Source organism: Apodemus sylvaticus, chromosome 1 (assembly GCF_947179515.1).
Source record: "Apodemus sylvaticus chromosome 1, mApoSyl1.1, whole genome shotgun sequence".
Taxonomy (NCBI): domain Eukaryota; kingdom Metazoa; phylum Chordata; class Mammalia; order Rodentia; family Muridae; genus Apodemus; species Apodemus sylvaticus.
The window spans coordinates 195,090,927-195,235,105 of NC_067472.1; the positions used below are offsets into that span (position 1 = coordinate 195,090,927).

Here is a 144,179-nt window from a genome sequence, read left to right on the forward strand (position 1 = left end):
ACACATACTCAGCAGAAAACTGTGGGACTGTACTCCCTCAGAAAAGATGTACCTAATTCTAAAAAGACTGGAGGCCCGAAGTGGGCAGGGAGTTCTTATAGGTAGGGGGTGGGGTGAAGACATTCTCCCTGAGAAGGAAACTAGACTTACAGGATGTGGAACTTTCCGTGGGAGGACCAGAAGGGGGATAAAATCTGGATTGTAAAAAAGATTAAATATTTTTTAAACAAAGGAATATTATCATAATTGGAAAAACATGATCCCAGTTTCTCCTTTTGCAATATGACACCCTGTGACAAAATAAAGAATCAAGGGCAATGGAACATGTCCCATTTCCATGGACCCTTTCCACTCCCGTATTCTAAACAAGAGCATTGATGATCTAATTACTCTGGATGTCAGAAGGCACGTACACCTAAGCCAGATCCCCTGATATTGAAGTTCTATAACAAGGACTTAGCCTTAATTGAATCTCCCTATCAAGAACCCACCCACAGGCTCCTCCTTTCATCCTCTAGAATCCAGCAGCTATACACACCCTGTTGTAACATCTAGTCTGGAGCCACAACTTAATATCTAACGGAAATATGGCCAGATCACAGACTTTTTTTGTACTCTTTTCTTTTGTGTCTGAGTATCGCTAAATGAACTATGCTGTATGTGAGTCAAACTGAACACAAGGCTGAAACAGAATTCATAAGGATCAGCCTAACTATTACTTCCCAAGCAGGGCTAAGACTAAAGGTGTGTAACAAAGAACTGAGCCATCCTTAAAGATTTCTTCCTAACATGGGCTCCATCGAGAAAATAAAAATTTTCCTTACTCTCTAGGAGCAATCTCAAAAAATGCGTCTCTTCTCATCCTGCTGCCAAGAGGACATGCACGTTTCCGGCCACCACTAACACCTATTTATTTCTCCAAACTTTCTCTTCTGAGACTGAGGCAGGTTCCATGTGCATGCCCCTGACTTCCTGATTCACACTATACATGCAAGCCAGGGCTCACAATTACAAAAACCCACTTGCCATTAGTTTCCGAGTCCTGGGATTAAAGGTGTGATCCATGCATCCAAAATGGTTACAGATTTTAATTGAAGGAGGGCCTGCTCAGCCAAACACCATCCAATATGTCACACTTTTGAGTCAGAATGCCACTACTATGCCTTATCTAGGCAATCTGGAGCCTCAATTGGTCCCAAGATCACTTGAGATCCCATTGTCAGTTCTTTCCTTTGTCCTATAGACAGGCCTCACTATCTATTGATCCAGGCTTTCTCAACAGCCCAGGATTCAATCTTGTGCTTAGAATGAAGAATATAGCCCCTTGAAGTCTCTTGAAAGTTCATCCATAGAGTGCCCCGATCATGGCAAATCACTGCTCTGCACTGTTCACATTTATGGGATAGACTTGAAACATCTACTAAATTTAAATAAAATCTTCTGCATGTATACAGGGCATATTTTATACTTCACCTATCAAACACCCATACAGGCTAAAAAAATCACCAAAAATCCTCCTCCACTGTCTCCCAAATTTTCCCCAACTTGATATCCCCTTTACATAGCAACCTTAGACATTTCATGCAACTCACCAATTCACCAGGAATGAAAAGGGTTCCTGTAACCTGCTCAGTCGTCTGTCTTTGAATTCTCCTTAGAAGACCTGCCCTTATATATCTCTCCTAACCTGGAATTCAAAGCCCCTCCCACCCTTTGGCTCCTCCCACTTGCAATATTCAAATCCATTATTCTCTCCCACCCTTTGATGCTACTCCAGGTGTAGCCTCATTTTATAGAACCATGAATTTAAATTTTTTGGTTTGTAATCCTTTATTTCTTTACATTTTATATTTTACTTTTATTACTTCCCAGTTCAGCTGTTACTTTCCTCCCAGACCTCCCTCCCACAATTTTTCATCACATTCCTAATCCCATGTCTCCAAGAGAATGCCTTCCACACCAGACCTTTGCTCTGGTTTAATAATTTAATGTGTGTAGCCATCTTACTTTTGTTTCTGTCTGGTTTTTAAGGTATAAATATGTTCTGCATGTCTTGGTTATATAGTTTTGACTGGGAGTGCATTGAATCTGTAGTTTGCTTTTGGCAAGGTGGCCATTTTTACTACATTAATTCTGCCAATCCATGATCATGAAAGAGATCTTTCCATATTCTGAGATCTGCTTTGATTTCTTTCTTCAGAGACTTGAAATTCTTGTCATACAAATTTTTCACTTGCATACTTAGAGTGACACCAAGATATGTAATGTTATTTGTGACTATGGTAAAGGGTGTCATTACCCTATTTTCTTTCTCAGCTTATTTATCCTTTGAGTAGAGGAAGGCTACTGATTTGATTGAGTTAATTTTACATCCAGCCACATGGCAGAAATTGTTTCTCAGTTGTAGGAGCTCTCTAGTGTTGTTTTATTGGGTTGCATAAGTATACTATCATATCATCTGCAAATAGTGATGTTTTGACTACCTCCTTTCCAGTTTGTAACATTTTGACAAGTGTTACAAACTGTACCTCCTTTTGTTCTCTAAATGCTCTAGATAGATCTTCAAGTACTATATTGAATAAATAGGGAAAGAGTGGGCAACATTTTCTGGACCATAATTTTAGTAGGATTACTTCAAATTTCCTCTATTTAGTTTGATGTTGGCTTCTGGTTTGCTGTATATTGCTTTTACTATGTTTTGGTATAGGCCTTGAATTCCTGATCATTCCAAGACTTTTAACATGAAAGGATAGTGAATTTTGTCAAATGCTTTCTCAGCATCTAACTAAATGATCTTGTGGGGTATTTTTTTTTCGAGTTTCTTTATGTAGTGGATTACATTGAAAGATTTCTATATATTGAACCACACTTGCATTGCTGGGATGAAGCCTATTTGATCCTGGTGAATTACTGTTTTGATGTGTTCTTGGATTCGGTCAGCAAGAATTTTATTGAGTAGTTTTGGATCACTGTTCTCAAGGGAAATTGGTCTGGAATTCTCTTTCCTTGTTTAATCTTTGTTTGGTTTATGTATAAGCAATACTGCGGCTTCATATAATGAATTGTGAAGGATACCTCGGGTTTCTGATTTGTGGAATAGTTTGAAAAGTATCCGTAGTAGGTCTTCTTTGAAGAACTGATAGAATTCCCAACAAACACATCTGGTCCTGTGTTTTTGTTGTTGTTGTTGTTGTTGTTGTTGTTGTTTTTGGTGGTGGTGGTGGTGGTGGTGGTTGTGGTTGTGGTGGTGATGGTGGTGTTTTGGGAAGACTGTTAATAACTGAATCTATTTCCTCACGTGTTATGGGACTATTTTGATGGTTTATCTGATCAGGTTTTAACATTGGCAGCTGGCATGTGTCTACAAAACTGTCCATTTCATCCAGATTTCCCAATTTTGTTGAGTATAAGCTTTTGTAGTAGGATCTGATGATATTTGGAATTTCTGCAGTTTCTGTTGTTATATCTCCCTTTTCATTCCAATTTTATTAATTTGCGTGTTTCCTCTATTCCTTCTTGTTAGTCTGCTAAGTGTTTATCTATCTTGTTGATTTTCTCAAAGAACCAACTCTTGGTTTTGTTGATTCTTTGTATAATTCTTTTTGTTTCTACTTTGTTGATTTTGGCCTTGAATTTGTTTATTCCCTGCCATGTATTCCTCTTGGATGTATTTGTTTCATTTGGTTGTAGAGCTTTCAGATGTTCTGTCAAGCTGCTAATGTAAGCTCTCTCCATTTCTTTGTTGGAGGCACATATATGAGTTTTTCTCTTAGCTATATGAGTTTTTCTCTTAGCACATATGACTATTGACAGCTTTTCAGGATTTCTAGTTGCAACTGCTTTAAGAGGAGAACCTTCTAGAAAGGTTATTGTTCATTGTTTACAGACTTTTACTGCTAAGGGACTGCCTAAAGTTGGCAAGACAGATAATGGGCCTGCATACACTGGAAACACCTTTGAAAAATTTTGCAAGGAATTTGGAATTGAACATAAAACTGAAATTCCTCATGATCCAATGGGACAAGGAATTGTTGAATGTATCAGAAAAATTAGCTTTAGAAAACAAAACAGGGTGAGTTTTATCTTCCAAGGTCACCAAAAGCACATCTCGCTTTTGCATTATTTGTTTTAATTTTTTGTAAACTGATGCTAAAGGTCAGTCTGCAGTAGATCATCGCTGGCATCCAGACACTTCCAGCTCATATGCCATGGTTAAATGTTGATATCCTTTAACTAATACTTTGGAATGGCCCCAACCCTGTTTTAATACGGGAATGAGATCCTGTTTGTGTTTTTTCACATAAAGGAATTGGAGATCAATGACTACTGAAAAGATTGTTTCGCCAAGTGGACACAGATCCTGAGCCTTCTAATGATTATGATACTAATGATGAAGGCATCTCAGGATTCCTATGAGCCATCTAAATTAACCTGAAGTGTAGTCTTTGCCCTTACTGGATAGCAGGTGTTTTCTATCAATTCTCAAAGCCACCCTCCTTACACCAGGAGGCTTGATCTTGTTTGAATCTTTGTCAGCTCCCAGTTTAGGCACTTAACTAAGCAATTACCCCTTGGAGGTTCACTTGAGTATGATGGAAAAGAGTCCTGCTCCACAAATCCTTGGTCATGTGAAGGTTTTATCTGAAAGGTGGGATGTAGACATCCAGTGCTTAGAGACCATTTAAGCATTTGTTCTTTTCACATGTGTCCTTGAGATGGCAGGACTAGATCCCATGGTCATAGTTGGGTGGTGCAGAAGATTATTTTCTGTGCTGTTTGGAAATGTGAGATCACAAGGAATGTTTACTGGAAGCCCCAAAGAGATTTAATTACAGTTGCTAGGATTTCAACAGGTTCTGGCCTATCTAGTTCTAGTTATAACGGCAATGGATATTGTTTCTTCAGGGTTTTAGTTGTGCCAAAGCTGCGCTGTCTGGAACCTGGAAAGGAGTAGCATCCTTGGTTAGTTTTCTCTGTAACCCAATTCCAGTGTCTGGAAAAAATGTTAGAGAAGGCTGGATTAAAGGAAGGACTTGGACACTTTGGCTTTATAAGGAAGATTATGATTATGGACTGCTTGTTTGTTTGTTTGTTTGTTTGTTTGTTTGTTTGTGACAGGGTTTCTCTGTGTAGCCCTGGCAGTCCTGGAACCTACCCTGCAAACCTGGGTGGCCTCAGAAAACTCAGCAATCTGCCTGCCTCTGCCTCCCAATGACAGGGATTAAATGAGTGTACCACCCAGGAGGGGCCCTCTCCCCTTGATCACTAATTGAGAAAATACCCCACAGCTGAATCTCATGGAGGCATTTCCCCAAATGAAGCTCCTTTCTCTGTGAAAGAATGTGTCAAGTTCACACACTAACCCATCCAGTACAACATGTAAGAATGAAGTAAGGCTGGGCATCATAACAGAGCCTTTCAATCCCATTACCTGCAAAGCAAATGGATGAGGATCTCCATTTGCGGAAGGCAGTCTTGTTTACATAAGCACTTCCAGGAGAGTTAGAACTACGTACAAAGGCCCTATGTTAAGAAATCAAAAATAATGCCAGGAGGTGGTGGCACATGCCTTCAATCCCAGCACTTGTGAGCCAGAGGCAGAGAGATTTCTCAATTCAAGGCCAGCCTGGTCTACAGATTGATTGCCAGGACAGCCAGTGTTACACAGAGAAACCCTGTCTCCAAAAACAAAACAAAAAAATCCAAAATAAAATAAGATGAATAAATCTTTGTAATGGAAAAACAAAACAACTGTCATTGTACTAGCTGTTCTGCCAAGAGTAATTATAAAAATTCCTTTCAGAAAATAATTAACACTATTTTACCTACAATCTGATTTAATACTACCTAATGAATATTTACTTCGGGTGACATCATCACTCTTCATATCACTGGATATTCTGGAATAGTCTCAAACTCACTCAGAGTTTGACTCTGCCTCCAAATACTAACCATAAAGGCATGTAACACTACTCCTGGATTAATTTTTCTAAACAGGCTTTGGGAACAATGAACAGGATGCCCTGGAGAATAGAATCCTTCCATCACAATTCATGGCATTAAAAGTGAGCCCTTCCAGCCTGACAGGGGTGGTGCACTCCTTTATTCCCAAAACTTGGAAGGCAGAGGCAGGCAGATTTCTCAGTTCCAGGCCAGTCTGGTCTAAAGACTGAGTTCCAGGGCAGCCAGAGCTACACAGAGAAAAACTGTCTCAAAAAACAACAACAACAAAAGTGAGCCCTACCACACCCAACTTAATTCATTTTCTACAAGTTCATTTGCATTTTGTTCAGTTTTCTGTGAGTGTTCATGTCTCATGTGTGCGGTCCCTGTGCCTCAAAAAGGGATTCAGAGCCCCTGCGTCTGGAGTTATAGCATATATGGGATTCCAGACCAATTAGGAACCAAATTTCAAGAATCAAGATCAACAAGCAATCTTTTCTTTTGTTGTAAATGTAGGTGTATACATGAACACGTGTCAGTAATGTGCAAGCATGCCTAGAACCCTACAGACAGAAGGAGGGCTAAGACTCCAAAGGAATACAATTCCCAATGGATGGTTCTGAGCCACATAGTGGAGGTTGGGAACTAAACCAGGCTTTCCTGATGAAGCAACTATTGCTCTGACTCACTGAGCCATCACTCCATCTCCACAATAAGTAACCCTCAGTTAAATCCAGCTCTAGTTCCATAATGCTAAGAGTTTTGATATTTTGCAATGGTATGTAGTAGAAGAGATCACATTCAATTAAATTCAAGTTAGATATGGTGGTGCACTCCTTAAGCCCAACACTTGGAACACCAAAGCAGGTAGATCTCTGTGAGTCCCAGACCAGCCTTGACTACAGTGTAAGTCACAGGACTACCATGGCTGTTACAGAATAAAAAACTGTCTCAACTAAAAGAGACAGATCAAACTGTACTGAAGAAAGCACTTTTATAAATGCAAATCAAAACAACCCTGAGATTTCACCTTAAACCAGTAAGAATGGCTAAGATTAAAAATTCAGGAGAAGCAGATGTAGGCAAGGATGTGGAGAAAGAGGAACACTCCTCCACTCCTGGTGGGGTTGCAAATTAGCACAACCACTCTAGAAATCAGTCTGGCAGTTCCTCAGAAAACTGGGCACCTCACTTTCAGAAGATCATTCTATAACACTCCTGGGAATATACTCAGAAGATTTCCCCAGCATGTAATAAGGATACATGTTCCACTATGTTCATAGCAGCCCTATTTATAATTGCCAGAAGCTGGAAAGAACCCAGGTATCCCTCAACAGAAGAGTGGATGCAAAAAATGTGGTATATATACACAATGGAGTACTATTCAGCCATTAGAAACAATGAATTCATGAAATTCTAATGCAAATGGATGGAGCTGGAGAACATCATACTAAGTGAGGTAACCCAGACTCAAAAAATGAATCATGGTATGCACTCACTAATAAGTGGATATTAACCTAGAAAACTGGAATACCAAAACATAATCCACACATCAAATGAGGTACAAGAAGAACGGAGAAGTGGCCCCCGGTTCTGGAAAGACTCAGTCAAGCATTATAGCACAAAACCAGAACAGGGTATTGGGAAGGGGTGGGGGGGGAGAACAGGGGGAGGGAAGGGGGCTGATGGGACTTTCGGGGTTTGGGGTCTAGAAAAGGGGAAATCATTTGAAATGTAAATAAAAAATATATCGAATAAAAAAAAGAAAGTACTTTTATTTAAAGAAAAATTAACTGCACTTTAGTTAGGAAAAGATACTGAGAGTAACAGACTCATTTGGCACACACCTATAAAATCAGCAGAGTGGATGTTGGAGAAGAATGGCAAAACCTGGGGACCAGCCCTCTTGGGAGCTCTCACAGACTCAGTAGCCAACAAAAGACCACACACACACACACACACACACACACACACACACACACACACATGGGTTGAACTTAGGCCTCCATAATATATTTAGCAGATGTGCACTTCAGTCTTCATGTGGGTCCCCCAATAACTAGATTGGAAGCTATTGGCTGTCTCTGGAGCCATTCTTCTACCTAGGCTGCCTTGAGTGGCCTCAAAAGGAGAGAATGCACCTGATCCTGCAGAGACTTGATGCATTAGGTTCAAGGTAGACCCATGGGGGAACCCTATGAGAGAAAGGGAATAGAGTAGTGACTATCAGGTAGGGTTGGGAGGGAGGTAGTTTTCAGAACATAAAATGGATATATTTATTAATGGGAAACACTGCCTAGACAAAGAGGAAGGAGAAACTGAGGCAATTTCCAATTAATTGCCAGTACAAATTGTAAACCATCCTATGGGCAAGAACCAACCCCTGACACTATCAATGATACTCTGTTATGTTTGTCAATGGGAACCTTGCATAACTATGCTATGCTCATTGTTATACTCCTGGGGAACTGGCTAGCCCAATTTTAATCTGATGCCTGCCATTCAGCAACCAATGAGAACTAAAGCAGAGACACATAGGCAGAAATATAGGCAGAACCAAGGAAGCGCCACAGAACGGGTATAAGACTGCAGTAGTTAGAGCAGTTGAAAATACCAAGAAAACACAGCCCACTGGATCAAATAAGCTAGGCTTACAGAGATTTACAGAGATGGAAGCAACAATCAGGCAGTCTGTATAGGTCTGACCAAGGTCCCTACATATGTGGTCATGTAGCTTGGAGTGCCTGTCTTTGTCACTGAGGTAGATTTCTATGTAGCAAAATGGTGGATCCTGTTTACATGTCCAGTCTGTTAGTCTATGTTTTTATTGGTAAATTATGTTCATTGAGGTTAAGAGATATTAAGGAAAAGTGATTGTTGCTCCTGGTTATTTTTGATGTAATTTTTATGTTTGAGTGCTTCTCCTCTTTTGGATATGTTGAAAGATTATTACTTCCTTTTTCTAAGGTGTAGTTTCCCTCCTTGTGCTGACATTTTATATTACCTTTTGTAGGGCTGGATTTGTGGAAAGATATTGGGCAAATTTTGTTTTATCATGGAATATCTTAGTTTTTCCATATATGGTGATAAGAGTTTTGGTGGGTATAGTAGTCTGGGCTAGCATTTGTATTCTCTTATGATCTGTATGAGATCTGCCCAAGATCTCCTTGTTTTCATGGTCTCTGGTGAGAAGTCTCCTGTAATTCTGATAAGTTTTCCTTTCCATTACAGGTTTTAATGGTCTTTCTTTGTCAAGTGTATATCTGTTCTTGTCCAGTCTGTTTGGATTTCTGTAGGCTTCTTGAATGGTCACAGGCATCTCTCTCTTTAGGTTAGGGAAGTTTTCTTCTACAATTTTGTTGAAGTTATTTACTGGTCAATTAATTTGTAAATCTTTATGCTCCTCTATACCTGTAGTCCTTAGGTTTGCTCTTCTCATTGTGGTCTGGATTTCCTGAATGTTTTGGGTTACACGGTTTCTGCATTTTGCATTTTCCTTGATGGTTGAGTCAATGCTTTCTATGGTTCTTCAGCATCTGAGATTCCTTCATCTAACTCTTCTATTCTGTTGCTGATGCTTGTATCTATGACTCTTGAATTCTTACCAAGGTTTTCTATCTCCAGAGTTGTATGCCTTTGTGATTTCTTTGTTGATTCTAGTTCCATTATTAGATCCTGTATGGTTTTGTTCAATTCCTTCACCTGTTTTTTTTCTGTGTCTGTGTGTGTGTGTGTGTGTGTGTGTGTGTTTTCCTGTAATTCCTTAAGAGAGTTTTGTGTTTTCTCTTTAAGGACTTCTACCTGTCGACAAATGTTCTCCTGTTTGTATTTAAGGGAACTATTTATGTCTTCTCTGACTTCCTATATCAGCACCATGAGATGTAATTTTAAATCCAGATCTTGTTTTTCTGGTGTGTTGGGGTATCCAGGACTTGCTGTTGTGGGAGAACTGTGTTCGCATGGTGCAATGTTGACTTGGTTGGTTGGCAGTGTTCTTGAATTTGATTTTTGCCATCTGGTTATCTCTGGTGCTAGCTGGTCTTGATGTCTCTGACTGAGGTTTAACTGTCCTGCTAACTATTTATCTGAACACCAGGGACACCCATTCTTTCTGGGAGGAGTTTATGTATGCAGAGCTGTGATAATGTGTGAGCTCAGGCTTACATATACAAATCAAAAGTATCCTGTCACCAGCTGATTCTTGATTCCTGTGTCCTGATGGTTCTTATCAGGTCCCACTTTGTCCAGAAATTTGAGAATGGTGGTAGCCTCACCTTTGGACACAGATTGGTAGGCACTCCTGAAAGACTAGCTTCCTTGTGGTGGTATTTCTATATGTAATTCTGTGGCCCAGCAACTTATCTGGATGCAGACAAAACTCAGAAGTCTTCTGTCCCAGGCTGATCCTGGTTACCTGTGTTCTCAGGATTTCAGGCTGGTTCCTCTGAGCAGCAGGGGTGGTCCTCCCTGTGCTCTCAAACCTCTCTGCACTCCTGGGTGGTTAGCTATCACCCTGATTAACCAGGATATGGCACTGTGTGGGAGAGGATCATCCCCAGCGGGAGATAGAAACCAAATGCTTCCTGCCTGGGAGTACTTGACATGATCCTCTGAGCAACAGGGATTCTGGCCACTCCACACTTCTGTGTGTCTGCTATCTCTGTGCATCACCTGGATATTTGCTTTATCGTTAGAAGTGTTAAAATCTCATCCATAGTGAAGGATAATTCTGCTACCAGTAATAGCCTTCTAACTGACAACCACATCTGTTAGATCAAGGAACAGAATGTCACTGGCTTGAAGGATGCTCAGACTTCAGATAGACTGTCAAAAGCTGGGACTGTGGTTACCCTCACGATCATGCCTGCTTTTATCTGGAAACATTATTAAATGGATAGCTCCCAGCATTATGGAAAGCCTGATGGTTCACTCCAGTCCTGAACTTTAAATGCCTTGCACAGTAAATCACATCACAGCTGAATGTTTCCAGCTTTCCTCTTTGCCTACTTCTCTATTTCTCACATGATGCTTTCCTGGAACCTGAGGGAATATGGTGCTTGGAGGCCTTTCTATTTTCTATCATAGCTGGGAACCTCACTCTATTTCATATCAGCTTCTGATTTGAAGATAGATGTGTAGCCTTAGCCAGGTTCTAGAGATGTAAAACACTCAAAGTTTTACTTACATTCCTAGATTTGGTTCTTTACTGGGAACCTGATGTGTTTATATAAGCCATGGTTATTAGGATAAATGGTGTAGGCTTAGCTTTCCCTGAGAACTGGTCAGCTTTCTCCTAGAACAAAGCACAGTGTTAGTCATGTGTTTCAGTTCATACTTTGAACTGTGGCATACTTTGAATTTAGTACATCAGCATAGTACATTGCCTTTGATAGTTATTTTTTAAGTTCTCTGTGTGGGTATGTAAAATCCAATTAATCAACACTGTTTTCATTCCAGAGAAGCATTATACAGTTGTGTGTACATTGCAAGACACTGTAATGATTGTCATTAAATCTTAATGACCTTCACATCATATGCTTCAATTGTCACCTTAAATATAATAAGCATTTAGTATAAAAGCCAAAATAGAATTATTGCTGCTTCTGAAACCTGAAGTGTTACCTCTCTATTAAACTGCTATATGCTATATCTGAGCAGCTTACTGGTAAAGCTGAGGTGCCTAGTCATATTAAGATTTTCTAGTCACTGTACAAAGAAAATGCCTAAGAGCTGCCCTATTGCTTTCTGAGAAAACAAAGTTCTGTATATTTCATGTGTAAGTTGTTATACTCAATAACGTTTTGGGTCTCTTATTTACTTAGAGAATAATTTGGTAATATCTAAATTAGGGTTTGAATCCTAATATTATGTAACTTTAGCTAAGTTGGCATGGTTTTAGGTGTTTACCTAGTCGTCTTAATTTGTTCCACTTTCTGAATCCTTAATGTAAACAAAAATGGCAAGAACACATTATCATGATTTTTTTCTTTCTTAATTAGTTAATCTCCTATTCTATTATAGTATGTGATACTATCGTAATAAAGGTAAAAAACGTTAAAAAATATTAGGGGAAAACTTTACCTAATGTGTTGGGTGAAGAACTATAGGTCAATGGGACATATGCAGTAGTGACTGGAATGTAAATGGATAATATATGTAATAAAATAATTTTCAGGAACTATTTCTCCTTTTATTTCATGAGAACATAATGTAACAATGAAGAATGAATATTTACAGTTGCTTTGAAACAACCCCTCTATATATACCACAGTGGTACACAACGTCTACAGAAAGGCCTGGTTAATTCCCACAAATACTGAGATGAAGGGTGTACATAACACACTTCTTTATGACTATAAATGTCTGGAATGGTCAAGGAGCTGAGAGAAGTAAGTTGGATTTGGGGTGTAATCCAGAGTAAGCCAGTCCTCGGATATGTCAAAATCGTCAAGGATTCTTTGCCAGATTTCCTCTGCAGATGGACCTGAACCTCGAGCCTCCTCTGGGCAATGGGTGGCAGCTTCTAGGACATCTGTAGATTCAGTCACTGGAGTAAGCCAGTCCTCGGGTATGTCAAAGTCGTCAATGATTCTTTGCCAGAGTTCCTCTGCAGATGGACCTGAACCTTGAGCCTCCTCTGGGCAATGGGTGGCAGCTTCTAGGACATCTGTAGATTCAGTCACTGGAGTAAGCCAATCCTCAGATTTCTCCAAGTCGTCAAGGATTCTTTGCCAGAGTTCCTCTGCAGATGGACCTGAACCTTGAGCCTCCTCTGGGCAATGGGTGGCAGCTTCTAGGACATCTGTAGATTCAGTCACTGCTAGATCAGTCTGGGCTTCAACTGCTGCTGATTGACCAGAATCCCAAGCTATAATGTGAGCATGGCCAACAAGCAGATCTTCCTGCTGACTACACCTGTCTGCATCACTGGCCTGATAATGATGCAGAGAAGATTCCTAGATGCAGTTGAGTTTGGGAATGGAATCCTCACTAAATGTGCCTGAACACATGGGCTCTCCATTCTCAGCAGCAACAAGAGGTATGGAACCAGGAAAGTGGGTTGATTCAAAAACAGGTTTTGAACTTCCATTGGTCTCTGGCAAAGCTTCTGTAATATTCTGGAGAGCCATCAGCTTGTACTTAGCTCGGCTGTTCTTAAACCAAATCTGGAAAAGAAAGAAGATATCAGAAGAATGCCTGATGTCCCCTAACAGGACCACAAGGTGAAGATTTTGGATAAAAGGTGTTTGTATAGCAATGATTCACATGTCAGAAACAAAGAAGCAGGAAACTCAAGATGGCTAAGATATTATAATAAACTAGATTGTGTATGACGAGACAACATAAGACTGGGGAGATTGAGCCAGTGTGTCCTGTATTTTAGCAGGAGCTCTGATGATTAGGTTTCTGAGACCCTGCATGGAAACAATGCTATTCAATATTGCTACCAGGTGGATAAAAATTTGAGTCCCAGCATTTGATTCATAAATATCCACCACCTAAAACTGTCATCACTGCCCTAAGCATTTAAGAACAAAATTAAAGTTTCTGATGGGAAAGTGTAGATTTTTGCTGTTGGATTGAGGGTAAAGAGAGGGGCAGACCTTGATGTCCCTCGCTGTCACACCAACTAACTCTGCCAGCTTCACACATTGATCCTGGTTTGGGTACTGACACTTATCAAAATGTTCTTGCAGCAGGTGCTTTTGTTCTTTGGAGTACACAATGCGTTCCTTCCGCACCTTTCTTGAAGTCACAGGGCCAGATTGATGGTCACCATATTTCTCTGACAGTACCACAGATCCTATGAGAACATGGAAACAAGATTTCAATTATGTATTTGATAACTTAAATGCCCTGAGGGTTTTTTCAAAGTAGGTAAACCTGGGCCCAGTACAGGATCTAGTTGCATTTGAATACCTGATTTTCTTGATGGTCCTTGGAACTCTTGCTGATGTAGGTCCCTTTCAAGGACTAAAAGACTTGATTGCATTGGTTTGTTGGGGTCAATATGGGACTGTGATGAATTCGAAAGGGTAAGTTCCTTGCAGTCTCTTGAAGCCTTTGGGGTCTGGTTTCTATGGGTGCACTTGAAGGCATTTGGAATTTTGGATACAAGGAGGGACCTTCAGCCCTATGTGTGTTCCGAACCTATTGGAATATGTTCCCGTTCTGCAGAATCTAGTAAAAGAAAACACGTCAAAAAACGTACAGAGAGCACTGATTTACCCATCCTGCCTACCCAGCATTTGGTTTGGACTGTTACAGAGCAGGAATCAGACAGGAGCTTCATTCTTTCTGAACAACTGCCTCTGTTTCCAAATCTTACAAGTATTTTCAGTATTGAAATAAATATGCACTTGGCTCCAGTATTAACAAGAGGTTGCCAGTCCAGGTAAGCTGGCAATTGAATGTTCATTTTGCAATGTTTAAATTTTCCATATCCTACACTTCTGGCTGTGAAATTTTGTTGGGACAGACTACTAGCTAGTCTGCCTCTGCCCATGAAAATAAAAGCCTGAAGGCTTCACAGGATTTCTGTGGCATGCAGGGCAACTGACACAAAAGTCAAATCACAAACCCAGGAATTCTGCAAACAGAGTAAATGGACAACTGACACCAAAGTCTGAAGACCTCCCAGGGGCACTGCAGCATGCAGAGAAACTGAATCGACAGTCTGAAAGCCTCTCTGGAGTTCTTCTGCATGCAGGGAAACAAAACCTACAATACTTATGCTTCCCTGGTTAACAGCTAAACATAGGGCAACAGCTTGACAAATCCTCTCAAGAGTAAACAGTATGAAGGCATCCCAGTAGATGTGTCACAGACAGGGCAACATATCTCCAGCTTCTCTGCCCCTCTAGAGAACCCACAATTCAAAGGTCTTCATGAAGGCCTCCCTGAAGACACACTGCCACCAGGGCAACAAGTCACCAGTGTACATGCCCCTCTGAAGGTTCCACAGTCAGAAGATCCCACAGGAAGTTTGCCACATCCAAGGCAACTGGCCTACCATGAGACTTGAGTCAACCTAGGGTCAAAAAAGACAACTCCCAAACAGAAACACCCCAACCAGAAAAAACTCCCTATAACCATATGACAAGAGGCAAGAGCAAGACCATGAGAAACAGAAGCCAGTAAACTTTGGCATTATCAGAAACTACTTCTCCCACCACAGCAAGCCCTGGATAGACAAATGCACTTGAAAGTCAGGAAGATAACCTAAAATCTTATCTCATTAAGATAATAGAATCATTTAAAGAGATATAAATAACTCACATAAAGAAATATAAGAAAACACAAGTGAACAGTAAGAAGCACTTAGAGAGGAAACACATAAATCCCATAAGCATTACAGGAAAATACAATCAAAAAAGTGAAAGTTTTTATTAAAGCAGTCCAAGACCTAGCAGTCCAAGACCTAGAATTGGAAGTAGATATAACAAAGACAAATATAGGCAACCCTGGAAATTGAAAACCATTGAATGAGATCTGGAATAATTAATCATTACCAGGAGAATACAAGAGATAGAAGAAAGAAAGCAGCAGTCTCAACTAACCTGGACCCCCCAAGATCTCTCAGAAACTAGGCAACCACCAATTAAGCTTACACCAGCTGATATGAGGCCCCCAACACATACTCAGCAGAAAACTGTGGGACTGTACACCCTTAGAAAAGATGTACCTAACCCTAAAAAGACTGGAGGCCCGAAGTGGGCAGGGAGTTCTTATAGGTAGGGGGTGGGGTGAAGACATTCTCCCTGAGAAGGAAACTAGACTTACAGGATGTGGAACTTTCCGTGGGAGGACCAGAGGAGGGATAAAATCTGGACTGTAAAAAAGATTAAATATTTTTTAAACAAAGGAATATTATCATAATTGGAAAAACATGATCCCAGATTCTCCTCCTTGCAGTATGACATCCTGTGACAAAATAAAGAATCAAGGGCCATGGAACATGTCCCATTTCCATGGACCCTTTCCACTCCCGTATTCTAAACAAGAGCATTGATGATCTAATTTCTCTGGATGTCAGAAGGCATGTACACCTAAGCCAGATCCCCCTGATACTGAAGTTCTATACCAAGGACTTAGCCTTAATTGAATCTCCCTATCAAGAACCCTCCCACAGGCTCCTCCTTTCATCCTCTAGAATCCAGCAGTTATACACACCCTGTTGTAACATCCAGTCTGTAGCCACAACTTAATATCTAACGGAAATATGGCCAGATCACAGACTTTTTTTGTACTCTTTTCTTTTGTGACTGAGTTTCACTAAATGAACTATGCTGTATGTGAGTCAAACAGAACACAAGGCTGAAACAGAATTCATAAGGATTAACCTAACTGTTGCTTCCCAAGCAGGGCTAAGACTAAAGGTGTGTAACAAAGAACTGAGCCATCCTGTAGGATTTCCTCCTAACATGGGCTCCATCGAGAAAATAAAAATTTTCCTTACTCTCTAGGAGCAATCTCAAAAAATGCGTCTCTTCTCATCCTGCTGCCAAGAGGACATGCACGTTTCTGGCCACCACTAACACCTATTTATTTCTCCAAACTTTCTCTTCTGAGACTGAGGCAGATTCCATGTGCATGTCCCTGAATTCCTGGTTCACACTATACATGCAAGCCAGGGTTCACAATTACAAAAACCCACTTGCCATTAGTTTCTGAGTCCTGGGATTAAAGGTGTGGTCCATGCATCCAAAATGGTTACAGATTTTAGTTGAAGGAGGGCCTGCTCAGCCAAACACCATCCAATATGTCACACTTTTGAGTCAGAATGCCACTACTATGCCTTATCTAGGCAATCTGGAGCCTCAATTGGTCCCAAGGTCACTTGAGATCCCATTGTCAGTTCTTTCCTTTGTCCTATAGACAGGCCTCACTATCTATAGATCCAGGCTTTCTGAACAGCCCAGGATTCAATCTTGTGCTTAGAATGAAGAATAGAGCCCCTTGAGGTGTCTTGAAAGCTCATCCATAGAGTGCCCCGATCAGGGCAAATCACTGCTCTGCACTGTTCACATTTATGGGATTGACTTGAAACATCTACTAAATTTAAATAACATCTTCTGCATGAATACAGGGCATATTTTATACTTCACCAATCAAACACCCATACAGGCTAAAAAATTACCAAAAATCCTCCTCCACTGTCTTCCAAATTTTCCCCAACTTGATATCCCCTTTACATAGCAACCTTAGACATTTCATGCAACTCACCAATTCACCAGGAATGAAGAGGGTTCCTGTAACCTGCTCAGTCCTCTGTCTTTGAATTCTCCTTAGTAGATATGCCCTTATATATCTCTCCAAACCTGGAATTCAAAGCCCCTCCCACCCTTTGGCTCCTCCCACTTGCAATATTCAAATCCATTATTCTCTCCCACCCTTTGATGCTACTCCATGTGTAGCCTCATCTTATTGAACCCATGAATTTAAATTTTTTGGTTTGTAATCCTTTATTTCTTTACATTTTATATTTTACTTTTATTACTTCACAGTCCAGTTCTTACTTTCCTCCCAGACCTCCCTCCCACAATTTTTCATCACATTCCTCATCCCATGTCTCCAAGAGAATGCCTTCCACACCAGGCCTTTGCTCTGGTTTAAATAATTTAATGTGTGTAGCCATCTTACTTTTGTTTCTGTCTGGTTTTTAAGGTATAAATATGTTCTGCATGTCTTGGTTATATAGTTTTGACTGGGAGTGCATTGAATCTGTAGTTTGCTTTTGGCAAGGTGGCCATTTTTACTACCTTAATTCTGCCAATCCATGATCATGAAAGAGATCTTTCCATATTCTGAGATCTGCTTTGATTTCTTTCTTCAGAGACTTGAAATTCTTGTCATACAAATTTTTCACTTGCATACTTAGAGTGACACCAAGATATGTAATGTTATTTGTGACTATTGTAAAGGGTGTCATTACACTATTTTCTTTCTCAGCTTATTTATCCTTTGAGTAGAGGAAGGCTATTGATTTGATTGAGTTAATTTTACATCCAGCCACATGGCAGAAATTGTTTCTCAGTTGTAGGAGTTCTCTAGTGTTGTTTTATTGGGTTGCATAAGTATACTATCATATCATCTGCAAATAGTGATGTTTTGACTAACTCCTTTCCAGTTTGTAACATTTTGACAAGTGTTACAAACTGTACCTCCTTATGTTCTCTAACTGCTCTAGATAGTTCTTCAAGTACTATATTGAATAAATAGGGAGAGAGTGGGCAACATTTTCTGTACCATAATTTTAGTAGGATTACTTCAAATTTCCTCTATTTAGTTTGATGTTGGCTTCTGGTTTGCTGTATATTGTTTTTACTATGTTTTGGTATAGGCCTTGAATTCCTGATCATTCCAAGACTTTTAACATGAAGGGATACTGAATTTTGTCAAATGCTTTCTCAGCATCTAACTAAATGATCTTGTGGGGTATTTTTTTCGAGTTTCTTTATGTAGTGGATTACATTGAAAGATTTCTATATATTGAACCACACTTGCATTGCTGGAATGAAGCCTATTTGATCCTGGTGAATTACTGTTTTGATGTGTTCTTGAATTCGGTCAGCAAGAATTTTATTGAGTAGTTTTGGATCACTGTTCTCAAGGGAAATTGGTCTGGAATTCTCTTTCCTTGTTTAATCTTTGTTTGGTTTATGTATAAGCAATACTGTGGCTTCATATAATGAATTGTGAAGGATACCTCGGGTTTCTGATTTGTGGAATAGTTTGAAAAGTATCCGTAGTAGGTCTTCTTTGAAGAACTGATAGAATTCCCAACAAACACATCTGGTCCTGTGTTTTTGTTGTTGTTGTTGTTATTGTTGTTGTTTTTGGTAGTGGTGGTGGTGGTGGTGGTGATGGTGGTGTTTTGGGAAGACTGTTAATAACTGAATCTATTTCCTCGTGTGTTATGGGACTATTTTGATGGTTTATCTGATCAGGTTTTACCTTTGGCACCTGGCATGTGTCTACAAAATTGTCCATTTCATCCAGATTTCCCATTTTTGTTGAGTATAAGCTTTTGTAGTAGGATCTGATGATATTTGGAATTTCTGCAGTTTCTGTTGTTATATCTCCCTTTTCATTCCAATTTTATTAATTTGCGTGGTTCCTCTATTCCTTCTTGTTAGTCTGCTAAGTGTTTATCTATCTTGTTGATTTTCTCAAAGAACAAACTCTTGGTTTTGTTGATTCTTTGTATAATTCTTTTTGTTTCTACTTTGTTGATTTTGGCCTTGAATTTGTTTATTCCCTGCCATGCATTCCTCTTGGATGTATTTGTTTTATTTGGTTGTAGAGCTTTCAGATGTTCTGTCAAGCTGCTAATGTAAGCTCTCTCCATTTCCTTGTTGGAGGCACTTAACTAAATGAGTTTTTATCTTAGCACATATGACTATTGACAGCTTTTCAGGATTTCTAATTGCAACTGCTTTAAGAGGAGAACCTTCTAGAAAGGTTATTGTTCATTGTTTACAGGCTTTTACTTCTAAGGGACTGCCTAAAGTTAGCAAGACAGATAATGGGCCTGCGTACACTGGGAACAGCTTTGAACAATTTTGCAAGGAATTTGGAATTGAACATAAAACTGAAATTCTTCATGATCCAATGGGACAAGGAATTGTTGAATGTATCTGAAAAAATAGCTTTAGAAAACAAAACAGTGGGAGTTTTAACTTCCAAGGTCACCAAAAGCACATCTCGCTTTTGCATTATTTGTTTTAATTTTTTGTAAACTGATGATAAAGGTCAGTCTGCAGTAGATCATCGCTGGCATCCAGACACTTCCAGCTCATATGCCATGGTTAAATGTTGAGATCCTTTAACTAATACTTTGGAATGGCCCCAACCCTGTTTTAATACGGGAATGAGATCCTGTTTGTGTTTTTTTCACATAAAGGAATTGGAGATCAATGACTACTGAAAAGATTGTTTCCCAAAGTGGACACAAATCCTGATCCTTCTATTGATTATGATACTAATGATGAAGGCATCTCAGAATCCCTATGAGCCATCTAAATTAACCTGAAGTGTAGTCTTCGCCCTTACCGGATAGCAGGTGTTTTCTATCAATTCTCAAAGCCACCCTCCTTACACCAGGAGGCTTGTTCTTGTTTGGATCTTTGTCAGCTCCCAGTTTAGGCACTTAACTAAGCAATTTCCCCTTGGAGGTTCACTTGAGTATGATGGAAAAGAGTCCTGGTCCCCAAATCCTTGGTCATGTGAAGGTTTTATCTGAAAGGTGGGATGTAGACATCCAGTGCTTAGAGACCATTTAAGCATTTGTTCTTTTCACATGTGTCCTTGAGATGGCAGGACTAGATCCCATGGTCATAGTTGGGGAGGTGCAGAAGATTTTTTTTCTGTGCTGTTTGGAAATGTGAGACCACAAGGAATATTTATTGGAAGGCCCAAAGAGACTTAATTACAGTAGCTAGGATTTCAACAGGTCCTGACCTATCTAATGCTAGTTATAATGGCAATGGACATTGTTACTTCAGGGTTTTAGTTGTGCCAAAGCTGCGCTGTCTGGATCCTGGACAGGAGTAGCATCCTGTGTTAGTTTTCTCTGTAATCCTATTCCAGTGTCTGGAAAAAATGTTAGAGAAGGCTGGATTAAAGGAAGGATTGGGAACTTTGGCGTTATAAGGAAGATTATGATTATGGATTACTTTTTTGTTTGTTTGTTTGTTTGTGACAGAGTTTCTCTGTGTAGCCCTGGCTGTCCTGGCACTCACTCTGCACACCAGGCTGACCTTGAACTCAGCAATCTGTCTGCCTCTGCCTCCCAATGACTGGGATTAAATGAGTGTGCCATGATGAATTACATTTTACCAAAATTGTGACTATGACATTTTCTGTAGGACCTACTAAGTTCATAAATAAGCCCAAAAGAAGAAACTATAGAGATCAAAAGAAAAAAATAGTGCTAATAGGAATAGGAGTAATACTGCTTTCTTATTTTCTTCTCTGGTATCTGGTATTCTTCAGAGTCCTACTGTTAACACCACTACTTTTTCTATATCTGATATTCCCCTTACAGAATTAGTGGAGAGCAAGTGTCATTTGCTTAATGATATTTATCCTATTACCATTTGCTCTTGTTGGCTTTCCTATGATATAGCTCCTCCTTATTTGTTTTGTTGTTTCTTTTTTGTTTGTTTTCTTTTTGGTTTTGTTTTTTGTTTTTTTGTTTTTGTTGTAGTTGTTTTGGGTTTTTGAAACAGGGTTTCTCTGTGTAGGCCTGGCTGTCTTGGAACTCACTCTGTAGACCAGGCTGGCCTCAAATGGAGAAATCTGCCCTCCTCAATGTACCAAGTGCCGGGCTTAAAGGCATCCCCAACCACTGCCCAGCATAGACGTTTAAATAAATAACTCTCCTTTCTCTCTCTCTCTCTCTCTCTGTCTCTCTCTTCTCTCTCTTTCTCTCTCTCTCTCTCTCTCTCTCTCTCTCTCTCTCTCTCTCTCTCACACACACACACACACACACACACTCACTCACACAAACACAGTAGATTCCCTTAAATCCAGCTGCACTAGAACTTACCATGGTACATAGAGTAGGATACATTTGTTATACTCAGTGTTTGATAATTTCTAAGTAAGCCATAGGGCCAGGTAGTGATGGCTCAAACCGTTAATCCCAGCACTTGGGAGGCAGAGACAGGTAGATTTCTGAGTTCTAGGCCAGCTTGGTCTTCAGACTGAGTTCCAGGACAGCCAGGGCTACACAGACAAACCCTCTCTCAAAAAAATGAAAAAGAAAAGAGGGCTGGTAAGATGGTGTAGGTCTTACGGCAAAGCCTGATGATCAGTTACCATAAGTAAGCCCCATAAAACAGAAGGTTCCCCAATGTAAACTTTGGTGGCAAAAAGAAGGTAAAGAAGCACCTGGACATGGAGTTCCACGTGGCTTACATGCACTGTCACAGCAAAAATAAGACAAGGTAACATTTTATCAAGGATTCACACACATATGATTTAATAACATTTTGCTTAATACTCATGAGAGTAATTAAGCATCAGTTGCCACTCTTGTAGGGGAACTGACTTTAGTCCCAGGCACACAGAAATTGGCTCACAACTGCCTATAATACTGTCCTGTTGGATCCTACACTCCACTGTCCTCCCAAGTACCAGGTATGTTCATGCATGGATTGAGGCATTACATGTGTCTTAGTCAGTGTTTCTATTCCTGCACAGATATCATGACCAAGAAGTAAGTTAGGGAGGAAAGGATTTATTCAGCTTATCCTTCCACATTGCTGTTGCTCACCAAAGGAAGTCAGGAATGGAACTCAAGTAGGTCAGGAAACAGGAGCTGATGCAGAGGCCATGGGGCCATGTTACTTATTGGCTTGCTTCCCCAAGCTTGCTCAGCCTGCTCTCTTGTAGATCCCAAGAATACCAGCCCAAAGATGTTACCACCCACAACGAGCCCTCTTCCCTTGATCACTAATTGAGAAAATACCCCACAGCTGAATCTCATGGAGGCATTTCCCCAACTGAAGCTCCTTTCTCTGTGAAAGAATGTGTCAAGTTCACACACTAACCCATCCTGTACAACATGTAAAAATAAAGTAAGGCTGGGCATCATAACATAGCCTTTTAATCCCACTACCTGCAAGGCAAATGGATGAGGATCTCCATTTGTGGAAGGCAGTCTTGTTTACATAAGCACTTCCAGGAGAGTTAGAACTACATACAAAGGCCCTATGTTAAGAAATCAAAAATAATGCCAGGAGATGATGGCACATGCCTTCAATCCCAGCACTTGGGAGCCAGAGGCAAGGAGATTTCTTAATTCAAGGCCAGCCTGGTCTACAGATTGATTGCCAGTACAGCCAGTGTTACACAGAGAAACCCTGTCTCAAAAAAGAACAACAACAACAAAAAAATCCAAGATAAAATAAGATGAATAAATCTTTGTAATTGAAAAACAAAACAACTGTCATTCTACTAGCTGTTCTACCAAGAGTAATTATAAAAATTCCTTTCAGAAAATAATTAACATTATTTTACCTACAATCTGATTTAATACTACCTAGTGAATATTCATTTTGTGTGACATCATCACTCTTCATATCACTGGCTATTCTGGAATAGTCTCAAACTCACTTGAGTTTGACTCTGCCTCCAAATATTGAGGATAAAGGCATGTAACACCACTCCTGGATTAATTTTTCTAAACAGGCTTTGGGAAACAAAGAACAGGGTGCCCTGGAGATTAGAATCCTTCCATCATAATTCATGGCATTAAAAGTGAGCCCTACCAGCCTGATGGGGGTGGTGCACTCCTTTATTCCTAAAACTTGGAATGCAGAGGCAGGCAGATTCTCAGTTCCAGGCCAGTCTGGTCTAAAGACTGAGTTCCAGGACAGCCAGAGCTACACAGAGAAAAACTGTCTCAAAAAACAACAACAACAAAAGTGAGCCCTACCACACCCAAATTAATTCATTTTCTACAAGTTCATTTGCATTTTATTCAGTTTTCTGTGAGTGTGCATGTCTCATGTGTGGGGGTCCCTGTGCCTCAGAAAGGGATTCAGAGTCCCTGCATCTGGAGTTATGGCATATATGGGATTCCAGACCAATTAGGAACCAAATTTCAAGAATCAAGATCAACAAGCAATCTTTTCTTTTGTTGTAAATGTAGGTGTTTACATGCATATGTGTCAGTAATGAGTAAGCATGCCTGGAAATCTACAGCCAGAAGGAAGACTAAGACTCCAAAGAAATACCACTCCCAATCGATGGTTCTGAGCCACCTAGTGGAGGCGGTGAAATAAACCAGGCTTCCTGATAAAGCAACTATTGCTCTGACTCACTGAGCCATCACTCCATCCCCACAATAAGTAACCCTCAGTTAAATCCAGCTCTAGTCCCAGAATGCTTAGAGGTTTGATATTTTGCAATAGTATGTAATAGAAGAGGTCACATTAAATTAAATCAAGTAAGATATGGTGATGCACTCCTTAAGCCCAACACTTGGGAGACCAAAGCAGGTAGATCTCTGTGAGTTCCAGACCACCCTTGACTACAGAGTAAGTCAGAGGACTACCATGGCTTTTACAAAAAAAAAAAAAAAAAAAAAAAACTGTCTCAAATAAAGGAGAAAAATCAAACTGTACTAAAGAAAGCACTTTTATTTAAAGAAAAAATAAACTGCACATTCATTATGAAATGAAACAGAGTAACAAACTCATTTGGCACACACCAATAAAATCAGCACAGTGGATGCTGGAGAAGAATGTCAAAGAGGGGGGCGAGCCCTCTTGGGAGCTCTCAGAGACTCCGTGGCCAACCAAAGACCACACACACACACACACACACACACACAACACACACACACACACACACACACACACACAGGGTTAGAACTTAGGCCCTTATAATATATGTAGCAGATGTACACCTCATACTTCATGTGGGTCCCCCAATAACTAGAAAGGAAGTTATTGGCTGGCCTCAGCAGGATAGGATGCACCTGATCCTGCAGAGACTTGATGCATTAGCTTCGAGGTAGACACATGGGGGAACCCTATGAGAGAAAGGGTATAGAAGAGGGACTGTGAGGAGGAGTTGAGGGGGAGGTAGTGTTCAGAACATAAGATGAATATATTCATTAATGGGAAACACTGCCTAGCCAAAGATGAAGGAGAAACTGAGGCAATGGTCAATCAATTGTCAGCACAAATTGTAAACCATTCTATGGGCAAGAACCAATCCCTGAAACTATTAATGATACTCTGTTATGTTTGTAAATAGGAACCTTGCAATCTATGCTATAATCATTGTTATACTCCTGGGGAACTGGCTAGCCCAATTGTAATCCAATGCCTCTTATTCAGCAACCAATAAGAATAAATTCAATTAAAAATAAAAAAGGAAACTGGTGGTTAACCTAAAATGCTACCTCCTTTTGGGCCTTGGGCAGCTTGGATATATAACAGGGCTTCACATCAGAGACTTTCATTAAGGGCAGTAGTGCTGCCTGTCTTTAATCCCAGCACTTGGGAAGCAGAGGCAGGTGGACTTCTGAGTTCGAGGCCACCCTGTCTAATGAGTGACTTCCAGGACAGCCAGGGCTGCACAGAGAAACCCTCTCTTATAAAACCAAGAGAGAAAGAGAGAGAGAGAGAGAGAGAGAGAGAGAGAGAGAGAGAGAGAGAGAGAGAGAGATTCAGAGAGACAGAGAGGGACTTTCATTGGTCTGAGCAATGGAGATTGATTCTCTGTCTGAGACCATATTTGAGCTAGGAGGAGAAAAGATGCGATGTTCTTCCCATGTGGAAAATATGGGTTCTGAGTCTGGAGACATGTGCTTTGGATTCGTGGAAAGTAAGAACTGAGAAAAAACTGTCCCTGGGACAAGATATCCTCAAAGGCAGAGGTTAGCAGAAAGACATGGCAATTTGGAGTGGGAGTCAAGCACAGGAATCCTGGCCTTGTATCTTCATTTATGCCGTACTCTTTTTTCTCTGCTTCCTTTGCTTCCTAGACCTTGTATTCTTTAGGTAGATCTCACAGGCTTCATCAGTTTTGAAGAAGATGGCCATCTGGTCTAGGGAATTACTAAAGGTGCTAGGTTCAGGAATAGGGTTCATAACTGATGGTACATGACAGAGGGAGAAGGTGGATTCTGGGTTTTGGGTAATATTTGAAGGTCTGAGTCAAGGAGGAAAGTTTAAACTCGAGGGTCTCTCATAGAGAGAATCTGGATTGGCTGACACATCAAGTCAGCAAGGAACATTGGAATGGCCAGACCTATCACTAGATAGGTGCCCTGTTTTCCTGGGAAGTTCTCTACATGTCTGCCTCTGATGCTCCTCGATATGTGGCTTTTGCTGAAACACACTTGTTCCAAGGACTGACCAATGAGGGAGAAGCTGGATTCCTGATGGGGGTATTTCCTCGATGGCCTAAACTGAGGAGGAGAGCTGATATCCTAATGTCTCCGGTGCACAAAATCATTACTGGTAGCAGAAACAGGAACTATACCACCTTTGGGGTAGGGAGGCCTATAGTGAGGTCCACTTCCAGTCTTCCCAAGCAGTTGTTGACCCTTCTTCTGAATTTCTCTGGCTCGTCTATTCTTGAAATACATCTGGACTTAAAAAGGAAATGTTGCTATACTCAATAGCTTTTTGAGTCTCTTCTTTTCATATAGAATAATTAGGTAATATCTAAATTATTGTTTGAATCCTAACATTATTTAACTTTAGCTAAATTGGCATGGTTTTAGAATGTTTCCCTAGTCATCTTAATTTGTTCCATTTTCTGACACCTTCCTGTAAACAAAAATGGCAGGGACACTTTATCCTGATTTTTTCTTTCTTAATTAGTTAATCTCCTATTCTATTATAGTATGTGATACTATCTATCATAATAAATGTAAAAAAAAAAAGTTAAAAAATATTAGGGGAAAACTTTATCTAATGTGTTGGGTGAAGAACTATAGGTCAGTGGGACATATGCCATAGTGACTGGAATGTAAATGGATAATATAATGTAATAAAATAATTTTCAGGAATGATTTCTCCTTTTATTTAATGAGAACATAATGTAACAATGAAGAATGAATACTTACAGTTGCTTTGAAACAACCCCTCTATATAAACCACAGTGGTACACAACGTCTACAGATAGGCCTGGTTAATTCCCACAAATACTGACATGAAGGGTGAACATAACACACTTCTTCATGACTATAAATGTCTGGAATGGTCAAGGAGCTGAGAGATGTAACTTGGATTTGGGGTGTAATCCAGAGTAAGTCAGTCCTTGGATTTGTCAAAGTCGTCAAGGATTCTTTGCCAGAGTTCCTCTGCAGATGGACCTGAACCTTGAGCCTCCTCTGGGCAATGAGCGGCAGCTTCTAGGACATCTGTAGATTCAGTCACTGCTAGATCAGTCTGGGCTTCAATTGCTGCTGATTGACCAGAATCCCAAGCTGTAATGGGAGCATGGCCAACAAGCAGATCTTCTTGCTGACTACACATGTCTGCATCACTGGCCTGATAATGATGCAGAGAAGATTCCTGAATGCAGTTGAGTTTGGGAATGGAATCCTCACCAAATGTGCCTGAACACATGGGCTCTCCATCCTCAGCAGCAACAAGAGGTATGGAACCAGGAAAGTGAGTTGATTCAAAAACAGCTTTGGAACTTCCATTGGTCTCTGGCAGAGCTTCTGTAATATTCTGGAGAGTCATCTGCTTGTATTTAGCTCGGCTGTTCTTAAACCAGATTTGGAAAAGAAAGAAGACATCAGAAGAATGCCTGTTGTCCCCTAACAGGACCACAAGGTGAAGATTTTGGATAAAAGGTGTTTGTATAGCAATGATTCACATGTCAGAAACAAAGAAGCAGGAAACTCAGGATGACTAAGATATTATAATAAGGTAGATTGTGTATGACCAGACAACATAAGACTGGGGAGATTGAGCCAGTGTGTCCTGAGTTTCAGCAGGAACTCTGATGATTAGGTTTCTGAGACCCTGCATGGAAACAATGCTATTCATTATTGCTACGAGATTGATAAACATTTGGGTCCCAGCATTTGATTCAAAAATATCCACCACCTAAAACTGTCATCACTGCCCTAAGCATTTAAGAACAAAATTAAAGTTCCTGATGGGAAAGTGTAGATTTTTGCTGTTGGATTGAGGGAAAAGAGAGAGGCAGACCTTGATGTCCCTCGGTGTCACACCAACTAACTCTGCCAGCTCCACACATTGATCCTGGTTTGGGGACTGACACTTCTCAAAATGTTCTTGCAGCAGGTGCTTTTGTTTTTTGGAGTACACAATGCGTTTCTTCCGCCCCTTTCTTGAAGTCACAGGGCCAGATTGATGGTCACCATATTTCTCTGACAGTACCACAGATCCTATGAGAACATGGAGACAAGATTTCACTTATATATCTGATAACTTAGATGCCCTGAGGGTTTTTTCAAAGTAGGTAAACCTGGGCCCAGTACAGGATCTAGTTGCATTTGGATACCTGATTTTCTTGATGGTCCTTGGAACTCTTGCTGATGTAAGTCCCTTTCAGGGACTGAAAGACTTGATTGCCTTGGACTTGTTGGGGTCAATATGGGACTGTGATGCATTTGAAAGAGTAAGTTCCTTGCAGGCTCTTGAAGCCTTTGGGGTCTCGTTTCTATGGGTGCACTTGAAGGCATTTGGAATTTTGGACACAAGGAGGGAACTTCGGCCATATGTGTGTTCCGAACCTATTGGGATACATTCCCTTACTGGAGAATCTGGTCAAAGAAAACACATGAGAAAATGCACAGAGAGCACTGATTTATGCATCCTGCCTACCCAGCATTTGGTTTGGACTGTTACAGAGCAGGAATCAGACAGGAGCTTCATTCTTTCTGAACAACTGCCTCTGTTTCCAAATCTTACAAGTATTCTCAGTATTGAAATAAACATGTTCTTAGCTCCAGTATTAACAAGAGTTTGCCAGTCCAGGTAGGCTGACAATTGAATGTTTATTTCCAATGTTTAAATTTTCCTTATCCTACGCTTCTGGCTGTCAAATTTTGTTGGGACACACTACTAGCTAGTCTGCCTCTGCCCATGAAAATAAAAGCGTGAAAGCTTCACAGGATTTCTGTGGCATGCAGGGCAACTGACACAACAGTCAAATCACAAACCCAGGAATTCTGCAAACAGAGTAAATGGACAACTGACACCAAAGTCTGAAGACCTCCCAGGGGCAATGCAGCATGCAGAGAAACTTAATCAACAGTCTGAAAGCCTCTCTGGAGTTCTTCTGCATGCAGGGAAACAAAACCTACAGTACTTATGCTTCCCTGGTTAACAGCTAAACATAGGGCAACAGCTTGACAAATCCTCTCAAGAGTAAACAGTATGAAGACATCCCAGTAGATGTGTCACAGCCAGGGCAACATATCTCCAGCTTCTCTGCCCCTCTACAGAACTCACAATTCAAAGGTCTTCAAGAAGGCCTCCCTGAAGACACACTGCCACCAGGGCAACAAGTCACCAGTGTACATGCCCCTCTGAAGGTTCCATAGTCAGAAGATCCCACAGGAAGTTTGCCACATCCAAGGCAACTGGCCTACCATGAGACTTGAGTCAACCTAGGGAAAAAAAGGCAACTCCCAAACAGAAACTCCCCAACCAGCAAAGACTCCCTATAACCATATGACAAGAGGCAAGAGCAAGACCATGAGAAACAGAAGCCAGTAAACTTTGGCATTATCAGAAACTACTTCTCCCACCACAGCAAGCCCTGAATAGACAAATGCACTTGAAAGTCAGGAAGATGACCTAAAATCTTATCTCATTAAGATAATAGAATCCTTTAAAAAGGATATGAATAACTCACAAAAAGAAATATAAGAAAACACAGGTGAACAGGTAGAAGCACTTAGAGAGGAAACACATAAATCCCATAAGCAATACAGGAAAATACAATCAAACAAGTAAAAGTGTTTATTAAAGCAGTCCAAGACCTAAAATTGGAAGTAGATATAATAAAGACAAACTTAGGCAACCCTGGAAATTGGACATTGAAAACCAAGGAATGAGATCTGGAATAATTAAGCATTACAAGCAGATACAAGAGATAGAAGAGAGAAAGCAGCAGTCTCAACTATCCTGGACCCCCAAGATCTCTCAGAAACTAGGCAACCACCAATTAAACATACACCAGCTGATATGAGGCCCGCATCACATACTCAGCAGAAGACTGTGGGACTGTACTCCCTCAGAGAAGATGTACCTAAACCTAAAAAGACTGGAGGCCCCAAATCAGCAGGGAGTTCTTGAAGGTAGGGGGTGGGGTGGGAACATCCTCCTGGAGAAGGAATCTAGACTTATGGGATATGGAACCAGAAGTGGGTGGACCAGAAGGGGGATAAAATCTGGACTGTAAAAAAGAGTAAATATTTTTTTTTAAAAAAGTAATGTTATCATAATTGGAAAACATGTTCCCAGATTCTTCTCCTTGCAGTATGACACCCTGTGTCAAAATAAAGAATCAAGGGCCATGGATCATGTCCCATTGCAATGGACCCCTTTCCACTCCCATATTCTAAACAAGAGCATTGATGATCTAATTACTCTGGATGTTAGAAGGCACGCACACAATGAATTCATGAAATTCTTAGGCAAATGGATGGAGCTGGAAAATCTCATACTAAGTGAGGTAACCCAGACTCAAAAGATGAATCGTGGTATGCACTCACTAATAAGTGGATATTAACCTAGAAAACTGGAATACCAAAAACATAATCCACACATCAAATGAGGTACAAGAAGAACGTAGGAGTAGCCCCTTGTTCTGGAAAGACACAATGAAGCAGTATAGGGCAAAACCAGAACAGAGAATTGGGAACGGGTGGGTGAGAGAACATGGGGAGGGAAAGGAGCTAATGGGACTTTCGGGGAATGGGGGGCTAGAAAAGGGGAAATCATTTGAAATGTAAATAAAAAATATATCGAATAAAAAAAAAAGAAAAAAAAAGAGCTTACTAATGGGAGTTGTTCAACATTTCCAACATATGACAGGTTGTGCCTTTAATCAGGAACTGGACTTGTAGATCAATAATTCTAAGTAATATATATTACTTTAACAAGTTTAATTGTGCTTAAAGCATATATAATAAAAATTATCATTATTTTTCATTTCAAATATAAAAAAAAAGAAAGAAAAGATATGGAGAGAGAGGACAGCGTTGTCCAGTACCTGATTTTAGTGGGATTGCTTCAAGTTTCTCTCTGTTTAGGTTGATGTTGGCTAGTGGTTTGCTGTATATTACTTTAATGATTTTTAGCTATGGGCCTTGAATTCCTGTTCTTTACAAGACTTTTAGCATGAAAGGATGATGAATTTTGTCAAATGCTTTTTCTGCATCTAATGAGATGTTCATATGTTTATTTTTCCTTGAGTTTGATTATGTAGTGGATTGCATTGATGGATTTCCTTATATTGAACCATCCCTGCATCCCTGGGATGAAGCCTACTTGATTGAGGCGGATGATCATTTTGATGTGTTCTTGATTCGGTTGGCAAGAATTTTATTAAGTATTTTTGCATCGATATTCATAAGGGAAATTGGTCTGAAGTTATCTTTCTTTGTTGGATCTTTGTGTGGTTTTTGGTATCAGCGTAATTGTGACCTCAAAGAACCAGTTGGGTAGAGTTCCTTCTGTTTCTATTTTGTGGAATAGTTTGAAGAGTATTGGTGTAAGGTCTTCTATGAAGGTATGATAGAATTCTGCACTGAAGCCATCTGGGCCTGTGCTTTTTGTGGTTGGGAGACTTTCTATGACCCTTTTCATTTCTTCAGGTGTTATGGGACTGTTTAGATGATCTATTTGATCCTGATTTAGTTTTGGTGTCGAATATCTGTCTAGGAAACTGTCCATTTCTGCCAGATTCTCCAGTTGTGTTGAGTATAGGCTTTTGTAGTAGAATCTATTGATTTTTTGAATTTTCTCATTTTCTGTTGTTATATCTCCCTTTTCATTTCTAATTTTGTTAATCTGGATACTGTCTCTGTGCCCTTTGGTTAGTCTGGCTAAGGGTTTATCTATCTTGTTGACTTTCTCAAAGAACCAGCTCCTGGTTTTGTTGATTTTTGTATGGTTCTCTTTGTTTCTACTTGGTTGATTTCAGCCCTGAGTTTGATGATTTCTTGCCTTCTACTCCTCCTGGGTGAAATAGCTTCTTTTTGTTCCAAGGCTTTCAGGTGTGTCATTAAGCTGTTAGTAAATTTTCTCTCCATTTTCATTTTGGAGGCACTCTGCCTTATGAGATTTCCTCTTAGCACTGCTTTCATTGTGTCCCATAGATTTGGGTATGCTGTGTCTTTATTTTCATTAAATTTTAAAAAGTCTTTAATTTCTTTCTTTATTTGTTCCTTGACCAACATATCATTGAGTAGAATATTGTTCAGTTTCCATGTGTATGTGGGTTTTCTGTTGTTTTTGTTGCTATTGAAGACCACTTTTACTCCATAGTTATCTGATAGGAGGCATGGGATTATTTAGATCTTATATTTGTTGAGGTCTGCCTTGTGGCCAATTATATGATCGATTTTGGAGAAGGAACCATGAGGTGCTGAGAAAAAGGTATATTTATTTGCTCTGGAATAAAATGTTATATATATATATATATATATATATATATATATATATATATATATATAACTGTTATATATGTTATATATGATAAGTGTATATATATATATATATATATATATATATATAAAATCTAATTAGCCCAAAGCTTCAATTAGTTTTACCGTGTCCCTGTTCAGTTTCTGTTTTCCTGATCAGTTCATTGAGAAAAGTGCAGTGTTGAAGTCACCCACAATTATTGTGCTAGGTGCAATGTGTGCTTTGAGCTTTAGTAAAGTTTCTTTTATGAATGAATGGGCCCTTGCATTTGGAGCAAAGATGTTCAGGATTGAGAGTTTTTCTTGGTGTATTTTTCCTTTGACCAGGAAGAAGTGTCCCCAGAGTCTCTTTTGATGACTTTGGGTTGAAAGTCAATTTTATCTGATATTAGAATGGCTACTACAGCTTGTTTCCTGAGAGCATTTGCTTGTAAAATTGTCTTCCAGCCTTTTACTCTAAGGTAGTGTTTGTCTTTGACAATAAGGTGTGTTTCTTGTATGCAGCCAAATGTAGGGTACTGCTTACATATCCAGTCAGTTAGTCTATGTCTTTTTATTGGGGCATTGAGCCCATTGATGTTAAGACATATTAAGAAATAGTGATTATTACTTCCTGTCATTTTTGATGTTATTTTTTAAATAAATATTTTTTATTTAAATGAAAAATCAACAAGATAGATAAACCCTTAGCCAGACTAACCAAAGGGCACAGAGAAAGTATCCAAATTAACAAAATTAGGAATGAAAACGGAGATATTACAACAGAAACCGAGGAAATTCAAAAAATCATCAGATCCTACTACAAAAACCTATACTCAACACAACTGGAGAATCTGGAGGAAATGGACATTTTCTTAGACAGATACCAATTACCAAAATTAAACCAGGATCAAATATACCATCTAAACAGACCCATACGCCCTAAAGAAAAAGCAGGGGTCATAGATTCACTTCCAACCAAAAAAAGCACAGGACCAGATTTTTTCAGTGCAGAATTCTATCAGACCTTCAAAGAAGACTTAACACCAATACTCTTCAAACCTTTCCACCAAATAGAAACAGAAGGAACACAACCCAACTCCTTCTTCGAAGCCACTATTATGCTGATACCAAAACCACACAAAGATCCAACTAAGAAAGAGAATTTCAGGCCAATTTCCCTTATGAATATCGATGCAAAAATACTAAATAAAATTCTTGCCCACCGAATCCAAGAACACATCAAAACGATCATCCAACATGATCAAGTAGGCTTCATCCCAGAGATGCAGGGATGGTTCAATATAAGGAAATCCATAAATGCTATCCACTACATAAACAAACTCAAAATAAAAAGCCACATGATCATTTCATTAGATGCTGAAAAAGCATTTGACAAAATTCAGCATCCTTTCATGCTAAAAGTCTTAGAAAGGACAGGAATTCAAGGCCCATATCTAAACATAGTAAAAGCAATATACAGCAAACCAGTAGCCAACATCAAACTAAATGGAGAGAAACTTGAAGCAATCCCACTAAAATCAGGGACTAGACAAGGCTGCCCCCTCTCTCCATATCTTTTAAATATAGTTCTTGAAGTCCTAGCTAGAGCAATTAGACAACAGAAGGAAGTCAAAGGGATACAAATTGGAAAGGAAGAAGTCAAATTATCACTATTTGCAGATGATATGATCGTATACATAAGTGACCCTAAAAACTCTACTAGAGAACTCCTTCAGCTGATAAACAACTTCAGCAAAGTGGCTGGCTACAAAATCAATGCAAGCAAATCAGTAGCCTTTATATATTCAAAGGATAAGCAGACTGAGAAAGAAATTAGGGAAATGACCCCCTTCACAATAGTCACAAACAGCATAAAGTATCTTGGGGTGACTCTAACCAAACAAGTGAAAGACCTATATGACAAGAACTTCAGATCTCTGAAGAAGGAAATCGAAGAAAATCTCAGAAAATGGAAAAATCTTCCATGCTCATGGATTGGCAGGATTAATATAGATAAAATGGCCATCTTGCCAAAGGCAATCTACAGATTCAATGCTTTCCCCATAAAAATCCCAACCCAGTTCTTCATAGAGCTAGAAAGAGCAATTCTCAAATTCATCTGGAATAACAAAAAACCCAGGATAACTAAAACTATTCTCAACAGTAAAAGAACTTCAGGGGGATTCAGTATCCCAGACTTTAAACTCTACTACAGAGCAATAGTGATAAAAACTGCATGGTATTGGTACAATATCAGGCAAGCGGATCAATGGAATAGGATTGAAGACACAGAAATGAACCAACACACCTATGGTCACTTGGTCTTCGACAAAGGAGCTGAAAGCATCCAGTGGAAAAAAAGATAGTCTTTTCAACAAATGGTGCTGGTTCAATTGGAGGTCAGCATGCAGAAGAATGCGTATCGATCCATTCTTATCTCCTTGTACCAAGCTCAACTCCAAATGGATCAAGGACCTCCACATAAAACCTGACACACTGAAACTAATCGAAAAGAAACTGGGGAAGACCCTGGAGGACATGGGCACAGGGGAAAAGTTCCTAAGTAGAACACCAATAGCTTATGATCTAAGATCAAGAATTGACAAATGGGACCTCATAAAACTACAAAGTTTCTGTAAGGTAAAGGACACCGTCAAAAGGACAAAACGTCAACCAACAGACTGGGAAAGGATCTTCACCAACCCTAAATCAGACAGAGGGCTAATATCTAATATACACAAAGAGCTCAAGAAAGTAGAACCCAGAGAACCAAATAACCCCATTAAAAATTGGGGTACGGAGCTAAACAAAGAATTTTCACATGAAGAACTTTGGAGAGCTGAGAAACACCTTAAGAAATGTTCAACATCGTTAATCATTAGGGAAATGCAAATCAAAGCAAACATGAGATTTCACCTCACACCAGTCAGAATGGCTAAGGTCAAAAACTCAGGAGACAGCAGGTGTTGGCGAGGATGTGGAGAAAGAGGAACACTCCTCCACTGCTGGTGGGATTGCAAGATGGTGCAACCACTTTGGAAATCAGTCTGGTGGTTCCTCAGAAAAATGGGCATGTCACTTCCTGAGGACCCTGTTATACCACTCCTGGGCATATATCCAGAGGATTCTTCAGCATGCAATAAGTACACATGCTCCACTATGTTCATAGCAGCCCTATTTGTAGTAGCCAGAACCTGGAAAGAACCTAGGTGTCCTTCAACAGAGGAATGGATACAAAAAATGTGGTATAGTTACACAATGGTGTACTATTCAGCCATTAGAAACAATGAATTCATAAAATTCTTAGACAAATGGATGGAGCTGGAGAACATCATACTAAGTGAGGTAACCCAGTCTCAAAAGATCAGTCATGGTATACACTCACTGATAAGTGGATATTAGCCTAGAATCTTTGAATACCCAGGACATAATCCACAAATTAAATGATGTCCAAAAAGAATGGAGGGGTGGCCCCTGGTTCTGGAAAGATTCAATGCAAGAGTATAGGAGAATTCCAGAACAGGGAAATGGGAAGGGGTGGATGGAAGAACAGGGGGACAGAAGAGGGCTTATGGGACTTGCGGAGAGTGGGGACCCAGAAAAGGGGAAATCATTTGAAATTAAAATAAAAATATATCAATTTAAAAAAAGATAAATACAAAATTTCACTGTTTTTAGAGGGAACAAAGTATACCACATTCTTTAGAAACTCATACAGTATAAAAATAAAGATCAGAATTCAATATTTAAAAAAAAAGAGAACATACTGTACTTCCTGGATCCCTTAATGAGGGCAATGTCAAGCAGGTTTGCATGCCAGGCAGATTATGGGCTTTAAACAGGGACAATTAGGCAATCAATCTCATTTTTACATCATCAACATAGTAATAGATTAAGACAACAATTTGGTATTTCAAGGAAATATGCATGTCAAATTATAAAATCTTGTCATCAGTGGCCTCAGTTTCTTTTCTTTTTTAAAAAATTGAATATATTCTTCATTAATATTTCAAATGTTACACCATTTCCTGGTTTCCTCCGCTCCCATATCCCATATCCCCTGCCTCCAAGAAAATGCCCCTCTGCCAAACCCACTCCCACCTAACCCACCTCAATTTTCCCAGAGAGGGGCACCTATTGAGACTTCAAACGAGCCTCCTCCCCAACCCCCATTAATGGACAAAGCATTCCTCTGCCACAATTGCCACTGGAACCATGTGTGCCCTTTCATTGATGGCTTACTCCCTGGGAGCCCAGGGGTGGGGGAGGCCGGTTGTTTGGCCAACATTGTCGTTCTCCCCATTGTTGCTGAAACCCCTTCAGCTTCTACAGTCCTCCCTCCAACTCCTCCATTGGAGACCTCAAACTCAGTCCAATGGTTGGCTGCTAGCATCTGCCTCTGTGGTATATATATATATATATATATATATATATATATATATATATATATATATATATTACATTTCAAGAAACACACTTTAATAACAAAGACAGACAATATTTAAGAGTAAGAGCAAGGAAAACGGTCTTCTAAGCAAATGATCCCAAGAACAAGCTGGAGTTGCCATCCTAATATCCAATAAAATAGACTATCTACCAAAAGTTAACAAGTGTGATGAGGGAGGACACTTGATATTCATCAAAAAGAAATTCCACCAATAAAAAGTCTCAATTTTGAGCATCTATGTCCCCAATACACCCACATTCATAAAAGAGACTACGCTAAACCTCAAAACATGCATTGAATCCCACACTAAAATAGTGGGAGACTTTAACACCCCACTCTCACTAATAGACAAGTCATTGAAACAGAAACAGAGACACAGTTAAGCTAATAGAGCTTATGAATCAAATGGATTTAACAGATATCTACAGAACCTTTCTCCCCAAAACAAAAGAATACACTTTCTTCTCAGGACCTCATGGTACCTTCTCCAAAGTTGATCATATAATTGGTCACAAAACAACTCTAAACCAATACATGTAGATTGAAATAATCTCATGCATCCTATCAGATCACCATAGCCTAAGGCTGGTCTTCAATAACAGCAAAACAAAAGAAAGCACATATACACTTGGAAAATGAACATATCTCTACTCAATGATAACTTGATCAAGGAAGAAAACAAGAATGAAATTAAAGATTTTCAGTAATTTAATGAATATTTTGACACACAATACCCAAATTTAAGAGACACAATAAAAGCAGTGCTAAGAGGAAAGTTCATAGCACTAAGTGCCTAGGTGAAGAAACTAGAGAGATCTTACGCTAACAACTTAACAGCACACCTAAGAGCTCTAGAACAAAAACAAGCAAACACACCCAAGAGGAGTAGAGAGCAGAAAATACTCAAACACGGTGGAAATCAAACAAATAGAAACAAAGAGAACAATACAAAGAATCAACAAAACCAAAATCTGTTTCTTTGAGAGAATCAACAAGATCCCCAAGCAGTGCAGAGGGCCAGCAGTGCATCTGGAGGCCAGCCACGGGGAGGCACCTTGCTCCAGTGAGTCCATCTGACCCAGAAAAGCAGAGGATCCACGCAGAGGCCTCTGGCTGAGCCTTACAGTCACCACCTCTGGATCAGAGCAGCCTGGGCCACGTGCCCATCCCCACGCAGTACAGAGGGCCAGCGGTACATCTGGAGGCCAGCCATGGGGAGGCTGCTTGCTCTGGTGAGTCCATCTGACCCAGCAGAGCAGAGGATCCATCCGGAGGCTGAGCCTTCCGGTCACCACCTCTAGATCAGAAGCAGCTGTGCCAGGTGCCCTTCCCCAAGCAGTACAGAGGGCCAATGGTCCATCGGGAGACTGGCTGCAGGGAGGCAAGTTGCAAGGCTGAGTCCTGCATTGACAACAAGACCTACTGACACCAGTGAGATCTAGATGGCAAAAGGCAAATGTAGGAACATTACTAACAGAAATCAAGGCAATATGGCAGCATCTGAACCCAATTCTCTGTTAATAGCAAGTCCTGGATACCTCAACACACCAGAAAAGCAAGAATTGGATGTAAAATTACTGGCCGTGATGCTGTTACAAGAACACATGAAGGACATAAATAAATCTCTTAAAGAAATTCAGGAGAAAAATGATCAAAAGCTAGAAGCCCTTAGAAGGGAAACACAAAAATCACTTAAAGAAATTCAGGAGAATATGGATCAAATGATAGTAGCCAATAAGGAGGAAATGCAAAAATCACTTAAAAAGTACAGGAGAAATTTGATCAACAAGCAGAAGTCATGAAAGAAGAAACACAAAAATCTCTCAAAGAATTACAGGAAAACACAAACAAGCAAGTGAAGGAACTGAACAAAACCATCCAGAATCTAAAATAACACGTAGAAACAACTAAGAAAACTCAAAGGGAGACAACTTTGGAGATAGAAAACCTTGGGAAGAAATCAGGAACCATAGATGCAAATATCAACAACAGAATGCAAGAGATAGAAGAAAGAATCTCAGATGCCGAAGATACCATAGAAACCATGGACTCAATGGTCAAAGAAAATGCAAAATGCAAAAAGCTTGTAACCAAAAACACCCAGGAAATCCAGGACACAATGCGAAGACCAAACCTAAGGATTATAGGCATAGATGAGAGTGAAGATTTACAACTGAAGGGCCAGCAAATATCTTCAACAAAATTATGGAAGAAAACTTTCACAACTTAAAGAGAGAGATGCCTATGAATATACAAGAAGCCTACAGAACTCCAGACAGACTGGACCTGAGCAGAAATACCTCTCACCAAATAATAATTAAAGCCCCAAATGCACTAAACAAAGAAAGAATATTAAAGGCAGTAAGAGAAAAAGGCCAAGTAACATATAAATGAAGACCTATCAGAATCACACCAGACTTCTCTCCAGAGACCATGAAAGCTAGAAGATCCTGGGCAGATCTCATGCAGACTCTGAGAGAACACAAATGTCAGCCAAGACTACTATACCCAGCAAAACTCTCAATCACAATAGATGGAGAAACCAAGACATTCCATGACAAAACCAAATTTACACAATATCTTTCCACAAACCCAGTTATGCAAAGAATAATAGGAGGAAAACTCCAATACAAGGAGGGAAACTACACCCTGGAAAAAGCAAGATAGTAATCTTCCTTCATCAAACCCAAAAGAAGATAACCACTCAAATATAAAAATAACATCAAAAATGACAGGAAGTAATAATCACTCTTCCTTAATATATCTTAACATCAATGGACTCAATTCCCCAATAAAAAGACATAGACTAACAGACTGGATAAGGAAACAGAACCCTACATTTGGCTGCATACAGGAAACACACCTAAATGTCAAAGACAAAAACCACCTTAGAGTAAAAGGCTGGAAGACAATTCTACAAGCCAATGGTCTTAGGAAACGAGCCAGAGTAGCCATTGTAATATCAGATAAAATTTACTTTCAACCTAAAGTCATCAAAAGAGACATTGAGGGATACTTCTTGCTGGTCAAAGGAAAAATCCACCAAGAAGAACTTTCAATTCTGAACATCTATGCGCCAAATGCAAGGGCACCCTCATTTGTAAAAGAAACTTTACTAAAGCTCAAAGCACACATTGCACCTAACACAATAATTGTGGGTGACTTCAACACTCCACTCTCCTCAATGGACCGATCAGGAAAACAGAAACTAAACTAAATTTGGACCAATTGGATTTGATTGATATTTATAGAACTTTTCACCCTAAAGCAAAAGAATATACTTTTTTCTCAGCACCTCATGGTACCTTCTCCAAAATCGACCATATAATTGGTCTGAAGACAGACCTCAATAAATACAAGAAGATCGAAATAATCCCATGCCTCCTATCAGATCACTATGGTGTAAGAGTGGTTTTCCATAGCAACAAAAACAACAGAAAGCCTACATACACATGGAGGCTGAACAATACTCTACTCAATGACACCTTGGCCAAAGAAAAAATAAAGAAATCAGAGACTTTTTAGAATTTAATGAAAATGAAGGCACAGCATACCCAAATCTTTGGGACACAATGAAAGCAGGGCTAAGAGGAAATCTCATAGCCCTGAGTGCCTCCAAAAAGAAAATGGAGGGAGCATTCACTAGCACCTTAACGACACACCTGAAAGCCCTGGAACAAAAAGAAGCCAATTCCCCCAGGAAGAGTAGAAGACAGGAAATCATCAAACTCAGGGCTGAAATCAATCAAGTGGAAACAAAGAGAACCGTACAAAGAAACAACGAATCCAGGAGCTGGTTCTTTGAGAAAATCAACAAGATAGATAAACCCTTAGCCAGGCTGACCAAAGGGCACAGAGAAAGTATGCAAATTAACAAAATTAGAAATGAAAGGGGGGATATAACAACAGAAACTGAGGAAATCCAAAAAATCATCAGATCCTACCAATAAAAGCCTATACTCAACACAACTGGAGAATCTGGAGGAAATGGACAATTTCCTTGACAGATACCAAATACCAAAATTAAATCAGGACCAAATAGATCATCTAAACAGTCCCATAACCCCAAAAGAAATAGAAGGGGTCATAGAAAGTCTTCCAACCAAAAAAAGCACAAGACCAGATGGTTTCAATGCAGAATTCTATCAGACCTTCAAAGAAGACCTAACACCAATATTCTTCAACCTATTCCACAAAATAGAAACAGAAAAAAGATTACCCAATTCGTTCTACGAAGCCACAATTACACTGATACCAAAACCACACAAAGATCCAACAAAGAAAGAGAACTTCAGACGAATTTCCCTTATGAACATCGATGCAAAAATACTCAATAAAATTCTTTCCAACCGAATCCAAGAACACATCAAAACGATCATCCACCATGATCACGTGGGCTTTATCCAGGGATGCAGGGTAGGTTCAATATACAGAAATCCATCAATGCAATCCACTAAATAAACAAAGTCACAGAAAAAAACCACATGAGCATTTCATTGGATGCTGAAAAAGCATTTGACAAAATTCAGCATCCTTTCATGCTTAAAGACTTGGAAAGAACAGGAATACAAGGCCCATAACTAAACATAGTAAAAGCAGTATACAGCAAACCGGTAGCCAGCATCAAACTAAATGGAGAGAAACTTGAAGCAAATCCCACTAAAATCAGGGACTAGACAGGGCTGCCCCCTTTATCCTTATCTTTTCAATATTGTACTTGAGGTACTAGCTCGGGCAATTAGACAACATAAGGAGGTCAAAGGGATACAAATTGGAAAGGAAGAAGTCAAACTATCATTATTTGCAGATGATATGATAGTCTACCTAAGTGACCCAAAAAACTCCACTAGAGAACTCCTATAGCTGATAAACAACTTCAGCAAAGTGGCAGGTAATAAATTCAACTCAAGCAAATCAGTAGTCTTCCTATACTGAAAGTTTAAGCAGGCTGCGAAAGAAATTAAGGAAATGACCCCCTTTACAATAACCACAAAAAGTATAAAGTACCTTGGGGTGACTCTTACCAAACATGTGAAAGATATGAGTGACAAGAACTTCAAGACTATGAAGAAGGAAATGGAAGAAGACCTGAAAAAATGGAAAAACCTCCCATGCTCATGAATCGGCAGGATTAATATAGTTAAAATGGCCATTTTGCCAAAAGCTATATAGAGATTCAACGCAATACCCACCAAAATTCCAATTCAATTCTTCACAGAGTTATAAAGAGCAATCCTCAAATTCATCTGGAATAACAAAAAACCCAGGATATCTAAAACTATTCTCAACAACAAAAGAGATCCTGCGGGAATCAGTATCCCTGACCTCAATCAATACTACAGAGCAATAGTGTTAAAAAACTGCATGGTATCGGTACAATGACAGGCAGGAAGATCAATGGAACAGAACTGAAGATCCAGAAATGAACCCACACACCTATGGCCACTTGATCCTCATCAAAGGGCCTGAAAACATCCAATGGAAAAAGGATAGCCTTTTCAACAAATGGTGCTGGTTCAACTGGAGGTCAGCATGCAGAAGAATGCGAACTGATCCATCCTTGTCTCCTTGTACTAAGCTCAACTCCAAATGGATCAAGGACCTACACATAAAGCCAGACACTCTGAATCTAATAGAAAAGAAACTGGGGAAGACCCTTGAGGACATTGGTACGGGGGGAAAGTTTCTGAACAGATCACCAATAGCTTATACTCTAAGATCAAGAATTGACAAATGAGACCTCATAAAATTACAAAGTTTCTATAAGGCAAAGGACACCATCAAAAGGACAAATCGGCAACCAACAAATTGGGAAAAGATCTTCACCAACGCTACATCAGATAGAGAGCTAATATGCAATATATACAAAGAACTTAAGAAGTTAGACACCAGAAAACCAAATAACCCTATTAAAAATTGGGGGACAGAGTTAAACAAAGAATTTTCACCTGAAGAACTTCGGATGGCAGAGAAGCATCTTTAAAAATGCTCAACTTCATTAGTCATTAGGGAAATTCAATTCAAAACAACCCTGAGATTTCACCTTACACCAGTCAGAATGGCTAAGATTAAAAATTCAGGAGACAGCAGATGTTGGTGAGGATGTGGACAAAGAGGAACACTCCTCCACTGCTGGTGGGGTTGCAAATTGATACAACCACTCTGGAAATCAGTCTCGCAGTTCCTCAGAAAACTGGGTACCTCACTTCCAGATGACCCTGCTATACCACACCTGGGCATATACCCAGAAGATTCCCCAGCATGTAATAAGGATACATTTTCCAATATGTTCATAGCAGCCCTATATATAATTGCCAGAAGCTGGAAAGAACCCAGGTATCCCTCAACAGAAGAGTGGATGCAAAAAAATGTGGTATAGATACGCAGTGGAGTACATTGTATATATATATCAGCCATTAGAAACAATGAATTCATGAAATTCTTAGGCAAATAGATGGAGCTGGAGAACATCATACTAAGTGAGGTAACCCAGTCTCAAAAAGATCAATCATGGTATGCACTTACTAATAAGTGGATATTAACCCAGAAATCTGGAATACCCAAAACATAATCCACACATCAAATCAGGTACAAGAAGAACGGAGGAGTGGCCCCTTGTTCTGGAAAGGCTCAGTGTAGCAGTATAGGGCAAAACCAGAACAGAGAAGTGGGAAGGGGTGGGTGGGAGAACAGGGGGAGGAAAAGGGGCTTATGGGACTTTTGGGGAGTAAGGGGGGGCAGAAAAGGGGAAATCATTTGAAATGTAAATAAAAAATATATCAAATAAAAAAAAGGAAAAGAAATGCTCAACATCATTAGCCATTAGGGAAATGCAGATAAAAACAACCCTGAGATTTCACCTCACACCAGTCAGAATGGCTAAGGTTAAAAACTCAGGAGACAGCAGGTGTTGGCAAGGATGTGGAGAAAGAGGAACACTTCTTCACTGCTGGTGGGATTGTAAAATGGTATAACCACACTGGAAATCAGTCTGGCAGTACCTAAGAAAACTGGGTATGACACTTCCGGAGGACCCTGCTATATCTCTCCTGGGAATATATATACCCAGAGGATTCCCCAGCATGCAATAAGGACACATGCTCCACTATATTCGTAGCAGCCTTATTTATAATAGCCAGAAGCTGGAAAGAACCCAGATATTTCTCAATGGAGGAATGGATACAGAAAATGTGGTATATATACACAATGGAGTACTATTCAAAACAATGAATTCATGAACTTTTTAGGCAAATGGATGGAACTGGAAAATATCATCCTAAGCGATGTAAAGCAATCAAAAAAGAAGACACATGGAATGCAATCATTGATAAGTGGATATTAATTAGACCTGAAGCTCTGAATACTGGAGATACAATTATCACATCAAATGATTCCCATGAAGAAGGAAGATGAGGGCCCTAATCCTGGAAAGGCTTGATCCAGCATTGTAGGGGAGTACCAGGACAGAAAAAAGGGAGGGGTAAAGACAGGAGAATGGATGGAGAGAAGAGGACTTATGGAACATATGAAGGGGATTGGGAAAGGGGAAGGCTTTTAGAATGTAAACAAAGAATGTAGAAAATAAATAAATAAAATTTAAAAATTAAAAAAAAAAGAGAGAATCAACAAAATAGATAAACCCTTAGCCAAACTAACTACAGGGCCCACAGGCAGTATGCAAATTAACAAAAACAGAAATGAAAAGAGACATTAACAACAGAAATATAGGAAATTCAAAAGAATCATTGAACCTTACTACAAAAGCCTACACTCAACAAACCTGGAAAATCTAGGTGAACTGTATGGATTTCTAGACAGTTACCACATATCAAAGTTAAATTAAGAGCAGTTTAACTAAGCCGGGAGTTGGTGGCTCACGCCTGTAATCCCAGCACTCTGGGAGGCAGGGGCAGGCAGATTTCTGAGTTCAAGGCCAGCCTGGTCTACAGAGTGTGTTCCAGGACAGCCAGGGCTACACAGAGAAACCCTGTCTCGACAAAACCAAATCCAAAAGAAAAATAAAAGAGAGAGAGAAGTTTAACTATCTAAACAGGCCCATATCCCATAAGGAAATAGGAGAAGTCACTAAAAAATCTCCCAACCAAAAAAAAAAAAAAAAAAAAAAAAAAAAAGCCTAGGACCAGACGTATTTAGTGCAGAATACTACCAGAACTTCAAAGAAGACCTGATACCAGTATTCCTCACACTATTCCATAAAATATAAACAGAAGGAACGCTAATTAATTTATTCTATGAAGCCGCAATTACTCTGATACCTAAACTTCGAAAGGATCCAACCAAAAAGTGAACTTCAAATGAATCTTGCTTATAAATATCAATGTAAAGACTCAATAGAATTCTTGTAAACACATCAAGAATCCAACAACACATCAAGGCTATCATTCACCATGCTCAAGTAGGCTTCATCCTAGGGATGCAAGGTTGGTTCAATATACAAAATCCATTAACATATTCACCTGTATAAACAGACTCAAAGAAAAAAATCACATGATCATCTCCTTAGGTGTAGAAAAAGCATTTGACACAATACAACACTCCTTCATATTAAAAGTATTTAAGAGATCATGGGCCAGGCTGTGGTGGTGCGTTCCTGTAATCCCAGCACTCTGGGAGGCAAAGGCAGGTGGATTTCTGAGTTCAAGGGCAACCTGGTCTACAGAGTGAGGTCCAAGACCGCCAGGGTTAAACAGAGAAACCCTGTCTCGAAAAAACCAAATCAAAAAACAAACAAACAAACAAACAACAACAAAAAAAGGTCCACACCTAACCATAATAAAGCATAATAAAGATAATTTACTGTAAAATAACAGCCACTATCAAGTAAAATGGAGAAATGCTTGAAGCAACCCCACTAAAATTTGGGACAAGGCAATGAGGCCCACTCTCCCCATATCTATTTAATATAGTACTCAAAGTGCTAGCTGGAATAATAAGACAAAAAAAAGAGAGATTGAAGGGATACAAATTGGCAAAGAAAAAATTAAAGGTATTGTTATTTGCAAATGATATGATAGTATACATACGCGACCACAAAAATTCTACCAGAGAACTTCTCCAGCTGATTAACAACTTCAGCAAAGTGGCCAGATATAAAATTAACTCAAATAAATTAATAGCCTTACTTTATACAAGTGATAGACAGGCTGAGAAAAATTTAGGGAAACAACTCCCTATACAATAACCACAAATAATATAAAGTATCTTAGAATAACTCTATCCAAACTAATGAAAGATATGTATGACAATAACTTCAAATCTCTGAATAAAGAAAGTGAAGATCTCAGAAAATGGAGCGATCTCCCATCCTTCTGGATTGGCTGATTTAACACAGTAAAAAATAGCCATCCTACCAAAGTCCTACTCAAATTGATGCAATCCTCAACAAAATCCAAACTCATTTCAAAAGGACATTGAAAAAGTAATTCCAAAATTCATCTGTAAAGGAAGGTAAAAAAATAAGAATAGCAAAAAGTATTCTTAACAATAAAAGAGTGGCTGGGGGAATCACCAATCCCTGACCTCAAGCTCTACATCTGAGGAATTTTGATAAAAACTGCATGGTACTGGTACAGAGACAGACACATTGATCAGTGGAATAGAATTGAAGACCCAGAAAAAAAAAACACACACACACACACTTATGCACACTTGAACTTTGACAAAGAAGACAAAAATATGCAATGGAAAAAAGAAAACATCTTCAATAAATGGTGCTCGTCTAACTGGCTGTCTGTATGTAGGAAAATGAAAATAGACCCATATATGTCACCTTGCACAAAGCTCAAAGTTCAAGTGAATCAAGAACCTCCAAATAAAACCAGATATGCTGAATCTAACAGAAGGGAAAGTGAAAAAGAGCCTTGAACTCATTGGCACAAGGGGAAACTTCCTAAACAGAACTCCAATGGCTCATGCTCTAAGATCAAGAAGGAATTGATAAATGGACCCCCATGAAACTGGAAAGGTTCTGTAAGGCACAGGACATAGTCAATAAGACAAATTGGCAACCTACAGATCCTGGGAAAAAAATCTTCACTAACCCCACATCCCATAAAGGCCAATATCCAAAATATATAAAGAACTTAAGAAGTTAACCATCAAAAAACCAAACAACTCGATCAAAAAATGGAGTATTCACAACAGAGGAATCTCAAATGGCTGAGAAGCACCAAAAGAAATGTTCCAAGTCCTTAATGATCAGAGAAAGGCAAATCAAAAGGACTCTGAGATTCCACCTTACACCAATCAGAATGGCTAGGATCAAAACAACAGGTGATGATGTTTGTTGTTGAAGATGTGGAGAAAAAGAAACACTCCTGTATTGCTGGTGAGATTGCAAATTGTAAAACCACTCTGGAAATCAAACTAGAAGATCATCAGAAAATTGGAAATAGATCTACCTGAAGACCCAGTAATACCACTCTGGGGAATATACCCAAAAGATGCCCCACCTTGCCACAGGGGTACATGTCCTACTATGTTCATAGTGGCCCTGTTTGTGATAGCTGGAAACAACCCAGATATCCCACAACAGAAAGATGGACACAGAAAATATAGTTTATTTACACAATGGACTACTACTCAGGTATTAAAAATAAGGACATCCTGAGTTTTGCAGACAAATAGATGGAACTAGAATATTTATCATCCTGGACTGGAGAGATGGCTCAGAGGTCAAGAGCACTAACTTCCAGGGGTCCTGAGTTCAATTCCTAGCAATCACAGGGTATCTCACAACCATCTATAGTGCGATCTGGTGCCCTCTTCTGGTGTGGCTGAAAACAGCAACAGTGTGCTCATATAATATAAGTAAATAATATTTTTTAAAAAAGAGAGGTTATAAAAAAAATAAAATTAAATTAAAAAAAAAACTCCTGGGCATATACCCAGAGGATTCCCCACCATGTAAGAAGGATACATGCTCTACTATGTTCACAGCAGCCCTATTTATAATTGCCAGATGCTGGAAAGAACCCAGGTATCCCTCAACAGAAGAGTGGATGCAAAAAATGTGGTATATCTACACAATGGAGTACTATTCAGCCATAAGAAACAATGAATTCATGAAATTCTTAGGCACATGCATGGAGCTGGAGAACATCATACTAAGTGAGGTAACCCAGACTCAAAAGGTGAATCATGGTATGCACTCACTAATAAGTGGATATTAACCTAGAAAACTGGAATACCCAAAACATAATCCACACATCAAATGAGGTAGAAGAAGAAAAGAGGAGTGGCCCCTTGTTCTGGAAAGACTCAGTGAAGCAGTATTCGGCAAAACCAGAACGGGGAAGTGGGAAGGGGTGGCTGGGAGGACAGGGGGAGAGAAGTGGGCTCACGGGACATTCGGGGAGTGGGGGGCTAGAAAAGGGGAAATCATTTGAAATTTATAAAATTATATTGAATAACAAGAGAGAGAGAGAGAGAGAGAGAGAGAGAGAGGGGGGGTTAAAAAAAATAGAGCCAAGCAGTGGTACTACACACCTTTAATCCCAGCACTTGGGAGGCACAGGCAGGCAGATTTCTGAGTTCGAGGCCAGCCTGGTCTCCAGAGTGAGTTCCAGGACAGCCAGGGCTACACAGAGAAACCCTGTCTCAGGAAAAAAAAATGATTAGGGCTGGAGAGATGGAGGACAGCTCAGTAGTTAAGAGCACTGAGTGCTCTTCTGAAGGTCCTGAGTTCAAATCCCAACAACCACATGGTGGCTCACAATCATCCATAACATGATCTGACGCCCTCTTCTGGTGTGTCCGAAGATAGCTACAGTGTACTTACATATAATTGATACATAAATCTTTAAAATTGTTAAATAAAAAGAAGGAATATAAATAAACATACAAATAAACAATTGTCCAAAAACAGGAGGTCAATTGAACCCTCTGGGTCCTTAATCTGAAGATGCTGGGTGAAAAACCTGGGCCTTGTTTTTCTCTCTTACCTCTCTCACTCTCACCTCTCTCCTCTCTGGGCTCTCCTCCCCTCCCCCTCTCTCCACTTGGTCATGGCCAGCCTCCACTTCTTTACTCTCTCCCTCTCTCTGCCTTTCTCTGCCTCTACTACCCCATTAAGTCCCATCCTCTGCCCTGAAAAAGCTCTATTCTATACCAAAAAAAAAAAAAAAAAAAAAAAAAAAACAAAACAAAACCCTGGGCCTTGGTTTCTACATACCATCTGTCACAGAACCCTAAGGAACCTGGACACAAAGGCATAAAGGCTGGAAAACCTGGACATGAAGCCCACAGATGAAGGAAGCACCTCTTTGGAGTCGCTAAGATTCACTGACACTGTGTGATACCAGCATGCCTCCTTCATGCACCAGAATTCTGCATTGAGCCTAAGGGAGATGCAAATCCAGCCTTGGATATACCTTTACCACAATATTCTCCAACCTAGAACTGGGGCAAGAAACCCAAAGCAGTATATGGGCACCAAAATGCCATTGTCAAAAGTGTACAAGTGTCTCATGGGGGAGGGGCTGAATATAAGGGTGGGAAACACAAAATGGAGCATACCTTGATCTGTTTCTCTTTCATGCCAAGCCTTTGAGCCAGTGTCTTGCACTGTTCCTGGCTCACGTACTTGCTGTTATCAAAATGTTTTCCCAGGACTAGCATTTGTTCTTTGGAAAGCACATTTCGTTTCTTCTTCTGTGTTCCTGGATCATTGGATCTTGTGACCCTAAAGGGATTTGAAAAGTCATGAGACATTGTTGACTTGGTAGACCCGAGGCACCTGGAGAATTCTGGAGGTCTGCAGGAAATTCACTGGAAAATTGGAGAATTTGTTACTGGAAAGGACAGAGCATCCTCACATCATTTGTAGGACTGGATGATGAATGGAAGTTTTAGAGAACTAGAGATCTTTATATTTCCTGGAAATGTGATCCCTTTGGGAGACCTGGTTAAACAGAAGAACCTGGGTTTTTCAGCATCTAGTTGGACAGTCATGTGATTTTTTTCTTTCAGTTTGTTGATCTGGTGGATTGCATTGGTGGATTTTGATATTTAGAAGCAGCTCCCTGCATCTGGTGGATGAAGATTACTTGTACATGGTGTGTAAGTTCTTTGATGTGTTCTTTTATTGGTTGACTTTGTATTTTGCTGAGTATTTTTGCATCAAGGGAAATTGATCTGAAATTTCTTTCTTAAATTGTTCTGTGGTTTAGGTATCAGGGTGACTGTTACCTCATAGAGTCACTTTGGTAATGTTCCTTTTGTGTTTTGTGCAATACTTTGAAGAGGTTTGATATTATCTCTTCTTTGAAAATCTGACAGAATTCTGTGCTAAAACTACCTTGGCCCTTAGATTTTATTCAGTTAAAAGACTGTAAATGACTACTTTTGTTTCCTTGGATAGTTTACATTGTCTTAACTTGGCAAATGGAATGTATCTAGTAAATCATCCATTTCATTTAGATTTTTCACTTATTTGGAGTGCAGACTTGTAGTGAGACCTAATGATTCTTTGAATTTCCCCAGTATCCATTGCTATCTCTCCCATTTAATTTCTGATTGTGTTCATGTGGATCCTGTCTCTGCCTTTTAGTAGTTGGCTCAGGGGTTGTCTATATTGCTGATTTTCTCCCAAGCCAGCTCTTGGATTTGATGATTCCTTGTATTGATCTCTTTGTTTCCAATTGACAATTATGCCCTGAGTTTGATTATTTTCTGCTGTTTACTCCTTTGGGCATGTTTGCTTCTCACCCCACCCCCAGGATCTTTAAATGTACACATTATTTGTTAGTATTAGAACTCTCGAGGAAAGGAAAAGAGGAGGAAGGAAAAAAAGAACTCACTAAATTCATTTTTTTAAGATTTATTATGATACATAAGTACACTGTAGCTGTCTTCAGACAGTCCAGAAGAGGGCAACAGATCCCATTAAAGATGGTTGTGAGCCCCTCATACAGACAAAAGAGGTGGCATGGCAGATGTGGGATGGGGGGTTGTTGGAGGGGTAACTGGGAAGTGGGAAATCATTTGTGATGTAAATGAATTGGAAAGTAAGGGAAAATTGGCTTTTCCTTCATGAGACTCCAGCCCAGAAGAAATTGTGGCTTCACCAGTCAGTCATTTTCTCAGGAAATGGATATATACTCACTCGGCTTCCAGGGTTCTTGACAACTACTTTCCTCTTACTATGCACCCATTCTTACAGGACGGCAGCCTGTTCAGTCTTCAACTACCTTGTTAGCTCCCTTATTCAACCATTCTTCTTCCTGGGCCTTTCACAATTTCTAAATGACCCCTCAAATACTCTGTATGTGTTGTGGTATCTACCTAGATTCCCAAAAGGCATGGAGAGCTCAAGGCTTCAGCAGTTCGGTGCCTGGGTTTCTGCTCCTAGTTTATCCCTAAGCTAAATAGTTTTAAGGGGAAAAAAACGCTGGACAGGCGGTGGTGGCACACACCTTTAATCCCAGCACTTGGGAGGCAGAGGAAGGCAGATTTCGGAGTTGGAGGCCAGTCTGGTCTACAGAGTGAGTTCCAAGACAGCCAAGGCTACACAAAGAAACCCTGTCTCAAAAAAACAAAAAAGAAAAAAAAAAAACCTCAGTCATTCAAAGATGATGACAAGTTCTTGGTCTGTACCATAACCCCAGTTTCTGACTTTTTTTTCCTGGCTGATCCCAAACTCACTGGATGACTGAGGTTGACTAAATTTCTCATTCTACTGCCCAACAAATGTTGTGATTAGAGGCCAACATCCCTTGAGTGAGCTTTTACTGTACCATTTAGTATTTCATGGTGGCATTTTGCTCTAAATGCATATTTAATTGGTTTCTTTTTATAAACCTTGTTTCCTCAGAGAATGTATTATCCTGCTTCCATGTATTGAAACCATACCTCTGTCTCTTGCTCTGTCTGTCTGTCTGTGTCTAAATCTGTCTTTCTGTCTCTGCTGGTCTCTATCTCCTTCTCTGTCTCTAGATCTGTTTCTCTTTTTGTGTCTCTGTCTTTCTCTGTGTCTTTCTCTCTGTGTCTCTGTCTCTCTCTATCTCTCATTGTGTGTGTGTGTGTGTGTTGTGTGAGTCTCTGTGTCTCTCTATACTTAATATTTTTAGGAAGAGTTTCTCTGAGTAGCTCTGGCTGTGCTCCAATATCCTCTATAGACCAAGCTTGACTCAAACTCAGAAGCAGAACTCCTTCTGCCTCCCTAGTGCTGCAAATAAAGGCCTATGCCACCACTGCCCAGGCTTTATCAACCTTCTTTGGCCTCTGCAAAGACACTGGTCCAGCAACTGCTCTTGGTATAAGCCAAAGACAAGAAAGCGTCATACTAAGCTAGACTTGACCAATGCATTTTCTAGTGAAAAGTTTCTTATCAATACTTTTGTTTCAGGTAGGGCCTGGTGTACCTTAAACTGTCCTTGAAATTGCTGTACAGTTAACAATGACCATGAGACCTCATTGCTTAGGAGCAGCAGTGGATCTTGATGAAGATGTGAGCCCATTTCCAAACACACATGTAAGACCTCCACTCTATAGTTTCACTCCAACAGATACTATACACTTTGAGTCTCCAACTACAAGACAGTTGCATACATGCACTGCAGGCATTCACATGTAAAAATATTTAGGGAGAAAGACTGGAAAAAACATTATTTTTATTTTTCAACACGTTTTTTTCTTTCATTTAAAGAACATATAATTCAACAATATGGAGAGAATAGTTTCCTTTGTTTTTTTTTTTTTAAACAATCCCATTATATAAACTAGTGACATGAAACTACTACAGATAGGACTGCTTAATTTCCCCAAATATACTAACACACCTCTCAAATATACTAACACACCTCTTCCTTTCTATAAAGGCCTGAATGAATCAAGGGGAGAGAGGTGTTTTATGGAATGGTGTGGTGGTATCTACAATTGTACCGATCCTCCAACTCCTCAAAGTCTTCAAGAATCCACTGCCAGAGCCCCTCATCAGATGGACCTGAATCTTGAGCATCCTCTGTACCTTGAGTGGATGCTACCATGGCTACTGAAGCTCCAGATCCTGCTATGCCAGTCTGGACTTCAACTGCTACTGATTGACTAGAGTCACCAGCCCTAACAGGGGCATGGTCATCAAGCAGGTATTCTTGCTGACTACACCTGGCACCATCACAGGCTTGATCACGATGGCTGAAGTTGAGCTTGACCATCCCTGGCTGCAGTTGAGGTTGGAAATGGAATCCTCACCAAATGTGCCTGAACCCATGGAGTCTCCATTGGCAGAAGCAATTACAGATAAGGAACCAGGAAGATGGGTTGGCTCAGAAACAGCTTCAGAGCTTCCATTTATTTCTGGAGGTGCTGCTGGGATATTCTTGAGATTCTTCCACTTGGACTTAGCCCGGGTGTTCTTGAACCAGATCTGAAAAACAAAGGAGACATCAAAGGAATACCTGTGTGCCCCCAACTTGTCACTAGGTGAAGCTTCTGGATTGAAAGGAATTTCTGCAGCAATACTGCATGAGTCCACAACAGAGAAGTCTGAAGGTCTAGATCCCTAAGGGATTGTAGTAAGATAGAATGAATATGACCTGACACCAAAAGCCTAGAGAAGATTCAGTTAGTGTGTCCTGAATTGTACTATGAGCTCTGAGGTCTAGGTCTCTGAGACCCTACAGGATAATAATATTCATCCATATTCCTACCTGGGTTGAAGCAGAATGTGAGGTCCAGCTCTTGATGCATGTATATTCAACTTCCACAACTGTCCCTAACATTAAAGAGCACAGAGCTCAGGAGTCTGATAGGGGGAGGGGGGATTGGATATTTTGGCTGTCAGAGACAGCAAAGAGAGGCATGCCTGGATCTCATGTGCTGTCAAACCAATCAACAATGCCAGTCCCCCCCCCCCCCCCGCTCCTCCCGTTTTGGGTATGTGCACTTAGCCAAATATGTTTACAGCAGGTTCTTTTGCTCCCTGGTGTATACAGTGAGTATTTTCTGATGGTTCCTTGGAGCCCAGAGTCTCTTTTGTCGGTAACCATAATTAGGTGACAGTACCATAGGTCCCACAGGAACCTGGAAATTAGATCTCACTGAGGATCTTGAAGGTATCTGATGATGAATATGCACTAAGAGGCTTCTCAGAATTGGTAAACCTGGACCCATTACAGGACCTCGTTGCATTTGGATACTTGATCTTCTTGATGGACCTTGGGACTCTTGCTGATGGAGGTCTCTTTCAAGGGCACTTAGAGGCAGAGACAGGTGGATTTCTGAGTTCGAGGCCAATCTGGCCTACAGAGTGAATTCCAGGACAGCCAGTGGCACTGAGAAAAATACTGTCTCAAAACAACAAACAAAAAAATTAAAAACCCCATACTTCAGCTATGCATCTTTTGTCATTGATCTCTAGAAGACTATTAAAGGAACTAATATTGGATTTTTCCTGTCAAAATCTATTTCAGTATCTACTAGAACAATCATGTGATTTGTTTTTCTTTCAGTTTGTTGATGTGGTGGTTTGCCTTGGTGGATTTTGATATTTAGAAGCAGCTCCCTGTATCTGGTGGATGAAGACTACTTGATCATAGTGTATGATTTCTTTGATGTGTTCTTTGATTGGGGGACTTAGTATATTGCGGTGTATTTTTGCATCAATGTTCATAAGGGAAATTGATCTGAAACTTTCTTCATTAAATTGTTCTGTGGTGTAGGTATCAGGGTGACTGTCAACTCATAGAGAATTGGAAAACCTGGGCCCATTACAGGACCTGGTTGCATTTGGATAATTGATCTTCTTGATGGACCTTGGGAATCTTGTCGACAGAGGTCGCTTTCAGGGACTGAATGACTTGATTGCATTGGACAAGTTGGAGTCTCTAGGGGACTCACTTGGAAAGGCAGATTCCTTGCAAGCTCTTGAGGCATTTGGGAACTGGTTTGTGTGGGTGCATTTGAAGACATTTGGAATCTTAAATGCAAGGACAGACCTTAGGACTTAGATGGGTTCTGATCTTATTGGAGTATGTTCTTAGAGGAGAACATGGAAAAAGGTAAAAATATCAGAAAAGTTCCAGAGACCACCCATCATGCCTACCCATCACAAGCTGTGGACTTATTATAGAGCAGGGATTATTCAGGGGCCACACTCTTTCTGACCACCTGCCAGTGCCTCCCATGCTTCTTAAGTATTCTCAACATTGCAATAAGCTTGCAAATAGCTCATGTGATAATATGAGTCTGTCAGCCTAGGGAGGCTAGCAATTGAATGTCCTCCCCCAAAGTTTAAAAGTCCTAGAACCCTGGAGGGATTGAAGTGGGAGTAGGTGGGTGAGTGGGTGAGGGGAGCATAAGGTGGGGAGCACTTTTTCAGGGTCAAAGGTGAGGAGGGGTGAAGAACTCCATGATGGAGGACCTGGATGTGGGCTGAAATCAAGCAATTAGAAAGAGGAAGGGCTGGAGAGATGACTGAGTGTTTAAGAGCTCTTCCAAAGGTCCTGAGTTCAATCCAAGGAACCACATGGTGGCTCATGACCATCTGTAAAGGAATCTGATTCCCTCTTCTGGTGTCCGAAGACAGCTACAGTGTACTCACATACATAAAATAAATAAATCTTTTCTAAAAAAAGAAAAGGAAGAAAGAGGAAAAATTTAAAAAAAAAATCAACAAAACCAAGAGCTCAACCAGGTTGGCAAACCCTTAGCCAACTTAACTAAAAGACTCTCAGAGACACAGTATTTCTTTCAGTCTACTTTGTAATTTTTTCTTTTTTTTCTTTTCAGAAAATATTGAGGTTGATCTCACACAATCATACATAAATTCTCACCTAGATAAAGCCTTACAAGAACCTATTTAGTTAAATTTGCTTTCAATTTTGCGGTAAATTTAATCCTCAGTAGATGTGAAGAAAGCTTCACAGGACCCATGGGATTCTCAGGAACTGAACCACCATCCAAAGAGCATGCATAAATTGGACCTAGCCTTCCTTGAACTTATGTAGCAGATGTTCAGGCTGATCTTCACAGGTTCTGGAGCAACTGGAGCAGGAGCTATCTCAAAAACTGTTGCATGTATATGGGATATCTACTTCTAGCTGCACTGCCTTGTATTGTGTCAGTGGAAGAACAAATGCTTAGCCTTACAGAGACTTGAAGTGCCTGATTGGGTGAGACTTCTCACCCACTCTGAAAAGAAGGGGCTGGGGGTGGGAGATGGCTGTGGGGATTGTGCATGTGGGGTAAGGGGGTGCAAATAAATAATTTAACATTTTAAAGAGTCACAGTCGGACAGTGGTGGTACACACCTTTAATCCCAGCACTTGGCAGACAGAGGGAGGAGGTTTTCTGAGTTCAAGACCAGCCTGTACTACACTGTGAGGTCCATGACAGCCAGGGCCACACCGAGAAACCTTCTCTCAGAAAAACAACAACAAAAAAATCACAGATCCTCTTCCATTCTTCTTGACTCTCTGACTCCAACCAAAAATTGAAGAGCCATAGAAGAGAAAACATCAAGTGACCTCTTCCCACTCTAATCTACACTAGAGCACTCGTGGTCAAATTAGACAAATCATGAGGCTCTTACATCTACCAAAGACTGACCCTGGTATTGAAACTCTAATCCAAGGACTTGGCCTCAAGTTAATCTTCACCTTGGCCTTCCGATAGGCTCCTCTCTCATCCCCTCAGGTCCAGCAGACATTCCCACCCTGCGGCCACATTCAGTCTGCAGCCATACCTTTGGAAATGTGGTCAGGTACAAGACCATAAGCAATAGAAGCCAGTATATGTGGGCATTATCAGAACCCAGTTCTTCCACCACAACAAACCCTGAAATACCTTCAAAATCAGGAAGCTGACCTAAAATCCTATTTCATATTGATAATAAAGTGCTTTAAGGAGGATATAAATGACTCACTGAAAGAAATACAGGAAAATACAGGTCAACAGGTAGAAGCACTTAAAGAGGAAACAAATAAATCGCTTTTTTTTTTGAAACGGTGTCTTACATTGAAAGCCCAGGCTGGCCTTGAACCCTCAGATATTCTATTGCAGTCTCCTGAGTGCTAGGATTGCAAGGACATGCCATCATGCCTGGCTTTAAGCATTGTATCTCCTGTTTTCTATGAGTGCCTTTTTCTTTTTTATATATATAATTTTTATTTTCTGTATTCTTTGTTTACATTCCAAAAGATTTCCCCTTTCCCAGATTCCTCCTCCCCATATGTCCCATAAACCTTCTCTCCACACATTCTACCTGCTTGTCACTGTACCAATACAAGATGATTTTTAGCATTGTTGCACTGTAGTACTGATTGAGGTCAGGGATAGTGCTTCCCCCAGTTCTTTTATTGTCGATAATAGTTTTGCTATTCTGGGTTTTATGCTATTCCAGATGAATTTGAGAATTGCTCTTTCAAACTTTATGAATAATTCAGTTGGAATTTTGATGGGCATTGCATTGAATCTGTAGATTGCTCTTGCATTGTGTCCATTTTTACTATATCAATCTTGCCTATCCAGGAGCATGGGAGATCTTTCCATCTTCTGAGGTCTTCTTTGATTTCTTTCTTTCGAAACATGAAGTTCTTGTCATACAGATCTTTCACATGTTTGATTAGAGTCACAACAAGGTATGAAATATTATTTGTGACTACTGTGAAAGGTGTCATTTCACTAATTTCTTTCTCAGCCTGTTTATCCTTGGAGCATAAGATTTGTTTGAGTTAATTTTATATCCAGCCACTTTGCTGAAGTTGTTTATCAGCTGTAGGAGATCTCTGGTGGAGTTTTGGGGGTCACTTAATTATACTATCATATCATCTGCAAATAGTGGTAGTTTGATTTCTTCCTGTCCAATTTGTATCCCTCTTACCGAATTGTGTTTTCTAATTGCTTTACTTAGAACTTCAAGTAATATACTGAATAAATATGGAGAGAGAGGGCAGGCTTGTCTAGTACTTGATATTAGTGCGATTGCTTCAATTTTCTCACCATTTAGTTTGATGTTGGCTACTGGTTTGCTTTTACTGTTTAGGTATGGGCCTGAAATTTCTGATCTTTATAACTGTGTGTTTTGAGCTTTACTAAAGTTTCTTTTATGAATGTGGGTGCCCTTGCAATTAGAGCATAGATGCTCAGAATGAGAGTTCTTGGTAGATTATTCCTTTGATCTATATGAAGTGTCCTGTGTCTTTTTAAATAACTTTTGGATGAAAGTCAATTTTATCTGATATTAGAATTGCTGCCACGCCTTTTGTCCTGGAAACATTTGCTTGGAAATTTGTTTTCCAGCCTTTTTCTCTGAGGTAGTGTTTGTTTTTGATAACGATATGCGTTTCATGTATGCAGCAAAGTGCTGTGTCCTGTTTGCATAGCCAGACTTTTAGTCTATGTCTTTTTATTGGTAAATTGAGTCCATTGAGGTTAAGAGATATTAAGGTATAGTGATTGTTGCTCCCTGTTATTTTTGATGTAATTTTTATGTTTGAGTGGTTATCTTCTTTTGGATTTATTAAAAGAAGATTACTATCTTGCTTTTTCTTTTTTTTTTTTTTAATCTTTTTTTATTGAGTATCTTCTTCACTTACATTGCCAATGGTAAAACCTTTCCCAATTTCCCCCCTCCCAAAAGTCCTCCTCCCCAATAATTCCCCACCCCTCCTCCCAGCTCCTGCCTCCTTGTATATGCCCCTTTACCCAACACACTCCCACCTACCCCCCCAACTCCCTCCCCTGTACATTTTCCTTTGTTGACCCTCTATTGGGTCTTTACCTGACCAAAGACCACTCCTCCCACTGATGCCCAACAAGGCATTGCTCTGCCACATTTTTGGCTGGAACTATGTACACGCCTTCGTGGATGGTCAGTCCCTGGGAGTCTTGGGGTGCCTGGGTGTCCGAAGTCATTGTTCTTCCCATGGGGCTATATACTCTTTCAGCTCCTCCGGGCAACCCTCCAGATCCTCTGATGGGGACACCAAGATTATTCCAATAGTTGGGTGCTAGTTTCTGCCTCTGTATTTGTAAGGCTTAGGTGGGGCCCTATGGAGAGAGCCATGGCATGCTTCTTTTGGTACAAACTTCTCTTCATAGTGTCAGTGTTTGGTGACTGTCTATAGGATGAATCCCCTCCTGGGCACTTGCTGGGTGGCCTTTACTTCAGACTCTGCTCCACATATTGCCTGCCTGCCGTGTTGCTCCTGTGACGATTTTGTTCCCTTTCTCAGAGGAACCATAGCACCCTCACTTAAGTCCTCCTTCTTCTTGAGCTTCCTGTGCTGGGTGAATTATAAATTGTTTATTTTGAGCTTTTGGACTAGCATCTGCTTATTTGTGAATGAATACCATGTACGTTCTTTTGTGACTGGGTTACCTCATTCAAGAAGACACTTTCTAGTTCCATCCATTTGCCTAAGAATTTCATGAATTCATTGTTTTTGATAGCTGAATACTAATCCATTGTGTATATATACCACAATTCCTGTATCCATTTCTCTGTTGAGGGACATCTGGGTTCTTTCCAGCTTCTGGCTATTATAAATAAGACAGCTATGAACATAGTGGAGCATGTGTCCTTATTACATAAAGAGCACATTCTGAGTGGTATAGCTGGGTCCACAAGTAGTACTATGTCTAATTTTCTAAGGAATCGCCAAACTGATTTCCAGAGTGGTTTTACCAGCTTGCAATTCCACCAACAATGGAGAAGTGTTCCTCTTTCCCTGCATTGTCTCCAGCTACTGCTGTCCCCTGAGTTTGTCATCTTAGCCTTTCTGACTGGTGTAAGGTGGAATCTCAGTGTTGTTTTGATATGCATTTCCCTGATAACTAAGGATACTGAATATTTCTTTAGGTGCTTTAGAGCCATTGGAGTTTCCTCAGTTGAGTATTCCCTGTTAAGTTCTGTAACCTAAATAGGGTTGTTTGATTATCTGGAGACTAACTTCTTGCATTTTTGTATATGTTAGGGTTAATAAAGATCTTTTCCCAATGTGTTGGTTGAAGTTTTGTCCTATTGACTTTATTCTTTGCCTTACAGAAGCTTTGCCGTTTTATGAGCTTCCATTTGTCGATTCTTGTTCTTAGAGTATAAGCTATTGGTTTTCTGTTCAGAAACTGTTCCCCTGTGCCCGTGTGTTCAAGTTTTGTCCCCACTTTCTGCTCTATAAGCTTCAGTGTGTCTGATTTTATGTATTGATCTTTGACCCACTTGGACTTGAACGTAGTACAAGGAGATAAGAATGGGTCAATTTGCATTTTTCTGCATGCAAACCTCCAGTGGATCTAGCCCATTTGTTTAAAATGCTGGCTTTTTTCCATTGGATGATTTTAGCTCCTTTGTCAAATATCAAGTGAATGTACATGTGTGGGTTATTTGCTCGGTCCTCAATCCTATTCCATTGCTCTTCCTGCCTGTCTGCATACTAATACTAAACAGTTTTTATAACTATCCTCTGTAGTAGAGTTTGTGGTCAGGGATGGTGATTCCCCTGCAATATCTTTTGTTGTGGGGAATAGTTATTGCTATCCTGTTTTTGTTGTTGTTGTTGTTGTTGTTATTCCAGATGAATTTAAGAATTCCTCTTTCTAGAACTATGAAAAATTGATTTGGAATTCTGATTGCATTGATGGGGATTGCACTGAATCTGTCAAATGCTTTCAGCAAGATGGCCATTTTTACTATATTGATCCTGCGAATCTGTGAGCATTGCAGATCTTTCCATCTTCTTAGTATTTCTTCGATTTCTTTTTTTAGAGGCTTAAAGTTCTTGTCATATAGACCCTTCACTTTCTTCGCAGGGTCACACCTAGGTATGAAATATTACTTTGAACTATTTTGAAAGATGTCATTTCCATAAATTCTTTCTCTTCTTGTTTATCCTTTCAGTAGACGAAGCCTAATGATTTGCTTGAGTTAATTTTATATCCAACAACTTTGCTGATGTTTTTTTTTATCAGCTTTAGGAATTCTTTGTTGGAAAGCTTGGGGTCATTTAAGCTTTCATCTGCACATAGTGATAGTTTGACTTCTTCCTTTCCAATATGTATTCCTTTGACCTCTTTTTGCTGCCTGATTGCTCTGTCTAGGACTTCAAGTACTATATTGAATAGAGAGAGAGAGAGTGAGCAGCCTTGTTTGGTCCCTGATTTTAGGGGGATTGACTCAAGTTTCTCTCCATTTAGTTTGATGTTGCCTACCAGTTTGCAGAATATTTCTTTCACTGTGTTTAGGTATGGGCCTTGGATTCCCAATCTCTCGAAGACTTTTATCATGAAGGGATGCTGAATTTTGTCAAAAGCTTTTCAGCATCTAATGAATTGACCATGTGGGTATTTTTTCCTTTAATTTGTTTATGTAGTGAATTATATTGACAGATTTCTGTATATTGAACCATCCATGCATCCCCTGGATGAAGCCTACCTGATTGTGGTGAATTACAGTTCTGACGCATGCTTGGATTCGGTTGGCCAGGATTTTGTTCAGTATTTTTGCATCAATGTTCATGAGGGAGATTGGTCTGAAGTTCTCTTTCCTTGTTTGGCCTTCTCACTGACCACCACATCTGTAAGATCAAGAGACCGAAGGTCCCTGAGTTGAAGGATGCTCAGTTACAGATATATTGTCAAAAGATGGGGCTATGGTTACCATCACAATCATTGCTGCTTTTATCTTTGAACATATTATTAAACAGATGGCTCCCAGCATTATGAAAAGCCTGATGGTTCACTACACTCCTGAACTTTAAATACCTTGTACAGTGCATCACATCACAGCTGAATGTTTCCAGCTTTCCTCTTTGGCTACTTCTCTATTTCTCACATGATGCTTTCCTGGAGCTGGAGAGAATATGATGCTTGGAGACCTTTCTATTTTCTATCATAGCCAGAAACTTCACTCTATCTGATATCAGCTTGAGATTTTAAGATAGGAGTGTAGACTTAGCATGGTTTTAAAGATGTAAAACGCTCAAAAGATTTACTGACATTCCTAGACTTGGTTCTTTACTGGGAACCTGATGTTTTTATATAAGCCATGGTCAATAGGATAAATGGTGTAGGCTTAGCTGTCCCTGAGAACTGGTCAGCTTTCTCCTAGAACAAAGCACGGTGTTAGTCATGTGCTTCAGTTCTGTGGAATGCTTTGATTTTAGTACATCAGCATAGTACATTTAGAATGATTGCATTTGAAAGTTATTTTTTAAGTTTTCCCTGCGTGAGTATGTAAAATCCAACTAATCAACTCTGTTTTCATTCCACAATGCATTATACAGTTGTGTGTGCATTGCAAGAGACTGTAATGATGGTCATTAAATCTTAATGACCTTCACGTAATATGCTTCAATTGTCACCCTAAATATACATAGCATTTAGTATAAAAGCCAAAATAGAATTATTGCTCCCTTCTGAAACATGAAATATTACCTCTCTCTTAAACTGTTATATGCTAGCTCTCAGCATCTTAATGGTAAAGCTAAGCTTCCTAGTCATATCAAGATTTTCTAGTCACTGCACAAAGAAAATGCCTAAGAGCTGCCCTATTGCTTTCTGAGAAAACAAAGTGCTGTATATTTCACGTATAAGTTGTTATACTCAATAACTTTTTGAGTTTCTTATTTACTTATAGAATAATTAGGTAATATCTAAATTAGTGTTTGAATCTTAATATTACATAACTTTAGCTAAGTTGGCATGGTTTTAGAAAGTTTCCCTAGTCATCTTAATTTGCTCCATTTTCTGACTCCTCCCTGTAAACAAAAACAGCAAGGACACTTTATCCTGATTGTTTTCTTTCTTAATTAGTTAATCTCTTATTCAGTTATAATATGTGATACTATCGTAATAAATGTAAAAAAACGTTAAAACATATTAGGTGAAAACTTTATCTAATGTGTTGGGTGAAGAACTATAGGTCAGTGTGACATATGCCATAGTGACTGGAATGTAAATGGATAATATAACTTAATAAAATAATTTTCAGGAACTGTTTCTCCTTTTATTTCATGAGAATATGATCTAACAATGAAGAATGAATATTTACAGTTACTTTGAAACAACCCCTCTATATACCCAGAGGATTCCCCACCATGTAATAATGATACATGCTCTACTATGTTCATAGCAGCCCTATTTATAATTGCCAGATGCTGGAAAGAACCCAGATATCCCTCAACAGAAGAGTGGATGCAAAAAATGTGGTATATCTACACAATGGAGTACTATTCAGCCATTAGAAACAATGAATTCATGAAATTCTTAGGCAAATGGATGGAGATAGAGAACATCATACTAAGTGAGGTAACCCAGACTCAAAAGGTAAATCATGGTATGCCCTCACTAATAAGTGGATATTAACCAGAAAACTGGAATACCCAAAACATAATCCACACATCAAATGAGGTACAAGAAGAACGGAGGAGTCTTAAAGTCTAAAAAGACTGAGTGAAGCAGTATAGAGCAAAATCAGAACAGGGAAGTGGGAAGAGTTGGGTGGGAAAACAGGGGGAGGGAAGGGGACTGATGGGACTTCCGGGGAGTGGGGGTCCAGAAAAGGGGAAATCATTTGAAATGTAAATAAATATATCAATAAATTAAAAAAAAGAATTAGTGGAGAGCATGTGTCATTTGCTTAATGATATTTATCCTATTACCACTTGCTCTTGTTGGCTTTCCTATGATATAGCTTTCCTGATTTGTTTTTTTGTTTTTGTTTTCTTTTTGGTTTTGTTTTTTGTTTTTTGTTTTTGTTGTTGTTGTTTTGGGTTTTTGAAACAGGGTTTCTCTGTGTAGCCCTGGCTCTCCTAGAACTCACTCTGTACACCAGGCCGGCCTCAAATGGAGAAATCTGCCCACCTCAATGTCCCAAGTGCAGGGATTAAAGGCATCCCCAACCACTGCCCAGCAGATATGTTTAAATAAATAACTCTCTCTTCTCTCTCTCTCTCTCTCTCTCTCTCTCTCTCTCTCTCTCTCTCTTTCTCTCTCTCTCTCTTTCTCTCTTCTCTCTCTCTCTCTCTCTCTCTCTCTCTCTCTCTCTCTCTCTCACACACACACACACACACACATGAGAGTTGGTTTATGTAGTGGATTACATTGAAAGATTTCCATATATTGAACCACCCCTGCATCGCTGGGATGAAGCCTATTTGATCCTGGTGAATTACTGTTTTGATGTGTTCTTGGATTCGGTCAGCAAGAATTTTATTGAGTAGTTTTGCATCAATGTTCTTAAGGGAAATTCGTCTGGAGTTCTCTTTCATGGTTTGGTCTTTGTTTCGTTTGTGTATAAGCATTACTATGGCTTCATATAATGAATTGTGAAGTATACCTCAGGTTTCTGATTTGTGGAATAGTTTGAAAAGTATCTGTAGTAGGTCTTCTTTGAAGATCTGATAGAATTCCCCACAAACACATCTGGTCCTGTGCTTTTGTTGTTGTTGTTGTTTTTGGTGGTGGTGGTGTTGGTGATGGTGGTGTTTTTGGAAGACTGTTAATAACTGACTCTATTTCCTCCGGTGTTATGGGAATATTTTGATGGTTTATCTGATCATGTTTTAACATTGGCACCTGGCATGTGTCTACAAAATTGTCCATTTCATCCAGATTTTCCAATTTTGTTGAGTATAAGCTTTTTTTTGTAGGATCTGATGATTTTTGGAATTTCTGCTGTTTCTGCTGTTATATCTCCCTTTTCACTAACGATTTTATTAATTTGTGTGGTTCCTCTATTCCTTCTGGTTAGTCTGCTAAGTGTTTATCTATCTTGTTCATTTTCTCAAAGAACCAACTCCTGGTTTTGTTGATTCTTTGTATAATTCTTTTTGTTTCTATTTGGTATATTTTGGCCTTTAATTTGTTTATTCCCTGCTGTGTATTCCTCTTGGATGTATTTGTTTCATTTGGTTGTACAGCTTTCAAATGTTCTGTCAAGCTGCTAATGTAAGCTCTTTCCATTTCCTTGTTGGAGGCATTTAAATATAAGAGTTTTTCTCTTAGCACATATGACTACTGACAGCTTTTCAGGATTTCTAGTTGCAACTGCTTTAAGAGGAGAATCTTCTAGAAATGTTATTGTTCATTGTTTACAGGCTTTTACTGCTAAGGGACTGCCTAAAGTTGGCAAGACAGATAATGGGCCTGCTTATACTGGAAACAGCTTTGAACAATTTTGCAAGGAATTTGGAATTGAAAATAAAACTGAAATTCCTCATGATCCAATGAGACTAGGAATTGTTGAATGTATCTGAAAAATTAGCGTTAGAAAACAAAAAAGGGGGAGTTTTAACCTCCAAGGTCACCAAAAGCACATCTCGCTTTTGCATTATTTGTTTTAATTTTTTGTAAACTGATGCTAAAGGTCAGTCTGCAGTAGATCACCGCTGGCATCCAGACACTTCCAGATCATATACCATGGTTAAATGTTGAGATCCTTTAACTAATACTTTGGAATGGTCCCAACCCTATTTTAATACGGGAATGAGATCCTGTGTGTGGTTTTTCAAATAAAGGAACTGGAGATCAATGACTACTGAAAAGATTGTTTCGCCAAGTGGCCACAAATCCTGAGCCTTCTAATGATTATGATACTAATGATGAAGGCATCTCAGAATCCCTATGAGCCATCTAAATTAACCTGAAGTGTAGTCTTCGCCCTTACTGGATAGCAGGTGTTTTCTATCAATTCTCAAAGCCACCCTCCTTACACCAGGAGGCTTGATCTTGTTTGGATCTTTGTCAGCTCCAAGTTTAGGCACTTAACTAAGCTATTACCCCTTGGAGGTTCACTTGAGTATGATGGAAAAGAGTCCTGCTCCCCAAATCCTTGGTCATGTGAAGGTTTTATCTGAAAGGTGGGATGTAGACATCCAGTGCTTAGAGACCATTTAAGCATTTGTTCTTTTCACATGTGTCCTTGAGATGGCAGGACTAGATCCCATGGTCATAGTTGGGGAGGTGCAGAAGATTTTTTTCTGTGCTGTTTGGAAATGTGAGACCACAAGGAATGTTTATTGGAAGCCCCAAAGAGATTTAATTACAGTAGCTAGGATTTCAACAGGTCCAGGCCTATCTAGTTCTAGTTATAATGGCAATGGACATTGTTGCTTCGGGGTTTTAGTTGTGCCAAAGCTGCGCTGTCTGGATCCTGGACAGGAGTAGCATCCTCTGTTAGTTTTCTCTGTAATCCTATTCCAGTGTCTGGAAAAAATGTTAGAGAAGGCTGGATTAAAGGAAGGACTTGAAAACTTTGGCTTTATAAGGAAGATTATGATTATGGATTACTTTTTTGTTTGTTTGTTTGTTTGTTTGTTTGTTTGTGACAGGGTTTTTCTGTGTAGCCATGGCTGTCCTGGAACTCACTCTGCAGACCAGGCTGTCCTCCAACTCAGAAATCTGCCTACCTCTGCCTCCCAATGACTGGGATTAAATGAGTGTGCCAGGATGGATGACATTTTACCAAAATTGTGACTTTGACATTTTCTGTAGGACCTACTAAGATCATAAATAAGCCCAAAAGAAGAAACTATAAAGATAAAAAGAAAAAAATAGTGCTAAAAGGAATAGGAGTAATACTGCTTTCTTATTTTCTTCTCCGGTATCTGGTATTCTTCAGAGTCCTACTGTTAACACCACTACTTTTTCTATATCTGCTATTCCCCTTACAGAATTAGTGGAGAGCATGTGTCATTTGCTTAATGATATTTATCCTATTACCACTCGCTCTTGTTGGCTGTCCTATGATATAGCTCCACCTTATTTGTTTTTTGTTTGTTTTCTTTTTGATTTTGTTTTTTGTTTTTGTTGTAGTTGTTCTGGATTTTTGAAACAGGGTTTCTCTGTGTAGCCCTGGCTGTCCTGGAACTCACTCTGTAAATCAGGCTGGCCTCAAACGGAGAAATCTGCCCACCTCAGTGTCCCAAGTGCAGGGATTAAAGGCATCCCCAACCACTGCCCAGCATAGATGTTTGAATAAATAACTCTCTCCTCTCTCTCTCTCTCTCTCTCTCTCTCTCTCTCTCTCTCTCTCTCTCTCTCTCTCTCTCTCTCCCTCCCTCTCTCTCTCTCTCTCTCTCTCTCTCTCTCTCACACACACACACACACACACTCACTCACTCACTCACTCACACAAACACAGTAGATTCCCTTAAAGCCAACTGCACTAGAACTGACCATGGTACAAAGAGTAGGATACATTTGTTATACTCAGTGTTTGATAATTTCTAAGTAAGCCATGGGGCCAGGTAGTGATGGCTCAAGCCTTTAATCCCAGCACTTGGGAGACAGAGACAGGTGGATTTCTGAGTTCGAGGCCAGCTTGGTCTTCAGAGTGAGTTCCAGGACAGCCAGGGCTACACAGACAAACCCTCTCTCAAAAAAAATGAAAAAGAAAAGAGGGCTGCTAAGATGGTATAGGTCTTGCTTCAAAGCCTGATGATCAGTTACCATAAGTAAGCCCCATAAAACAGAAGGTTCCCCAACGTAAACTTTGGTGGCAAAAAGAAGGAAAAGAAGCACCTGGACATGGAGTTCCAGGTGATAGTGTGTTCCACGTGGCTTGAATGCACTGTCACAGCAAAAAGTAAGACAAGGTAACATTTTATTTATATGGAAATTACACATCTAGAAGAAATGTCAAGGATTCACACACATATGATTTAATACTATTATGCTTAATACTCATGAGAGTAATTAAGCATCAGTAGCCACTCTTGTAGAGGAACTGACTTTAGTCCCAGGCATACAGAAATTGGCTCACAACTGCCTATAATACTGTCATGGGCGATCCTACACTCCTCTGTCCTGCCAAGTACCAGGTATGTCCATGCATGGATTGAGGCATTACATGTGTCTTAGTCAGTGTTTCTATTCCTGCACAGATATCATGACCAAGAAGCAAGTTAGGGAGGAAAGGATTTATTCTGCTTAAACTTCCACATTGCTGTTGCTCACCAAAGGAAGTCAGGAATGGAACTCAAGTAGGTCAAGAAACAGGAGCTGATGCAGAGGCCGTGGGGCCATGTTACTTATTGGCTTGCTTCCCCAAGCTTGCTCAGCCTGCTCTCTTGTAGATCCCAAGAATACCAGCCCAGCGATGGTACCACCCACAAGGAGCCCTCTTCCCTTGATCACTAAGTGAGAAAATACCCCACAGCTGAATCTCATGTAGGCATTTCCCCAACTGAAGCTCCTTTCTCTGTGAAAGGATGTGTCAAGTTCACACACTAAACCATCCAGTACAACATGTAAAAATAAATTAAGGCTGGGCATTATAACAGAGCCTTTTAATCCAACTACCTGCAAGGCAAATGGATGAGGATCTCCATTTGTGGAAGGCAGTCTTGTTTACATAAGCACTTCCAGGAGAGTTAGAACTACATACAAAGGCCCTATGTTAAGAAATCAAAAATAATGCCAGGAGGTGGTGGCACGTGACTTCAATCCCAGCACTTGGGAGCCAGAGGCAGAGAGATTTCTTAATTCAAGTCCAGCCTGGTCTAGAGATTGATTGCCAGGATAGCCAGTGTTACACAGAGAAACCCTGTCTCAAAAAAACAAAAAAAAAATCCAAATTAAAATAAGATGAATAAATCTTTGTAATTGAAAAACAAAACAACTGTCATTGTACTAGCTGTTCTGCCAAGAGTAATTATAAAAATTCCTTTCAGAAAATAATTAACACTATTTTACCTACAATCTGATTTAATACTACCTAATGAATATTCACTTTGTGTGACATCATCACCCTTCATATCACTGGCTATTCTGGAATAGTCTCAAACTCACTTGAGTTTGACTCTGCCTCCAAATACTGAGGATAAAGGCATGTAACACCACTCCTGGATTAATTTTTCTAAACAGGCTTTGGGAACAACGAACAGGCTGCCCTGGAGATTAGAATCCTTCCATCATAATTCATGGCATTAAAAGTGAGCCCTTCCAGCCTGATGGGGGTGGTGCACTCCCTTATTCCTAAAACTTGGAAGGCAGAGGCAGGCAGATTTCTCAGTTCCAGGCCAGTCTGGTCTAAAGACTGAGTTCCAGGACAGCCAGAGCTACACAGAGAAAAACTGTCTCAAAAAACAACAACAACAAAAGTGAACCCTACCACACCCAACTTAATTCATTTTCTACAAGTTCATTTGCATTTTATTCAGTTTTCTGTGAGTGTGCATGTCTCATGTGTGGGGGTCCGTGTGACTCAAAAAGGGATTCAGAGCCCCTGCATCTGGAGTTATGGCATATATGGGATTCCAGACCAATTAGGAACCAAATTCCAAGAGTCAAGATCAACAAGCAATCTTTTCTTTTGTTGTAAATGCAGGTGTTTACATGCATATGTGTCAGTAATAAGTAAGCATGCCTGGAAATCTACACACAGAAGGAAGACTAAGACTCCAAAGAAATACCACTCCCAATCGATGGTTCTGAGCCACCTAGAGGAGGCGGTGAAATAAACCAGGCTTCCTGATAAAGCAACTATTGCTCTGAATCACTGAGCCATCACTGTATCCCCACAATAAGTAACCCTCAGTTAAATCCAGCTCTAGTCCCAGAATGCTTAGAGTTTTGATATTTTGCAATAGTATGTAATGGAAGAGGTCACATTAAATAAAATTCAAGTAAGATATGGTGATGCACTCCTTAAGCCCAATACTTGGGACACCAAAGCAGGTAGATCTCTGTGAGTTCCAGACCAGCCTTGACTATAGAGTAAGTCAGAGGACTACCATGGCTGTTACAAAAAAAAAAAACTGTCTCAAATAAAGGAGAAAAATCAAACTGTACTCAAGAAAGCACTTTTATTTAAAGAAAAATAAACTGCACATCCATTATGAAAAGAAACAGAGTAACAAACTCATTTGGCACACACCAATAAAATCAGCACAGTGGATGCTGGAGAAGAGTGTCAAAGAGGGGGACGAGCCCTCTTGGGAGCTCTCAGAGACTCCGTGGCCAACCAAAGACCACACACACACACACACACACACACACACACAGGGTTTGAACTTAGGCCCTCATAATATATGTAGCAGATGTACACCTCAGACTTCATGTGGGTCCCCCAATAACTAGAAAGGAAGTTATTGGCTGGCCTCAGCAGGATAGGATGCACCTAATCCTGCAGAGACTTGATGCATTAGCTTCGAGGTAGACACATGGGGGAACCCTATGAGAGAAAGGGTATAGAAGAGGGACTGTGAGGAGGAGTTGAGGGGGAGGTAGTGTTCAGAACATAAGATGGATATATTCATTAATGGGAAACACTGCCTAGCCAAAGATGAAGGAGAAATTGAGGCAATGGCCAATCAATTGTCAGCACAAATTGTAAACCATTGTATGGCCAAGAACCAATCCCTGAAACTATTAATGATACTCTGTTATGTTTGTAAATAGGAACCTTGCAAACTATGCTATAATCATTGTTATACTCCTGGGGAACTGGCTAGCCCAATTGCAATCCAGTGCCTCTCATTCAGCAACCAATAAGAATAAATTCAATTAAAAATAAAAAAGGAAACTGGTGGTTAACCTAAAATGCTACCTCCTTTTGGGCCTTGGGCAGCTTGGATATATAACAGGGCTTCACATCAGAGACTTTCATTAAGGGCAGAAGTGCTGCACGTCTTTAATCCCAGCACTTGGGAAGCAGAGGCAGGTGGATTTCTGAGTTCGAGGCCACCCTGTCTAATGAGTGATTTCCAGGACAGCCAGGGCTGCACAGAGAAACCCTCTCTTATAAAACCAAGAGAGAAGAGAGAGAGAGAGAGAGAGAGAGAGAGAGAGAGAGAGAGAGAGAGAGAGAGAGAGACAGAGACAGAGAGAGAGAGAGTGACAGAGACAGAGAGACAGAGACATAGAGACAGAGAGACAGAGAGTCAGAGAGAGAGAGAGGGGCTTTCATAGGTCTGAGCAATGGAGATTGATTCTGTGTCTGAGACCATACTTGAGCTAGGAGGAGAAAAGTTGCGATGTTCCTTCCCATGTGGAAAATATGGGTTCTGAGTCTGGACACATGGGCTTTGGATTCGTGGAAAGTGAGAACTAAGAACAAACTGTCCCTGGGACAAGATATCCTCAAAGGCAGAGATTAGCAGAAAGACATGGCAATTTTGAGTAGGAGTCATTCACAGGTATCCTGGCCTTGTATCTTCATTTATACCATACTCCTTTTCCTCTGCTTCCTTTGCTTCCTAGACCTTGTATTCTTTAGGTAGATCTCACAGGCTTCATCAGTTTTGAAGAAGATGGCCATCTGGTCTAGGGAATTACTAAAGGGGCTAGGTTCAGGAATAGGGTTCATACCTGACGGTACATGACAGAGGGAGAAGGTGGATTCTGGCATTTGGGTAATATTTGAAGGTCTGAGTCAAGGAGGAAAGTTTAAACTCGAGGGTCTCTCATAGAGAGAATCTGGATTGGCTGACACATCAAGTCAACAAGGAACATTGGAATGTCCAGACCTATCACTAGATAGGTGCCCTGTTTTCCTGGGAAGTTCTCTACATGTCTGCCTCTGATGCTCCTCAATAATGTGGCTTTTGCTGAAACACACTTGTTCCAAGGACTGACCAATGAGGGAGAAGCTGGATTCCTGATGGTGGTATTTCCTCGATGGCCTAAACTGAGGAGGAGAGCTGATATCCAAATGTCTCTGGTGCACAGAACCACTACTGGTAGCAGAAACAGGAACTTTACCACCTTTGGGGTAGGGAGGCCTATAGTGAAGTCCACTTCCAGTCTTCCCAAGCAGTGGTTGACCCTTCTTCTGAATTTCGCTGGCTCGTCTATTCTTGAAATACATCTGGACTTAAAAAGGAAATGTTGTTATACTCTATTGAGTCTCTTTTTGACGACTTTGAGTCTCTTTTTGAGTCTCTTCTTTACATAAAGAATAATTAGGTAATATATAAATTATCGTTTGAATCCTAACATTATGTAACTTTAGCTAAGTTGGCATGGTTTTAGAATGTTTCCCTAGTCATCTTAATTTGTTCCATTTTCTGACTCCTTCCTGTAAACAAAAATGGCAGGGACACTTTATCCTGATTTTTTCTTTCTTAATTAGTTAATCTCCTATTCTATTATAGTATGTGATACTATCTATCGTAATAAATGTAAAAAAAAAAGTTAAAAAATATTACGGGAAAATTTTATCTAATGTGTTGGGTGAAGAACTATAGGTCAGTGGGACATATGTTATAGTGACTGGAATGTAAATGGATAATATAATGTAATAAAATAATTTTCAGGAACGATTTCTCCTTTTATTTAATGAGAACATAATCTAACAATGAAGAATGAATACTTACAGTTGCTTTGAAACAACCCCTTTATATAAACCACAGTGGTACACAACGTCTACAGATAGGCCTGGTTAATTCCCACAAATACTGACATGAAGGGTGTACATAAAACACTTTTTCATGACTATAAATGTCTGGAATGGTCAAGGAGCTGAGAGATGTAACTTGATTTGGGGTGTAATCCAGAGTAAGTCAGTCCTCGGATTTGTCAAAGTCGTCAAGGATTCTTTGCCAGAGTTCCTCTGCAGATGGACCTGAACCTTGAGCCTCTTCTGGGCAATGGGTGGCAGCTTGTAGGACATCTGTAGATTCAGTCACTGCTAGATCAGTCTGGGCTTCAACTGCTGCTGATTGACCAGAATCCCAAGCTGTAATGGGAGCATGGCCAACAAGCAGATCTTCTTGCTGACTACACCTGTCTGCATCACTGGCCTGATAATGATGCAGAGAAGATTCCTGGATGCAGTGGAGTTTGGGAGTGGAATCTTCACCAAATGTGCCTGAACACATGGGCTCTCCATCCTCAGCAGCAACAAGAGGTATGGAACCAGGAAAGTGAGTTGATTCAAAAACAGCTTTAGAACTTCCATTGGTCTCTGGCAGAGCTTCTGTAATATTCTGGAGAGTCATCTGCTTGTACTTAGCTCGGCTGTTCTTAAAACAGATCTGGAAAAGAAAGAAGACATCAGAAGAATGCCTGTTGTCCCCTAACAGGACCACAAGGTGGAGATTTTGGATAAAAGGTGTTTGTATAGCAATGATTCACATGTCAAAAACAAAGAAGCAGGAAACTCAGGATGACTAAGATATTATAATAAGGTAGATTGTGTATGACCAGACAACATAAGACTGGCGAGATTGAGCCAGTGTGTCCTGTGTTTTAGCAGGAGCTCTGATGATTAGGTTTCTGAGACCCTGCATGGAAACAATGCTATTCTATATTGCTACCAGATTGATAAAAATTTGGGTCCCAGCATTTGATTCAAAAATATCCACCACCTAAAACTGTCATCACTGCCCTAAGCATTTAAGAACAAAATTAAAGTTCCTGATGGGAAAGTGTAGATTTTTGCTGTTGGATTGAGGGAAAAGAGAGAGGCAGACCTTGATGTCCATCGCTGTCACACCAACTAACTCTGCCAGCTCCACACATTGATCCTGGTTTGGGGACTGACACTTCTCAAAATGTTCTTGCAGCAGGTGCTTTTGTTTTTTGGAGTACACAATGCATTCCTTTTACCCCTTTCTTGAAGTCACAGGGCCAGATTGATGGTCACCATATTTCTCTGACAGTACCACAGATCCTATGAGAACATGGAAACAAGATTTCACTTATATATCTGATAACTTGGATGCCCTGAGGGTTTTTTCAAAGTAGGTAAACCTGGGCCCAGTACAGGATCTAGTTTCATTTGGATACCTGATTTTCTTAATGGTCCTTGGAACTCTTGCTGATGTAGGTCCCTTTCAGGGACTGAAAGACTTGATTGCATTGGACTTGTTGGGGTCAATATGGGACTGTGATGCATTTGAAAGGGTAAGTTCCTTGCCGTCTCTTGAAGCCTTTGGGGTCTGGTTTCTATGGGTGCACTTGAAGGCATTTGGAATTTTGGACACAAGGAGGGAACTTCGGCCATATGTGTGTTCCGAACCTATTGGGATACGTTCCCTTACTGGAGAATCTGGTCAAAGGAAACACATGAGAAAATGTACAGAGAGTACCGATTTACCCATCCTGCCTACCCAGCATTTGGTTTGGACTGTTACAGAGCAGGAATCAGACAGGAGCTTCATTCTTTCTGAACAACTGCCTCTGTTTCCAAATCTTACAAGTATTCTCAGTATTGAAATAAACATGTACTTAGCTCCAGTATTAACAAGAGGGTGCCAGTCCAGGTAGGCTGGCAATTCAATGTTCATTTCCAATGTTTAAATTGTCCATATCCTACCCTTCTGGCTGTCAAATTTTGTTGGGACAGACTACTAGCTAGTCTGCCTCTGCCCATGAAAATAAAAAACTGAAGGCTTCACAGGATTTCTGTGACATGTAGGGCAACTGACACCACAGTAAAATCACAACCCAGGAATTCTGCAAACAGGGCAACTGGACCACTGAGACCAAAGACTGAAGAACTCCCAGGGGCACTGCAGCATGCAGAGAAATTGAATCAACAGTCTGAAAGCCTCCCTGGAGTTCTTCTGCATGCAGGGAAACAAAACCCACAGTACTTATGCTTCCCTGGTGAACAGCTAAACATAGGGCAACAGCTTGACTAATCCTCTCAAAACTCAACAGTATGAAGGCATCCCAGTTGACGTGTAACAGCCAGGGCAACATATCTCCAGCTTCTCTGCCCCTCTACAGAACCCACAATTCAAAGGTCTTCAAGAAGGCCTACCTGAAGACACACTGCCACCACGGCAAAAATTCATCAGTGTACATGCCCCTCTGAAGATCCCACAGGAAGTTTGCCACATACAAGGCAATTGGCCTACCATGAGCCCTGAGTCAACCTAGGGACAAAAAAAGGCAACGCCCAAACAGAAACACCCCAACCAGGAAAGACTCCCTATAACCATATGGCAAGAGGCAAGAGTAAGACCATGAGAAACAGAAGCCAGTAAACTTTGGCATTATCAGAAACTACTTCTCCCACCACAGCAAGCCCTGAATAGACAAATGAACTTGAAAGTCAGGAAGATGACCTAAAATCTTATCTCCTTAAGATAATAGAATCCTTTTAAAGGGATATAAATAACTCACATAAAGAAATATAAGAAAACACAGGTGAGCAGGTAGAAGCACTTAGAGAGGAAACACATAAATCCCATAAGCAATACAGAAAATACAATCAAAGAAGTGAAAGATTTTATTAAAGCAGTCCAAGACCTAGAATTGGAAGTAGATATAACAAGGACAAATATAGGCAACCCTGGAAATTGAAAACCAAGGAATGAGATCTGGAATAATTAATCATTACCAGGAGAATGCAAGAGATAGAAGAAAGAAAGCAGTAGTCTCAAATAACCTGGACCCCCCCAAGATCTCTCAGAAACTAGGAAACTACCATTTAAGCATACACCAGCTGATATGAGGCCCCCAACACATACTCAGCAGAACACTGTGGGACTGTACTCCCTCAGAGAAGATGTACCTAACCCTAAAGAGACTTGAGGCCCCAAGTGGGCAGGGAGTTCTTGCAGGTAGGGGGTGGAGTGAGGACATCCTCCCAGAGAAGGAAACTAGACTTATGGGATGTGGAACATTCAGTGGGTGGACCAGAAGGGGGATATATTCTGGACTGCATATACCCAAAGGATTCCCCGGCATGCAATAAAGACACATGCTCCATTATGTTCATAGCAGCCTTATTTATAATAGCCAGAAGCTGGAAAGAACCCAGATGCCCCTCAAAGGAGGAATGGATACAGAAAATGTGGTATATTTACACAATGGAATACTACTCAGCAATTAGAAACAATGAATTCACAAAATTTTTAGGCAAATAGTTTGATCTGGAAAATATCATCCTAAGTGAGGTAATCCAGACACAAAAGAATACACATGGAATGCAATCTCTGATAAGTGGATATTAATTAGCCCAGAAGCCCTGAATACCCAAGGCACAAATCGCATTACAAATGACTCCCATGAAGAAGTATGGAGAAGGTCCTGTTCCTGAAAAGGATTGATCTAGCAGTGGAGGGGAATATAAGTACAGAGGAAAAAAAAGAGGGAGGTGATTGAAGAATGGATGGAGAGAAGACGTTTTATGGGACATATGGGGAGGAGGGATCCAGGAAAGGGGAAATAATTTGGAATGTAAACAAAGAATATAGAAAATAAAAATATTTAAAAAAAAAAGAAAATACGCAAATACACTTCAAATTATAAAAATTTGCCATCAATGGCCTCAATTTCTTTTCCTTTTTTTGGTGGTTCTGAGCCACCTAGTGGAGGTTGGGAACTAAACCTCCTGATAAAGCAACTCTTTCTCTGACTCACTGAGCCATCGCTCCATCTCCACATTAAGTAACCCTCAGTTAAATCCAGCTCTAGTCCCAGAATGCTAAGAGTTTTGATATTTTTGCAATGGTATGTAGTAGGAGAGATCACATTAAATTAAATTCAAGTTAGATATGGTGGTGCACTTCTTAAGCCCAACACTTGGAACACCAAAGCAAGTAGATCTCTGTGAGTTCCAGACCAGCCTTGGCTACAGAGTAAGTCAGAGGACTATAATGGCTGTTACAGAAAAAAACTGTCTCAAATAAAATAGACAGATCAAAGTGTACTCAAGAAAGCACTTTTATTGAAAGAAAAATTAACTGCACATTAGTTAGGAAATGAAACTGAGACTAACAGACTCACTTGGCACACACCTATAAAATCAGCAGAGTGGATGTTGGAGAAGAATGGCAAAACCTGGAGACCAGCCCTCTTGGGAGCTCTCCCAGACTCAGTAGCCAGCAAAAGACCACACACACATACACACACACACACACACACACACACACACACACACACACACATGGGTTGAACATAGGCCCCCATAATATATTTAGCAGATGTGCACCTCAGTCTTCATGTGGGTCCACCAATAACTAGAGAGGAAGCTATAGGCTGTCTCTGGAGCCATTCCTATACATAGGCTGCCTTGAGTGGCCTCAACAGGAGAGGATGCACCTGATCCTGCAGAGACTTGATGCATTAAGTTCAAGGTAGACACATGGGGGAACCCTATGAGAGAAAGGGAATAGAGACTGTCAGGTGGGGTTGAGAGGGAGGTAGTGTTCAGAACATAAAATGGATATATTCGTTAATGGGAAACACTGCCTAGACAAAGATGAAGGAGAAACTGAGGCAATGTCCAATATACAAATGCACTTGAAAGTCAGGGAGATGACCTAAAATCTTATCTCATTAAGATAATAGAATCCTTTAAAAAGGATATGAATTACTCACATAAAGAAATATAAGAAAACACAGGTGAACAGGTAGAAGCACTTAGAGAGGAAACACATAAATCCCGTAAGCAATACAGGAAAATACAATCAAACAAGTGAACGTATTTATTAAAGCAGTCCAAGACCTAAAATTGGAAGTAGATATAATAAAGACAAATTTAGGCAACCCTGGAAATTGGACATTGAAAACCAAGGAATGAGATCTGGAATAATTAAGCATTACCAGCAGAATACAAGAGATAGAAGAGACAAAGCAGCAGTCTCAACTATCCTGGACCCCCAAGATCTCTCAGAAATTAGGCAACCACCAATTAAGCATACACCAGCTGATATGAGGCCCCCAACACATACTCAGCAGAAACCTGTGGGACTGTAGACCCTCAGAGAAGATGTACCTAACCCTAAAAAGACTGGAGGCCCCAAATCAGCAGGGAGTTCTTGTAGGTGGGGGGTGGGGTGGGAACATCCTCCTGGAGAAGGAATCTAGACTTTTGGGATGTGGAACCAGAAGTGGGAGGATAAAATATGGACTGTAAAAAAGAGTAAATTTTTTTTTAAAAAAGTAATATTATCATAATTGGAAAAACATGTTCCGAGATTCTCCTCCTTGCAGTATGACACCCTGTGTCAAAATAAAGAATCAAGGGCCATGGAACATGTCCCATTGCAATGAACCCCTTTCCACAGCCCATATTCTAAACAAGAGCATTGATGATCTAATTACTCTGGATGTCAGAAGGCAAGTAAACCTAAGCCAGATCCCCTGATATTGAAGTTCTATACCAACGACTTAGCCTTAATTGAATCTCCCTATCCAGGACCCTCCTACAGGCTCCTCCTTTCATCCTCTAGAATCCAGCAGCTATACACACCCTGTTGTAACACCCGGTCTGTAGCCACAACTTAATACCTAACAGAAACCTGGCCAGATCGCAGACGTTTTTTGTACTCTTTTTCTTTTGTGACTGAGTTTCTCTAAATGAACTATGCTGTATGTGAGTCAAACAGAACACAAGGCTGAAACAGAATTCATAAGGATCAGCCTAACTGTTACTTCCCAAGCTGGGCTAGGACTAAAGGTGTGTAACAAAGAACTGACCCATCCTGTAGGTTTTCCTCCTAACTTGGGCTCCATCCAGAAAATAAAAATTTTCCTTACTCTCTAGGGGCAATCTCAAAAAATGCGTCTCTTCTCATCCTGCTGCCCAGAGGACATGCACATTCCCAGCCACCGCTAACACCTCTTTATTTCTCCAAAATTCCTCTTCTGAGACTGAGGCAGGTTCCATGTGCATGTCCCTGACTTCCTGATTCTCATTATACAGACAAGCCAGGCCTCACAATCACAAAAACCCACTTGCCATTTGTTTCTGAGTCCTGGGTTAAAGTTGTGGTCCATGCATCCAAAATGGTTACAGATTCTAGATGAAGGAAGGCCTGCTCAGCCAAACACCATCCAAGATGTCACACTTTTGAGTCAGAATGCCAATACTATGCCTTATCTAGGCAATCTGGAGCATTTGGCACACACCTATAAAATCAGCACAGTGGATGCTGGAGAAGAATGTCAAAGAGGGGGACCAGCCCTCTTGGGAGCTCTCAGAGACTCCGTGGCCAACCAAAGACCATACACACACACACACACACACACACACACACACACACACACACACACACAGGGTTTGAACTTAGGCCCTCATAATATATGTAGCATATGTACACCTCAGACTTCATGTGGGCCTTCCAATAACTAGAGAGGAAGTTATTGGCTGTCTCTGGAGCCATTCCTCTACCTAGGCTGCGTTGACTGGCCTCAGCAGGATAGGATGCACCTGATCCTGCAGAGACTTGATGCATTAGCTTTGAGGTAGACACATGGGGGAACCCTATGAGAGAAAGTGTATAGAAGAGGGACTGTGAGGAGGAGTTGAGGGGGAAGTAGTGTTCAGAACATAAGATGGATATATTCCTCTCATTCAGCAACCAATAAGAATAAATTCAATTAAAAATAAAAAAGGAAACTGGTGGTTAACCTAAAATGCTACCTCCTTTTGGGCCTTGGGCAGCTTGGATATATAACAGGGCTTCACATCAGAGACTTTCATTAAGGGCAGAAGTGCTGCACGTCTTTAATCCCAGCACTTGGGAAGCAGAGGCAGGTGGATTTCTGAGTTCGAGGCCACCCTGTCTAATGAGTGATTTCCAGGACAGCCAGGGCTGCACAGAGAAACCCTCTCTTATAAAACCAAGAGAGAGAGAGAGGGAGAGAGAGAGAGAGAGAGAGAGAGAGAGAGAGAGAGAGACAGAGAGAGAGAGACAGAGAGAGAGAGACAGAGAGAGAGAGACAGAGAGAGAGACAGAGAGAGAGAGACAGAGAGAGAGACAGAGAGAGAGACACACAGAGAGAGAGAGACAGAGACAGAGACACAGAGACACAGAGAGAGAGTCAGAGAGACAGAGAGGGACTTTCATTGGTCTGAGCAATGGAGATTGATTCTGTGTCTGAGACCGTACTTGAGCTGGGAGGAGAAAAGATGTGATGTTCTTCCCATGTGGAAAATATGGGTTCAGAGTCTGGAGACATGTGCTTTGGATTCGGGGAAAGTGAGAACTGAGAAAAAACTGTCCCTGGGACAAGATATCCTCAAAGGCAGAGGTTAGCAGAAAGACATGGCAACTTGGAGTGGGAGTCAACCACAGGAATCCTGGCCTTGTATCTTCATTTATGCCATACTCTTTTTCCTCTGCTTCCTTTGCTTCCTAGACCTTGTATTCATTAGGTAGATGTCACAGGCTTCATCAGTTTTGAAGAAGATGGCCATCTGTTCTAGGGAATTACTAAACGGGCTAGGTTCAGGAAGAAGGTTCATAACTGATGGGATCTGACAGAGGGAAAGGTAGATTCTGAGTTTTGGGAAATATTTGAAGGTCTGAGTCAAGGAGGAAAGTTTAAACTTGAGGGTCTCTCATAGAGAGAATCTGGATTGGCTGACACATCAAGTCAGCAAGGAACATTGGAATGGCCAGACCTATCACTAGATAGGTGCTCTGTTTTCCTGGGAAGTTCTCTCCATGTCTGCCTCTGATGCTCCTCGATATGTGGCTTTTGCTGAAACACACTTGTTCCAAGAACTGACCAATGAGGGAGGAGTTGGGTTCCTGATGTGGGTATTTCCTCGATGGCCTAAACTGAGGAGGAGAGCTGATATCCTAATGTCTCTGGTGCACAGAATCACTACTGGTAGCAGAAACAGGAACTTTACCACCTTTGGGGTAGGGAGGCCTATAGTGAGGTCCACTTCCAGTCTTCCCAAGCAGTTGTTGACCCTTCTTCTGAATTTCTCTGGCTCATCTATTCTTGAAATACATTTGGATTTAAAAAGGAAATGTTATACTCAATAGCTTTTTGAGTCTCTTCTTTACATAGAGAATAATTAGGTAATATCTAAATTATCGTTTTAATCCTAACATTATGTAACTTTAGCTAAGTTGGCAAGGTTTTAGAAAGTTTCCCTAGTCATCTTAATTTGTTCCATTTTCTGACTCCTTCCTGTAAACAAAAACGGCAAGGACACTTTATCCTGATTTTTTTCTTTCTTAATGAGTTAATCTCCTATTCTATTATAGTATGTGATACTATCTATCGTAATAAATGTAAAAAAAAAAGTTAAAAAATATTAGGGGAAAATTTTATCTAATGTGTTGGGTGAAGAACTATAGGTCAGTGGGACATATGCCATAGTGACTGGAATGTAAATGGATAATATAATTAATAAAATTATTTTCAGGAACGATTTCTCCTTTTATTTAATGAGAACGTAATCTAACAATGAAGAATGAATACTTAACAGTTGCTTTGAAACAACCCCTCTATATAAACAACAGTGGTACACAACGTCTACAGATAGGCCTGGTTAATTCCCACAAATACTGACATAAAGGGTGTACATAACACACTTCTTCATGACTATAAATGTCTGGAATGGTCAAGGAGCTAAGAGATGTAACTTGGATTTGGGGTGTAATCCAGAGTAAGTCAGTCCTTGGATTTGTCAAAGTCATCAAGGATTCTTTGCCAGAGTTCCTCTGCAGTTGGACCTGAACCTTGAACCTACTCTGGGCAATGGATGGCAGCTTCTAGGACATCTGTAGATTCTATCACTGCTAGATCAGTGTGGGCTTCAACTGCTGCTGATTGACCAGAATCCCAAGCTGTAATGGGAGCATGGCCAACAAGCAGATCTTGCTGACTACACCTGTCTGCATCACTGGCCTGATAATGATGCAGAGAAGATTCCTGGATGCAGTTGAGTTTGGGAATGGAATCCTCACCAAATATGCCTGAACACATGGGCTCTCCATCCTCAGCAGCAACAAGAGGTATGGAACCAGGAAAGTGAGTTGATTCAAAAACAGCTTTAGAACATCCATTGGTCTCTGGCAGAGCTTCTGTAATATTCTGGAGAGTCATCCGCTTGTACTGAGCTCAGCTGTTCTTAAACCAGATCTGGAAAAGAAAGAAGACATCAGAAGAATGCCTGTTGTCCCCTAACAGGACCACAAGGTGAAGATTTTGGATAAAAGGTGTTTGCATAGCAATGATTCACATGTCAGAAACAAAGAAGCAGGAAACTCAGCATGACTAAGATATTATAATAAGGTAGATTGTGTATGATCAATCAACATAAGACTGGGGAGATTGAGCCAGTGTCTCCTGTGTTTTAGCAGGAGCTCTGATGATTAGGTTTCTGAGACCCTGCATGGAAACAATGCTATTCTATATTGCTACCAGATTGATAAAAATTTGGGTCCCAGCATTTGATCCAAAAATATCCACCACATAAAACTGTCATCACTGCCCTAAGCATTTAAGAACAAAATTAAAGTTCCTGATGGGAAAGTGTAGATTTTTGCTGTTGGATTGAGAGAAAAGAGAGAAGCAGACCGTGATGTCCAGCGCTATCAGACCAACTAATTCTGCCAGCTCCACACATTGATCCTGATTTGGGGACTGACACTTCTCAAAATGTTCTTGCAGCAGGTGCTTTTGTTTTTTGGAGTACACAATGTGTTCCTTCAGCCCCTTTCTTGAAGTCACAGGGCCAGATTGATGGTCACCATATTTCTCTTACAGTACCACAGATCCTATGAGAACATGGAAACAAGATTTCACTTATATATCTGATAACTTGGATGCCCCGAGGGTTTTTTTAAAGTAGGTAAACCTGGGCCCAGTACAGGATCTAGTTGCATTTGGATACCTGATTTTCTTGACGGTCCTTGGAACTCTTGCTGATGTAGGTCCCTTTCAGGGACTGAAAGACTGGATTGCATTGGACTTGTTGGGGTCAATATGGGAGTGTGATGCATTTGAAAGGGTAAGTTCCTTGCAGGCTCTTGAAGCCTTTGTGGTCTGGTTTCTATCGGTGCACTTGAAGGCATTTGGAATTTTGGACACTAGGAGGGATCTTCGGCCATATGTGTGTTCCGAACCTATTGGGATACGTTCCCTTATTGGAGAATCTGGTCAAAGAAAACACATGAGAAAATGCACAGAGAGCAATGATTTACCCATGTGCCTACGCAGCATTTGGTTTGGACTGTTACAGAGCAGGAATCAGACAGGAGCTTCATTCTTTCTGAACAACTGCCTCTGTTTCCAAATCTTACAAGATTCTCAATATTGAAATAAACATGTAATTAGCCCCAGTATTAACAAGAGATTGCCAGTCCAGGTAGACTGGCAATTGAATGTTCATTTCCAATGTTTAAATTTCCCATATCCTACCCTTCTGGCTGTTAAATATTGTTGGGACAGACTGCTAGCTAGTCTGCCTCTGCCCATGAAAATAAAAACCTGAAGGATTCACAGGATTTCTGTGGCATGTAGGGCAACTGACACCAGAGTCAAATCACAACCAGGAATTCTGCAAACAGGGCAACTGGACAACTGACACCAAAGACTGAAGACCTCCCAGGGGCACTGCAGCATGCAGAGAAATTGAATCAACAGTCAGAAAGCCTCCCTGGAGTTCTTCTGCATGCAGGGAAACAAAACCACAGTATTTATGCTTCCCTGGTGAACAGCTAAACATAGGGCAACAGCTTGATTAATCATCTCAAAACTCAACAGTATGAAGGCATCCCAGTAGATGTTTCACAGCCAGGGCAACATATCTCCAGCTTCTCTGCCCCTCTACAGAACCCACAATTCAAAGGTCTTCAAGAAGGCCTCCCTGAAGACACACTACCACCAGGGCAAAAATTCACTCGTGTATATGCCCCTCTGAAGGTTCCACAGTCAGAAGATCCCACAGGAAGTTTGCCACATACAAAGCAATTGGCCTACCATGAGACCTGAGTCAACCTAGGGACAAAAAAAGGCAACGCCCAAACAGAAACACCCCAACCAGGAAAGACTCCCTATAACCATATGGCAAGAGGCAAGAGTAAGACCATGAGAAACAGAAGCCAGTAAACTTTGGCATTATCAGAAACTACTTCTCCCACCACAGCAAGCCCTGAATAGACAAATGCACTTGAAAGTCAGGAAGATGACCTAAAATCTTATCTCATTAAGATAATAGAATCCTTTTAAAGAGATATAAATAACTCACATAAAGAAATATAAGAAAACACAGGTGAACAGGTAGAAGCACTTAGAGAGGAAACACATAAATCCCATAAGCAATACAGGAAATACAATCAAAGAAGTGAAAGTTTTTATTAAAGCAGTCCAAGACCTAGAATTGGAAGTAGATATAACAAGGACAAATATAGGCAACCATGGAAATTGAAAACCAAAGAATGAGATCTGGAATAATTAATCATTACCAGGAGAATACAAGAGATAGAAGAAAGAAAGCAGTAGTCTCAAATAACCTGGACCCCCCAAGATCTCTCAGAAACTAGGAAACTACCATTTAAGCATACACCAGCTGATATGAGGCCCCCAACACATACTCAGCAGAACACTGTATGACTGTATTCCCTCAGAGAAGATGTACCTAACCCTAAAGAGACTTGAGGCCCCAAGTGGGCAGGGAGTTCTTGCAGGTAGGGGGTGGAATGAGGACATCCTCCCAGAGAAGGAAACTAGACTTATGGGATGTGGAACATTCAGTGGGTGGACCAGAAGGGGGATATAATCTGGACTGCATATACCCAAAGGATATCCCGGCATGCAATAAAGACACATGCTCCATTATGTTCATAGAAGCCTTATTTATATTAGCCAGAAGCTGGAAAGAACCCAGATGCCCCTCAAAGGAGGAATGGATACAGAAAATGTGGTATATTTACACAATGGAATACTACTCAGCAATTAGAAACAATGAATTCACAAAATTTTTAGGCAAATAGTTTGATCTGGAAAATATCATCCTAAGTGAGGTAATCCAGACACAAAAGAATACACATGGAATGCAATCTCTGATAAGTGAATATTAATTAGCCCAGAAGCCCTGAATACCCAAGGCACAAATCGCATTACAAATGACTCCCATGAAGAAGTATGGAGAAGGTCCTGTTCCTGAAAAGGATTGATCTAGCAGTGGAGGGGAATATAAGTACAGAGGAAAAAAAGGAGGGAGGTGATTGAAGAATGGATGGAGAGAAGACGTTTTAAGGGACATATGGGGAGGAGGGATCCAGGAAAGGGGAAATAATTTGGAATGTAAACAAAGAATATAGAATATAAAAATATTAAAAAAAAGAAAATACGCAAATGCACTTCAAATTATAAAAATCTGTCATCAGTGGCCGCAATTTCTTTTCCTTTTTTTGGTGGTTCTGAGCCACCTAGTGGAGGTTGGGAACTAAACCAGGCTTTCCTGATAAAGCAACTATTGCTCTGACTCACTGAGCCATCGCTCCATCCCCACATTAAGTAACCCTCAGTTAAAGCCAGCTCTAGTCCCAGAATGCTAAGAGTTTTGATATTTTTGCAATGGTATGTAGTAGGAGAGATCACATTGAATTAAATTCAAGTTAGATATGATGGTGCACTTCTTAAGCCCAACACTTGGAACACCAAAGCAGGTAGATCTCTGTGAGTTCCAGACCAGCCTTGGCTACAGAGTAGGTCAGAGGACTATAATGGCTGTTACAGAAAAAAAACTGTCTCAAATAAAATAGACAGATCAAAGTGTACTCAAGAAAGCACTTTTATTGAAAGAAAAATTAACTGCACATTAGTTAGCAAAGGAAACTGAGACTAACAGACTCACTTGGCACACACCTATAAAATCAGCAGAGTGGATGTTGGAGAAGAATGGCAAAACCTGGGGACCAGACCTCTTGGGAGCTCTCAGAGAATCAGTAGCCAACCAAAGACCACACACACACACACACACACACACACACACACACACACACGCACACACATGGGTTGAACATAGGCCCCCATAATATATTTAGCAGATGTGCACCTCAGTCTTCATGTGGGTCCACCAATAACTAGAGAGGAAGCTATAGGCTGTCTCTGGAGCCATTCCTATACCTAGGCTGCCTTGAGTGGCCTCAACAGGAGAGGATGCACGTGATCCTGCAGAGACTTGATGCATTAAGTTCAACGTAGACACTTGGGGGAACCCTCTGAGAGAAAGCGAATAGAGACTGTCAGGTGGGGTTGAGAGGGAGGTAGTGTTCAGAACATAAAATGGATATATTCATTAATGGGAAACACTGCCTAGACAAAGATGAAGGAGAAACTGAGGCAATGTCCAATATACAAATGCACTTGAAAGTCAGGAAGATGACCTAAAATCTTATCTCATTAAGATAATAGAATACTTTAAAAAGGATATGAATTACTTACATAAAGAAATATAAGAAAACACAGGTGAACAGGTAGAAGAACTTAGAGAGGAAACACATAAATCCTGTAAGCAATACAGGAAAATACAATCAAACAAGTGAACGTATTTATTAAAGCAGTCCAAGACCTAAAATTGGAAGTAGATATAATAAAAACAAATTTAGGCAACCCTGGAAATTGGACATTGAAAACCAAGGAATGAGATCTGGAATAATTAAGCATTACCAGCAGAATACAAGAGATAGAAGAGAGAAAGCAGCAGTCTCAACTATCCTGGACCCCCAAGATCTCTCAGCAACTAGGCAACCACAAATTAAGCATACACCAGCTGATATGAGGCCCCCAACACATACTCAGCAGAAAACTGTGGGACTGTACTCCCTCAAAGAAGATGTAACTAACCCTAAAATGCCTAGAGGCCGCAAATCAGCAGGTAATTCTTGTAGGTAGGGGGTGGGGTGGGAACATCCTCCTGGAGAAGGAATCTAGACTTATGGGATGTGAAACCAGAAGTGGGAGGATAAAATATGGACTGTAAAAAAGAGTAAATATTTTTTTTTAAAAAAGTAATATTATCATAATTGGAAAAACATGTTCCGAGATTCTCCTCCTTGCAGTATGACACCCTGTGTCAAAATAAAGAATCAAGGGCCATGGAACATGTCCCACTGCAATGGACCCCTTTCCACAGCCCATATTCTAAACAAGAGCATTGATGATCTAATTACTCTGGATGTCAGAAGGCAAGTACACCTAAGCCAGTTCCCCTGATATTGAAGTACTATACCAAGGACTTAGCCTTAATTGAATCTCCCTATCCAGGACCCTCCCACAGGCTACTCCTTTCATCCTCTAGAATCCAGCAGCTATACACGCCCTGTTGTAACACCCGGTCTGTAGCCACAACTTAATACCTAACAGAAACCTGGCCAGATCGCAGATGTTTTTTGTACTCTTTTTCTTTTGTGACTGAGTTTCACTAAATGAACTATGCTGTATGTGAGTCAAACAGAACACAAGGCTGAAACAGAATTCATAAGGATCAGCCTAACTGTTACTTCCCAAGCAGGGCTAGGACTAAAGGTGTGTAACAAAGAACTGACCCATCCTGTAGGATTTCCTCCTAACTTGGGCTCCATCCAGAATATAAAAATTTTCCTTACTCTCTAGGGGCAATCTCAAAAAATGCGTCTCTTCTCACCCTGCTGCCCAGAGGACATGCACATTTCCAGCCAGTGCTAACACCTCTTTATTTCTCCAAAAGTTCTCTTCTGAGACTGAGGCAGGTTCCATGTGCATGTCCCTGACTTCCTGATTCTCACTATACAGACAAGCCAGGTCTCAAAATCACAAAAACCCACTTGCCATTTGTTTCTGAGTCCTGGGATTAAAGTTGTGGCCCATGCATCCAAAATGGTTACAGATTCTAGATGAAGGAAGGCCTGCTTAGCCAAACACCATCCAAGATGTCACACTTTTGAGTCAGAATGCCAATACCATGCTTTATCTAGGCAATCTGGAGCCTCAATTGGTCCCAAGGTCACTTGAGATCCCATTGTCAGTTCTTTCCTTTGTCCTATAGACAGACCTCACTACCTATTGATCCAGGCTTTCTGAACAGCCCAGGATTTAATCATGTGCTTAGAATGAAGAATAGAGCCCCTTGAGGTCTCTTGAAAGCTCATTCATAGAGTGCGCAAATCAGGGCAAGTCACTGCTCTGCACTGTTCACCTTTATGGGATAGACTTGAAACATCTACTAAATTTAAATAACATCTTCTGCATGTATACAGGGAATATTTTATACTTGACCAATCAAACACCCATACAGGCTAAAAAATTACCAAAAATCATCCTCCACTGTCTCCCATGCTTTCCGCAACATGAAATCCCCTTTACATAGCAACCTTAGACATTTCATGCAACTCACCAACTCACCAGGAATGAAGAGGTTTCCTGTAACCTGCTCAGTCCTCTGTCTTTGAATTCTACTTAGAAGTCCTGCCCTTATATATCTTTTTTTTCTTTTTTTTTTAATTTTTTTATTCGATATAATTTATTTACATTTCAAATGATTTCCCCTTTTCTAGCCCCCCCACTCCCCGAAAGTCCCGTAAGCCCCCTTCTCTTCCCCTGTCCTCCCATCCACCCCTTCCCACTTCCCCGTTCTGGTTTTGCTGAATACCGTTTCACTGAGTCTTTCCAGAACCAGGGGCCACTCCTCCTTTCTTCTTGTACCTCATTTGATGTGTGGATTATGTTTTGGGTATTCCAGTTTTCTAGGTTAATATCCACTTATTAGTGAGTGCATACCATGATTCACCTTTTGAGTCTGGGTTACCTCACTGAGTATGATATTCTCTAGCTCCATCCATTTGCCTAAGAATTTCATGAATTCGTTGTTTCTAATGGCTGAATAGTACTCCATTGTGTAGATATACCACATTTTTTGCATCCACTCTTCTGTTGAGGGATACCTGGGTTCTTTCCAGCATCTGGCAATTATAAATAGGGCTGCTATGAACATAGTAGAACATGTATCCTTATTACATGGTGGGGAGTCTTCTGGGTATATGCCCAGGAGTTGTATAGCAGGATCTTCTGGAAGTGAGGTGCCCAGTTTTCGGAGGAACCGCCAGACTGCTTTCCAGAGTGGTTGTACCAATTTGCAACCCACCAGCAGTGGAGGAGTGTTCCTCTTTCTCCACACCCTCTCCAACACCTGCTGTCTCCTGAATTTTTAATCTTAGCCATTCTGACTGGTGTAAGATGAAATCTTAGGGTTGTTTTGATTTGCATTTCCCTAATGACTAATGAAGTTGAGCATTTTTTAAGATGATTCTCCGCCATCCGAAGTTCTTCAGGTGAGAATTCTTTGTTTAACTCTGTACCCCATTTTTTAATAGGGTTGTTTGGTTTTCTGAAGTCTAACTTCTTGAGTTCTTTATATATATTGGATATTAGCCCTCTATCTGATGTAGGATTGGTGAAGATCTTTTCCCAATTTGTTGGTTGCCGATTTGTCCTCTTGATGGTGTACTTTGCCTTACAGAAACTTTGTAATTTTATGAGGTCCCATTTGTCAATTCTTGCTCTTAGAGCATACGCTATTGGTGTTCTGTTCAGAAACTTTCTCCCTGTACCGATGTCCTCAAGGGTCTTCCCCAGTTTCTTTTCTATTAGCTTCAGAGTGTCTGGCTTTATGTGGAGGTCTTTGATCCATTTGGATTTGAGCTTAGTACAAGGAGACAAGGATGGATCAATTCGCATTCTTCTGCATGCTGACCTCCAGTTGAACCAGCACCATTTGTTGAAAAGACTATCTTTTTTCCATCAGATGTTTTCAGCCTCTTTGTCGAGGATCAAGTGGCCATAGGTGTGTGGGTTCATTTCCGGATCTTCAATCCTGTTCCATTGACCCTCCTGTCTGTCACTGTACCAATACCATGCAGTTTTTAACACTATTGCTCTGTAGTATTGCTTGAGGTCAGGGATACTGATTCCCCCAGATTTTCTTTTGTTGCTGAGAATAGTTTTAGCTACCCTGGGTTTTTTTTGTTCCAGATGAATTTGATAATTGCTCTTTCTAACTCTGTGAAGAATTGAGTTGGGATTTTGATGGGTATTGCATTGAATCTGTATAGTGCTTTAGGCAAAATGGCCATTTTAACTATATTGATTCTACCGATTCATGAGCATGGGAGGTTTTCCCATTTTTTGAGGTCTTCTTCCATTTCCTTCTTCAGAGTCTTGAAGTTCTTGTCATACAGATGTTTCACATGTTTGGTAAGAGTCACCCCAAGATACTTTATACTGTTTGAGGCTATTGTGAAGGGGGTCATTTCCCTAATTTCTTTCTCAGCTTGCTTTCCATTGAGTATAGGAAGGCCACTGATTTGCTTGAGTTGATTTTATAACCTGCCACTTTGCTGAAGTTGTTTATCAGCTGTAGGAGCTCTCTAGTGGAGTTCTTTGGGTCACTTAGGTAGACGATCATGTCGTCTGCAAATAATGATAGTTTGACTTCTTCCTTTCCAATTTGTATCCTTTGACCTCCTTATGTTGTCGAATTGCCCGAGCTAGTACCTCAAGTACAATATTGAAAAGATAAGGAGAAAGGGGGCAGCCTTGTCTGGTCCCTGATTTCAGTGGGATTGCTTCAAGTTTCTCTCCATTTAGTTTGATGCTGGCTACCGGTTTGCTGTATATTGCTTTTACTATGTTTAGGTATGGGCCTTGAATTCCTGTTCTCTCCAAGACTTTAAGCATGAAGGGATGCTGAATTTTGTCAAATGCTTTTTCAGCATCCAATGAAATGACCATGTGGTTTTGTTCTTTGAGTTTGTTTATGTAGTGGATTGTATTGATGGATTTCCGTACATTGAACCAACCCTGCATTCCCGGGATAAAGCCTACTTGATCATGGTGGATGATCGTTTTGATGTGTTCTTGGATTCGGTTCGCAAGAATTTTATTGAGTATTTTTGCATCGATGTTCATAAGGGAAATTGGTCTGAAATTCTCTTTCTTTGTTGGATCTTTTTGTGGCTTTGGTATCAGTGTAATTGTGGCTTCATAGAAGGAATTGGGTAGTGTTCCTTCTGTTTCTATTTTGTGGAATAGTTTGAAGAGTATTGGGGTCTGGTAGAATTCTGCACTGAAGCCATCTGGTCCTGTGCTTTTTTTGGTTGGAAGACTTTCTATGACTCCTTCTATTTCTTTAGGCATTATGGGACTGTTTAGATGGTCTAGTTGGTCCTGATTTAATTTTGGTATTTGGTATCTGTCAAGGAAATTGTCCATTTCCTCCAGATTCTCCAGTTGTGTTGAGTACAGGCTCTTGTAGTAGGATCTGATGATTTTTTGGATTTCCTCAGTTTCCGTTGTTATATCTCCCTTTTCATTTCTAAGTTTGTTAATTTGGATACTTTCTCTGTGCCCTTTGGTCATTCTGGCTAAGGGTTTATCTATCTTGTTGATTTTCTCAAAGAACCAGCTCCTGGTTTTGTTGATTTTTTGTATGGTTCTCTTTGTTTCTACTTGATTGATTTCGGCCCTGAGTTTGATGATTTCCTGCCTTCTACTCCTCCTGGGTGAAATAGCTTCTTTTTGTTCTAGGGCTTTCAGGTGTGTCATTAAGCTGGTAATGTATGCTCTCTCCATTTTCTTTTTAGAGGCACTCAGGGCTATGAGTTTTCCTCTTAGCACTGCTTTCATTGTGTCCCATAGATTTGGGTATGTTGTGTTTTCATTTTCATTGTGTTCTAAAAAGTCTTTAATTTCTTTCTTTATTTCTTCCTTGACCAAGGTATCATTGAGTAGAGTGTTGTTCAGTTTCCACGTGTATGTGGGTTTTCTGTTGTTTCTGTTGCTATTGAAGACCACTTTTACTCCATAGTGATCAGATAGGAGGCATGGGATTAGTTCTATCTTCTTATATTTGTTGAGGTCTGTCTTGTGACCAATTATATGGTCGATTTTGGAGAAGGTACCATGAGGTGCTGAGAAAAAGGGATATTCTTTTGTTTTAGGATAGAATGTTCTATATATATCTGTTAAATCTAATTGGTCCAAAGCTTCAATTAGTTTCATTGTGTCCCTATTTAGTTTCTGTTTTCCTGATCGGTCCATTGAGGAAAGTGCAGTGTTGAAGTCACCCACAATTATTGTGTTAGGTGCAATGTGTGCTTTTAGTTTTAATAAAGTTTCTTTTACGAAAGAGGGTGCCCTTGCATTTGGGGCATAGATGTTCAAGATTGACAGTTCTTCTTTTTGTATTTTTCCTTTGACCAGCAAGAAGTGTCCCTCAGGGTCTCTTTTAATGACTGGGTTGAAAGTCAATTTTATCTGATATTAAAATGGCTACTCCAGCTTGTTTCCTGAGACCATTTGCTTGTAAAATTGTCTTCCAGCCTTTTACTCTAAGGTAGTGTTTGTCTTTGACCCTGAGGTGTGTTTCCTGTAAGCAGCAAAATGTAGGGTCCTGTTTACGTATCCATTCAGTTAGTCTGTGTCTTTTTATTGGGGCATTAAGTCCATTGATGTTAAGAGATATTAAGGAATAGTGATTGTTACTTCCTATCATTTTTGACGTTATTTTTTAAATTTGAATGCTTAACTTCTTTTGGGTTTGATGAAAGGTTACTATCTTGCTTTTTCCAGGGTGAAGTTTCCCTCCTTTTATTGGTGTTGTCCTCCTATTATCCTTTTTAGGGCCGGGTTTGAGGATAGATATTGGGTAAACTTGGTTTTGTCATGAAATATCTTAGTTTCTCCATCTATGGTGATTGAGAGTTTTGCTGGATATAGTAATTTTGGTTGACATTTGTGTTCTCTTAGAGTCTGCATGAGATCTGCCCAGGACCTTCTAGCCTTCATAGTCTCAGGTGAAAAGTCTGCTGTGATTCTGATAGGTCTTCCTTTATATGTTACTTGGCCTTTTTCTCTTACTGCCTTTAGTATTCTTTTTTGTTTAGAACATTTGGTGTTTTGATTATTATGTGACGGGAAGTATTTCTGTTCTGGTCCAGTCTGTTTGGAGTTCTGTAGGCTTCTTGTATATTCATGGGCATCTCTCTCTTTAGGTTAGGGAAGATTTCTTCCATAATTTTATTGAAGATATTTGCTAGCCCTTTAAGTTGTAAATCTTCACTCTCATCTATGCCTATAATCCTTAGGTTTGGTCTTCTCATTGTGTCCTGGATTTCCTGGATATTTTGGGTTACAAGCTTTTTGCATTTTGCATTTTCTTTAACTATTGAGTCCATGGTTTCTATGGAATCTTCAGCATCTGAGATTCTTTCTTCTATCTCTTGTATTCTGTTGTTGATATTTGCATCTCTGTCCCCTGATTTCTTCCCAAGGCTTTCTATCTCCAAAGTTGTCTCCCTTTGAGTTTTCTTAGTTGTTTCTACTTCTGATTTTAGATCCTGGATGGTTTTGCTTAGCTCCTTCACTTGCATGTTTGTGTTTTCCTGTAATTCTTTAAGAGATTTTTGTGTTTCCTCTTTCATGAGCTCAGCCTGTTGTCCAAAGTTCTCCTGTATTTCTTTAAGAGATTTTTGTGTTTCGTCTTTCATGACCTCAGCCTGTTGACCAAAGTTCTCCTGTATTTCTTTAAGTGTTTTTTGCATTTCCTCCTTGTTGGCTTTTGTATTCTCCTGGATTTCTTTCAATGATTTTTGTGTTTCCCTTGCAAGGGCTTCTAACTTTTGATCCATTTTCTCCTGAATTTCTTTAAGTATGTCCTTCATGTGTTCCTGTACCAGCATCATGACCAGTGATTTTAAATCCAAATCTTGTTTTACTGGTGTGATGGGGTATCCAGGACATGTTGGTAGAGGAGAATTGGGTTCAGATGTTGCCATATTGCCTTGATTTCTGTTAGTGACGTTCCTGCGTTTGCCTTTTGCCATCTAGTTCTCACTGGTTTTAGTTTTTCTTGTCAGTGCTGGACTCACCAGTGCAAGATGCCCCTTCCCAGTTGGCCTCTGGTGCACAGCTTACCTCCTGCGCTGCTTGTAGACAGGGTGCTGCTGCCCAGGCTGTTCAGATCCCAAAGCAGGCACCCAAAGGCTCCAGCTGGGGCCCGCTGGATTCACTGGAGCACACTGACTTCTCCCAGCTGGCTGCCCGGAAACCCAGCTAGCCACTTGCAGGACTTGGAGATGTGGTGCTGCTGCCCAGGCTGATCTGGGCAGCAGAACTCCCAACCGGGTTGGTGCACAAAAGGCTAGCCTAGCTGCTCAGGCCCTGAGTCTAGGCAAAAGCCTGGCAGGCCAATGTCGGTGCAAAGTTCCCCTCAGCTGTGGGTGTTAATTGGGTGTGTCAGGTGGCTAGGATGTTGGCGTGCACGAGTTCCCTGAGAGTGCTGGGAGAGTCTGCTGGGCTAACAACCTCCTGGCTGGGTCAGCACACAGATGGCCCAACGAGCAGCCCAGGGCCTGGGGGCAGTCCGGGGCCTGACCGTCTGAGACCCCTGCTATGTCCGCCTCGGGCTATGCCTGTTAGCCGGTTTGGTTTTGCCTGCTAGGTCTCTCTGGCTTCCCGTAGGCAAAATGGCGGTGGTGCGCGCAGGCCCAGGCAAACAAGCTCCTGGCTGGGTCGGCACACAGATGGCCCACCGAGCAGCCCAGGACCTGGGGGCAGTCCGGGGCCTGACCGTCTGAGACCCCTGCTATGTCCGCCTCGGGCTATGCCTGTTAGCCGGTTTGGTTTTGCCTGCTAGGTCACCCTGGCTTCCCTTAGGCAAAATGGTGGTGGTGCGCGCACCAGCCCGAGAGGAAAAAAACCTCCTGGCCAGGTTTGCACCACGGGGGACCCCCGATCAGCCCAGGGCCTGGGTGCAGGCCAACGCCCATCGGGCTTAGACCCCCGCAATGTTGGTCTCGGGTTATATTTGCGTACCTCAGTCTGATTTCTCTGGCGACCGAAAACCAATATGGAAACCCTGGTAACTGACTGGCAGGGGGCAGAGTTCTGATGTGGCTTCTGTCGCCCTTATATATCTTTCCAAACCTAGATTTCAAAGCCCCTCCCACCCTTTGGCTCCTCCAACTTGCAATATTCAAATCCATTATTCTCTCCCACCCTTTGATGCTACTCCAGGTGTAGCCTCATCTTATAGAACCCATGAATTTAAATTTTTTGGTTTGTAATCCTTTATTTCTTTACATTTTATATTTTACTTTTATTACTTCACAGTCCAGCTGTTACTTTCCTCCCAGACCTCCCTCCCACAATTTTTCATCACATTCCTCATCCCATGTCTCCAAGAGAATGCCTTCCACACCAGGCCTTTGGTCTGGTTTAAATAACTAAATGTGTGCAGCCATCTTACTTTTGTTTCTGTCTGGTTTTTAAGGTATAAATATGTTCTGCATGTCTCAGTTATATAGTTTTAACTGACATTGCATTGAATCTGTAGTTTGCTTTTGGCAAGGTGGCCATTTTTACTACATTAATTCTGCCAATCCATGATCATGAGAGAGATCTTTCCATCTTCTGAGATCTGCTTCAATTTCTTTCTTCAGAGACTTGAAATTCTTGTCATACAAATTTTTCACTTGCAAAGTTAGAGTCACACAAAGATATGTAATGTTATTTGTGACTATGGTAAAGGGTGTCATTTCCCTATTTTCTTTCTCAGCTTGTTTATCCTTTGAGTAGAAGAAGGCTACTGATTTGATTGAGTTAATTTTACATCCAGCCACATGGCAGAAATTGTTTCTCAGTTGTAGCAGTTCTCTAGTGTTGTTTTATTGGGTTGCATAAGTATACTATCATATCATCTGCAAATAGTGATGTTTTAACTACCTCCTTTCCAGTTTGTAACACTTTGACAAGTGTTACAAACTGTACCTCCTTTTGTTCTCTAAATGCTCTAGCAAGATCTTCAAGTACTATATTGAATAAATAGGGAGAGAGTGGGCAACATTTTCTGGACCATAATTTTAGTGGGATTACTTCAGATTTTCTCCATTTAGTTTGATGTTGGCTTCTGGTTTGCTGTATATTGCTTTTATTATGTTTTGGTATAGGACTTGAATTCCTGATCATTCCAAGACTTTTAACATGAAGGGATAGTAAATTTTGTCAAATGCTTTCTCACCGTCTAACTAAATGATCTTGTGGAGGTTTTTTTTTTTTTTTCCGAGTTTGTTTATGTAGTGGATTACATTGAAAGATTTCCATATATTGAACCACCCCTGCAACGCTGGGATGAAGCCGATTTGATCCAGGTGAATTACTGTTTTGATGTGTTCTTGGATTCGGTCAGCAAGAATTTTATTGAGTAGTTTTGCATCAATGATCTCAGGGGAAATTGGTCTGGAATCCTCTTTCCTTGTTTGGTCTTTGTTTGGTTTATGTATAAGCATTACTGTGGCTTCATATAATGAATTGTTAAGTATACCTCGGCTTTCTGATTTGTGGAATAGTTTGAAAAGTATCCGTAGTAGGTCTATTTTTTAAGTTTTCTCTGTGTGGGTATGTAAAATCCAATTATTCAACACTGTTTTCATTCCAGAGAAGCATTATACAGTTGTGTGTACATTGCAAGACACTGTAATGATTGTCATTAAATCTTAATGACCTTCACATCATATGCTTCAATTGTCACCTTAAATATAATAAGCATTTAGTATAAAAGTCAAAATAGAATTGTTGCTGCCTTCTGAAACCTGAAGTGTTACCTCTCTATTAAACTGCTATATGCTATATCTGATCAGCTTACTGGTAAAGCTGAGGTGCCTAGTCATATCAAGATTTTCTAGTCACTGTACAAAGAAAATGCCTAAGAGCTACCCTATTGCTTTCTGAGAAAACAAAGTGCTGTATATTTCATGTGTAAGTTGTTAGACTCAATAACGTTTTGGGTCTCTTATTTACTTAGAGAATAATTTGGTAATATCTAAATTAGGGTTTGAATCCTAATATTATGTAACTTTAGCTAAGTTGGCATGGTTTTAGGTGTTTACCTAGTCGTCTTAATTTGTTCCACTTTCTGAATCCTTAATGTAAACAAAAATGGCAAGGACACTTTATCCTGATTTATTTCTTTCTGAATTAGTTAATCTCCTATTCTATTATAGCATGTGATACTATCATAATAAAGGTAAAAAACGTTAAAAAATATTAGGGGAAAACTTTACCTAATGTGTTGGGTGAAGAACTATAGGTCAGTGGGACATATGCAGTAGTGACTGGAATGTAAATGGATAATATATGTAATAAAATAATTTTCAGGAATTATTTCTCCTTTTATTTCATGAGAACATAATGTAACAATGAAGAATGAATATTTACAGTTGCTTTGAAACAACCCCTCTATATAAACCACAGTGGTACACAACGTCTACAGAAAGGCCTGGTTAATTCCCACAAATACTGAGATGAAGGGTGTACATAACACACTTCTTCATGACTATAAATGTCTGGAATGGTCAAGGAGCTGAGAGAAGTAAGTTGGATTTGGGGTGTAATCCAGAGTAAGCCAGTCCTCGGATTTGTCAAAGTCGTCAAGGATTCTTTGCCAGAGTTCCTCTGCAGATGGACCTGAACCTCGAGCCTTTTCTGGGCAATGGGTGGCAGCTTCTAGGACATCTGTAGATTCAGTCACTGGAGTAAGCCAGTCCTCGGGTATGTCAAAGTCGTCAATGATTCTTTGCCAGAGTTCCTCTGCAGATGGACCTGAACCTTGAGCCTCCTCTGGGCAATGGGTGGCAGCTTCTAGGACATCTGTAGATTCAGTCACTGGAGTAAGCCAGTCCTCGGATTTCTCCAAGTCGTCAAGGATTCTTTGCCAGAGTTCCTCTGCAGATGGACCTGAACCTTGAGCCTCCTCTGGGCAATGGGAGGCAGCTTCTAGGACATCTGTAGATTCAGTCACTGCTAGATCAGTCTGGGCTTCAACTGCTGCTGATTGACCAGAATCCCAATCTATAATGGGAGCATGGCCAACAAGCAGATCTTCCTGCTGACTACACCTGTCTGCATCACTGGCCTGATAATGATGCAGAGAAGATTCCTGGATGCAGTTGAGTTTGGGAATGGAAACCTCACTAAATGTGCCTGAACACATGGGCTCTCCATTCTCAGCAGCAACAAGAGGTATGGAACCAGGAAAGTGGGTTGATTCAAAAACTGGTTTTGAACTTCCATTGGTCTCTGGCAAAGCTTCTGTAATATTCTGGAGAGCCATCCGCTTGTACTTAGCTCGGCTGTTCTTAAACCAGATCTGGAAAAGAAAGAAGATATCAGAAGAATGCCTGTTGTCCCCTAACAGGACCACAAAGTGAAGATTTTGGATAAAAGGTGTTTGGATAGCAATGATTCACATGTCAGAAACAAAGAAGCAGGAAACTCAAGATGGCTAAGATATTATAATAAAGTAGATTGTGTATGACCAGACAACATAAGACTGGGGAGATTGAGCCAGTGTGTCCTGTATTTTAGCAGGAGCTCTGATGATTAGGTTTCTGAGACCCTGCATGGAAACAATGCTATTCAATATTGCTACCAGGTTGATAAAAATTTGAGTCCCAGCATTTGATTCATAAATATCCATCACCTAAAACTGTCATCACTGCCCTAAGCATTTAAGAACAAAATTAAAGTTTCTGATGGGAAAGTGTAGATTTTTGCTGTTGGATTGAGGGAAAAGAGAGGGGCAGACCTTGATGTCCCTCGCTGTCACACCAACTAACTCTGCCAGCTTCACACATTGATCCTGGTTTGGGTACTGACACTTATCAAAATGTTCTTGCAGCAGGTGCTTTTGTTTTTCAGAGTACACAATGCGTTCCTTCCGCCCCTTTCTTGAAGTCACAGGGCCAGATTGATCGTCACCATATTTCTCTGACAGTACCACAGATCCTATGAGAACATGGAAACAAGATTTCAATTATGTATTTGATAACTTAGACGCCCTGAGGGTTTTTTCAAAGTAGGTAAACCTGGGCCCAGTACAGGATCTAGTTGCATTTGGATACCTGATTTTCTTGATGGTCCTTGGAACTCTTGCTGATGTAGGTCCCTTTCAGGGACTGAAAGACTTGATTGCATTGGATTTGTTGGGGTCAATATGGGACTGTAATAAACTTGAAAGGGTAAGTTCCTTGCAGTCTCTTGAAGCCTTTGGGGTCTGGTTTCTATGGGTGCACTTGAAGGCATTTGGAATTTTGGATACAAGGAGGGACCTTCAGCCCTATGTGTGTTCCGAACCTATTGGAATATGTTCGGGAGAATCTAGTAAAAGAAAACACGTCAAAAAACGTACAGAGAGCACTGATTTACCCATCCTGCCTACCCAGCATTTGGTTTGGACTGTTACAGAGCAGGACTCAGACAGGAGCTTCATTCTTTCTGAACAACTGCCTCTGTTTCTAAATCTTACAAGTATTCTCAGTATTGAAATAAATATGCACTTGGCTCCAGTATTAACAAGAGGTTGCCAGTCCAGGTAAGCTGGCAATTGAATGTTCATTTCCAATGTTTAAATTTTTCATATCCTACACTTCTGGCTGTGAAATTTTGTTGGGACAGACTACTAGCTAGTCTGCCTCTGCCCATGAAAATAAAAGCCTGAAGGCTTCACAGGATTTCTGTGGCATGCAGGGCAACTGACACAAAAGTCAAATCACAAACCCAGGAATTCTGCAAACAGAGTAAATGGACAACTGACACCAAAGTCTGAAGACCTCCCAGGGGCACTGCAGCATGCAGAGAAACTGAATCGACAGTCTGAAAGCCTCTCTGGAATTCTTTTGCCTGCAGGGAAACAAAACCTACAGTACTTATGTTTCCCTGGTTAACAGCTAAACATAGGGCAACAGCTTGACAAATCCTCTCAAGAGTAAACAGTAAGAAGGCATCCCAGTAGATGTGTCACAGCCAGGGCAACATATCTCCAGCTTCTCTGCCCCTCTAAAGAACCCACAATTCAACGGTCTTCAAGAAGGCCTCCCTGAAGACACACTGCCACCAGGGCAACAAGTCACCAGTGTACATGCCCCTCTGAAGGTTCCACAGTCAGAAGATCCCACAGGAGGTTTGCCACATCCAAGGCAACTGGCCTACCATGAGACTTGAGGGACAAAAAAGACAACTCCCAAACAGAAACACCCCAACCAGAAAAAAACTCCCTATAACCATATGACAAGAGGCAAGAGCAAGACCATGAGAAACAGAAGCCAGTAAACTTTGGCATTATAAGAAACTACTTCTCCCACCACAGCAAGCCCTAGATAGACAAATGCACTTGAAAGTCAGGAAGATGACCTAAAATCTTATCTCATTAAGATAATAGAATCCTTTTAAAGAGATATAAATAACTCACATAAAGAAATATAAGAAAACGCAAGTGAACAGGTAGAAGCACTTAAAGAGGAAACACATAAATCCCATAAGCAATACAGGAAGATACAATCAAAAAAGTGAAAGTTTTTATTAATGCAGTCCAAGACCTAGAATTGGAAGTAGATATAACAAAGACAAATATAGGCAACCCTGGAAATTGAAAACCAAGGAATGAGATCTGGGATAATTAATCATTACCAGGAGAATACAAGAGATAGAAGAAAGAAAGCAGCAGTCTCAACTAAACTGGACCCCCCAAGATCTCTCAGAAACTAGACAACCACCAATTAAGCGTACACCAGCTGATATGAGGCCCCCAACACATACTCAGCAGAAAACTGTGGGACTGTACTCCCTCAGAAAAGATGTACCTATCCCTAAAAAGACTGGGGGCCCGAAGTGGGCAGGGAGTTCTTATAGGTAGGGGGTGGGGTGAAGACATTCTCCCTGAGAAGGAAACTAGACTTACAGGATGTGGAACTTTCCGTGGGAGGACCAGAAGGGGGATAAAATCTGGATTGTAAAAAAGATTAAATATTTTTTAAACAAAGGAATATTATCATAATTGGAAAAACATGATCCCAGTTTCTCCTCCTTGCAGTATGACACCCTGTGACAAAATAAAGAATCAAGGGCAATGGAACATGTCCCATTTCCATGGACCCTTTCCACTCCCGTATTCTAAACAAGAGCATTGATGATCTAATTACTCTGGATGTCAGAAGGCACATACACCTAAGCCAGATCCCCTGATATTGAAGTGCTATACCAAGGACTTAGCCTTAATTGAATCTCCCTATCAAGAACCCCCCCACAGGCTCCTCCTTTCATCCTCTAGAATCCAGCAGCTATACACACCCTGTTGTAACATCCAGTCTGTAGCCACAACTTAATATCTAACGGAAATATGGCCAGATCACAGACTTTTTTTGTACTCTTTTCTTTTGTGACTGAGTTTCGCTAAATGAACTATGCTGTATGTGAGTCAAACAGAACACAAGGCTGAAACAGAATTCAGAAGGATCAGCCTAACTGTTACTTCCCAAGCAGGGCTAAGACTAAAGGTGTGTAACAAAGAACTGAGCCATCCTGTAGGATTTCCTCCTAACATGGGCTCCATCGAGAAAATAAAAATTTTCCTTACTCTCTAGGAGCAATCTCAAAAAATGCGTCTCTTCTCATCCTGCTGCCAAGAGGACATGCACGTTTCCGGCCACCACTAACACCTATTTATTTCTCCAAAGTTTCTCTTCTGAGACTGAGGCAGGTTCCATGTGCATGCCCCTGACTTCCTGATTCACACTATACATGCAAGCCAGGGCTCACAATTACAAAAACCCACTTGCCATTAGTTTTCGAGTCCTGGGATTAAAGGTGTGGTCCATGCATCCAAAATGGTTACAGATTTTAGATGAAGGAAGGCCTGCTCAGCCAAACACCATCCAAGATGTCACACTTTTGAGTCAGAATGCCACTACTATGCCTTATCTAGGCAATCTGGAGCCTCAATTGGTCCCAAGGTCACTTGAGATCCCATTGTCAGTTCTTTCCTTTGTCCTATAGACAGGCCTCACTATCTATTGATTCAGGCTTTCTGAACATCCCAGGATTTAATCATGTGCTTAGAATGAAGAATAAAGCCCCTTGAGGTCTCTTGAAAGCTCATTCATAGAGTGCCCCGATCAGGGCAAATCACTGCTCTGCACTGTTCACCGTTATGGGATAGACTTGAAACATCTACTAAATTTAAATAACATCTGCATGTATACAGGGCATATTTTATACTTGACCAATCAAACACCCATACAGGCTAAAAAATTACCAAAAATCCTCCTCCACTGTCTCCCATGCTTTCTGCAACATGATATCCCCTTTACATGGCAACCTTAGACATTTCATGCAACTCACCAATTCACCAGGAATGAAGAGGTTTCCTGTAACCTGCGCAGTCCTCTGTCTTTGAATTCTCCTGAGAAGACCTGCCCTTATATATCTCTCCTAACCTGGAATTCAAAGCCCCTCCCACCCTTTGGCTCCTCCTACTTGCAATATTCAAATCCATTATTCTCTCCCACCCTTTGATGCTACTCCAGGGGTAGCCTCATTTTATAAAACCCATGATTTTAAATTTTTTGGTTTGTAATCCTTTATTTCTTTACATTTTATATTTTACTTTTATTACTTCCCAGTTCAGCTGTTACTTTCCTCCCAGACCTCCCTCCCACAATTTTTCATCACATTCCTAATCCCATGTCTCCAAGAAAATGCCTTCCACACCAGGCCTTTGGTCTGGTTTAAATAATTTAATGTGTGTAGCCATCTTACTTTTGTTTCTGTCTGGTTTTTAAGGTATAAATATGTTCTGCATGTCTTGGTTATATAGTTTTGACTGGGAGTGCATTGAATCTGTAGTTTGCTTTTGGCAAGGTGGCCATTTTTACTACCTTAATTCTGCCAATCCATGATCATGAAAGAGATCTTTCCGTATTCTGAGATCTGCTTTGATTTCTTTCTTCAGAGACTTGAAATTCTTGTCATACAAATTTTTCACTTGCATACTTAGAGTGACACCAAGATATGTAATGTTATTTGTGACTATGGTAAAGGGTGTCATTACCCTATTTTCTTTCTCAGCTTATTTATCCTCTGAGTAGAGGAAGGCTACTGATTTGATTGAGTTAATTTTACATCCAGCCACATGGCAGAAATTGTTTCTCAGTTGTAGGAGTTCTCTAGTGTTGTTTTATTGGGTTGCATAAGTATACTATCATATCATCTGCAAATAGTGATGTTTTGACTACCTCCTTTCCAGTTTGTAACATTTTGACAAGTGTTACAAACTGTACCTCCTTTTGTTCTCTAAATGCTCTAGATAGATCTTCAAGTACTATATTGAATAAATAGGGAAAGAGTGGGCAACATTTTCTGGACCATAATTTTAGTAGGATTACTTCAAATTTCCTCTATTTAGTTTGATGTTGGCTTCTGGTTTGCTGTATATTGCTTTTACTATGTTTTGGTATAGGCCTTGAATTCCTGATCATTACAAGACTTTTAACATGAAGGGATAGTGAATTTTGTCAAATGCTTTCTCAGCATCTAACTAAATGATCTTGTGGGGTATTTTTTTTTCGAGTTTCTTTATGTAGTGGATTACATTGAAAGATTTCTATATATTGAACCACACTTGCATTGCTGTGATGAAGCCTATTTGATCCTGGTGAATTACTGTTTTGATGTGTTCTTGGATTCGGTCAGCAAGAATTTTATTGAGTAGTTTTGGATCACTGTTCTCAAGGGAAATTGGTCTGGAATTCTCTTTCCTTGTTTAATCTTTGTTTGGTTTATGTATAAGCAATACTGTGGCTTCATATAATGAATTGTGAAGGATACCTCGGGTTTCTGATTTGTGGAATAGTTTGAAAAGTATCCGTAGTAGGTCTTCTTTGAAGAACTGATAGAATTCCCAACAAACACATCTGGTCCTGTGTTTTTGTTGTTGTTGTTGTTGTTGTTGTTGTTGTTGTTGTTGTTGTTGTTGTTTTTGGTGGTGGTGGTGGTGGTGGTGGTTGTGGTTGTGGTGGTGATGGTGGTGTTTTGGGAAGACTGTTAATAACTGAATCTATTTCCTCACGTGTTATGGGACTATTTTGATGGTTTATCTGATCAGGTTTTAACATTGGCAGCTGGCATGTGTCTACAAAACTGTCCATTTCATCCAGATTTCCCAATTTTGTTGAGTATAAGATTTTGTAGTAGGATCTGATGATATTTGGAATTTCTGCAGTTTCTGTTGTTATATCTCCCTTTTCATTCCAATTTTATTAATTTGCGTGTTTCCTGTATTCCTTCTTGTTAGTCTGCTAAGTGTTTATCTATCTTGTTGATTTTCTCAAAGAACCAACTCTTGGTTTTGTTGATTCTTTGTATAATTCTTTTTGTTTCTACTTTGTTGATTTTGGCCTTGAATTTGTTTATTCCCTGCCATGTATTCCTCTTGGATGTATTTGTTTCATTTGGTTGTAGAGCTTTCAGATGTTCTGTCAAGCTGCTAATGTAAGCTCTCTCCATTTCCTTGTTGGAGGCACTTAACTATATGAGTTTTTCTCTTAGCACATTTGACTATTGACAGCTTTTCAGGATTTCTAGTTGCAACTGCTTTAAGAGGAGCACCTTCTAGAAAGGTTATTGTTCATTGTTTACAGGCTTTTACTGCTAAGGGACTGCCTAAAGTTGGCAAGACAGATAATGGGCCTGCATACACTGGAAACAGCTTTGAACAATTTTGCAAGGAATTTGGAATTGAACATAAAACTGAAATTCCTCATGATCCAATGGGACAAAGAATTGTTGAATGTATCTGAAAAATTAGCTTTAGAAAACAAAACAGGGTGAGTTTTAACTTCCAAGGTCACCAAAAGCACATCTCGCTTTTGCATTATTTGTTTTATTGTTTTGTAAACTGATGCTAAAGGTCAGTCTGCAGCAGATCATCGCTGGCATCCAGACACTTCCAGCTCATATGCCATGGTTAAATGTTGAGATCCTTTAACTAATACTTTGGAATGGCCCCAACCCTGTTTTAATACGGGAATGAGATCCTGTTTGTGTTTTTTCACATAAAGGAATTGGAGATCAATGACTACTGAAAAGATTGTTTCGCCAAGTGGACACAGATCCTGAGCCTTCTAATGATTATGATACTAATGATGAAGGCATCTCAGGATCCCTATGAGCCATCTAAATTAACCTGAAGTGTAGTCTTTGCCCTTACTGGATAGCAGGTGTTTTCTATCAATTCTCAAAGCCACCCTCCTTACACAAGGAGGCTTGATCTTGTTTGGATCTTTGTCAGCTCCCAGTTTAGGCACTTAACTAAGCAATTACCCCTTGGAGGTTCACTTGAGTATGATGGAAAAGAGTCCTGCTCCACAAATCCTTGGTCATGTGAAGGTTTTATCTGAAAGGTGGGATGTAGACATCCAGTGCTTAGAGACCATTTAAGCATTTGTTCTTTTCACATGTGTCCTTGAGATGGCAGGACTAGATCCCATGGTCATAGTTGGGTGGTGCAGAAGATTATTTTCTGTGCTGTTTGGAAATGTGAGACCACAAGGAATGTTTACTGGAAGCCCCAAAGAGATTTAATTACAGTTGCTAGGATTTCAACAGGTTCTGGCCTATCTAGTTCTAGTTATAACGGCAATGGACATTGTTTCTTCAGGGTTTCAGTTGTGCCAAAGCTGAGCTGTCTGGAACCTGGAAAGGAGTAGCATCCTTGGTTAGTTTTCTCTGTAACCCAATTCCAGTGTCTGGAAAAAATGTTAGAGAAGGCTGGATTAAGGGAAGGACTTGGACACTTTGGCTTTATAAGGAAGATTATGATTATGGACTACTTGTTTGTTTGTTTGTTTGTTTGTTTGTTTGTGACAGGGTTTCTCTGTGTAGCCCTGGCAGTCCTGGAACCTACCCTGCAAACCTGGGTGGCCTCAGAAAACTCAGCAATCTGCCTGCCTCTGCCTCCCAATGACAGGGATTAAATGAGTGTACCACCCAGGAGGGGCCCTCTCCCCTTGATCACTAATTGAGAAAATACCCCACAGCTGAATCTCATGGAGGCATTTCCCCAACTGAAGCTCCTTTCTCTGTGAAAGAATGTGTCAAGTTCACACACTAACCCATCCAGTACAACATGTAAAAATGAAGTAAGGCTGGGCATCATAACAGAGCCTTTCAATCCCATTACCTGCAAAGCAAATGGATGAGGATCTCCATTTGTGGAAGGCAGTCTTGTTTACATAAGCACTTCCAGGAGAGTTAGAACTACGTACAAAGGCCCTATGTTAAGAAATCAAAAATAATGCCAGGAGGTGGTGGCACATGCCTTCAATCCCAGCACTTGGGAGCCAGAGGCAGAGAGATTTCTTAATTCAAGGCCAGCCTGGTCTACAGATTGATTGCCAGGACAGCCAGTGTTACACAGAGAAACCCTGTCTCCAAAAACAAAACAAAAAAATCCAAAATAAAATAAGATGAATAAATCTTTGTAATGGAAAAACAAAACAACTGTCATTGTACTAGCTGTTCTGCCAAGAGTAATTATAAAAATTCCTTTCAGAAAATAATTAACACTATTTTACCTACAATCTGATTTAATGCTACCTAATGAATATTTACTTCGGGTGACATCATCACTCTTCATATCACTGGATATTCTGGAATAGTCTCAAACTCACTCAGAGTTTGACTCTGCCTCCAAATACTGACCATAAAGGCATGTAACACCACTCCTGGATTAATTTTTCTAAACAGGCTTTGGGAACAAAGAACAGGATGCCCTGGAGAATAGAATCCTTCCATCACAATTCATGGCATTAAAAGTGAGCCCTTCCAGCCTGACGGGGGTGGTGCACTCCTTTATTCCCAAAACTTGGAAGGCAGAGGCAGGCAGATTTCTCAGTTCCAGGCCAGTCTGGTCTAAAGACTGAGTTCCAGGGCAGCCAGAGCTACACAGAGAAAAACTGTCTCAAAAAACAACAACAACAAAAGTGAGCCCTACCACACCCAACTTAATTCATTTTCTACAAGTTCATTTGCATTTTGTTCAGTTTTCTGTGAGTGTTCATGTCTCATGTGTGCGGTCCCTGTGCCTCAAAAAGGGATTCAGAGCCCCTGCGTCTGGAGTTATAGCATGTATGGGATTCCAGACCAATTAGGAACCAAATTTCAAGAATCAAGATCAACAAGCAATCTTTTCTTTTGTTGTAAATGTAGGTGTATACATGAACACGTGTCAGTAATGTGCAAGCATGCCTGGAACCCTACAGACAGAAGGAGGGCTAAGACTCCAAAGGAATACAATTCCCAATGGATGGTTCTGAGCCACATAGTGGAGGTTGGGAACTAAACCAGGCTTTCCTGATGAAGCAACTATTGCTCTGACTCACTGAGCCATCACTCCATCTCCACAATAAGTAACCCTCAGTTAAATCCAGCTCTAGTTCCATAATGCTAAGAGTTTTGATATTTTGCAATGGTATGTAGTAGAAGAGATCACATTCAATTAAATTCAAGTTAGATATGGTGGTGCACTCCTTAAGCCCAACACTTGGAACACCAAAGCAGGTAGATCTCTGTGAGTTCCAGACCAGCCTTGACTACAGAGTAAGTCACAGGACTACCATGGCTGTTACAGAATAAAAAACTGTCTCAAATAAAAGAGACAGATCAAACTGTACTCAAGAAAGCACTTTTATAAATGCAAATCAAAACAACCCTGAGATTTCACCTTACACCAGTAAGAATGGCTAAGATTAAAAATTCAGGAGAAGCAGATGTAGGCGAGGATGTGGAGAAAGAGGAACACTCCTCCACTGCTTGTGGGGTTGCAAATTGGTACAACCACTCTAGAAATCAGTCTGGCAGTTCCTCAGAAAACTGGGCACCTCACTTCCAGAAGATCCTGCTATACCACTCCTGGGCATATACCCAGAAGATTTCCCCAGCATGTAATAAGGATACATGTTCCACTATGTTCATAGCAGCCCTATTTATAATTGCCAGAAGCTGGAAAGAACCCAGGTATCCCTCAACAGAAGAGTGGATGCAAAAAAATGTGGTATATATACACAGTGGAGTACTATTCAGCCATTAGAAACAATGAATTCATGAAATTCTTAGGCAAATGGATGGAGCTGGAGAACATCATACTAAGTGAGGTAACCCAGACTCAAAAAATGAATCATGGTATGCACTCACTAATAAGTGGATATTAACCTAGAAAACTGGAATACCAAAAACATAATCCACACATCAAATGAGGTACAAGAAGAACAGAGGAGTGGCCCCCAGTTCTGGAAAGACTCAGTCAAGCATTATAGCACAAACCAGAACAGGGAATTGGGAAGGGGTGGGGGGGGGAGAACAGGGGGAGGGAAGGGGGCTGATGGGACTTTCGGGGTTTCAGGGTCTAGAAAAGGGGAAATCATTTGAAATGTAAATGAAAATATATCGAATAAAGAAAAGAAAGTACTTTTATTTAAAGAAAAATTAACTGCACATTAGTTAGGAAAAGAAACTGAGAGTAACAGACTCATTTGGCACACACCTATAAAATCAGCAGAGTGGATGTTGGAGAAGAATGGCAAAACCTGGGGACCAGCCCTCTTGGGAGCTCTCACAGACTCAGTAGCCAACAAAAGACCACACACACACACACACACACACACACACACACACACACATGGGTTGAACTTAGGCCCCCATAATATATTTAGCAGATGTGCACCTCAGTCTTCATGTGGGTCCCCCAATAACTAGATTGGAAGTTAATGGCTGTCTCTGGAGCCATTCTTCTACCTAGGCTGCCTTGAGTGGCCTCAAAAGGAGAGGATGCACCTGATCCTGCAGAGACTTGATGCATTAGGTTCAAGGTAGACCCATGGGGAAACCCTATGAGAGAAAGGGAATAGAGTAGTGACTGTCAGGTAATGTTGAGAGGTAGGTAGTGTTGAGAACATAAAATGGATGTATTTATTAATGGGAAACACTGCCTAGACAAAGATGAAGGAGAAACTGAGGCAATTTCCAATTAATTGCCAGCACAAATTGTAAACCATCCTATGGGCAAGAACCAACCCCTGACACTATCAATGATACTCTGTTATGTTTGTCAATGGGAACCTTGCATAACTATGCTATGCTCATTGTTATACTCCTGGAGAACTGGCTAGCCCAATTTTAATCTGATGCCTGCCATTCAGCAACCAATGAGACCTAAAGCAGAGGCACATAGGCAGAAATATAGGCAGAGCCACGGAAGCGCCACAGAACGGGTAAAAGACTGCAGTAGTTAGAGCAGTTGAAAATACCAAGAAAACACAGCCCACCGGATCAAATAAGCTAGGCTTACAGAGATTTACAGAGATGGAAGCAACAATCAGGCAGTTTGTATAGGTCTGACCAAGGTCCCTACATATGTGGTCCTGTAGCTTGGAGTGCCTGTCTTTGTCACTGAGGTAGATTTCTATGTAGCAAAATGCTGGATCCTGTTTTCAAATCCAGTCTGTTAGTCTATGTTTTTATTGGTAAATTATGTTCATTGAGATTAAGAGATATTAAGGAAAAGTGATTGTTGCTCCCGGTTATTTTTGATGTAATTTTTATGTTTGAGTGCTTCTCCTCTTTTGGATGTGTTGAAAGATTATTACTTCCTTTTTCTAAGGTGTAGTTTCCCTCCTTGTGCTGGCATTTTATATTATCCTTTGTAGGGCTGGATTTGTGGAAAGATATTGGGCAAATTTTGTTTTATCATGGAATATCTTAGTTTTTCCATATATGGTGATAAGAGTTTTGGTGGGTATAGTAGTCTGGGCTAGCATTTGTTTTCTCTTATGATCTGTATGAGATCTGCACAAGATCTCCTTGTTTTCATGGTCTCTGGTGAGAAGTCTGGCGTAATTCTGATAAGTTTTCCTTTCCATTACAGGTTTGAATGGTCTTTCTTTGTCAAGTGCATATCTGTTCTTGTCCAGTCTATTTGGATTTCTGTAGGCTTCTTGAATGGTCACAGGCATCTCTCTCTTTACGTCAGGGAAGTTTTCTTCTACAATTTTGTTGAAGTTATTTACTGGTCAATTAAGTTGTAAATCTTTATGCTCCTCTATACCTATAGTCCTTAGGTTTGCTCTTCTCATTGTGGTCTGGATTTCCTGAATGATTTGGGTTACACGGTTTCTGCATTTTGCATTTTCCTTGATGGTTGAGTCAATGCTTTCTATGGTATCTTCAGCATCTGAGATTCCTTCATCTAACTCTTCTATTCTGTTGCTGATGCTTGTATCTATGACTCTTGAATTCTTACCAAGGTTTTCTATCTCCAGAGTTGTATCCCTTTGTGATTTCTTTGTTGTTTCTAGTTCCACTATTAGATCCTGTATGGTTTTGTTCAATTCCTTCACCTGTTTTTTTTGTTTCTTTAGTTTGTGTATGTGTGTGTGTGTGTGTGTGTGTGTGTGTGTGTGTGTGTTTTCCTGTAATTCCTTAAGAAAGTTTTGTGTTTTCTCTTTAAGGGCTTCTACCTATTGACAAATGTTCTCCTGTTTGTATTTAAGGGAACTATTTATGTCCTCTCTGACGTCCTATATCAGCATCATGAGTTGTAATTTTAAATCCAGATCTTGTTTTTCTGGTGTGTTGGGGTATCCAGGACTTGCTGTTGTGGGAGACCTGGGTTCGCATGGTTCCATGTTGACTTGGTTTGTTGCCAGTGTTCTTGCATTTGATTTTTGCCATCTGGTTATCTCTGGTGCTAGCTGGTCTTGATGTCTCTGACTGTGGTTTAACTGTCCTGCTAGCCTATGTATCTGAACTCCAGGGAGACCCATTCTCTCTAGGAGGAGTTTATGTATGCAGAGCTGGGATAATGTGTGAGCTCAGGTGTACATAAAGAAATCAAAAGTATCCTTTCACCAGCTGATTCTTGATTCCTGTGTCCTGATGGTTCTTAGCAGGTCCCACTTTGTCCAGAAATTTGAGAATGGTGGTGGCCTCACCTTTGGACACAGATTGGTAGGCACTCCTGAAAGACTAGCTTCCTTGTGGTGGTATTTCTATATGTAATTCTGTGGCCCAGCATCTTATCTGGATGCAGACAAAAATCAGAAGTCTTCTGTCCCAGGGTGATCCTGGGTACCTGTGTTCTCAGGATTTTGGGCTGGTTCCTCTGAGCAGCAGGGGTGGTCCTCCCTGTGCTCTCAAACCTCTCTGCACTCCTGTGTGGTTAGCTATCTCCCTGATTAACCAGGATATGGCACTCTGTGGGAGAGGATCGTCCCCAGCTGGAGATAGAAACCAAACGCTTCCTGCCTGGGAGTACTTGACATGATCCTCTGAGCAACAGGGATTCTCCTAGCTGTGCTCTCTGGCTTCTCCACACTTCTTTGTGTCTGCTATCTCTGTGCATCACCTGGATATTTGCTTTATCGTTAGAAGTGTTAAAATCTCATCCATCGTGAAGAATAATTCTGCTACCAGTCATAGCCTTCTAACTGACAACCACATCTGTGAGATCAAGGGACAGAATGTCAGTGGCTTGAAGGATGCTCAGACTGCAGATAGACTGTCAAAAGCTGGGACTGTGGTTACCCTCACGATCATGCCTGCTTTTATCTGGGAACATTATTAAACGGATAGCTCCCAGCATTATGAAAAGCATGATGGTTCACTCCAGTCCTTAAATTTAAATGCCTTGTACAGTGAATCACATCACAGCTGAATGTTTCCAGCTTTCCTCTTTGCCTACTTCTCTATTTCTCACATGATGCTTTCCTGGAACCTGAGGGAATATGGTGCTTGGAAGCCTTTCTATTTTCTATCATAGCTGGGAACCTCACTCTATTTCATATCAGCTTCTGATTTGAAGATAGATGTGTAGCCTTAGCCAGGTTCTAGAGATGTAAAACACTCAAAGTTTTACTTACATTCCTAGATTTGGTTCTTTACTGGGAACCTGATGTGTTTATATAAGCCATGGTTATTAGGATAAATGGTGTAGGCTTAGTTTTCCCTGAGAACTGGTCAGCTTTCTCCTAGAACAAAGCACGGTGTTAGTCATGTGTTTCAGTTCTGTGGCATACTTTGAATTTAGTACATCAGCATAGTACATTGCCTTTGATAGTTATTTTTTAAGTTTTCTCTGTGTGGGTATGTAAAATCCAATTATTCAACACTGTTTTCATTCCAGAGAAGCATTATACAGTTGTGTGTACATTGCAAGACACTGTAATGATTGTCATTAAATCTTAATGACCTTCACATCATATGCTTCAATTGTCACCTTAAATATAATAAGCATTTAGTATAAAAGCCAAAATAGAATTATTGCTGCCTTCTGAAACCTGAAGTGTTACCTCTCTATTAAAGTGCTATATGCTATATCTGATCAGCTTACTGGTAAAGCTGAGGTGCCTAGTCATATCAAGATTTTCTAGTCACTGTACAAAGAAAATGCCTAAGAGCTGCCCTATTGCTTTCTGAGAAAACAAAGTGCTGTATATTTCATGTCTAAGTTGTTATACTCAATAACGTTTTGGGTCTCTTATTTACTTAGAGAATAATTTGGTAATATCTAAATTAGGGTTTGAATCCTAATATTATGTAACTTTAGCTAAGTTGGCATGGTTTTAGGTGTTTACCTAGTCGTCTTAATTTGTTCCACTTTCTGAATCCTTAATGTAAACAAAAATGGCAAGGACACTTTATCCTGATTTATTTCTTTCTGAATTAGTTAATCTCCTATTCTATTATAGTATGTGATACTATCGTAATAAAGGTAAAAAACGTTAAAAAATATTAGGGGAAAACTTTACCTAATGTGTTGGGTGAAGAACTATAGGTCAGTGGGACATATGCAGTAGTGACTGGAATGTAAATGGATAATATATGTAATAAAATAATTTTCAGGAACTATTTCTCCTTTTATTTCATGAGAACATAATGTAACAATGAAGAATGAATATTTACAGTTGCTTTGAAACAACCCCTCTATATAAACCACAGTGGTACACAACGTCTACAGAAAGGCCTGGTTAATTCCCACAAATACTGAGATGAAGGGTGTACATAACACACTTCTTCATGACTATAAATGTCTGGAATGGTCAAGGAGCTGAGAGAAGTAAGTTGGATTTGGGGTGTAATCCAGAGTAAGCCAGTCCTCGGATTTGTCAAAGTCGTCAAGGATTCTTTGCCAGAGTTCCTCTGCAGATGGACCTGAACCTCGAGCCTCCTCTGGGCAATGGGTGGCAGCTTCTAGGACATCTGTAGATTCAGTCACTGGAGTAAGCCAGTCCTCGGGTATGTCAAAGTCGTCAATGATTCTTTGCCAGAGTTCCTCTGCAGATGGACCTGAACCTTGAGCCTCCTCTGGGCAATGGGTGGCAGCTTCTAGGACATCTGTAGATTCAGTCACTGGAGTAAGCCAGTCCTCGGATTTCTCCAAGTCGTCAAGGATTCTTTGCCAGAGTTCCTCTGCAGATGGACCTGAACCTTGAGCCTCCTCTGGGCAATGGGTGGCAGCTTCTAGGACATCTGTAGATTCAGTCACTGCTAGATCAGTCTGGGCTTCAACTGCTGCTGATTGACCAGAATCCCAATCTATAATGGGAGCATGGCCAACAAGCAGATCTTCCTGCTGACTACACCTGTCTGCATCACTGGCCTGATAATGATGCAGAGAAGATTCCTGGATGCAGTTGAGTTTGGGAATGGAAACCTCACTAAATGTGCCTGAACACATGGGCTCTCCATTCTCAGCAGCAACAAGAGGTATGGAACCAGGAAAGTGGGTTGATTCAAAAACTGGTTTTGAACTTCCATTGGTCTCTGGCAAAGCTTCTGTAATATTCTGGAGAGCCATCCGCTTGTACTTAGCTCGGCTGTTCTTAAACCAGATCTGGAAAAGAAAGAAGATATCAGAAGAATGCCTGTTGTCCCCTAACAGGACCACAAGGTGAAGATTTTGGATAAAAGGTGTTTGTGTAGCAATGATTCACATGTCAGAAACAAAGAAGCAGGAAACTCAAGATGGCTAAGATATTATAATAAAGTAGATTGTGTATGACCAGACAACATAAGACTGGGGAGATTGAGCCAGTGTGTCCTGTATTTTAGCAGGAGCTCTGGTGATTAGATTTCTGAGACCCTGCATGGAAACAATGCTATTCTATATTGCTACAAGGTTGATAAAAATTTGAGTCCCAGCATTTGATTCATAAATATCCACCACCTAAAACTGTCATCACTGCCCTAAGCATTTAAGAACAAAATTAAAGTTTCTGATGGGAAAGTGTAGATTTTTGCTGTTGGATTGAGGGAAAAGAGAGGGGCAGACCTTGATGTCCCTCGCTGTCACACCAACTAACTCTGCCAGCTTCACACATTGATCCTGGTTTGGGTACTGACACTTATCAAAATGTTCTTGCAGCAGGTGCTTTTGTTTTTTGGAGTACACAATGCGTTCCTTCCGCACCTTTCTTGAAGTCACAGGGCCAGATTGATGGTCACCATATTTCTCTGACAGTACCACAGATCCTATGAGAACGTGGAAACAAAATTTCAATTATGTATTTGATAACTTAGACGCCCTGAGGGTTTTTTCAAAGTAGGTAAACCTGGGCCCAGTACACGATCTAGTTGCATTTGGATACCTGATTTTCTTGATGGTCCTTGGAACTCTTGCTGATGTAGGTCCCTTTCAGGGACTGAAAGACTTGATTGCATTGGATTTGTTGGGGTCAATATGGGACTGTAATAAACTTGAAAGGGTAAGTTCCTTGCAGTCTCTTGAAGCCTTTGGGGTCTGGTTTCTATGGGTGCACTTGAAGGCATTTGGAATTTTGGATACAAGGAGGGACCTTCAGCCCTATGTGTGTTCCGAACCTATTGGAATATGTTCTGGAGAATCTAGTAAAAGAAAACACGTCAAAAAACTTACAGAGAGCACTGATTTACCCATCCTGCCTACCCAGCATTTGGTTTGGACTGTTACAGAGCAGGAATCAGACAGGAGCTTCATTCTTTCTGAACAACTGCCTCTGTTTCCAAATCTTACAAGTATTCTCAGTATTGAAATAAATATGCACTTGGCTCCAGTATTAACAAGAGGTTGCCAGTCCAGGTAAGCTGGCAATTGAATGTTCATTTCCAATGTTTAAATTTTCCATATCCTACACTTCTGGCTGTGAAATTTTGTTGGGTCAGACTACTAGCTAGTCTGCCTCTGCCCATGAAAATAAAAGCCTGAAGGCTTCACAGGATTTCTGTGGCATGCAGGGCAACTGACACAAAAGTCAAATCACAAATCCAGGAATTCTGCAAACAGAGTAAATGGACAACTGACACCAAAGTCAGAAGACCTCCCAGGGGCACTGCAGCATGCAGAGAAACTGAATCGACAGTCTGAAAGCCTGTCGGGAATTCTTTTGCATGCAGGGAAACAAAACCTACAGTACTTATGCTTCCCTGGTTAACAGCGAAACATAGGGCAACAGCTTGACAAATCCTCTCAAGAGTAAACAGTATGAAGGCATCCCAGTAGATGTGTCACAGCCAGGGCAACATATCTCCAGCTTCTCTGCCTCTCTAAAGAACCCACAATTCAAAGGTCTTCAAGAAGGCCTCCCTGAAGACACACGGCCACCAGGGCAACAAGTCACCAGTGTACATGCCCCTCTGAAGGTTCCACAGTCAGAAGATCCCACAGGAGGTTTGCCACATCCAAGGCAACTGGCCTACCATGAGACTTGAGTCAACCTAGGGACAAAAAAGAAAACTCCCAAACAGAAACACCCCAACCAGAAAAAAACTCCCTATAACCATATGACAAGAGGCAAGAGCAAGACCATGAGAAAGAGAAGCCAGTAAACTTTGGCATTATCAGAAACTACTACTCCCACCACAGCAAGCCCTGGATAGACAAATGCACTTGAAAGTCAGGAAGATGACCTAAAATCTTATCTTAATGATAATAGAATCCTTTTAAAGAGATATGAATAACTCACATAAAGAAATATAAGAAAACGCAAGTGAACAGGTAGAAGCACTTAGAGAGGAAACACATAAATCCTATAAGCAATACACGAAGATACAATCAAAAAAGTGAAAGTTTTTATTAATGCAGTCCAAGACCTAGAATTGGAAGTAGATATAACAAAGACAAATATAGGCAACCCTGGAAATTGAAAACCAAGGAATGAGATCTGGGATAATTAATCATTACCAGGAGAATACAAGAGATAGAAGAAAGAAAGCAGCAGTCTCAACTAACCTGGACCCCCCAAGATCTCTCAGAAACTAGACAACCACCAATTAAGCGTACACCAGCTGATATGAGGCCCCCAACACATACTCAGCAGAAAACTGTGGGACTGTACTCCCTCAGAAAAGATGTACCTATCGCTAAAAAGACTGGAGGCCCGAAGTGGGCAGGGAGTTCTTATAGGTAGGGGGTGGGTTGAAGACATTCTCCCTGAGAAGGAAACTAGACTTACAGGATGTGGAACTTTCCGTGGGAGGACCAGAAGGGGGATAAAATCTGGATTGTAAAAAAGATTAAATATTTTTTAAACAAAGGAATATTATCATAATTGGAAAAACATGATCCCAGTTTCTCCTCCTTGCAGTATGACACCCTGTGACAAAATAAAGAATCAAGGGCAATGGAACATGTCCCATTTCCATGGACCCTTTCCAGTCCCGTATTCTATACAAGAGCATTGATGATCTAATTACTCTGGATGTCAGAAGGCACATACACCTAAGCCAGATCCCCTGATATTGAAGTGCTATACCAAGGACTTAGCCTTAATTGAATCTCCCTATCAAGAACCCTCCCACAGGCTCCTCCTTTCATCCTCTAGAATCCAGCAGCTATACACACCCTGTTGTAACATCCAGTCTGTAGCCACAACTTAATATCTAACGGAAATATGGCCAGATCACAGAATTTTTTTTTACTCTTTTCTTTTGTGACTGAGTTTCGCTAAATGAACTATGCTGTATGTGAGTCAAACAGACACACAAGGCTGAAACAGAATTCAGAAGGATCAGCCTAACTGTTATTTTCCAAGCAGGGCTAAGACTAAAGGTGTGTAACAAAGAACTGAGCCATCCTGTAGGATTTCCTCCTAACATGGGCTCCATTGAGAAAATAAAAATTTTCCTTACTCTCTAGGAGCAATCTCAAAAAATGCGTCTCTTCTCATCCTGCTGCCAAGAGGACATGCACGTTTCCGGCCACCACTAACACCTATTTATTTCTCCAAACTTTCTCTTCTGAGACTGAGGCAGGTTCCATGTGCATGCCCCTGACTTCCTGATTCACACTATACATGCAAGCCAGGGCTCACAATTACAAAAACCCACTTGCCATTAGTTTCCGAGTCCTGGGATTAAAGGTATAGTCCATGCATCCAAAATGGTTACAGATTTTAGATGAAGGAGGGCCTGCTCAACCAAACACCATCCAAGATGTCACACTTTTGAGTCAGAATGCCACTACTATGCCTTATCTAGGCAATCTGGAGCCTCAATTGGTCCCAAGGTCACTTGAGATCCCATTGTCAGTTCTTTCCTTTGTCCTATAGACAGGCCTCACTATCTATTGATCCAGGCTTTCTCAACAGCCCAGGATTCAATCTTGTGCTTACAATGAAGAATAGAGCCCCTTGAGATCTCTTGAAAGCTCATCCATAGAGTGCCCCGATCAGGGCAAATCACTGCTCTGCACTGTTCACATTTATGGGATAGACTTGAACCATCTACTAAATTTAAATAACATCTTCTGCATGTATACAGGGCATATTTTATACTTCACCAATCAAATACCCATACAGGCTAAAAAAATCACCAAAAATCCTCCTCCACTGTCTCCCAAATTTTCCCCAACTTGATATCCCCTTTACATAGCAACCTTAGACATTTCATGCAACTCACCAATTCACCAGGAATGAAGAGGTTTCCTGTAACCTGCGCAGTCCTCTGTCTTTGAATTCTCCTTAGAAGACCTGCCCTTATATATCTCTCCTAACCTGGAATTCAAAGCCCCTCCCACACTTTGGCTCCTCCTACTTGCAATATTCAAATCCATTATTCTCTCCCACCCTTTGATGCTACTCCAGGTGTAGCCTCATTTTATAGAACCCATGAATTTAATTTTTTTGGTTTGTAATCCTTTATTTCTTTACATTTTATATTTTACTTTTATTACTTCCCAGTTCAGCTGTTACTTTCCTCCCAGACCTCCCTCCCACAATTTTTCATCATATTCCTAATCCCATGTCCCCAAGAGAATGCCTTCCACACCAGGCCTTTGGTCTGGTTTAAATAATTTAATGTGTGTAGCCATCTTACTTTTGTTTCTGTCTGGTTTTTAAGGTATAAATATGTTCTGCATGTCTTGGTTATATAGTTTTGACTGGGAGTGCACTGAATCTGTAGTTTGCTTTTGGCAAGGTGGCCATTTTTACTACCTTAATTCTGCCAATCCATGATCATGAAAGAGATCTTTCCATATTCTGAGATCTGCTTTGATTTCTTTCTTCAGAGACTTGAAATTCTTGTCATACAAATTTTTCACTTGCATACTTAGAGTGACACCAAGATATGTAATGTTATTTGTGACTATGGTAAAGGGTGTCATTACCCTATTTTCTTTCTCAGCTTATTTATCCTTTGAGTAGAGGAAGGCTACTGATTTGATTGAGTTAATTTTACATCCAGCCACATGGCAGAAATTGTTTCTCAGTTGTAGGAGTTCTCTAGTGTTGTTTTATTGGGTTGCATAAGTATACTATCATATCATCTGCAAATAGTGATGTTTTGACTACCTCCTTTCCAGTTTGTAACATTTTGACAAGTGTTACAAACTGTACCTCCTTTTGTTCTCTAAATGCTCTAGATAGATCTTCAAGTACTATATTGAATAAATAGGGAAAGAGTGGACAACATTTTCTGGACCATAATTTTAGTAGGATTACTTCAAATTTCCTCTATTTAGTTTGATGTTGGCTTCTGGTTTGCTGTATATTGCTTTTACTATGTTTTGGTATAGGCCTTGAATTCCTGATCATTCCAAGACTTTTAACATGAAGGGATAGTGAATTTTGTCAAATGCTTTCTCAGCATCTAACTAAATGATCTTGTGGGGTATTTTTTTTCAAGTTTCTTTATGTAGTGGATTACATTGAAAGATTTCTATATATTGAACCACACTTGCATTGCTGTGATGAAGCCTATTTGATCCTGGTGAATTACTGTTTTGATGTGTTCTTGGATTCGGTCAGCGAGAATTTTATTGAGTAGTTTTGGATCACTGTTCTCAAGGGAAATTGGTCTGGAATTCTCTTTCCTTGTTTAATCTTTGTTTGGTTTATGTATAAGCAATACTGTGGCTTCATATAATGAATTGTGAAGGATACCTCGGGTTTCTGATTTGTGGAATAGTTTGAAAAGTATCCGTAGTAGGTCTTCTTTGAAGAACTGATAGAATTCCCAACAAACACATCTGGTCCTGTGTTTTTGTTGTTGTTGTTGTTGTTGTTGTTGTTGTTGTTGTTGTTTTTGGTGGTGGTGGTGGTGGTGGTTGTGGTTGTGGTGGTGATGGTGGTGTTTTGGGAAGACTGTTAATAACTGAATCTATTTCCTCACGTGTTATGGGACTATTTTGATGGTTTATCTGATCAGGTTTTAACATTGGCAGCTGGCATGTGTGTACACAACTGTCCATTTCATCCAGATTTCCCAATTTTGTTGAGTATAAGCTTTTGTAGTAGGATCTGATGATATTTGGAATTTCTGCAGTTTCTGTTGTTATATCTCCCTTTTCATTCCAATTTTATTAATTTTCGTGTTTCCTCTATTCCTTCTTGTTAGTCTGCTAAGTGTTTATCTATCTTGTTGATTTTCTCAAAGAACCAACTCTTGGTTTTGTTGATTCTTTGTATAATTCTTTTTGTTTCTACTTTGTTGATTTTGGCCTTGAATTTGTTTATTCCCTGCCATGTATTCCTCTTGGATGTATTTGTTTCATTTGGTTGTAGAGCTTTCAGATGTTCTGTCAAGCTGCTAATGTAAGCTCTCTCCATTTCCTTGTTGGAGCCACTTAACTATATGAGTTTTTCTCTTAGCACATATGACTATTGACAGCTTTTCAGGATTTCTAGTTGCAACTGCTTTAAGAGGAGAAACTTCTAGAAAGGTTATTGTTCATTGTTTACAGGCTTTTACTGCTAAGGGACTGCCTAAAGTTGGCAAGACAGATAATGGGCCTGCATACACTGGAAACAGCTTTGAACAATTTTGCAAGGAATTTGGAATTGAACATAAAACTGAAATTCCTCATGATCCAATGGGACAAGGAATTGTTGAATGTATCTGAAAAATTAGCTTTAGAAAACAAAACAGGGTGAGTTTTAACTTCCAAGGTCACCAAAAGCACATCTCGCTTTTGCATTATTGGTTTTAATTTTTTGTAAACTGATGCTAAATGCAGTCTGCAGTAGATCATCGCTGGCATCCAGACACTTCCAGCTCATATGCCATGGTTAAATGCTGAGATCCTTTAACTAATACTTTGGAATGGCCCCAACCCTGTTTTAATACGGGAATGAGATCCTGTTTGTGTTTTTTCACATAAAGGAATTGGAGATCAATGACTACTGAAAAGATTGTTTCGCCAAGTGGACACAGATCCTGAGCCTTCTAATGATTATGATACTAATGATGAAGGCATCTCAGGATCCCTATGAGCCATCTAAATTAACCTGAAGTGTAGTCTTTGCCCTTACTGGATAGCAGGTGTTTTCTATCAATTCTCAAAGCCACCCTCCTTACACCAGGAGGCTTGATCTTGTTTGGATCTTTGTCAGCTCCCAGTTTAGGCACTTAACTAAGCAATTACCCCTTGGAGGTTCACTTGAGTATGATGGAAAAGAGTCCTGCTCCACAAATCCTTGGTCATGTGAAGGTTTTATCTGAAAGGTGGGATGTAGACATCCAGTGCTTAGAGACCATTTAAGCATTTGTTCTTTTCACATGTGTCCTTGAGATGGCAGGACTAGATCCCATGGTCATAGTTGGGTGGTGCAGAAGATTATTTTCTGTGCTGTTTGGAAATGTGAGACCACAAGGAATGTACTGGAAGCCCCAAAGAGATTTAATTACAGTTGCTAGGATTTCAACAGGTTCTGGCCTATCTAGTTCTAGTTATAACGGCAATGGACATTGTTTCTTCAGGGTTTTAGTTGTGCCAAAGCTGCGCTGTCTGGAACCTGGAAAGGAGTAGCATCCTTGGTTAGTTTTCTCTGTAACCCAATTCCAGTGTCTGGAAAAAATGTTAGAGAAGGCTAGACTAAGGGAAGGACTTGGACACTTTGGCTTTATAAGGAAGATTATGATTATGGACTACTTGTTTGTTTGTTTGTTTGTTTGTTTGTTTGTTACAGCGTTTCTCTGTGTAGCCCTGACAGTCCTGGAACCTACCCTGCAAACCTGGGTGGCCTCAGAAAACTCAGCAATCTGCCTGCCTCTGCCTCCCAATGACAGGGATTAAATGAGTGTACCACCCAGGAGGGGCCCTCTCCCCTTGATCACTAATTGAGAAAATACCCCACAGCTGAATCTCATGGAGGCATTTCCCCAACTGAAGCTCCTTTCTCTGTGAAAGAATGTGTCAAGTTCACACACTAACCCATCCAGTACAACATGTAAAAATGAAGTAAGGCTGGGCATCATAACAGAGCCTTTCAATCCCATTACCTGCAAAGCAAATGGATGAGGATCTCCATTTGTGGAAGGCAGTCTTGTTTACATAAGCACTTCCAGGAGAGTTAGAACTACGTACAAAGGCCCTATGTTAAGAAATCAAAAATAATGCCAGGAGGTGGTGGCACATGCCTTCAATCCCAGCACTTGGGAGCCAGAGGCAGAGAGATTTATTAATTCAAGGCCAGCCTGGTCTACAGATTGATTGCCAGGACAGCCAGTGTTACACAGAGAAACCCTGTCTCCAAAAACAAAACAAAAAAATCCAAAATAAAATAAGATGAATAAATCTTTGTAATGGAAAAACAAAACAACTGTCATTGTACTAGCTGTTCTGCCAAGAGTACTTATAAAAATTCCTTTCAGAAAATAATTAACACTATTTTACCTACAATCTGATTTAATACTACCTAATGAATATTTACTTCGGGTGACATCATCACTCTTCATATCACTGGATATTCTGGAATAGTCTCAAACTCATTCAGAGTTTGACTCTGCCTCCAAATACTGACCATAAAGGCATGTAACACCACTCCTGGATTAATTTTTCTAAACAGGCTTTGGGAACAAAGAACAGGATGCCCTGGAGAATAGAATCCTTCCATCACAATTCATGGCATTAAAAGTGAGCCCTTCCAGCCTGACAGGGGTGGTGCACTCCTTTATTCCCAAAACTTGGAAGGCAGAGGCAGGCAGATTTCTCAGTTCCAGGCCAGTCTGGTCTAAAGACTGAGTTCCAGGGCAGCCAGAGCTACACAGAGAAAAACTGTCTCAAAAAACAACAACAACAAAAGTGAGCCCTACCACGCCCAACTTAATTCATTTTCTACAAGTTCATTTGCATTTTGTTCAGTTTTCTGTGAGTGTTCATGTCTCATGTGTGCGGTCCCTGTGCCTCAAAAAGGGATTCAGAGCCCCTGCGTCTGGAGTTATAGCATATATGGGATTCCAGACCAATTAGGAACCAAATTTCAAGAATCAAGATCAACAAGCAATCTTTTCTTTTGTTGTAAATGTAGGTGTATACATGAACACGTGTCAGTCATGTGCAAGCATGCCTGGAACCCTACAGACAGAAGGAGGGCTAAGACTCCAAAGGAATACAATTCCCAGTGGATGGTTCTGAGCCACATAGTGGAGGTTGGGAATGAAACCAGGCTTTCCTGATGAAGCAACTATTGCTCTGACTCACTGAGCCATCACTCCATCTCCACAATAAGTAACCCTCAGTTAAATCCAGCTCTAGTTCCATAATGCTAAGATTTTTGATATTTTGCAATGGTATGTAGTAGAAGAGATCACATTCAATTAAATTCAAGTTAGATATGGTGGTGCACTCCTTAAGCCCAACACTTGGAACACCAAAGCAGGTAGATCTCTGTGAGTTCCAGACCAGCCTTGACTACAGAGTAAGTCACAGGACTACCATGGCTGTTACAGAATAAAAAACTGTCTCAAATAAAAGAGACAGATCAAACTGTACTCAAGAAAGCACTTTTATAAATGCAAATCAAAACAACCCTGAGATTTCACCTTACACCAGTAAGAATGGCTAAGATTAAAAATTCAGGAGAAGCAGATGTAGGCGAGGATGTGGAGAAAGAGGAACACTCCTCCACTGCTTGTGGGGTTGCAAATTGGTACAACCACTCTAGAAATCAGTCTGGCAGTTCCTCAGAAAACTGGCCACCTCACTTCCAGAAGATCCTGCTATACCACTCCTGGGCATATACCCAGAAGATTTCCCCAGCATGTAATAAGGATACATGTTCCACTATGTTCATAGCAGCCCTATTTATAATTGCCAGAAGCTGGAAAGAACCCAGGTATCCCTCAACAGAAGAGTGGATGCAAAAAAATGTGGTATATATACACAGTGGAGTACTATTCAGCCATTGGAAACAATGAATTCATGAAATTCTTAGGCAAATGGATGGAGCTGGAGAACATCATACTAAGTGAGGTAACCCAGACTCAAAAAATGAATCATGGTATGCACTCACTAATAAGTGGATATTAACCTAGAAAACTGGAATACCAAAAACATAATCCACACATCAAATGAGGTACAAGAAGAACAGAGGAGTGGCCCCCAGTTCTGGAAAGACTCAGTCAAGCAGTATAGCACAAACCAGAACAGGGAATTGGGAAGGGGTGGGTGGGGGGAGAACAGGGGGAGGGAAGGGGGCTGATGGGACTTTCGGGGTTTGGGGGTCTAGAAAAGGGGAAATCATTTGAAATGTAAATGAAAATATATCGAATAAAGAAAAGAAAGTACTTTTATTTAAAGAAAAATTAACTGCACATTAGTTAGGAAAAGAAACTGAGAGTAACAGACTCATTTGGCACACACCTATAAAATCAGCAGAGTGGATGTTGGAGAAGAATGGCAAAACCTGGGGACCAGCCCTCTTGGGAGCTCTCACAGACTCAGTAGCCAACAAAAGACCACACACACACACACACACACACACACACACACATGGGTTGAACTTAGGCCCCCATAATATATTTAGCAGATGTGCACCTCAGTCTTCATGTGGGTCCCCCAATAACTAGATTGGAAGCTAATGGCTGTCTCTGGAGCCATTCTTCTACCTAGGCTGCCTTGAGTGGCCTCAAAAGGAGAGGATGCACCTGATCCTGCAGAGACTTGATGCATTAGGTTCAAGGTAGACCCATGGGGAAACCCTATGAGAGAAAGGGAATAGAGTAGTGACTGTCAGGTAATGTTGAGAGGTAGGTAGTGTTGAGAACATAAAATGGATGTATTTATTAATGGGAAACACTGCCTAGACAAAGATGAAGGAGAAACTGAGGCAATTTCCAATTAATTGCCAGCACAAATTGTAAACCATCCTATGGGCAAGAACCAACCCCTGACACTATCAATGATACTCTGTTATGTTTGTCAATGGGAACCTTGCATAACTATGCTATGCTCATTGTTATACTCCTGGAGAACTGGCTAGCCCAATTTTAATCTGATGCCTGCCATTCAGCAACCAATGAGACCTAAAGCAGAGGCACATAGGCAGAAATATAGGCAGAGCCACGGAAGCGCCACAGAACGGGTAAAAGACTGCAGTAGTTAGAACAGTTGAAAATACCAAGAAAACACAGCCCACCGGATCAAATAAGCTAGGCTTACAGAGATTTACAGAGATGGAAGCAACAATCAGGCAGTTTGTATAGGTCTGACGAAGGTCCCTACATATGTGGTCCTGTAGCTTGGAGTGCCTGTCTTTGTCACTGAGGTAGATTTCTATGTAGCAAAATGCTGGATCCTGTTTTCAAATCCAGTCTGTTAGTCTATGTTTTTATTGGTAAATTATGTTCATTGAGATTAAGAGATATTAAGGAAAAGTGATTGTTGCTCCCGGTTATTTTTGATGTAATTTTTATGTTTGAGTGCTTCTCCTCTTTTGGATGTGTTGAAAGATTATTACTTCCTTTTTCTAAGGTGTAGTTTCCCTCCTTGTGCTGGCATTTTATATTATCCTTTGTAGGGCTGGATTTGTGGAAAGATATTGGGCAAATTTTGTTTTATCATGGAATATCTTAGTTTTTCCATATATGGTGATAAGAGTTTTGGTGGGTATAGTAGTCTGGGCTAGCATTTGTTTTCTCTTATGATCTGTATGAGATCTGCACAAGATCTCCTTGTTTTCATGGTCTCTGGTGAGAAGTCTGGCGTAATTCTGATAAGTTTTCCTTTCCATTACAGGTTTGAATGGTCTTTCTTTGTCAAGTGCATATCTGTTCTTGTCCAGTCTGTTTGGATTTCTGTAGGCTTCTTGAATGGTCACAGGCATCTCTCTCTTTACGTCAGGGAAGTTTTCTTCTACAATTTTGTTGAAGTTATTTACTGGTCAATTATGTTGTAAATCTTTATGCTCCTCTATACCTATAGTCCTTAGGTTTGCTCTTCTCATTGTGGTCTGAATTTCCTAAATGTTTTGGGTTACACGGTTTCTGCATTTTGCATTTTCCTTGATGGTTGAGTCAATGCTTTCTATGGTATCTTCAGCATCTGAGATTCCTTCATCTAACTCTTCTATTCTGTTGCTGATGCTTGTATCTATGACTCTTGAATTCTTACCAAGGTTTTCTATCTCCAGAGTTGTATCCCTTTGTGATTTCTTTGTTGTTTCTAGTTCCACTATTAGATCCTGTATGGTTTTGTTCAATTCCTTCACCTGTTTTTTTTTTTTTTTTGTTTCTTTGGTTTGTGTGTGTGTGTGTGTGTGTGTGTGTGTGTTTTCCTGTAATTCCTTAAGAAAGTTTTGTGTTTTCTCTTTAAGGGCTTCTACATGTTGACAAATGTTCTCCTGTTTGTATTTAAGGGAACTATTTATGTCCTCTCTGACGTCCTATATCAGCATCATGAGATGTAATTTTAAATCCAGATCTTGTTTTTCTGGTGTGTTGGGGTATCCAGGACTTGCTGTTGTGGGGGAACTGGGTTCGCATGGTTCCATATTGACTTGGTTTGTTGCCAGTGTTCTTGCATTTGATTTTTGCCATCTGGTTATCTCTGGTGCTAGCTGGTCTTGATGTCTCTGACTGTGGTTTAACTGTCCTGCTAGCCTATGTATCTGAACTCCAGGGAGACCCATTCTCTCTAGGAGGAGTTTATGTATGCAGATCTGGGATGATGTGTGAGCTCAGGTGTACATAAAGCAATCAAAAGTATCCTGTCACGAGCTGATCCTTGATTCCTGTGTCCTGATGGTTCTTAGCAGGTCCCACTTTGTCCAGAAATTTGAGAATGGTGGTGGCCTCACCTTTGGACACAGATTGGTAGGCACTCCTGAAAGACTAGCTTCCTTGTGGTGGTATTTCTATATGTAATTCTGTGGCCCAGCATCTTATCTGGATGCAGACAAAAATCAGAAGTCTTCTGTCCCAGGCTGATCCTGGGTACATGTGTTCTCAGGATTTTGGGCTGGTTCCTCTGAGCAGCAGGGGTGGTCCTCCCTGTGATCTCAAACCTCTCTGCACTCCTGTGTGGTTAGCTATCTCCCTGATTAACCAGGATATGGCACTCTGTGGGAGAGGATCATCCCCAGCTGGAGATAGAAACCAAACGCTTCCTGCCTGGGAGTATTTGACATGATCCTCTGAGCAACAGGGATTCTCCTAGCTGTGCTCTCTGGCTTCTCCACACTTCTGTGTGTCTGCTATCTCTGTGCATCACCTGGATATTTGCTTTATCGTTAGAATTGTTAAAATCTCATCCATCGTGAAGGATAATTCTGCTACCAGTAATAGCCTTCTAACTGACAACCACATCTGTGAGATCAAGGGACAGAATGTCAGTGGCTTGAAGGATGCTCAGACTGCAGATAGACTGTCAAAAGCTGGGACTGTGGTTACCCTCACGATCATGCCTGCTTTTATCTGGGAACATTATTAAACGGATAGCTCCCAGCATTATGAAAAGCATGATGGTTCACTCCAGTCCTGAACTTTAAATGCCTTGTACAGTGAATCACATCACAGCTGAATGTTTCCAGCTTTCCTCTTTGCCTACTTCTCTATTTCTCACATGATGCTTTCCTGGAACCTGAGGGAATATGGTGCTTGGAAGCCTTTCTATTTTCTATCATAGCTGGGAACCTCACTCTATTTCATATCAGCTTCTGATTTGAAGATAGATGTGTAGCCTTAGCCAGGTTCTAGAGATGTAAAACACTCAAAGTTTTACTTACATTCCTAGATTTGGTTCTTTACTGGGAACCTGATGTGTTTATATAAGCCATGGTTATTAGGATAAATGGTGTAGGCTTAGCTTTCCCTGAGAACTGGTCAGCTTTCTCCTAGAACAAAGCACGGTGTTAGTCATGTGTTTCAGTTCTGTGGCATACTTTGAATTTAGTACATCAGCATAGTACATTGCCTTTGATAGTTATTTTTTAAAATTTCTCTGTGTGGGTATGTAAAATCCAATTAATCAACACTGTTTTCATTCCAGAGAAGCATTATACAGTTGTGTGTACATTGCAAGACACTGTAATGATTGTCATTAAATCTTAATGACCTTCACATCATATGCTTCAATTGTCACCTTAAATATAATAAGCATTTAGTATAAAAGCCAAAATAGAATTATTGCTGCCTTCTGAAACCTGAAGTGTTACCTCTCTATTAAACTGCTATATGCTATATCTGATCAGCTTACTGGTAAAGCTGAGGTGCCTAGTCATATCAAGATTTTCTAGTCACTGTACAAAGAAAATGCCTAAGAGCTGCCCTATTGCTTTCTGAGAAAACAAAGTGCTGTATATTTCATGTCTAAGTTGTTATACTCAATAACGTTTTGGGTCTCTTATTTACTTAGAGAATAATTTGGTAATATCTAAATTAGGGTTTGAATCCTAATATTATGTAACTTTAGCTAAGTTGGCATGGTTTTAGGTGTTTACCTAGTCGTCTTAATTTGTTCCACTTTCTGAATCCTTAATGTAAACAAAAATGGCAAGGACACTTTATCCTGATTTATTTCTTTCTGAATTAGTTAATCTCCTATTCTATTATAGTATGTGATACTATCGTAATAAAGGTAAAAAACGTTAAAAAATATTAGGGGAAAACTTTACCTAATGTGTTGGGTGAAGAACTATAGGTCAGTGGGACATATGCAGTAGTGACTGGAATGTAAATGGATAATATATGTAATAAAATAATTTTCAGGAACTATTTCTCCTTTTATTTCATGAGAACATAATGTAACAATGAAGAATGAATATTTACAGTTGCTTTGAAACAACCCCTCTATATAAACCACAGTGGTACACAACGTCTACAGAAAGGCCTGGTTAATTCCCACAAATACTGAGATGAAGGGTGTACATAACACACTTCTTCATGACTATAAATGTCTGGAATGGTCAAGGAGCTGAGAGAAGTAAGTTGGATTTGGGGTGTAATCCAGAGTAAGCCAGTCCTCGGATTTGTCAAAGTCGTCAAGGATTCTTTGCCAGAGTTCCTCTGCAGATGGACCTGAACCTCGAGCCTCCTCTGGGCAATGGGTGGCAGCTTCTAGGACATCTGTAGATTCAGTCACTGGAGTAAGCCAGTCCTCGGGTATGTCAAAGTCGTCAATGATTCTTTGCCAGAGTTCCTCTGCAGATGGACCTGAACCTTGAGCCTCCTCTGGGCAATGGGTGGCAGCTTCTAGGACATCTGTAGATTCAGTCACTGGAGTAAGCCAGTCCTCGGATTTCTCCAAGTCGTCAAGGATTCTTTGCCAGAGTTCCTCTGCAGATGGACCTGAACCTTGAGCCTCCTCTGGGCAATGGGTGGCAGCTTCTAGGACATCTGTAGATTCAGTCACTGCTAGATCAGTCTGGGCTTCAACTGCTGCTGATTGACCAGAATCCCAATCTATAATGGGAGCATGGCCAACAAGCAGATCTTCCTGCTGACTACACCTGTCTGCATCACTGGCCTGATAATGATGCAGAGAAGATTCCTGGATGCAGTTGAGTTTGGGAATGGAAACCTCACTAAATGTGCCTGAACACATGGGCTCTCCATTCTCAGCAGCAACAAGAGGTATGGAACCAGGAAAGTGGGTTGATTCAAAAACTGGTTTTGAACTTCCATTGGTCTCTGGCAAAGCTTCTGTAATATTCTGGAGAGCCATCCGCTTGTACTTAGCTCGGCTGTTCTTAAACCAGATCTGGAAAAGAAAGAAGATATCAGAAGAATGCCTGTTGTCCCCTAACAGGACCACAAGGTGAAGATTTTGGATAAAAGGTGTTTGTATAGCAATGATTCACATGTCAGAAACAAAGAAGCAGGAAACTCAAGATGGCTAAGATATTATAATAAAGTAGATTGTGTATGACCAGACAACATAAGACTGGGGAGATTGAGCCAGTGTGTCCTGTATTTTAGCAGGAGCTCTGGTGATTAGATTTCTGAGACCCTGCGTGGAAACAATGCTATTCTATATTGCTACCAGGGTGATAAAAATTTGAGTCCCAGCATTTGATTCATAAATATCCACCACCTAAAACTGTCATCACTGCCCTAAGCATTTAAGAACAAAATTAAAGTTTCTGATGGGAAAGTGTAGATTTTTGCTGTTGGATTGAGGGAAAAGAGAGGGGCAGACCTTGATGTCCCTCGCTGTCACACCAACTAACTCTGCCAGCTTCACACATTGATCCTGGTTTGGGTACTGACACTTATCAAAATGTTCTTGCAGCAGGTGCTTTTGTTTTTTGGAGTACACAATGCGTTCCTTCCGCACCTTTCTTGAAGTCACAGGGCCAGATTGATGGTCACCATATTTCTCTGACAGTACCACAGATCCTATGAGAACATGGAAACAAGATTTCAATTATGTATTTGATAACTTAGACGCCCTGAGGGTTTTTTCAAAGTAGGTAAACCTGGGCCCAGTACAGGATCTAGTTGCATTTGGATACCTGATTTTCTTGATGGTCCTTGGAACTCTTGCTGATGTAGGTCCCTTTCAGGGACTGAAAGACTTGATTGCATTGGATTTGTTGGGGTCAATATGGGACTGTAATAAACTTGAAAGGGTAAGTATCTTGCAGTCTCTTGAAGCCTTTGGGGTCTGGTTTCTATGGGTGCACTTGAAGGCATTTGGAATTTTGGATACAAGGAGGGACCTTCAGCCCTCTGTGTGTTCCGAACCTATTGGAATATGTTCTGGAGAATCTAGTAAAAGAAAACACGTCAAAAAAACGTACAGAGAGCACTGATTTACCCATCCTGCCTACCCAGCATTTGGTTTGGACTGTTACAGAGCAGGAATCAGACAGGAGCTTCATTCTTTCTGAACAACTGCCTCTGTTTCCAAATCTTACAAGTATTCTCAGTATTGAAATAAATATGCACTTGGCTCCAGTATTAACAAGAGGTTGCCAGTCCAGGTAAGCTGGCAATTGAATGTTCATTTCCAATGTTTAAATTTTCCATATCCTACACTTCTGGCTGTGAAATTTTGTTGGGACAGACTACTAGCTAGTCTGCCTCTGCCCATGAAAATAAAAGCCTGAAGGCTTCACAGGATTTCTGTGGCATGCAGGGCAACTGACATAAAAGTCAAATCACAAACCCAGGAATTCTGCAAACAGAGTAAATGGACAACTGACACCAAAGTCTGAAGACCTCCCAGGGGCACTGCAGCATGCAGAGAAACTGAATCGACAGTCTGAAAGCCTGTCGGGAATTCTTTTGCATGCAGGGAAACAAAACCTACAGTACTTATGCTTCCCTGGTTAACAGCGAAACATAGGGCAACAGCGTGACAAATCCTCTCAAGAGTAAACAGTATGAAGGCATCCCAGTAGATGTGTCACAGCCAGGGCAACATATCTCCAGCTTCTCTGCCTCTCTAAAGAACCCACAATTCAAAGGTCTTCAAGAAGGCCTCCCTGAAGACACACGGCCACCAGGGCAACAAGTCACCAGTGTACATGCCCCTCTGAAGGTTCCACAGTCAGAAGATCCCACAGGAGGTTAGCCACATCCAAGGCAACTGGCCTACCATGAGACTTGAGTCAACCTAGGGACAAAAAAGAAAACTCCCAAACAGAAACACCCCAACCAGAAAAAAACTCCCTATAACCATATGACAAGAGGCAAGAGCAAGACCATGAGAAACAGAAGCCAGTAAACTTTGGCATTATCAGAAACTACTTCTCCCACCACAGCAAGCCCTGGATAGACAAATGCACTTGAAAGTCAGGAAGATGACCTAAAATATTATCTTAATGATAATAGAATCCTTTTAAAGAGAAATAAATAACTCACATAAAGAAATATAAGAAAACGCAAGTGAACAGGTAGAAGCACTTAGAGAGGAAACACATAAATCCCATAAGCAATACAGGAAGATACAATCAAAAAAGTGAAAGATTTTATTAATGCAGTCCAAGACCTAGAATTGGAAGTAGATATAACAAAGACAAATATAGGCAACCCTGGAAATTGAAAACCAAGGAATGAGATCTGGGATAATTAATCATTACCAGGAGAATACAAGAGATAGAAGAAAGAAAGCAGCAGTCTCAACTAACCTGGACCCCCCAAGATCTCTCAGAAACTAGACAACCACCAATTAAGCGTACACCAGCTGATATGAGGCCCCCAACACATACTCAGCAGAAAACTGTGGGACTGTACGCCCTCAGAAAAGATGTACCTATCCCTAAAAAGACTGGAGGCCCGAAGTGGGCAGGGAGTTCTTATAGGTAGGGGGTGGGGTGAAGACATTCTCCCTGAGAAGGAAACTAGACTTACAGGATGTGGAACTTTCCGTGGGAGGACCAGAAGGGGGATAAAATCTGGATTGTAAAAAAGATTAAATTTTTTTAAACAAAGGAATATTATCATAATTGGAAAAACATGATCCCAGTTTCTCATCCTTGCAGTATGACACCCTGTGACAAAATAAAGAATCAAGGGCAATGGAACATGTCCCATTTCCATGGACCCTTTCCACTCCCGTATTCTAAACAAGAGCATTAATGATCTAATTACTCTGGATGTCAGAAGGCACATACACCTAAGCCAGATCCCCTGATATTGAAGTGCTATACCAAGGACTTAGCCTTAATTGAATCTCCCTATCAAGAACCCTCCCACAGGCTCCTCCTTTCATCCTCTAGAATCCAGCAGCTATACACACCCTGTTGTAACATCCAGTCTGTAGCCACAACTTAATATCTAACGGAAATATGGCCAGATCACAGACTTTTTTTGTACTCTTTTCTTTTGTGACTGAGTTTCGCTAAATGAACTATGCTGTATGTGAGTCAAACAGAACACAAGGCTGAAACAGAATTCAGAAGGATCAGCCTAACTGTTACTTCCCAAGCAGGGCTAAGACTAAAGGTGTGTAACAAAGAACTGAGCCATCCTGTAGGATTTCCTCCTAACATGGGCTCCATCGAGAAAATAAAAATTTTCCTTACTCTCTAGGAGCAATCTCAAAAAATGCGTCTCTTCTCATCCTGCTGCCAAGAGGACATGCACGTTTCCGGCCACCACTAACACCTATTTATTTCTCCAAACTTTCTCTTTGAGACTGAGGCAGGTTCCATGTGCATGCCCCTGACTTCCTGATTCACACTATACATGCAAGCCAGGGCTCACAATTACAAAAACCCACTTGCCATTAGTTTCCGAGTCCTGGGATTAAACGTGTGGTCCATGCATCCAAAATGGTTACAGGTTTAGATGAAGGAGGGCCTGCTCAGCCAAACACCATCCAAGATGTCACACTTTTGAGTCAGAATGCCACTACTATGCCTTATCTAGGCAATCTGGAGCCTCAATTGGTCCCAAGGTCACTTGAGATCCCATTGTCAGTTCTTTCCTTTGTCCTATAGACAGGCCTCACTATCTATTGATCCAGGCTTTCTCAACAGCCCAGGATTCAATCTTGTGCTTAGAATGAAGAATAGAGCCCCTTGAGGTCTCTTGAAAGCTCATCCATAGAGTGCCCCGATCAGGGCAAATCACTGCTCTGCACTGTTCACATTTATGGGATAGACTTGAACCATCTACTAAATTTAAATAACATCTTCTGCATGTATACAGGGCATATTTTATACTTCACCATTCAAACACCCATACAGGCTAAAAAAATCACCAAAAATCCTCCTCCACTGTCTCCCAAATTTTCCCCAACTTGATATCCCCTTTACATAGCAACCTTAGACATTTCATTCAACTCACCAATTCACCAGGAATGAAGAGGTTTCCTGTAACCTGCGCAGTCCTCTGTCTTTGAATTCTCCTTAGAAGACCTGCCCTTATATATCTCACCTAACCTGGAATTCAAAGCCCCTCCCACCCTTTTGCTCCTCCTACTTGCAATATTCAAATCCATTATTCTCTCCCACCATTTGGTGCTACTCCAGGTGTAGCCTCATCTTATAGAATCCATGAATTTAAATTTTTTGGTTTGTAATCCTTTATTTCTTTACATTTTATATTTTACTTTTATTACTTCCCAGTTCAGCTGTTACTTTCCTCCCAGACCTCCCTCCCACAATTTTTCATCACATTCCTAATCCCATGTCTCCAAGAGAATGCCTTCCACACCAGGCCTTTGGTCTGGTTTAAATAATTTAATGTGTGTAGCCATCTTACTTTTGTTTCTGTCTGGTTTTTAAGGTATAAATATGTTCTGCATGTCTTGGTTATATAGTTTTGACTGGGAGTGCATTGAATCTGTAGTTTGCTTTTGGCAAGGTGGCCATTTTTACTACCTTAATTCTGCCAATCCATGATCATGAAAGAGATCTTTCCATATTCTGAGATCTGCTTTGATTTCTTTCTTCAGAGACTTGAAATTCTTGTCATACAAATTTTTCACTTGCATACTTAGAGTGACACCAAGATATGTAATGTTATTTGTGACTATGGTAAAGGGTGTCATTACCCTATTTTCTTTCTCAGCTTATTTATCCTTTGAGTAGAGGAAGGCTACTGATTTGATTGAGTTAATTTTACATCCAGCCACATGGCAGAAATTGTTTCTCAGTTGTAGGAGTTCTCTAGTGTTGTTTTATTGGGTTGCATAAGTATACTATCATATCATCTGCAAATAGTGATGTTTTGACTACCTCCTTTCCAGTTTGTAACATTTTGACAAGTGTTAAAAACTGTACCTCCTTTTGTTCTCTAAATGCTCTAGATAGATCTTCAAGTACTATATTGAATAAATAGGGAAAGAGTGGGCAACATTTTCTGGACCATAATTTTAGTAGGATTACTTCAAATTTCCTCTATTTAGTTTGATGTTGGCTTCTGGTTTGCTGTATATTGCTTTTACTATGTTTTGGTATAGGCCTTGAATTCCTGATCATTCCAAGACTTTTAACATGAAGGGATAGTGAATTTTGTCAAATGCTTTCTCAGCATCTAACTAAATGATCTTGTGGGGTATTTTTTTTTCGAGTTTCTTTATGTAGTGGATTACATTGAAAGATTTCTATATATTGAACCACACTTGCATTGCTGTGATGAAGCCTATTTGATCCTGGTGAATTACTGTTTTGATGTGTTCTTGGATTCGGTCAGCAAGAATTTTATTGAGGAGTTTTGGATCACTGTTCTCAAGGGAAATTGGTCTGGAATTCTCTTTCCTTGTTTAATCTTTGTTTGGTTTGTGTATAAGAAATACTGTGGCTTCATATAATGAATTGTGAAGGATACCTCGGGTTTCTGATTTGTGGAATAGTTTGAAAAGTATCCGTAGTAGGTCTTCTTTGAAGAACTGATAGAATTCCCAACAAACACATCTGGTCCTGTGTTTTTGTTGTTGTTGTTGTTGTTGTTGTTGTTGTTGTTGTTTTTGGTGGTGGTGGTGGTGGTGGTGGTTGTGGTTGTGGTGGTGATGGTGGTGTTTTGGGAAGACTGTTAATAACTGAATCTATTTCCTCACGTGTTATGGGACTATTTTGATGGTTTATCTGATCAGGTTTTAACATTGGCAGCTGGCATGTGTCTACAAAACTGTCCATTTCATCCACATTTCCCAATTTTGTTGAGTATAAGATTTTGTAGTAGGATCTGATGATATTTGGAATTTCTGCAGTTTCTGTTGTTATATCTCCCTTTTCATTCCAATTTTATTAATTTGCGTGTTTCCTCTATTCCTTCTTGTTAGTCTGCTAAGTGTTTATCTATCTTGTTGATTTTCTCAAAGAACCAACTCTTGGTTTTGTTGATTCTTTGTATAATTCTTTTTGTTTCTACTTTGTTGATTTTGACCTTGAATTTGTTTATTCCCTGCCATGTATTCCTCATGGATGTATTTGTTACATTTGGTTGTAGAGCTTTCAGATGTTCTGTCAAGCTGCTAATGTAAGCTCTCTCCATTTCCTTGTTGGAGGCACTTAACTATATGAGTTTTTCTCTTAGCACATATGACTATTGACAGCTTTTCAGGATTTCTAGTTGCAACTACTTTAAGAGGAGAACCTTCTAGAAAGGTTATTGTTCATTTTTTACAGGGTTTTACTGCTAAGGGACTGCCTAAAGTTGGCAAGACAGATAATGGGCCTGCATACACTGGAAACAGCTTTGAACAATTTTGCAAGGAATTTGGTATTGAACATAAAACTGAAATTCCTCATGATTCAATGGGACAAGGAATTGTTGAATGTATCTGAAAAATTAGCTTTAGAAAACAAAACAGGGTGAGTTTTAACTTCCAAGGTCACCAAAAGCACATCTCGCTTTTGCATTATTTGTTTTAATTTTTTGTAAACTGATGCTAAAGGTCAGTCTGCAGTAGATCATCGCTGGCATCCAGACACTTCCAGCTCATATGCCATGGTTAAATGTTGAGATCCTTTAGCTAATACTTTGGAATGGCCCCAACCCTGTTTTAATACGGGAATGAGATACTGTTTGTGTTTTGTCACATAAAGGAATTGGAGATCAATGACTACTGAAAAGATTGTTTCGCCAAGTGGACACAGATCCTGAGCCTTCTAATGATTATGATACTAATGATGAAGGCATCTCAGGATCCCTATGAGCCATCTAAATTAACCTGAAGTGTAGTCTTTGCCCTTACTGGATAGCAGGTGTTTTCTATCAATTCTCAAAGCCACCCTCCTTACACCAGGAGGCTTGATCTTGTTGGGATCTTTGTCAGCTCCCAGTTTAGGCACTTAACTAAGCAATTACCCCTTGGAGGTTCACTTGAGTATGATGGAAAAGAGTCCTGCTCCACAAATCCTTGGTCATGTGAAGGTTTTATCTGAAAGGTGGGATGTAGACATCCAGTGCTTAGAGACCATTTAAGCATTTGTTCTTTTCACATGTGTCCTTGAGATGGCAGGACTAGATCCCATGGTCATAGTTGGGTGGTGCAGAAGATTATTTTCTGTGCTGTTTGGAAATGTGAGACCACAAGGAATGTTTACTGGAAGCCCCAAAGAGATTTAATTACAGTTGCTAGGATTTCAACAGGTTCTGGCCTATCTAGTTCTAGTTATAACGGCAATGGACATTGTTTCTTCAGGGTTTTAGTTGTGCCAAAGCTGCGCTGTCTGGAACCTGGAAAGGAGTAGCATCCTTGGTTAGTTTTCTCTGTAACCCAATTCCAGTGTCTGGAAAAAATGTTAGAGAAGGCTGGATTAAGGGAAGGACTTGGACACTTTGGCTTTATAAGGAAGATTATGATTATGGACTACTTGTTTGTTTGTTTGTTTGTTTGTTTGTGACAGGGTTTCTCTGTGTAGCCCTGGAAGTCCTGGAACCTACCCTGCAAACCTGGGTGGCCTCAGAAAACTCAGCAATCTGCCTGCCTCTGCCTCCCAATGACAGGGATTAAATGAATGTACCACCCAGGAGGGGCCCTCTCCCCTTGATCACTAATTGAGAAAATACCCCACAGCTGAATCTCATGGAGGCATTTCCCCAACTGAAGCTCCTTTCTCTGTGAAAGAATGTGTCAAGTTCACACACTAACCCATCCAGTACAACATGTAAAAATGAAGTAAGGCTGGGCATCATAACAGAGCCTTTCAATCCCATTACCTGCAAAGTAAATGGAGGAGGATCTCCATTTGTGGAAGGCAGTCTTGTTTACATAAGCACTTCCAGAAGAGTTAGAACTACGTACAAAGGCCCTATGTTAAGAAATCAAAAATAATGCCAGGAGGTGGTGGCACATGCCTTCAATCCCAGCACTTGGGAGCCAGAGGCAGAGAGATTTCTTAATTCAAGGCCAGCCTGTTCTACAGATTGATTGCCAGGACAGCCAGTGTTACACAGAGAAAGCCTGTCTCCAAAAACAAAACAAAAAAATCCAAAATAAAATAAGATGAATAAATCTTTGTAATGGAAAAACAAAACAACTGTCATTGTACTAGCTGTTCTGCCAAGAGTAATTATAAAAATTCCTTTCAGAAAATAATTAACACTATTTTACCTACAATCTGATTTAATACTACCTAATGAATATTTACTTCGGGTGACATCATCACTCTTCATATCACTGGATATTCTGGAATAGTCTCAAACTCACTCAGAGTTTGACTCTTCCTCCAAATACTGACCATAAAGGCATGTAACACCTCTCCTGGATTAATTTTTCTAAACAGGCTTTGGGAACAAAGAACAGGATGCCCTGGAGAATAGAATCCTTCCATCACAATTCATGGCATTAAAAGTGAGCCCTTCCAGCCTGACGGGGGTGGTGCACTCCTTTATTCCCAAAACTTGGAAGGCAGAGGCAGGCAGATTTCTCAGTTCCAGGCCAGTCTGGTCTAAAGACTGAGTTCCAGGGCAGCCAGAGCTACACAGAGAAAAACTGTCTCAAAAAACAACAACAACAAAAGTGAGCCCTACCACACCCAACTTAATTCATTTTCTACAAGTTCATTTGCATTTTGTTCAGTTTTCTGTGAGTGTTCATGTCTCATGTGTGCGGTCCCTGTGCCTCAAAAAGGGTTTCAGAGCCCCTTTGTCTGGAGTTATAGCATATATGAGATTCCAGACCAATTAGGAACCAAATTTCAAGAATCAAGATCAACAAGCAATCTTTTCTTTTGTTGTAAATGTAGGTGTATACATGAACACGTGTCAGTCATGTGCAAGCATGCCTGGAACCCTACAGACAGAAGGAGGGCTAAGACTCTAAAGGAATACAATTCCCAATGGATGGTTCTGAGCCACATAGTGGAGGTTGGGAACTAAACCAGGCTTTCCTGATGAAGCAACTATTGCTCTGACTCACTGAGCCATCACTCCATCTCCACAATAAGTAACCCTCAGTTAAATCCAGCTCTAGTTCCATAATGCTAAGAGTTTTGATATTTTGCAATGGTATGTAGTAGAAGAGATCACATTCAATTAAATTCAAGTTAGATATGGTGGTGCACTCCTTAAGCCCAACACTTGGAACACCAAAGCAGGTAGATCTCTGTGAGTTCCAGACCAGCCTTGACTACAGAGTAAGTCACAGGACTACCATGGCTGTTACAGAATAAAAAACTGTCTCAAATAAAAGAGACAGATCAAACTGTACTCAAGAAAGCACTTTTATAAATGCAAATCAAAACAACCCTGAGATTTCACCTTACACCAGTAAGAATGGCTAAGATTAAAAATTCAGGAGAAGCAGATGTAGGCAAGGATGTGGAGAAAGAGGAACACTCCTCCACTGCTTGTGGGGTTGCAAATTGGTACAACCACTCTAGAAATCAGTCTGGCAGTTCCTCAGAAAACTGGGCACCTCACTTCCAGAAGATCCTGCTATACCACTCCTGGGCATATACCCAGAAGATTTCCCCAGCATGTAATAAGGATACATGTTCCACTATGTTCATAGCAGCCCTATTTATAATTGCCAGAAGCTGGAAAGAACCCAGGTATCCCTCAACAGAAGAGTGGATGCAAAAAAATGTGGTATATATACACAGTGGAGTACTATTCAGCCATTAGAAACAATGAATTCATGAAATTCTTAGGCAAATGGATGGAGCTGGAGAACATCATACTAAGTGAGGTAACCCAGACTCAAAAAATGAATCATGGTATGCACTCACTAATAAGTGGATATTAACCTAGAAAACTGGAATACCAAAAACATAATCCACACATCAAATGAGGTACAAGAAGAACAGAGGAGTGGCCCCCAGTTCTGGAAAGACTCAGTCAAGCATTATAGCACAAACCAGAACAGGGAATTGGGAAGGGGTGGGGGGGGAGAACAGGTGGAGGGAAGGGGGCTGATGGGACATTCGGGGTTTGGGGGTCTAGAAAAGGGGAAATCATTTGAAATGTAAATGAAAATATATCGAATAAAGAAAAGAAAGTACTTTTATTTAAAGAAAAATTAACTGCACATTAGTTAGGAAAAGAAACTGAGAGTAACAGACTCATTTGGCACACACCTATAAAATCAGCAGAGTGGATGTTGGAGAAGAATGGCAAAACCTGGGGACCAGCCCTCTTGGGAGATCTCACAGACTCAGTAGCCAACAAAAGACCACACACACACACACACACACACACACACACACACACACATAGGTTGAACTTAGGCCCCCATAATATATTTAGCAGATGTGCACCTCAGTCTTCATGTGGGTCCCCCAATAACTAGATTGGAAGCTAATGGCTGTCTCTGGAGCCATTCTTCTACCTAGGCTGCCTTGAGTGGCCTCAAAAGGAGAGGATGCACCTGATCCTGCAGAGACTTGATGCATTAGGTTCAAGGTAGACCCATGGGGAAACCCTATGAGAGAAAGGGAATAGAGTAGTGACTGTCAGGTAATGTTGAGAGGTAGGTAGTGTTGAGAATATAAAATGGATGTATTTATTAATGGGAAACACTGCCTAGACAAAGATGAAGGAGAAACTGAGGCAATTTCCAATTAATTGCCAGCACAAATTGTAAACCATCCTATGGGCAAGAACCAACCCCTGACACTATCAATGATACTCTGTTATGTTTGTCAATGGGAACCTTGCATAACTATGCTATGCTCATTGTTATACTCCTGGAGAACTGGCTAGCCCAATTTTAATCTGATGCCTGCCATTCAGCAACCAATGAGACCTAAAGCAGAGGCACATAGGCAGAAATATAGGCAGAGCCACGGAAGCGCCACAGAAAGGGTAAAAGACTGCAGTAGTTAGAGCAGTTGAAAATACCAAGAAAACACAGCCCACCGGATCAAATAAGCAAGGCTTACATAGATTTACAGAGATGGAAGCAACAATCAGGCAGTTTGTATAGGTCTGACCAAGGTCCCTACATATGTGGTCCTGTAGCTTGGAGTGCCTGTCTTTGTCACTGAGGTAGATTTCTATGTAGCAAAATGCTGGATCCTGTTTTCAAATCCAGTTTGTTAGTCTATGTTTTTATTGGTAAATTATGTTCATTGAGATTAAGAGATATTAAGGAAAAGTGATTGTTGCTCCCGGTTATTTTTGATGTAATTTTTATGTTTGAGTGCATCTCCTCTTTTGGATGTGTTGAAAGATTATTAGTTCCTTTTTCTAAGGTGTAGTTTCCCTTCTTGTGCTGGCATTTTATATTATCCTTTGTAGGGCTGGATTTGTGGAAAGATATTGGGCAAATTTTGTTTTATCATGGAATATCTTAGTTTTTCCATATATGGAGATAAGACTTTTGGTGGGTATAGTAGTCTGGGCTAGCATTTGTTTTCTCTTATGATCTGTATGAGATCTGCACAAGATCTTCTTGTTTTCATGGTCTCTGGTGAGAAGTCTGGCATAATTCTGATAAGTTTTCCTTTCCATTACAGGTTTGAATGGTCTTTCTTTGTCAAGTGCATATCTGTTCTTGTCCAGTCTGTTTGGATTTCTGTAGGCTTCTTGAATGGTCACAGGCATCTCTCTCTTTACGTCAGGGAAGTTTTCTTCTACAATTTTGTTGAAGTTATTTACTGGTCAATTAAGTTGTAAATCTTTATGCTCCTCTATACCTATAGTCCTTAGGTTTGCTCCTCGCATTGTGGTCTGGATTTCCTGAATGTTTTGGGTTACACGGTTTCTGCATTTTGCATTTTCCTTGATGGTTGAGTCAATGCTTTCTATGGTATCTTCAGCATCTGAGATTCCTTCATCTAACTCTTCTATTCTGTTGCTGATGCTTGTATCTATGACTCTTGAATTCTTAGCAAGGTTTTCTATCTCCAGAGTTGTATCCCTTTGTGATTTCTTTGTTGTTTCTAGTTCCACTATTAGATCCTGTATAGTTTTGTTCAATTCCTTCACCTGTTTTTTTTTTGTTTCTTTGGTTTGTGTGTGTGTGTGTGTGTGTGTGTGTGTGTGTGTGTGTGTGTGTGTTTTCCTGTAATTCCTTAAGAAAGTTTTCTGTTTTCTCTTTAAGGGCTTCTACCTGATGACAAATGTTCTCCTGTTTGTATTTAAGGGAACTAACTATTTATGTCCTCTCTGACGTCCTTTATCAGCATCATGAGATGTAATTTTAAATCCAGATCTTGTTTTTCTGGTGTGTGGGGCTATCCAGGACTTGCTGTTGTGGGAGAACTGGGTTCGCATGGTTCCATGTTGACTTGGTTTGTTGCCAGTGTTCTTGCATTTGATTTTTGCCATCTGGTTATCTCTGGTGCTAGCTGGTCTTGATGTCTCTGACTGTGGTTTAACTGTCCTGCTAGCCTATGTATCTGAACTCCAGGGAGACCCATTCTCTCTAGGAGGAGTTTATGTATGCAGAGCTGGGATAATGTGTGAGCTCAGGTGTACATAAAGAAATCAAAAGTATCCTGTCACCAGCAGATTCTTGATTCCTGTGTCCTGATGGTTCTTAACACGTCCCACTTTGTCCAGAAATTTGAGAATGGTGGTGGCCTCACCTTTGGACACAGATTGGTAGGCACTCCTGAAAGACTAGCTTCCTTGTGGTGGTATTTCTATATGTAATTCTCTGGCCCAAAATCCTGAGAACACAGGTACCCAGGCCCAGCATCTTATCTGGATGCAGACAAAAATCAGAAGTCTTCTATCCCAGGCTGATCCTGGGTACCTGTGTTCTCAGGATTTTGGGCTGGTTCCTCTGAGCAGCAGGGGTGGTCCTCCCTGTGCTCTCAAACCTCTCTGCACTCCTGTGTGGTTAGCTATCTCCCTGATTAACCAGGATATGGCACTCTGTGGGAGAGGATCGTCCCCAGCTGGAGATAGAAACCAAACGCTTCCTGCCTGGGAGTACTTGACATGATCCTCTGAGCAACAGGGATTCTCCTAGCTGTGCTCTCTGGCTTCTCCATACTTCTGTGTGTCTGCTATCTCTGTGCATCACCTGGATATTTGCTTTATCGTTAGAAGTGTTAAAATCTCATCCATCGTGAAGGATAATTCTGCTACCAGTAATAGCCTTCTAACTGACAACCACATCTGTGAGATCAAGGGACAGAATGTCAGTGGCTTGAAGGATGCTCAGACTGCAGATAGGCTGTCAAAAGCTGGGACTGTGGTTACCCTCACGATCATGCCTGCTTTTATCTGGGAACATTATTAAACGGATAGCTCCCAGCATTATGAAAAGCATGATGGTTCACTCCAGTCCTGAACTTTAAATGCCTTGTACAGTGAATCACATCACAGCTGAATGTTTCCAGCTTTCCTCTTTGCCTACTTCTCTATTTCTCACATGATGCTTTCCTGGAACCTGAGGGAATATGGTGCTTGGAAGCCTTTCTATTTTCTATCATAGCTGGGAACCTCACTCTATTTCATATCAGCTTCTGATTTGAAGATAGATGTGTAGCCTTAGCCAGGTTCTAGAGATGTAAAACACTCAAAGTTTTACTTACATTCCTAGATTTGGTTCTTTACTGGGAACCTGATGTGTTTATATAAGCCATGGTTATTAGGATAAATGGTGTAGGCTTAGCTTTCCCTGAGAACTGGTCAGCTTTCTCCTAGAACAAAGCACGGTGTTAGTCATGTGTTTCAGTTCTGTGGCATACTTTGAATTTAGTACATCAGCATAGTACATTGCCTTTGATAGTTATTTTTTAAGTTTTCTCTGTGTGGGTATGTAAAATCCAATTAATCAACACTGTTTTCATTCCAGAGAAGCATTATACAGTTGTGTGTACATTGCAAGACACTGTAATGATTGTCATTAAATCTTAATGACCTTCACATCATATGCTTCAATTGTCACCTTAAATATAATAAGCATTTAGTATAAAAGCCAAAATAGAATTATTGCTGCCTTCTGAAACCTGAAGTGTTACCTCTCTATTAAAGTGCTATATGCTATATCTGATCAGCTTACTGGTAAAGCTGAGGTGCCTAGTCATATCAAGATTTTCTAGTCACTGTACAAAGAAAATGCCTAAGAGCTGCCCTATTGCTTTCTGAGAAAACAAAGTGCTGTATATCTCATGTGTAAGTTGTTATACTCAATAACGTTTTGGGTCTCTTATTTACTTAGAGAATAATTTGGTAATATCTAAATTAGGGTTTGAATCCTAATATTATGTAACTTTAGCTAAGTTGGCATGGTTTTAGGTGTTTACCTAGTCGTCTTAATTTGTTCCACTTTCTGAATCCTTAATGTAAACAAAAATGGCAAGGACACTTTATCCTGATTTATTTCTTTCTGAATTAGTTAATCTCCTATTCTATTATAGTATGTGATACTATCGTAATAAAGGTAAAAAACGTTAAAAAATATTAGGGGAAAACTTTACCTAATGTGTTGGGTGAAGAACTATAGGTCAGTGGGACATATGCAGTAGTGACTGGAATGTAAATGGATAATATATGTAATAAAATAATTTTCAGGAACTATTTCTCCTTTTATTTCATGAGAACATAATGTAACAATGAAGAATGAATATTTACAGTTGCTTTGAAACAACCCCTCTATATAAACCACAGTGGTACACAACGTCTACAGAAAGGCCTGGTTAATTCCCACAAATACTGAGATGAAGGGTGTACATAACACACTTCTTCATGACTATAAATGTCTGGAATGGTCAAGGAGCTGAGAGAAGTAAGTTGGATTTGGGGTGTAATCCAGAGTAAGCCAGTCCTCAGATTTGTCAAAGTCGTCAAGGATTCTTTGCCAGAGTTCCTCTGCAGATGGACCTGAACCTCGAGCCTCCTCTGGGCAATGGGTGGCAGCTTCTAGGACATCTGTAGATTCAGTCACTGGAGTAAGCCAGTCCTCGGGTATGTCAAAGTCGTCAATGATTCTTTGCCAGAGTTCCTCTGCAGATGGACCTGAACCTTGAGCCTCCTCTGGGCAATGGGTGGCAGCTTCTAGGACATCTGTAGATTCAGTCACTGGAGTAAGCCAGTCCTCGGATTTCTCCAAGTCGTCAAGGATTCTTTGCCAGAGTTCCTCTGCAGATGGACCTGAACCTTGAGCCTCCTCTGGGCAATGGGTGGCAGCTTCTAGGACATCTGTAGATTCAGTCACTGCTAGATCAGTCTGGGCTTCAACTGCTGCTGATTGACCAGAATCCCAATCTATAATGGGAGCATGGCCAACAAGCAGATCTTCCTGCTGACTACACCTGTCTGCATCACTGGCCTGATAATGATGCAGAGAAGATTCCTGGATGCAGTTGAGTTTGGGAATGGAAACCTCACTAAATGTGCCTGAACACATGGGCTCTCCATTCTCAGCAGCAACAAGAGGTATGGAACCAGGAAAGTGGGTTGATTCAAAAACTGGTTTTGAACTTCCATTGGTCTCTGGCAAAGCTTCTGTAATATTCTGGAGAGCCATCCGCTTGTACTTAGCTCGGCTGTTCTTAAACCAGATCTGGAAAAGAAAGAAGATATCAGAAGAATGCCTGTTGTCCCCTAACAGGACCACAAGGTGAAGATTTTGGATAAAAGGAGTTTGTATAGCAATGATTCACATGTCAGAAACAA

At 40.4% G+C, this 144,179-nt stretch overlaps 2 protein-coding genes and 2 pseudogenes across 2 annotated transcripts; all 4 read right to left on the minus strand.

Moving 5' to 3' along the window:
- Positions 1-26,726: 26,726 nt before the first annotated feature.
- LOC127683484 (homeobox protein DLX-4-like) lies at positions 26,727-28,171 on the minus strand. Its single transcript, XM_052180761.1, has 3 exons — positions 27,955-28,171; positions 27,641-27,838; positions 26,727-27,202 (listed from the first exon to the last, which is right to left on the minus strand). Exons 1-3 carry the CDS (start codon positions 28,169-28,171, stop codon positions 26,727-26,729), a joined length of 891 nt encoding a protein of 296 aa, XP_052036721.1.
- A 24,237-nt stretch (positions 28,172-52,408) lies between these two features.
- LOC127668437 (uncharacterized) lies at positions 52,409-71,307 on the minus strand (annotated as a pseudogene).
- Positions 71,308-74,318: 3,011 nt separating this feature from the next.
- Positions 74,319-82,255, minus strand: LOC127668525 (homeobox protein DTH-1-like; annotated as a pseudogene).
- A 29,837-nt stretch (positions 82,256-112,092) lies between these two features.
- Positions 112,093-113,840, minus strand: LOC127683493 (homeobox protein CDX-1-like). Its single transcript, XM_052180772.1, has 4 exons — positions 113,660-113,840; positions 113,344-113,543; positions 112,500-112,905; positions 112,093-112,229 (listed from the first exon to the last, which is right to left on the minus strand). Exons 1-4 carry the CDS (start codon positions 113,838-113,840, stop codon positions 112,093-112,095), a joined length of 924 nt encoding a protein of 307 aa, XP_052036732.1.
- Positions 113,841-144,179: the final 30,339 nt, after the last annotated feature.

Bases quoted from the DNA above. Each gene is read 5' to 3' on its own strand.
- LOC127683484 (XM_052180761.1), bottom strand. From the start codon at position 28,171: ATGGCCGAAGTTCCCTCCTTGTGTCCAAAATTCCAAATGCCTTCAAGT. The intron at 27,839-27,954 runs GTATCCAAATGC...ATGTTCTCATAG, and splicing joins AGGACCATCAAGAAAATCAG to GATCTGTGGTACTGTCAGAG. The intron at 27,203-27,640 runs AGGTCTGCCTCT...TCTTTCTTTTCC, and splicing joins TGTGACACCGAGGGACATCA to AAATCTGGTTTAAGAACAGC.
- LOC127683493 (XM_052180772.1), bottom strand. From the start codon at position 113,840: ATGCCTTCAAGTGCACCCATAGAAACCAGACCCCAAAGGCTTCAAGAG. The intron at 113,544-113,659 runs GTATCCAAATGC...ACGTTCTCATAG, and splicing joins AGGACCATCAAGAAAATCAG to GATCTGTGGTACTGTCAGAG. The intron at 112,906-113,343 runs GTCTGCCCCTCT...TTTCTTTTCCAG, and splicing joins TGACAGCGAGGGACATCAAG to ATCTGGTTTAAGAACAGCCG.